At 41.3% G+C, this 144,179-nt stretch overlaps 2 protein-coding genes across 2 annotated transcripts; both read left to right on the top strand.

Moving 5' to 3' along the window:
- Nucleotides 1-4,607: 4,607 nt before the first annotated feature.
- LOC150084027 (nose resistant to fluoxetine protein 6-like) lies at nucleotides 4,608-58,464 on the top strand. The gene is made up of 10 exons (XM_090375751.1): nucleotides 4,608-4,629; nucleotides 6,692-6,909; nucleotides 10,496-10,610; nucleotides 10,788-10,881; nucleotides 21,202-21,287; nucleotides 22,983-23,147; nucleotides 40,471-40,550; nucleotides 50,917-51,103; nucleotides 51,708-51,850; nucleotides 58,336-58,464. The coding sequence occupies exons 1-10, from the start codon at nucleotides 4,608-4,610 to the stop codon at nucleotides 58,462-58,464; spliced, it is 1,239 nt and encodes a 412-aa protein (XP_090231877.1).
- A 23,153-nt stretch (nucleotides 58,465-81,617) lies between these two features.
- LOC150084028 (nose resistant to fluoxetine protein 6-like) lies at nucleotides 81,618-133,437 on the top strand. Its single transcript, XM_090375759.1, has 10 exons — nucleotides 81,618-81,957; nucleotides 84,441-84,658; nucleotides 89,137-89,251; nucleotides 89,429-89,522; nucleotides 94,181-94,266; nucleotides 95,998-96,162; nucleotides 116,064-116,143; nucleotides 127,542-127,728; nucleotides 128,329-128,471; nucleotides 133,141-133,437. Exons 1-10 carry the CDS (start codon nucleotides 81,618-81,620, stop codon nucleotides 133,435-133,437), a joined length of 1,725 nt encoding a protein of 574 aa, XP_090231885.1.
- The last annotated feature ends 10,742 nt before the right edge of the window (nucleotides 133,438-144,179 follow it).

A 144,179-nucleotide genomic window follows, 5' to 3' on the forward strand; every position in this document is an offset into this window, starting at 1 on the left:
TTACCTAACCCCAACTAGACCACCGCAGATTAGAATTCAAGATAGAACCATCAAGCTAGTTACTGAATTGAAATACTTGGGAGTTACCTTGGATCAGAACCGGTAGTTCACTCCACACCTAAAGTACATGCAGAATAAGATTAAAAATTATGCAGCCATGCTCGCCAGAGTTACACGCCGACACTGGGTGCTGAAAGGGTGCACCCTGGCGATCCTCTGTAAAGCAGATATCATCCCAGTAATCACATATGCGTCTGGTGCATGGCCGACGGCTCGAAATTATGCACAGACCCATCTTAGTGACCCTCACCCGAGCATGCAAAACAGTGTGGACTCACGCACTGCAAGTGATTACAGGGGCTCTTCCCCTCGACCTTGAGATCACACGAACAGGCATGCTGCAGTATCTTGGACGGGGAAAGGTTACAACATATCTGGACTACACAACAGATCCAACACGCAATTGGAAAGCCGAGAAAAACAAGCTTCAAATCTAACTGCGATCAATCTGGCAACACTGATGGACAAACTCTGACAAAGGGGAAGTCACGCGAAAGTTCCTTCCAAATCTGGATCAAGTGTACCCTATATTTCCGACATGGTTTTGCCCAGGACTGCATGTCACCTACCTCCTTACAGGACATGGAGCGATCCGTCACAAGCTTCATCTCCTTGAAATCACAGACAACCCTGCATGTGCTTGTGGCTTCCCCGAGACATGGGATCACCAGATTCATGAGTGCGAACTGTTTGATGATCTACGTGCCAAGCTGATCACACAAGTGCGTTGCAACCCTAAAGACCAGGAGCACCACCTGCTGGACAATGGGACAAACTACAAAGCCTTAAATGAATTTGCTCAGAGCCTATACGCTAGACGACTACCCCTTCCACTGCCTGCAAACCACGAACAACAAGGACAAATTTAGTACTCCAAGCACCCCGAACCTTAAAGCTCCATGATCAGATGGAAACTTATAATTCCATCAATACCAGATTACTGGGGTAGGACCATTAAATATCACAACTGATCACCAATTATAGTCAAACGGAATACGTATCACAGGAAGAGTATGGGGGAGAACCTCTCAGTTTTACTCCTTGATTACGCTGGATATCATGGCAGAACTGGAACTCACCTCAACTATACTCTATTACTTTCCGCCGCAAATTGACTCATGGACGGGACATGGCTCCCAAGGGCAACCTCCAAATGAAAGAGCAAGCCCAGCCTCCGTGCACAATATACCATCCGGACTTGCATTCTGCTTGACAGCTCCATTCTCCCAGACGACAACGGAATCCACCCTAATGGCAAATATATCCTACTCTTCCAAATATCAATGGACGGGACATGGTTCCCACGATCGACTACTCAACAAATTGCTGCATTAACTGCACTGTATTGACTTGGACTTATTAAACCTGCATTTCCAGAATCAAATGGACCTGGACTTGCATCTAGAATACTTCAGACCGAGTATGCACCAAAAACGGCAAGCAGCCCTCTATACATTATCCTATGGACGCTAAAATATGATTTAACTGGACAGGTCCCAGTTCCGATGAGCGACCTCCAATTTGGCGGAAAAACGTGGTGCATTCAGACATCAGAGTAGAGGAGTTAAATCCTAGAAGAGACTCAATCCTACTGGTCTATACCAAATGCCACATGGACAAATCGCAGTCTGTGCCCACAGGGCAGTATTGGAGATCTGAGCCAGCTCTCTTGTCTGGCTCACCTTTTCCACCCATCCCCGGGGTGGCACATGCTCGCAATATTTGTCACTTGTAAGGTTTCGCCGCCCCAATTGTCATACTAAAATCTTTGCTTTTAATTAGTTTCCCGTGCATAAAGAAATTTTCTTGTAAGAGTTTTATATCTTACAAGAAAATGGTAGTCCAGCATACTTAAAAAAAACCATCTGACATATGTAGATTGATTTTGTTAAACGAATTGTGTTCTTTCATATGAAGTAAGCGTAATTGAAATTGGTCATATATGAAGCTATCGTCGAGTTAATTGTAAATTTGAATTTGTGGGTTTAGTTTTATCAATTCCTGTTGAAACAGTTTATTTTTATATGCGCTAGCAATTTTTTTTCTTTTGTTTATCAGATATGTAAATTTTATAAGACTGGAACATCATTTATTTAAATTAAATTTATTTAATATATAATTCACGCAATCGTCTGTGTTATCTTGAGTGAGTGGTTCCATTATGGTTCCACAAAATATCTACAATTTCTTCAATTTGATTTCTTAAGTTAGTGATATTAAGTCAATCAATCTTTGATGCAATGCTCATTTCCAAAGGCCTTGGGGATGTCTCTGAATTATCTGAACTTCTCTTCCCAGAGTGAACTAACCGTAGCGACCACACAATCGCTGATTCAAGTCAATATTCTCAGTCAAATACTGGTCTACCTGAACCTTCACTCATGACCATCGCGCGTGATGAAGCAGTGAGCAATGCAACGTCACCTGATGGTACTGCCAACCACGTTATATGCAGCGCTAATAAACCCAATTTTCCATCAGAAAATAATGATCAAATTTGTGCCTCGAACGCTAACTTATTCTATTCTCCACCTCAGGCCAGTCACAACAAATACTTTCCAAGACGAAGGTAATTCTGTAAGAATTAGTGCCGAAATTACAGTGTCGACGCCTGCTGTACAGTCAAGCAGTGCAGATTTCTTGATCCACCTAATTTACCAATTGAGGTCCCAAATTGAGGATCTCAAAGTATCCAGAGATCCCAACCTCTCTGAAGAATGAATAATTAATCTAAGGATTATCTCAATTTTAATATTATTTCTAAAGAACAAAGATTCTCAGAAAGCTTTATAGGAGAATTTCACGAAAAGGTGAAAGAATTCAATATCTAAAAATCAAAACTGGGAATTCATTTCAGAGTTTCAAAGATCTTCCGAGGAATTTATTCAAGAAATTCAAAGAAAATTAACCATGAAAAAAGTTACTCAATTTCAAACTCTTTAATGCGGTGTATAAAATTGGTGCGTGATTAGAATTGGGATTTTGAATTAAAAATTGGAGCTTGAAACTCATTATTCGATTAAAAATTAAAATAACTTTGATTTTTTGGTTTTTGTAGATGATTTTAGGAAAATAAACAATTTTAAGGGAAAAGGGATTTTTTTTTAGGGAGAGGTGATTATTGCGCTTGTAAAAAGTATACATTTGAAGAAGAACTAGATTTTCTATATTGCTGGTCGAGTTCGAATCAGTAAAAGACGTTTGGAATGTTTTATTGGATTTTCTGACAACTTGCTTAAGGTAGTGAGGCTCAGGCGTGGCAAAAGCGGTTTTTCTCCTGGTACCTGAGGTTTTTCAGTTGGGAAAAAAGAATTCGATCAGAGAATACACGCAATGAAAAACGAAAACGGAGAGGATCTGTTTTTTTTTTCATTCTAACAATGCACGATGCCTTATTGCACAGCCTGTAGGCACTTGAAGGCAGGGATCTGGAAAAGACAGATTGGCCTGCTTAGGCCATGGATCATAAGCATATTGAACAACTTTACCATCTACAGGCTAGGCCAACACTCCCACAGTCAGTGGCTGAACTGACCACTGTGTCGATTGAGGAATGGATAAAATTCCGCTTTCTGTTACTAAAGGAAATAGTTTGGGATCTACAGACCACAATCAGAGAGTGTAATTGCGATCTGCAGACATCGTGTCAATTCAAGGTCCTTTGAAATTTGGAAGTGTCGGTTGAACTGTTGAAAATATAGCATATATCCATTTTTTTATTTAACTAGCCTATTAAAATCTATTTGAATTATTTATTAATAATTGTATAATTAATGTTTAATTGAAATCAAGTTAATTGTTAAGAGTTGAAGATACACAACTTCAGCTATCCAAAGTTGTCCAGAATTCACTCTTTTCGTTGCCAAAATTTTGAAAGCAATTTTAAATTATTTTGGAGAGATTTTGATTACAAAGATGTTTACTGTTTTGGGGACTATGAGTGGGAAGGGTTGTGAGAGCATTTTTCCTTATTCGGTATCGTTTTTCAAATTAGTCATAAACATGATATTCCAGCGTAAACCTGTTTCTTCGATAATTTGTTAAAGAAGGTCTGCTTTCTCAAGGTCTCTCCAGACGTGCACACGTGAAGTAAATCTCAGTTAACTGTTAAACTCCCCCAAAAATCTGACACGCAGTGTTCTTTCTGGAAAACAACACGGTTGAGGGAGATGGTTTGTTACTTTTACTAAGACCCCTAAATACTACATTCAGTCAAGTACAGCGATGGCGTACAGTTGGATTTTATGCGTTACGTGTCTTTGGTATAACGTTGTAGTTGGTAGTGATGACCATGCCACCACAAACAATTCCATGAACTCTCCAGTAGGTTTAGAAACTCAAAATGGAACTTTCGAGGTTCCTTCAATTCCAAAGACTCCGGATAGGTATCTCGCTGCCCACATAATGATGGGGGATCCTCCAACAACTGTCGGACAGTATAGGGAAAATGTTATTTCCTAAACTGATGAGAATTTTTCTAGAAGAAGAAGAAGTATCTTCGTCGTGTGTGCAATCAATGATGAAATTCGGCCACCTCATTACGACACATGAAGACGTGGGCTGTGCAAAGTAAGTCATTTTTTCAAGACATTCTCAACTGCTGCATAAATTTGTCCATTATCTTTAACCTGTTCAAAGGATCTGTCAAGGGCCTTTTAAAATATCATTAAAATCAAACAAGTAGTAATCTGGGTTTTATTTATTTTTTTTATAAGGGTTTCTTATATACATGACCTCATCCTTTGGATGTTCTAGCATTAGTCGAAAAGGAAACATTTGGGTCGCTGAGAATGTTTCGGCCGAGTTTCCATTCTATAACCACACACGGTTCCTCTAAAGAGTAGTTGGTTAAAATTTGTAGAGAGTTTAAAGTTATTGATTTGTTACTCAGCCAGCCACTTGGTTGTTTACACAAAAATGTCTTGCTTTCTGTGAGATTGGGAAAAATTGAGCAAGATTTGGACATTTGCAAAGGTTACAACATGACATTAGGCATATTTAATAATGCCTATTGAAACCAACAAAACAATAAACAGCTTAAAAGGCACTTGCATTAAAATTAACCTTCCTTACCATAATATTACAAAAGAAACAATTCAACTAACGGCTCTGCCACGTCCATACCACTAGCCTATTGGTATTCCATAATTTTTTCTTCTCAATATACCTTACACAACCCTTGATATTGTGTACAGACTGCATTAGAGGGAGAAAATTATCTTCAATTACAATTTTCCTTAAGCATTCCTAGTTTTATAAGAATCCAGCGTGCCTCTTTTGAATTGGAGTTCTAAAGTTAACATTTAATCTTGCTCCCCTGGGCCCAAAGTTTCGGGGTATTAAACTCAACAATATCTTACAATTTCACCAAGTCTGGCCAGCTTATTCTATAAAGATGAGTTATCCATTGATGACTTTAAAAACGTGGTCTTTTTGCGTTTTCAGCTTCCTTCAACCTTTAAGTCAGCCCTACCATATATTCTGCCTGCCTCTGGGCAAGAACAGACACCCACCACCACTAAGGAAATGTTTATTATTAGGTCCGTACCTCAGAAATCTCTCGAGAAACCACTAAGTCGACTGACAAGGCACCAGCGACTATCTGCAGGGCTTCTGTTAAGACCATTCGGCAAACTGTAGTTACACTAAGCAACGCAAAGCGTTGAGCTGCCATCAAGTGTCGTCTCACCACACACCTGTTAACGACCTGACCCAAGGCTCCACAGTCTTACGTTATTACTGTGACAAAGAGGCACTTATAAAGAAATGTCTAACTTCCTACCTTTGATCCCCCAGTCAGTTTCTCGTTATTCCACTTAAATTCCCATAGAGTTTTCTTAATTTTTATCCCCTCATGGCTTTCACATGGAGAATAAACTTAGTCTTTGTTCAAGATAAACTCCAAGGTAATTCACTACAACGACAAATCCCAAGGCGAGTCCGCTCTGCAGCACAATGGCCTGAGTGGGCTCAGGATCACCAACACTGGACAATGGAGAATTGTAAAATCACTGCCTGATCTGCCATTTCCCGGTTCCAGCTGTATCGAAATGATGGAGGGACTAGAATATGGGAAAAGTAGCAGAGGCCCATGAACCATTCTACCAGGTGTCAACAATGCACGACTCCCGGTGACGCTGCAATAGTGTGGGACAGTTATTTCGTAGTACACATTTGATATGTACATCTTATTAATAGCAATAGAGCGACATTGGATGCCACAGGTTAGCTGGAAATTGTTCCCGAATGGGCGCATCCATTCTTGTTTGCAATATATCGATTTGGGGAATGAGTACTTTCAATAGGATGATGCCTTTTCTCACAAGGTCAGTATTCAATATACTAAACGCTTTGAACACCTGTTTCAGTCATTGTCCGACGGATTCAGGCTGTTTTGAAGGCCAAATGGGGATCTGATCAACACGGGGAGCTCTCAATAAAGTAGCAACTCATTGTACGCAGAATTTTTTATTACTAATACAGTATCTTGGGAAATAAACTGATTTTAATAATAATAATAATGATAACTGGGAATTTCGCAATAAGTGGTATTCTTAATGATTGTTCATTTAGTATGCCATAGTTTTTCAATGAATCACTAATGCGAAAATATAAGGTGATTCTTTTACAGTGCTGGATGCTTCAGGAAAGATTCCAAGTGGCATACTCTCTGGAGACATCACCGAATTTGGATCGTATGACGAGTGTGTCAGCATCAGGGTTCCAAAGAGAAATGGAGAAGAAGCCTTCCGTGGTCAATACTGTACCGTGGTTATTAACTTGCCACTTCCGCCTTTTACCCCGAATATCAGCATTGGCCCACTCATTACCGTCCACCCCAACGAACCGGTAAGTTCTCACAGCTGTATAGAAATTGGTTTGAAACGTATAAACATACAATTTCTGGATAGAATGGATTGCACATGGGGAAAAGAAATTCACTCTTGGGTGGCCCTAATGTGACAGTTTTTTTTCTTTCTTTTAATCTTTGCAGTGAATAAAAAATAATCACGATTATTTTTTCTGTATTTTTTACTTCTTATTCATTTTAATTTTAACTCCAATTTTTCCCCGAGAGCGATCACCTAGGGACGGGCGAGTGTTTATGAACCACTGCTGTTTACATATTACGGTATGTTGAAACTGCAGATTATTTGCTAGGTGGGGAGGGAGTTCAATAGAGATTTTCATTCATCCTGAAGTAGTGATAGAAAGATGAAAATTTTTTTGTTTGGTTCCTTAAAATCTCTATAGCAACCCCGCAAATTTTGATTTGATCTGAATTCATTTTTTGGGGGGAGGGAGGCCCTGAGTGAAGATGAGTGTTACAATGGTCAGAGAGCAATACGGGTCAGTGATTCGATTTCTCTTTCTAGTTGAATGCAAAGGGGGAATGGATTTAGAAGTCTGCAAACAATGCAGCGTGGAGGACTTTTACGATGTTTCAAAGAGGTTTAATCATCAGATGACATTTCAACAATTTGTGACCATGTGCAACCTTCGGACCTCGCAAAGTTAATCACAGCAGATGTGCTGGAAAGATCAAAGAAGGATAGAAGTGCGACAGGAATGGCCAGGTGGGGGAGAAAAACGAGAAAGTGCTTTTTTCTTCGCGTGCTTGATTTGCAAGTCAAGATCTGTAATCAATTTTGTTTGCCGGACGAAAAATCCGAGTTTCTGAGAGAAAAAAAACCATGCTACCCTCGGCTGAGATCGACTAACACAGCCACGTTTTTAAAAAGGTCAATAAAAATTCCTCACATCATCGACGGGACTAGAATTCAGGTCTTTTCCATCCGGGGCGGGTAAGTTGGCGATTCTACCTATTGTGCTACCAACTAGGGCTTATTAGCAATGACAGCAACACTTCTTCAGTAGAAAATGCTGTTATTATTAATTGAAGGTGTTGAGTTCCACCATCTAGAGGACACCGTTTGTGTAATTATTGTTTCCTCATCGGCTGGCGGGTAGGCAACCAGGGTGTAAGAGTAGACAACAAAGAAGCGAAATATTTGGTCAATGTCAGAAAGTCATAAGAAATTAACTGAAGTTAGTTATGGTCATAGCTCCGTGCTTTAGAATTTAGTAACACGTATTGGGCAAAATGCAAAATGTAAAGCATACTTTTATTAAGCAGTAACTCAAGGAATATAAAGTTTCGGCAAAAATACAGAAACAAATAAGAAACAATAAATTGCTTTAAATTGCAATAAATTGCTTATTGTTTTTTCTCTTGAAGAATAAACCATGCTGCCTTCTTCTGAGATTGAACAACACAGCCAAGTTCGAAAATTTAAAGATGTTCCCTTACCAGTGAAGCGTAACTTTTTAAACAACCAAATTGTTAGCGCAATCTCAACCACTTTGTGCATCCATTTTGGCTGGTATTTTTATGGCCTTCTACAACTCCCCTCATCAGATTTTAAGCAACCATAACATGTTTATGTTTCTTCGCGTGGTTGGATGTCCCACGATATGCCACAATGATTTGGACATTAAATTGTTTAAATACCAGAAATAATATAATTTCAAGTGAATTATATTAAGCAATTTGAATAAATCAGCCGCATTACGTTCAAAATTATACTTTTAAATAAGAATAATATTACATTCGTTCACTTTTATCAATTTCCTATTCATCAAACCTGTTAAAGCTCTTTGAGAAATCTCTTCTGAGAACGCCAACTACCCAAATAATGCCACAATGTCTACTGCAGTTGCACTATAATACTCGGAAAAGATCCACCACTACAAATCTAATAACCACTCTACAAAGGCATTTGAGCTCGGTTCCGAAATCACTGTAACTTATGTCGACGTCCAGGCTACATTTAATGCCATATCCGTTCACGTGTTGGCAAAGCCTAATACGCGAGTAAATCCTCACGTAGCAGGCTTTTCCAACACGTGCTGTGGTTTATTCAGACTTCAGAACAGGACTAATTTTGTTCGCGATTTCAGTCTGCGCTACACCAGGACTATTACAGATGGAGGCCCAGAAGGCGGGGTCCTGTCTGGTATCTTGTTCTCAGCTGTTCTTGCACTATTTGTAACGGTCCGAACTGATATCATTACTTTTGCTGATGACATTAAACTATTCACTCGTATCAACTTTAGAGACACTATTGGATACCAATGCCTTAATCCTTCAGAAAATCGAGAACCACAAAGCTATCGTCTCCGGTTTCAATCTTCACATCAATCCTGAGAATTCGAAACATTTGAAATTGTCGCTCAAAACTGAATCGACAAATGATGGAACCGAATTAAAAGGATCCGCAATTTCTGCTTTCAACAATAACCCCATCCGGGAGTTGACTGAAAGCTAAATTAGGAATAAGAGCGTACTACACTTCGATTTATATCCGGACACTTGTGTTTAGACAAAAAAAGAGAGCTCTTCTTGTGTCATTTAATATTCTCTGTTGAAATCGTTTGCTTTTATAACAACCTTCAATCTTCGCGGCATACTCTCAACCATCATTTTATAAATGTCACGTGATATGTTTCTCCACTCGACCTTTAACGCAGTCATCAGTTCGGTCTTCTTCTCTGAGCAATCTCGACGCGCACGTACCCGACAATCGATTACATCCCAAACATGCTGAATAGGGTTCAGATTACTCTGGGTTGGCCAATCCAAATTTTCGACACCCATGTCCTCAAACCACTGTTACGACCCGAATAGTAGCTCTGAAGCTACTATTCGGGTCGTAACAGTGGTCTTCAGAGCTACACGACCATATCGTGGAGTGTACTAGTACTGACATTAGTCCCAATACTCTCACAGATGGGTTTGTGTCACTTAGGCGCACAGTTTTTTTGCTGAATTCTATTGTCCCGTTCTGTTCGTTTTCGGGGTTTATCAGGCTTTTTTTCTTTTTTTTTTTTCAGTTTCAGTCTCATTCCTCTGCCATTTGCGTAAGACGTCATTAACCATTAACCTAGCGATCCAAAGAGTGACTGCGATGTCTCGTACAGAACGCTACGATTATTCCACGTTGGAAGCCTTTTGATTCTGTTGATCGTGCCATCTTGAATGCCCCCTTTTGCAATTGCCTGTTCGAAGCCCAGTGTACATATTTATTGAAGATTCTGTGACGTCTTCATGCACAGGACCTGTTTCGCCCTCTATGGAGCGGTGTCCGGATATTAATGGTAGGGTAGTTTATGTTTACTATGTTGTTTCATCTTTGTTTACTGTGCTGTGTTATCCTTTCGTGTAAACCCCTGGCTTTTAGCCGCAAAGGGAGTTGTGTATGCCGTGTGCCTTGGGTATACAATAAAGAGTTCTACTTTTCAACACCTTTTTGAAATTTGGGCAATTATCTGATGGTACTAATAAAATGGCTGGGTAATGTAGCTATCTCTGTGATTTTGTCAATTTTGTAAATCTCAGCAACACCTTATATCTTTTTTCATTGTCTATTTGCAGGTGGTGAATTTGATGAAAGGTTTCACGAATGTGTTCTACGGGGGTAAGTATAAAACGGGATTATGTCTCCCTTCTGCCTGTTCGCCGATGGATGTTCAGAAGGTAGGAAACAGAGGTACGTTAATGTATCCAATCCTGAAGAATTGCTGACATGTACAGATACGCATTCCTCATATTCTCAATTGCTTCAATGTAACTTTCAAAAACACAATTGATTTATAAAGTGAATTTATAGATTGACGTTTATATTCCTTTATTGTTCGTCTTAAATAGATTTTTCATTTCTGAACAGCCATCAAGCTCGTCAATGAATCCTTGAGTGCATCGGTACCTCACTGTCTCGTAGATGAACCAATCAAAGTAGAAGTTGTACATATCGTCTTCCTGTAAGTGAAGCTCACTCTCTGATAACAGTTTCTGATATACATTATATTGCCAAACGTATCTGGACTCCACTAGGATTTGGGACGTATGACCTACATCTACCATTTCCCTATCGGAAATAGGAAACGATAAAGAAATAAGCAGATCAATAAAATCGAAAAGATGATTGATTGACATTACACCATAATGCGCCGTATATAATATGTCTCTAAACTGCGTGGGTTCTGTGGTTGATATTCCGTCACTGGACGAAATACACCAGTTTCCGTGAGGAAAAACCATTTCCCAGTTCTGGAACCGATTAACCCTGCCACCTTGTGAAACAGACCCAAAATATATTCAAGGGAATCGAACTCTTCCACAGTGTCCGCAGGATTGCAATTCTTCCAACAGTGCTACCCACGAGGGTCCAAAAGATGATTGAAAGTACTGGCTTAAGAGAATTCGTTTGAAGACATGAGCGTGCAAAGGCTACACCAATCTATCCAAAGCACCCTCCTTAAATCATCGAACACCTTTCAGAAGAAGTGAAACATCGGCTTTGGCGAGGCCAATAAGCCTCCAATTAGAAAAAGAATTAAAATGGTGCTCTGGAGGAGTAACTGAGGACCCAAAATACCAGGTTAATGTTATCAATGTCTTCGAGGATATCATCACCATCTTCTCCTCACCGACTGTATAATAAGCGAGTTCGAATCTCATCAATGACGATCATTTTGTGTTATCAAATATTGGTTTGGATTCTACCGACAAGGGAATAAAGAGTAACTAAGCTAGGCTGATTCGTTATTAGATATTTTCAAAGAACAAAAAGTTCTTTTAAAGTGCAGGTGCTCGGTTACTTTTGGCAATATAATGTACATATTATCCTCAAAAAGCATTTGGGCGCCATTCACATGAAATAAAGTAATTTCATTATAAAATAATAATAACGTTGAACGCCAGTACCCTCGGATATAATCGCTTTGACAGCAGTCGAAGTACAGTCTTCCAATATGTGTCCCAATTCCAATTTGCCTACACGTGCTCTCTTATGTTGGGATCATGACTCTGAGACAGCCAGGCTAACTGAGAACTTTCATATCCTCAAGTCCTGTAGTACAAGTCTGACTTTTCTGGATGAAGCATGAAGGATCCAGCTCCACAGAATTAATAGATCACGCGTACCACTGATGTGTACAACTCAATGGTATAATTGAGTTGTTCAAAATGTCAGTACACGATGTGGCATGGGAAATTTTTTCCACCATGATCAACGGTTCCAGGCCGAACCATAAAAGCCCCAACAAAGAAGATGTCCGTTGTGAAAATTGCTGTTTGGACGATACAATGAAGTCAGAAGTATCTTCTAAGAATTCTACAAATCAAATTAATTTTAACACTTGAAATCAATGAAAGAAACCTCATCACTTGATACGATCTAATTTCCTTCTTCCAGCCTCTACAAACGACGACTAATTGCATTTAAAGATTCTACTCTGTTCCAGCATTGGAAGATAGACATAAGATTTTATTGAGACATCTGTAGTGATGTTTGTTTGAAGTAATGTTTTAGTAGCATTACTGGCTAAGTTCCTCCGGGTATATTGTCTGTTTATTGCGTTTGTTCTGTGCCCGATATGCTAGACGAAAATCTCGAGTTTCCGGGATAAAAAAGCATTTTATCCTCGCTTCAGACCGACTACCTGAGCCACGTTATGAAACTTACCCATGAAAATTCCTCTAGTCATGGATGGGATTCGAACTCAGGTCTTTTTCACCCGGTGTATGGAGTACAGCAATTCTATCAACTGTGCCACTGAAGAAGGCCTTTGTTGATGATGTAATCAACATCTTGGGCAATCTGAAACTTCTATTCCTGTACTTTCCTGGCTTGCTGGAACGTGGTTGAAATTTGGTTTTTCAATATCGGCTACTGCAAAACTTCGAAACTTCTAACGGTCAGCTACGCGGACCCACGAGTCTGAGTTCCGTGGTTTATATGTTTATGAGTGTCTGGGGTTAAAGGCCAAACACAACACCATCTGGAAAAGAATTGCATCCTAATAGGTGTCAGCATGGTTCTTCCCTAATAAATCTGATCAATTACTGTCACGGTGTCCACGTGGACAGCACAGCTGGCAGGCTTGCTGTTCTGCCCACATCTGGTGGCTAAGGTCTGAGTTCGAGGGCATCGATAACGGGAGGAATTTCTATGGCCTTTTTCACAACGTGACTGAGTTAGTTGGTCTTAGGCGAGGGAGCATGGAACGATTTCTTCTCCCGGAAACTCTGGATTATCGTCTACAAAAGAGAAAATCGACCACGGAACATACACGGAGATAATTGTGACTTTATATTATATTATTCATTTGCATATTTGGAGATATGGTAAATGCTCAAGAGGGCATCTACCAATGTGTACAATCCCAAAGCATTAAAGTAATTTGAATGCAAAGAATTTAAATTGAACTGGCGCAAGCTATGATATCACAAATTTTTAATTTAAGAGAGTAACAAGTAAAACAAATGCAATAAATGCAAATAGATGTAAAGAAAACTCTTACAGTGATGACGTGTTGCCTGGTTCAATATAAAGACAGCAACGATAGTTCGACTGGAGCAATCTAAAGCCAGAATGGGGAAAACGTTTGACCTTCTGAACTGAAACTCATCGTTGGTGCAAGACTAACACGAGCTGCAGTTCAAGAAATAAAAAACAACTGGTTTCTCCAAAGGGTCCATCTCTATGGTTTTTAACGTCTGCAAAGCACGGGGTTCTCCCACAGTTCAAAGGCGTAAATGTAGCAGAAAGACAATACCCCAAGAGCGAAATAGTCGTACTTTAAGGATTGTATGGAAAACTAGGACAATCCAGTGTGTATAAAATAACATCTGAATTCAACTTGCCCAGAAATGCCCTATTTCGACCAATCAGTTAATTGAAGAAATCGATATTGGTAGTCGAAGACTATTTGGAAGTCAATTGATTCAGACTGCCAATATCGATTTCTTTACCTACCTGGCTACCTAAAGGTCACGCGTGTAAGTAAGTAAGTGTAAGTGTTTTTAGGGTCAAGCGGCACCTGGGGTTCCCCCCATCTCCGCGTAGTTTACGTTGTGGTGTATTACAGTACACTGTAAATGCCAGAGATTTAAAAGTGTATGGATCTTGGATCGTGTAATGTCGTGTACCGTTGTTCTTCTGGCCATTTAGCCGCTGGACCCCTGTTGGGATCCAACGTTGCCCCACTTACGCCCCGTGGAGGCAGGCCAGGAACTCCGTAGACTTAGTTTACTCTGGCAGGTCCTGCTGCTTAGTTTCCTGAGATTTCGGCGGCTAGGACCAAAAAAAAAAAAAAAAACTTTGGGTGGCATATTCCAATGGTCATCAAGAAAATAAATAAAGTTATTTTTATTATTTGCGTTGACGTGGGGATATTATCGCTTTAATTTTTTAGGCCGAATGCTGGGCGTATGACGGTTTTGATGTATTAATTTTGATGTGTGGGACTTCGCTAGCGTGAAGATAGAGGGGAAGGAGGCAGAAGACTGGGGGGAAAAGGCAGAAGTATGGAGCCAATAGAGAAGGCGGCCCCAGTTTCAGTGGGGCATGCCCATGCCCCACCAGAGAGGAAACAGGGGATGGCGAGAAGGGGGGACCGTGTGGCCGTCCCCTCCTCCCGGGGAGTTAGGAATTATAGGTGAAGAGGGCTACAGTGCCCTCTTCAGGTCTCCAATATGGCCTTTGTCTCACGTCTGTTTCTCTTCATTGTCACTCATGGGGCAAGCCGCATCCTTGTGTTCCTCTTTCATTGGTTCAGCACCCTTCTCTGATGCATATTCCAATGGTCATCGATCATTGGTTGATATCCCCGTCCTTAGTTTCCCGTATTCCTTGGTGTCCATATTTGGTTTCATTACTCCTGTTGGCCTTGGTGGATGGATATTTGTAGTTTTCTTCTGGAGAAGACGTCCTGGGCAAAGCGACTAAAGGCCGCAAATTCTTCTGGTGTGTCCAGGAGATGGTATTCCTGGGTGTTAGGGATGTATTTAATTTTCGTGATCATTTGACATCTGATGTCTTCGTATATTTCACACTGATGCATAACGTGATGCCATGTTTCTAGTTCGCCGCAGAGACAGTGTGATTCCTCGATTATGCCCATGGCATTTAATTTGGCCTTGAAAGGCCCGTGGCCGGTGAGTAGAAAAGTAGTGTTTAGGCCTGGGTACAGCCATGCGGGAGCCTTGGGATACAGCTTGGTTACTTGGGGAATAAATTTTTTTGTTACCGCTCCTTTTTCTCCGTCTGTCCATCTTCTCTGCCAAATTTGTACAAGGTGGTCCACTATTTTTTGTTTCTCGTTTTTCCTGTTATTGGTGATATCAATGGTAAGACTGTTGTAGGTGGTTTGGGTTCCTTTGGCTAGTAGATACATAAGTCCTCAGCGGGTTACCTCTAAATCCAAGGGTAGGGTCCCCGCAAGGACCTGTAGGGCACTCGTACTAACCGTGTTACATGCTCTTGTTATTGTTAATAATATGTTGCGTTGGATCGTGCCCAGTATCCTTTTATTCACTGCTGTTTCTGCTTTCTTGTACCATATGGGAGATCCATATGTTATTATCGGGATGAAGATGGCTTTATAATACAGGGACAGGGTTCTCCTGTTTAGCCCCCAGTCCCTGCGTGTAACTCTGGCAACGAGCGCTGTGTATTTCCGCAGTTTCTCTTTTAGATAGATTAGGTGCGGTTTAAATGATAAGTTCTGATCGATGATCAGTCCCAGATATTTAATTTGCGTTGACAGTTTGATTGTTTGTCCTGCCAGCTTGATTTGTGGTGGTCTTCTAAGGTTTAACCTCCCTCTCAATAGTACTGAGTTCGTCTTCGTTGGCGAGATTGTTAAGGTGTGTAGTTTTGCCCAGTTCTGCAAGGTTTCAAGGGCTTGGTTTCCAAGCGTTTCAAGGTTCTTTCTAGAATCCGCCGCGACCGTCAGTACGAGGTCGTCTGCGAAGGCCTGGGCCTCCACCTCCCCCAGGTCCATGGTGAGGAACTCGTCAAACACTATATTCCACAGGAGCGGCCCCAGGACAGATCCCTGAGGGCAGCCCCTGCGGACCGGCCAGGTCAACTTCTTGTAGGGCGTTATTACTTGGACGTTTCTGTCCGAGAGATAAGTTTTGATGCTCCTGTACAAATTGCTTGGTGTTCTCGCTGCCCTGAGCCTGCAAAGGACGCTCGGCCACCAGAGGGTGTCGAACGCCCCAGCAAAGTCGACGGCTATGACAAGGAAATATTTCTTGGTACACTGCATCGCTTTGGTGATTAGGCCTTGGACGGCATCTATGGTCGAAGATCCCGATTTGAAGCCGTATTGCTTGGGTGAATTCAGGTTTGCCTCATTATAGTGGTTGTGGATCCTTTTATGTAATAATCTTTCGTAAAGCTTGCTTAGTGTCGACAATAAGGCTATGGGTCTATATGAATTGGGATTTTCCTGGTGTCTGTTTCGATTTTTGAGGATCAGTTTTAGATTGGCCGTCCTCCAGCTGGTGGGGAACTGGCCCTCTTTGATACAGGTGTTGTACAGTCGGAGCAGGAGGTCCGGCATAACCTCCGCTGCTTTCTTGACCATTTCCGGCTCAATGAGATCGGGGCCAGGGCACCTTTTGTTCCTGGTTTGTGATACCGCTTCTTGTAGTTCGTTGGCTGTGAAAGGGGGTTCTAGTTGTTGGGTCTCATATTCTTCGTTTGCTTGGCAGATGGCTTTCTGGTCCTCTATTAGTATGCCTGGTGGGTCTTGGATTAGATTGCTGAGTATATTCTTTATTGAGTCCTGCCATGTTGCAGTGAGTGTTCCTTGCGCCGTCTTTGTTGCGGTCATCACTTCGCCTCTGGGGAGTTTGTTTGTGGTGATTTTATACACCACTCCCCAGGGTTCAGTATTTCCTGTTACTTGGACAAGTCGTTCCCAGGATGTTTTCTTGTTTTTCTTAATAGTTTCTGTATAAAAGTTTCGGATCTGTCTATATTGTTGTCTCAGTTCTGCAACTTCCGCCTGGGGCCATGTTCTTCGTGCCCTTTGATACTGCTTTCTTTTATCCTGTACTTGTCTTCTCATTCTTTTCAGCTCCGGGGTCCACCATGGCATTGCTCCCGTCATCGGAGTTTTCCTTGTCATGGACGCTTCCGCTGCATTGATGATTATGCAGGTTATATCTTGTGCGAACTGGCTGGGGTCTATCCTTTCACCTTCGGTCTCCCGTCTGTCCAAGTCCTCCATGTACTGTCTCCCTTGGGTGGATAGGAAATTGCAGTAGGCGTCCCAATTTGCTTTCCCGATTGCGAATCTGTTTGACAGGTATTTAGTGGCGACTGTTCGAGCCTGATTCCTTTGTATGTTGTAAGTGATGGTTCGGTGGTCAGACGTAGTCCACGCGTTTTGTACAGTCCAGTGGGTTACGTTTGTATCTATATTTCTGGACGTTAAAGTTATGTCGATCGTTTCTTCCCATAGCATGTTACAATACGTTGGGAGGCAGAACGGCTGGTTTATGACTGTAAATATTGAATTTGCTAGGAAGTCTTCTAGTTTCCGTCCGTTTGAGGTTCCCCTGCGGTCCGGTTTGGCACTGTGCCAGACAGGTGATCGGCAGTTAACATCCGCTCCAATCAAGATTTTATGTCCTGCCAGGGTTGTCTGTACTGATTGTAGATATGTTGTGGCAAAGTCGATTTCTACTCCAGGCCTACAGTAGAGGGCTATTATGTAGTAGCTGCCTATGGAGCATATTATATGGGCACAGGCTGCCCAGGGCGTGCAAAGTTGTGGTATCTTTGTAACCGTTATCTCTGGATTTCTTACTAGTACTGCTGCCCAGGGGGGTGTCTTCGTTGCTTTGAACAATTTTCTAATTGAGCGGGTATCCCCTTACTTGTTTCTTATTGGTATACGGTTCTAGGACTATGATAATGTCGGCATTATCCTCATCTGCTTGGAGTCGTACCTGCTCAACAACCGCTCGAGCTCGCTGGGCGTTTAGTTGGTGTATCTTTAGTACGCCGCAATTGTATTTTTTATGTTGTACTACCATAATCGATTCTTTGTTGGTAGGTGCCTTTTACCTTGAGGTAAGTGGGACAGTTTGAGTCTCGGATGGAGTGGTTGTGATCCATTCTGAGGCTTTTGCAATTGGTGCAGATGGGTTCCTTAGTTTTGTTGGGGCAGGTCTTAAAATCATGTCCCCTCTCTGAGCAGTGGCCGCAGGTTGATTCCTTTTGGGCACAGGTGTGAGTGGTGTGGCCATATTTGCAACATCTAAAGCATGTCGGTATGGCCACATGTTCTCTAAAACGGAGGCAGCTCCACTCGACAAAAATCCTGCTTTGGTTTTTTAGGACCTGCCAGGCGGGCGGAGTCAGCTCAACTGTCCAGTTATATCCTCCATTTATTTTGGACTGCGTTCTGTATTTTGGGGTCAGCAGTGTCGCCCCTTCTTGATTCGGTAGGTGGCTTTTTAGGTTTCTTCTATATATTTCTTCCGTGAGTTGTTGTGGTTGTAGATTTTGGTCCACATTGAAAATAACTATTGATGGGCCTTTCTTTTTTGGGGTCTCTGCCATGAGTCCCAGGGTATTTAGCTTGGGGTTCGTTATTATCTCCTCGGCTTCCTCCTTGCTTTCCGTCTCAATTACGATACTAGGACTTCTTGTTTTTCGGATAGACTTTATCCTAGTGTCTTCGAAGTCCTCTTTGAGATTGTTTATGACTTTTTGCTTTATTTGTTCACTGGTCGGTCTCTCTTCTCTGGTGGGTCTCAGTATGACGATGTTCGGGGTTTTCAATAATACTTTCTTTTGTTGGATTTCCACTTTGTTTGTTTTCTCTGCCTCGTTTGGTATATTCCTCAGCGCTTGAACATATGTGGGGGCGCGCTGTGGCATTTTATTTGCCCCACATTCCATATAGGTTTGTAGCCGTGTAGATATTCTCTCACTTTCTAAGTATGTACCATGGAGAATTGTCTCCATTTTGTGAAATATTGTCACAATTTGAGACCTCAGTCCGGAGGAGATCCTGTTAGGGTTCTCTTTGAATATATTTTCAAGGGCAGTTTTTAAAATAAATGTTTTCTCATAAACGGAGCCCTCTGGAAGAGTGGGGTTCAGGGGTGGTTCCTGTTGTTTGTCATCGTTGTTTGTTTCCCTTTGAGATGCTGTGTGGTCGTGCTGTTCTCTAGACTCGGTCTGGGAGCGGGTCACTCGCTTATTTTTTCGCTTGGCTTGAGATGCCCCTGATCGGGTGTCCTCCATATCTTCTGTCTCGTCAATAATGTCGAGGTGGCCACTTTGTGCCTGCATCAAGGATTCCATATTTTTTTCTGTTTTCCCTTCCATTTAGCGAATTCCGGATAACCGGGAGAGTTCGGTTTATCGGGCGTATGTTGGGATGATCTGGTAGGGCACTGAAAATGCTGTCGAACGATGTCCTTCACAAATCTGTGGTTGAATTTGGAGGCACACAGGTGGTTATTGAAGTTTTGTGCTATCCCCTTCGGTCACGAAGGGGGGGGGGGGGAATAGCCTAGTGTGAAAATGCTCCCAGAAGAGCAGGGTCACTTCTTAAAGGGGCTTCCTGGGGCGTCACGGGTTCGAGTCCCGCGTCGGGCTTGGATCAGAGTTTAAAAAAAATGCGAAAACGTTTGGAGGTGCATTATGGCCACAGAAGACGATGCGCGAACAACTACAAAAAAAACAAACAAAAAAAAAAACTACACCCTTCAATGGTATAATTGTGTCTGCAAGATGATGACCAATTTATGGATGACAGTGCAGGAATGCCTCGTCGAAGAATGGTTCGGAGAACGTGACGTGGATTTCCACCATATGCCCTGATCTGAATCCTATTAGGAATGTCTGGGACATATTGGAGAAAGGAATGAACTCCTTTTCCTTCAGCTTTTTCGCAGCTATGCAATATTTGCTAGAAGAATGGCTATAATTATACCAAAACGCACTAACACATTTAATAGAATCCATATCACGCCGCACACTTGAAGTTATTCGAATAAAGAAGGCCCTATTCGATACTGAATAAAGATATGCGTTTGTTTTTTTTTGGGCTATTGAATGTATCAACAATAAAGATTTATTCAAATGGCAATGACTTCTCTTCATTGTTTTTACCTGGAAAGTTACTCCTCGACCATTTGGAAAATTGCGAAACTAGTTCATGAAAGAGAAATTGTCTCACCTAACTCTAGGAGGGGAATTTCGACTGTCTTCGTTCCAGAATACCGGTTGCGATCAATAAAAATCGCCATTAAGCTTCATCATTTCCCAAATGATGAAGCTTAATGGCGATTATGATGGATTACCTTCGAAGTAGTCTCACTGTCACTGCATACAGCAATTCCAACGCTTCTGCAACTTCTGACAACAGTCCTGATAGGTTTCGTTTGCACCTCTGATAGTTTCAGTTTCGTATTTTGAATAATTTCCTTAATGGTTGCAAATATAATGGATCACAGTAATTGAGTGGTTCGCGAGCAAATCTTAAATGGAAAGGGCCAAGTGTACATATAAGTCACTATGTCCTATGTCTTCCCAAATACTCCACTGCATGATCTTACCATAGCGTAATATTTTGGAACTTGTACACGGCTGTGGTAAAACCTGATGACCAATAATCGGACACTTTGAATCTTGGAAGTTGCGAGGGCTGTTTAGAAAGTAGTGACAAAATGGCTGCAATGAAAACAGCTGTTTTTGTTGTAGAGTGAAAATTATCCTTGTGGAAATAATAAAGAAACATGCAGCATATAAATGTGGCATTTTTCAGTTTCAAAGAATCCTCCACTTGTAGATCTTTATGCCTCAAATGCAATATATAAAGGCTTGGGTTTCTTCCTTTCCTGGACCACTTGTGTTTGACAGGCACATGTTGCTGTTTATTAGTTATTATTGAATTCTGAATCTAATGTATGCCTCGACTCATGGACACCTGCAGCATGGTGGAAGGTGGTGGAATTGCACCAACTTCGGATTTCGAATAATGTAGAATTTTTATTATTTTCCTTAATTTATTGAAACCTTAGAACAATAGAAATTCTACACGCAACGTTGACTCGGCTGTACATGTAACTCAACCAAACTGGAATTAACTAAGATATTGCATCTATTCGAAAATTTGATGAACAAAAAATTATTTCCACATGCACCATCTTGAAAAATATCCTGCAGGCATCCATGCCTCGACTTTTCAGAAATTGTTTTCTCTGAACGAATTAAATAGTAATTTAATTCATTAATACTATCCGATTATTCTATTTCGTAGATCAGTGGTGGGCATTCTCATTGCTTTGGCCTTGGTAGGAACTGCAATTGATCTACGTCAGAAAAAGAAAGGTTCGGATGATCAAGGTGTGTTTGTTTCTTTTATTTTGTATATTTGGATAAACACTGATGGCCACCCAGCTAATTATTATACTGAACAAGTATTCGGGACATTACATTACAAATACTGAGATGACACGCATCTTTCTAACATCATCGAATCTGCCAAGTTGCGTCCACGAAGCGCCACTGTATTCATTTGTGCATTGAACTTTTCAACGATTTCGATTATTTGGCATTTGTTTGCAATATATTAGAGGATCAGCTTAAATAAAAAAATAGGGATCACCAACATTCCTAATTGTTTATGACACAGTTTATGGATATTGGAGATGTGAGTAAATTAGAAAGTCTTGGTCCTCGTTAGAAATTGGAGGTTTGGGCTATGCACAAATCGAGGCGACAATACATAAATCAATGGGGTCACATGATGTGTTTTATGGCGTAGTGTCATACTGTCTGGGGGTAAGGTGCCATCAGTAATTTGTGAGCAATACAAAACTCTGTAAATGGCACAAATGTGTGTAGTATGTATACGAAGAGTATTGTGTTGGGTTCTGTTGTTTCTCTGGATACTTAGTCACAGAGTTCGTAGTAGGACCATACGTTGCCCGCAACCAACACGAGACGAGCTACGCTTCTCATCATTCTCTGGCTGGTTTCTGCGATGGTCACCTGAGCTTCCTAAACGGAGTCCAAAAATAAGTGTGAGCAAGGGTGTTAATTGGAGAGTAGGAGTCAAAGCCGGGAGTAAGGTGGAAGGACGAGGAAAGCAGGCGTCCTCGAGATGAGTGACGCTGTGGAGGAACGAAGGGTTGCGCATCCCTGGGCCAAGATGCCAACCCAAGCCCAGAGAAAGTAAATTTGCAGGAGAGAGACCCTTGCAAAGAGGAGCGCCATTTGGCATCCCATACAGAAGGTGTCAGCCGAACCTGGCCCATTTTATGGTACACAGGTATATGGTCATCCTAAATGTGAGGTGTCAGTAGCAACTAAATCATCCTATGTGAATAGGTGCATTCTTCTGGTTTAAGTCATTAATACCATTCACATGTAAGTACCTTTAAATACTGAGAGCCGGATAGTCCCATTATCAATTATTACACCCACAAAACATACTTTAGTTTGATTGGTCTTTTTTACAGAATATATTTGGTTTCCTTTACTATTGAATCACCCCGTATGACCATCTCATGTGGAGCCAGAGAATTCGAAAGATTCAGTCTAGTGGTCGGAATTGGGAGAACGTTTGCCATGATATCAAATATGTGGGTATCTGTCGAGTCCGCAGTTCAATTTTAGTGCAGGGCATCAACTGAGATTTGAATAAATTCAATCTCGCCTTACAGTACACAGAATTGTAATCTAAGATCGTTGCATAACCAACATGCTTGACACCCTAGAATTAAACACAACAGGCTAAATTTATTTGCAGTAATATTTCATTTTGTAGATACATTTAGTAGGATGGAAGGATAGAGTCTTTTATCCTTTTGTCCAATTAAATTTACCTACAAAAAGAGTCGGCCGCTGACTATGAATTTGTGGTTTGATTTGTTCCAAAAGATTTTGTGATGGCTTTTGGCGTGGTAAGAGGATTAGGTGATACACCAAAGTCGTCGGGCCCTAGAACGCTGTTACAGTTAACTGGAACCAAATTTACATTGCTGTTTTTACACAATTATATTTTTTTCACTAAATCTTTTCTTCTTCCATTTTTAGGTACGTTTGGTCTAATTTTATCAGCCTTCTCCATGTTCACAAATGTGGAAAAATTAGTGAGCGAGCCATCGGAAAGATACTGTTTCCTACATGGAATGAGATTCATCAGCATATGCTGGATAATATATGCACACACCGGTGGATTTTTAATAGGGAGTGGTACAAGTAAGTCATTCGTTCGTAATTTGTAAATATTTTTTCTCCTGGTTAGGTTTTTATTCTGCTCATCATGATTGAGTTTGCAGTTTTCAATTTTAATCGGATTTAAATTATTTTTTTAAATTTTAATAAAATACTGATTTGCAATTAACTGCACAGATGGAACTGAGGTCCCAAGAAAGCTGCACGAACTGTGCCATTATTCGTATTTCAGTATTTGCGCAGGTGCTATTACATTGAGTTATTAAAGATTTCCAAACCTTAAATATTCCCAAAATTTTGGGCTACTCCATGACTCAGAAGTGCTAGGATGGTTATCAGTTATTTCATATTACACATGTTTCGCCATGACAAATGCTTGAACACAGTGTGGCGTCAACTCGAAGAGGCCATGGAAGATGTTCTCAGGCATCGTGTACCGGGTGGACAGAAGGACTTTCTGGAGTCAGCAAGAGACTGAAGCTCTGGTGTGGAGTGGCGAATGCTGAGTTGCACTGCATCCCACAAATGTTTCGTGGGATTGATGTGGGGGATTGGCTGCCGGAGAAGGCACACGAAATTCTTAAACATGATCCTCAAATGATTAGTGCGCAATGCGGAACTGGTACGCTTTCAGTCTTCACTAGTGTGCCTAGGCTTCACTCTCGTGTGGCGAGAGTGAAGATTGGGTAGAAATTCTTTTTGAATGTGCAATCTATGAAATCCCGTGACTAGAGTTAAAAGCACAATTGGCCCCCTTCCAAGGGTATACCACGGACCTTCGAGGAATAATGCTAGAGGATTTCATTGTCTCCCACAAACTCATAGTCTATAATCAGCCAAACCAGCACACCACCTACAGCAGTTCCACAGGGGATTCTAATATTGAAGTCACTGTAACCACCAGCAATTTAGGCCCGTGTATCCATGTCTGGCAGACTATACCAGATTGGACCCTTAGCGATCATAGAGTTATCACATTCAATCTAACCTAACCCCAAACCCAACTAACACATCCAGGATGCCTAGAAATGACCCAAAGGACCATACTGCTATCAACAACGCGCGCCTGTAGCACGGTAAGTACCCCAGCATTGCAGGTACTTGCTGGAGCGCTCCCTCTAGACCTGGAGGCAGTTCAGGCGGGGCTACTGTTTTTGCTGGCCAGGGGAGTGGCCGCTACCCACCAAGGATACACGACTGACCCGGCGGGCAACCTAAAACACGAAAAAAATAGGCTACAGACCCACCTCCTAGATCTTTGGCAGAGAAGATGGACAGAGACTACAAAAGGCGAAGTAACGAAAAGATTTCTACCAGACCTCAAGAAAATATACCCAAAGCAGCCACCGTGGTACTTCCCAGGGTACCATATGACAACACTATTAACCGGACACGGACCCTACAAGGAGAAGCTGTTTGGCTTCGGACTCGTTGAGGACCCCAACTGCATATGTGGGGAAAGTGAAAGCTGGAGCCACATAGTCTATGATTGTCAACACTATAAAGACCTCAGAGGGCTACTAATAACAAGGTTAAGATACTTCCCAAAAGGACTGGAGCACCACTTCTTGGACACTGAGGATGAATATAGGGCACTCTCCCAGTATGCACAGGACTTATTCACCAGGAGAAAAACACTAATAGCTATCTACAACAACGTACACAGAGATTGACAAAAATCGGCGCCAAATGTGACAAAAAACTGAAACCCCGCAGAGGACCAGTACTTGGACAAGAAGAGTGCTGATCACACGGAAGAGAAAAACAAGGACGGGGGAATGCAGCACAGACAGTAGAGAACAGACTAAACGCAGCACAGCTGCAAACAGCCTGATGGCGATCTGAACGCAGCACAGCTGCAAACAGCCTGATGGCGATCTGAAGAGGACACCCTCGCCCTCTTCACCTATTATTCCCACTTCCTTGGGGGGGAGGGGACATTTTTTGTTCCTTCTCCTCCACCCCCAAACTTCTACTCTGGTGGGGCATGGGCATGCCCCACTGAAAACTGGGGCTATCTACTCTATTGGCCCCATATTTCTGTCTTTTCCCCCCAATCTTCGGTCTCCCTCCCCTCTCTACCTTCATCATAGCGAAAGCCCCACACGTCAAAAACTCAACATGATAAAATTACCTTACGCCCAAAACTCGGCCTAGCAAACCAAAGCGACGTTACCCCTACGATAGCGCAGATTTTTTATTTATTTTTGTTTTCTTTATTTATTTATCTTATTTTTATATATATATATATATATATTTTTTTTTTTTTTTTAATTTGTTTTTATTATTATTATTTTTTATTTTTATTTTATTATTTTTTTTTATTTATTTTATTTATTTATTTTTTTTTTTAAGGTCCTAGCCGCCGAAATCCCAGGAAATTAAGCGGCAGGACCTGCCAGAGTGAATCTACAGCTACTGGGTTCCTGGTCTGCCTCCACGGGGCGTAAGTGGGACAACGTTGGACCTCAATAGGGGTCCAACGGGTAAATGACCAGATGAACAACGGTACAAAACACAACACATGAACAATTCCCACACACTTTTGAATCTCTGGCATTTCCCAGTGAACTGGTTCACCACACTGAAAGCAACACGGAGATGGGGGATATCCCTGGTGCCGTAAGACAACAACACACACTTACACTTACACTTACCGTACGGTGGGACAGTGCATTTAGCATGCCTCCGCCTAGTTAACTGTACCTCCCATCTCTACAAGCTCTTCCAGAACTATTTTACAGAGCGCACTATCGTGGTTAAATCCAATCTTCTGCAGATAACTAGACCAACCTCTCGGGGGTGCCCACAAGGTTCTGTCATGGGGCCCTTTGTGTGGAACATGGTCCTGCACAGCTGACATTCTAAATCTTTTGAAGGATGCAAAATTGTGGTGTTTGCAGACGACCTGACTATGTTTTTTTCTGGGAAATCACGCTTCCACCTTGAAAACAAAGCAAATCTTGTCTTATCAGATCTCTACTCCTGGACTACTCTACTCCTATCAGATCTCTACTCCAGTTCTCAACAAGCTTCAAATCAGTACCAGCAAAACAAAAATGATGCTTTTTAAATCAAAGCTTGACCTACTCTGCCCACCACAAATCAAGATCTCCGGAAACAGCTTCCTATTGTGACACGGGCTGAAGTCCTAAAGGTGGTCATTGACCATAAGCTGAGCTTCCTTCCACATCTACAATACCTAGGGGTCAAAACGAAAAGATTTTCAGCTGAAATCATGAGGATCTCTAAGAGCAACTGGGGACTCTCCAACAAAACACTCTCTCTGTATTATAAAGCCCTTTTCATCCCCATTGTGACCTATGCAGCAGGAGGGTGGTTTCACCGGGTTCAACGGGTACATATGAAAATCAAGGTCAACTCCATTCAACGTGCTATCCTCCTGGCCACGCACATATTATGCCGAACAGTGTCTACAGCTGCCATCCAGATGATAGCTGGAATTCTGCCGCTTGATCTATTTCTAATCTTCAGAGAGCTTAACTTCAGAATTAGAAAGAAAATACCAACGAAGATACAGGGCCTAGAACTAAATCTCAAAGCTGTCCCCAAAGCAGAAAGAGCTCGCTGTTATAACGAACTCATCAACATTTGGCAGCCTAGATTGAACACCTCACACACAAGCTCCGTTACCAGAAAATTCCTCCCTGATGTCACTTTCACAACCTTGAAAACGGTAAAGACCTGGGTTTCCCTCACCTTGGAATCCTCCTACTTGGTTACCGGACAAGGGTCCCTCAACGAAAAGTTACATCTACTGGGTTTGCTACCAACGGATTTGCTACGGCAGGTCAGAGAATTGGAAACATCTTCTTTTCGAATGCAGGTTGTACGATGACTTAAGAACGACCTGGCGTCTAACAGACCAGATGAACAATGGGCACAACACACTACATATCACATGATCTATACACTTTTAAAATCTCTGGCTTTGACAGGGAACTGTCACTCGATACATAGAACATACGCGTAGTTGGGAGCAATCCCAGGAGCTGTTAGACCCTCAAAATACCTATACCTATATACCAAGGGTACAGGAACACCAATTTATTACAGAAGAAAATACATATAAGGCATTTACAAAATTTGCTCAACAGGTATTTGAAATTAGACGAAGCATGCAGTGACAGGCCCTACAGCCTCCACCGCAGCCAAACAATAATCGACAGCCAAAGTGCCCATGAGTCCCTCCATCCCCAGATGGCATTTTAATGTGATGAGGTAACCACCATGAAAGGTGTCTATATTGGACATAACCGAATTGATGGCTTGGCCCCTTCCCCCAAGGGTTACTCTGCAGTGAGTAAGGTCCAGGGAGCCCCACACTCAGTCAGTTGGTAAATATAAAGGGGAGAGAGTTTTACAAGCAGCCAGGGAAGCAACTCGGCTGAATAATATTAGTAAACTTGTAGCAAGGGAATAGAATGAACACTCAGCTAGAAGGCAGAATTATGATAAATACCACTTTACAGTGGGACCAACTGATGATGTTTCCAATAACAAATTCAAAATGGGAAGCATTCAAGGAACTTATCTTGGAAGCTACCAGGCTTTACATACCAACTAAGAAATATTGTTCAAGGTTTAGGCCTAAATGAATGTCAGATGAACTAATGAGGCATATGGCAGAGAAGAAAAATGCATGGGATACATACAAATTAACACATGACACAGAAGCCTATGATAGATACAAGTTGATCTGTAACCAGGTTACAAAGGAGGTTAGGCAGGCGAAGGCAGATTACGAGAAATCCTTGGCAAGGGATGCGAAGAAAAACAGCAAAGAGTTCTTTACTTAGGTAAACTCTAGAAGGAAGGGGATGAATCAGATTGGTCCACTTGATATCGATGGGTCAAATGTTGATGATCCTGCTCAGGTAGCTAACAAACTAAATGAATATTTTGCATCGACATTCACACATGAGGAGCTATTCAGCGAGGGGAATGCCAGAAGTGTATTGAACTCTAGCAGTAAGCTGCAGAATCTTGAAATAACTGGGAGTAAAGTGGAGGAGAAATTGTTGAAGATAAACACAAGAAAGGCACCCGGGGTGGATGGGATCTATCCAGTTATATTAAAGGAGGGAGCAAAGGAAGTAAGCAAACCCTTAGTCATAATTATGAGAGCTTCCTTGGACTCAGGGGAAGTACCCATAGACTGGAGATGTGCAAATGTGACCCCAATTCACAAAGGAGGATCAAAGGCTGACACAAGTAATTATAGACCTGTGAGTTTAAATTCTGTTCCAGGAAAATTAATGGAGGCACTGGTTAAAGAAGCACTGCAGGATCATTTAGACAAGACTTCAGTTATAGCTCGGACACAGCATGGTTTTGTTAAGGGGAAGTCTTGCCTGACCAATTTGATTGGATACTGTGATGCAGTCACAAAAGAACTGGATGCAGGGAATAGCTTTGATATTATATACTTGGATCTTAGAAAGGCTTTTGATACTGTTGCACATGGAAGACTGCTACACAAATTGGAGCAGTGTGACATTGGAGGCAAATTGCTGCAATGGATAAAGGGGTGGTTGGAGGGGAGAAGATAGAGAGTGGTAATCAATGGACACTGCTCATCGTGGACTAATGTTATTAGTGGAGTCCCTCAGGGCTCAGTGTTGGGTCCATTATTGTTTTCTGTATTTATAAATGATATTGATGATGGTATATCAAGCTTAATGTTCAAGTTTGCAGACGATACAAAGGTTGGCAGGGTTGTCAAGGACACTACTGACACTATGCTGCTGCAACAGGATCTGGAAAGGTTGAGCAGATGGGATGAGAGGTGGCAAATGAAGTTTAACATTGACAAATGTAAAGTACTACACATGGGAAACAGCAACCCCAGAGCAACGTATCAACTCTGTGGTACTACACTGACAGTGGTAGAGAATGAAAGGGACTTGGGGGTGGTTGTGCAGGCAGATATGAAGTTCTCTGATCAGTGCAGACGGGCTGCAAGAGTAGCTCATGGAGTATTGTCAATGATATACAGGAACTTTTCCAACAGGGATAAGGAGGTGATTCTCCCCTTGTATAAGGCAGTGGTCAGGCCACACCTTGAGTATTGTGGTGTACAGGTCTGGAGGCCTCATTTCAAGAAGGATGTAGAGCTGCTGGAACGAGTACAGAGAAGGGCAACAAGATTAGTGAATGGAACAAAGGGGTGCTCTTACGAAGAAAGGCTTAAGTTTTGCAAATTACAGTGTCTGAAGACACTGTAATTTGCGAAAGCCAGACACTATAATTTGCAACACCAGCGAGTTGATCTGATAGAGGTGTATAAAGCTTTGAATGGTTTGAGCCTGCTCAGTGCTGATGGGATTCTTCTTCTAGCTCAGAAAAATCACCTGCGAGGGCATAAATTCAAATTGAGGAAAGACAGATGTAGGATAGATGTGAGGAAATTTGCCTTTGGCCAGCGAGTGGTTGGTTGGTGGAACAGACGTCCATCCCTTGTGGTGGAGGTTGATAGCCTAAATAAGTTTAAGGCTCAGCTGGACAGGTATTTTGAACGAACAGAGGGGTGAAGTGGAAGTGGATTTTTTTTTTTTTTTTTTTTTGGCTGATGCTGCATAAGCTTGCTTTCTTGCATCAAATGCCTCAACTAATGCTAAATGCTAATGCTAAAGATGGTATGGTAAATTTAGATTTCCATTGCAATGAAGGTTGACTGGTGGCAATCCGCAACTGGAAATTGTAGTAAAATGGGCAATAGACTCTTATCTGGATTTTCAATAGGGCTTTTAATAAGGAAGATTCAGTGGGTTTGGAGTTTGAAGAAGAACAGCATACAGAGAGAAGTCATAAATGGATATTCTTCAGAGTCGAGTGGAGTGGAAATGGGAATGTTGCAAGATCAGTGTCCCCAACTCTCTTTGTGGTATACCTATTATCAGAATTTTTCAAATGTAAAGAATTAATTTCATTATTCCTATGCATAAGGGAGAGAAACCTCACTTGGAACGTAATATCCAGGTCTGCAAGCTGCATCTAAAGGAAGATAAAAGAACTCGTCAGGGAACTATTTTAGCATCATTGTGCCATTCTAATAGTGATGTCATTATTTAGTTACTATTTCATTAAGTAATTGGAATTTTTAAAACATTTCAATCGTAATTTGATTTGTAATGATAACTGAAAACACACCAGTAAATTTATTTTTTTTCTTTGATAGAAAACTTGTTGAGATATAAAGAATGGTTTCATGACATCTCCAAGTGCAGTCTGTTTAATGGATACGTCATCGTTGACACCTTCTTCTTTATTACGTAAGTAAAGGCTTTATTAAAACACTTTTCTGTTTACCATCATTCATTTTCTGGTTCTTTAATATACGCATTTCTGATAGTTTCCCATCCACCATTCAGAAAGGTTAGTCGAGGGTTTTCAAATTTCATTAAAATTTAACCCACAGCAAACCGTGAAATTATCTTTGTCCGTCTGTTAGTCCTCATGTAATAACTCAATTCTCGGTGAATGAAATTTTATATTAGCCTATTTTAGAGGGATAGATCCAGCCTTCCCAAATTGCTTAAATTTGGAACCAACAAAAATTTGGGCGGATCCAAAACCAACCATGCAAATAAGTCTCCCGGAAACAACTCTGCAGTCGTGGAAGAGTAGAATGAATTGGTTGATTATATGTCTATTGTTCAGTATGATTATCCATCCTTGTAAGGTGGTTAAAATATGGAAGAAAATAAATAGACTGTGTTATGGTTATTAAGATAAAAACATGTTAATTAATAACCGCAGTAAGTTACATTTCAGGCGCATTATGTTTTTTCTTAAAATTAATTGATTTTTCTCCATTTTCTGTGATTAACTGAAGTGAAAAGTAAATATTGTTATCTTTTTAACAGTTAATTAGTAAAATTATGACTTTATATAACACTTAATAAAGTTCTATAGTTTTATTGTCTCTAAACCTAGTCGTTCAGATTAATTACAACCTTATAATATTTATTACTCTTCTCTCCTTTACTTTTTTAAGATTCTTTTCCCTATATATATGCTCGAATATATATATAATGAGAGTAGGAGTGTGTTATAGGCCTAAGGAATCTGCGGATAAAAAAAAAACTAGGTGGCAGTGAATTTTTCCATCAGGATCGAAGAGGAAAGAGTGAAGAGAACAGCAACCGGTACTCGTACCATGAAAGATTTTGGTTATGCAAATTGCAGTGTCCGGAAACTAGGCCCTTGTATAGAGATCTGAATGAGGTGTTTAAAGCTTTGAATGAATAGTGTTCGCTCGATGCTGATGGACTACTCAGCTTTGCTCACACGTAAGGGGCTCTAAAAGATTCTGTGGCTATAAATCCGATTCTTTCAGCAGGGCAGGCCTTAGTTTGCGAAGTGCCCGAGGAGTTGGTTGTTGTCATGCAGTGCGAAGACCAAAGGCTCCCGAACACGTTCGGTCGGATTTAAGGGAGGTAATCATATTGGCCACGGCAGTCGTTGGATATCTTCAGTTTCAAGATATTCTTCCACCACCTGAGCTCTGTGTGCATCTGTGTTTTCGGGGATAAAAAGAAAATCAGGGCCGATCTCACCACCTGAAAAATCGCACAGAAGGTTCGAGGGTCAGTTCTCGGTACCTCTGGAAAGTTACGGTACACCTATCAAAAACATGATGGGGGTGCGGCTGATGATCATTATTTTTCCACACACGAGATTGGCTCCACCACTGTCCCTTTCTGTGATGTTGGAGGAATGGTCTCGCATTCCTCTTTGTCTCCAGATGAAATAACGTCTAGAATCTCTTTGTTATAACGGGACTTATCAGAGGACAGAACTGTACCTCACTTTTCAAGGTTGCATGTCGTAAGTTCATGGCATTAATTTCCGTGTGTTCTGCGGTGGTTTTGGGTTAATTGGATAGAAACCACTGGCTTACTTGCATGGAGTCCCCTTGAATATTTTCACCTGTGGCCGTAGGAACCTAAAGAGACAGTTGTTGCCAAGACATCTTGCGTTCTGTCTGTTACAGCCAGATAGATCCGCGTGTTCAGTCTTGGCCAGCTCTTCTTGTAATGGTTTCCGCCTCCTGAAACTGCTTCCATAGAGCCGAGAAGACACTGCATGACACATTTAGCCAACGTTTCACCTCCGGCTGCGATTGCCCAGCTTCAAGTCGTCCAACGGCCCACCATCTTAAGGAATGATCCACACAACGATGACTTGCCATTCTGAGAATTGGAGATGTGGCTGTCCCACCGAGCAAGCCAAATACCGGGAATGAATTGATGTGGTCGAACCCGTGTTTTTATACGAATGAATAATTCACGGTTCTGTAGGGTGGTAGCTGGATTTCTATTGGATATTCGGAATTTGCATGCTAGGATAGCTATTATATCAAAGGTTCGACTTCGGCTACACTGTTCACAATAAAATATTCGAGGAAACCATTTTGTTCTTTTAATTTTGTCGAGCAGTGTATTTGAACAATTGTGTTTGTCCTACATTATGGCAATTTCACTTAGATGGTCCTTAATACCATCCAACGCGACAATCTATATCACAAAACAAGGATTGTCAATGTGTCAGCACAAAGTGTCGATTTCAAACCAATGGAAGAGCACTGGGTGGACAGCAAGGACAAAAATTGTTATGAGGGCACTCAAATCCTTTGAAGGACGCGTGGAGTACAGCACCACCAGTTTTAGTAGAAAGACTTCTACGATGCATTGTAAAACTTTGATATGAATACTGTTTAAACTTCCTGTTAACATTTTTTTTTTATTTCAGTGGATTTCTCACGGCAAGGAGCACCCTCCAGTCTATGGCATTTAGGAATGGTCGACTAAACATTTTTATGTTTGTTGCTAGACGATATCTGAGGTAGGAACTTTCTTTAATTATTCTTCACATTTGAACCAATTGGGACATCTGTGGGCGATCATTTACAATAAATCAACACCAAAAAGGGATTTATCTCGTCCAGTGGCATCCCATCTTTTCGCAACTTATTTCCCTCAGATACCAGCTTCGAAATATTCTCATAACACTTTCAGAATTCTCAGAATTCTCATTTTTCCGATCGAATTTGATTTCCATGACCCCAACAACAGACACAGAAATACGGGGGAGTTTCAAATGGACATGCAACTGATGATTACATACTCTTGTAAGATTTTACACTGTAAATTGAGACATGTAAGGCGCCAGACTCACTAGTTTGAGGTAATAAATACAATAAGGGTATAAATAAGATGCTGTCAATAAAGGTAAATGTCTAAACAGGGTGCATGAAGCCATACCATGTACACTCCTGCCTAAAAGAATTGAAAGCATATTTCATTTATCTTAATTCTCAAAATTTTTTTATTAAAACAGGACCAAGTTGTTCACCAGTTTTTAATAAAATATTGAAAAAATTATAGAATATTCCAGAAAGGTGTAGAAAATTCCTGAATGTTGTAAAACTTTCTAGATTAATCTAGAAAAAACAACGTGGCCATTAACGACAGCAAAGTGGCCGAGCTGCAGAAACACAGTGCTACACTCATTTCTGGCCATTTCTACAGATTTATGTACTATATTAGGGTCGGCTCTTAGAGCAGTTGCTACGGGTGCAATGCATCCTGTCACCACATCCCAACAATGGGTTCTCAGACTAAGCAAGGGAAACATCCTCTTGCTGTCTCTTTCCCCAATATTAATTCTCGCACCTAGGGAGCACACCACAACTGGAACTGTCCCTGAGTAGCATATCCACAAATCAACTCTCCCAAGAAATTCTAAAAGACGAAGTTTGCTTTCTAAGACCGAAATCGCCGAACAGTTTGGAATCTCAATGAGTACACGGTTCACCATCGTGAAAGATTGAACAAATACTGAATTCCTACGGACATCTAAAGCACTGGGTAGGACCAGGACATGAACAACGATCAAAATAAAGGTATACTTGAAATGGCTGAATCGTTTGCGCATCGGATGAATATTGGAGATTTCAAGACATCTGATGGATGGTTAATGGGAAGCCTGGCCTCCCATTAACCATCCATCATAAGCCTTGACTCCTAATGGGATACCACGTAACCCGTACCGCCTAGCGGCGTGTACTGGTTACGTGGTATCCCATTAGGAGTCATGCGGCCAAAAGACAGACCACAACAACACAACCCAACCTCTCACCCACCACACAATACTTTTGTCTGGTTTTTACGGAGTACTCTATACTTATGGGAAACCACTGGTGGCGCGCCCTCCCCAAACACTGTGTACGCTATGATTGATGGTTCCAGAATTTTAAGGACTCTTCGTTGGTCTCCTTCAAAAAAGAACGCGTCCAAAATGCAGCCGTAGATACTTAATCATTGGGAAAGCCCAAGAAACTTGATACTTTATAGGGTGGAAGACACTGCTGACTGTGACTAGCAATCCCTGCGCGTTTAGCACACCGGGCATTACAGTGTGATGTGGATTGGCATCCTTTGTTTGACTGGGCCATTCTTTTTTGATGCAACTGTTACTGTCGCAGTTTACCTCAACTTACTTTAGGAATCAATCGTCCCACACATTCGTGAGCTATTTGAGGTTGATGATGAATTTTATTTCCAACGCGATGGGGCACATCCCCATTTTCATCGCGTTGTTAGGTCTTATACGAATGACGCTTTCCCAAACAGATTGGACGAAGAGGGAGTGTTCAATTCCGTTGTGAGAAAGGCGCATAGAAATTCCTCACGTAGCCGAGAGAACTCGAACGAGATATGTCCCAACTGGTGTAGGGAGGACGGCGATCATACCAACTGTGCTAACTACGTATATAAACTATATATATCTACCATATATATGTAATAAAGTAAATATGCACCAATTAATATATATATATATATACGTAATTCACGAATTAATATTACTACATTTTATGATCAACGCAGAATGTACAATCATTTTATTTTTTACAGTGGAGTACATGTTCTAAATTAGATTATTGCATAAGCAGAATTTCATTAAACGTTGCTCTTTTGGGTAGCCCAGTTGGTATAGTCATCGTCAGTGCTCCCAGCGCGTGTGACACACCTACGATCGAACCACGCGAGAAATTTTTATGGGTCTTTTTCACGACGTGGCCAAATTAGTCGGTCTTAGACAAGTACAGCTTGCTTTTGCTCCCATAAATTCGGGTTTTTGTCCAGCAAACAACAAATAGACCACAGCACGCACGAATTTACAAACATATGTGGTGCAATATAACCTAATTCGAGGACACATCTAAAATATTCAACATTTTCTCTGTTCTTTTGCTATTTTATGGACTGTGGACAAAACATCCCGGTTTGCTCATTCCCTTGGGGGTTCGCTATTAAAGTACATTTTGCGCAGGCGGACATGATCACTAATCTATTCTGCTCCTCCCTTGATGTGAAGTAATTCTGGAGATTAGTTGCTCCAGGGCCCTGTGACCTCAGGCTCTGCAGCAACTGCTATCACTACAACCCAGTAATTGACCTCGATAGGATAGAACGACTGTGTCATGCCCATGAGTAATTAACAAACCAAAAATCCATAAAAACCAATCTCCCACTGATGTTCGATATTCGTATCATCTTCTAATTTTGAATTTTTATTGTGTTGAAATGGATTTCTATCCACCAGGCTGACTCCATCGTTGATGTTCACAACTGGAATGATGTTCTTCATTCCGTGGGTTTCAAGCGGACCTCACTGGGCTATCATGGTAGACGAAAATTTGCAGGCCTGTTATAGGAACTGGTGGACGAACTTTCTCTTTTATAGCAACTGGCTCAAGGCGGCCGATATCGTAAGTTAATTTCAAATTCATTCTTTCTGTCAGCTGTCGTAAACGAATTACAAAAAAAAAAAAAAAAGCAAATGTTCTTAAATTTTTCAAGAAATTTGGTCAAAGTACACGCACGGGACTCCAGAGTATCACCTTAGTTCGTTGCAAGACAGTTCAGGCCATGCAACAATTTGGTGTAGCCCTCGTGGGTTTCACAGTTGGTAGGATCACCGTTCTCCTGACACCCGGTGGAAAAGCCCTGGGTTCGAATCTGGTTGATAATGAGAGGAAATTTTAAGAGCTTTTTTCACAATGGCTGAGTTAGTTGATCTGAGTAGAGGGTAGGATGGTTTTTTTCCGAAACATCTAGTTTTTAGTCAAACTAACAGAAAATCGACAAAACAACACACAATTTGCAGACAATATATACACCAATATTTCCTTAGTCGCTGATGCTCCTAAAACCTTACAAGAACAACAACAAAACACTCCTTGAAACCTGTTGTTAATGTTTAAAGCATTATTGAAAGTTGTTATCTCCTTGAGATGGACGAAAAAAGTTTCGCTTTCATCTTCCTCAGAAAGAAAGAATTCAGCTAGGTCGAATCTATCCAATGAATTGATCTTAGTAACAATGTTTTTGAAACGAAATGTTCGTTGGTTGTTGTTGGGTTTTAGGAGCATCGGCGAATAATTCTATTTTGCTCCTTGTATATTGTCTGTAATTTACGTGTACTCTGAGATCGACTTCCTCTTTGCTGGACGAATACACCGAGTTTCCAGGAGAAAAATCCCGTACTACCCTCTTCTGAAACCGAATAACTGAACCACGTTATGAAAACAACCATAAAATTCCTCCCGTCATCGAAGGGTTTCGAAATGAAGAGTTTTCCACCAGGTGTGGGGAGGACGGATATTACCAACTGTGCTATCCACGAGGGCTAAATATTAATTCGGTTGTGCAGGCACGTTATTGTGCAACAAAAATCAAATATTCTTATCGTGGAAGGTCAGTGTGCCCTATTGAAATGTTTGCAACTAAAACTGCACCACTTCAAACTTAGACTGCTACAAAGAATTCGACACTTAGACTAGACTTTTATGAATAAAAATGCTCCTTCTTGGTGGACAATCAACATGAATATTCTGCCTTAATTGTTCAAAGATTTCTTTTCAAAAGAGGAGTGGTTGAGATCAACCTCTCCCCCAATTCACGACATTTAGCTCTTTCTGATTCTTTAGCAACAGAAATTAAAAATTGAAGCGAAAACTATATCACACCATTCAACGGCATGTCATGGTCCTTCTCAAGGAGATAACTTTGTCCGTGACTCTATTGTCAGGATGACGGGGAATATATCATGCAAATAGGATAAGTGGAACAAGACAAGTGTATGTCTGCCAGGGACAAAACTTGATGACGTTGTTGAGCAGATATCTTTTAAGGGAACAAAAGTTCATATTGTTCTACACGATGCCACCAATGAGTCAGAGTTCTTCAGATTTACTTAACAAGTACAGATCAATGCTGGAAAAAGTCGCGAGTTCTGGTTAAATTTGAAAGTGTCTGCAATTCTTCCCATACACGATAGGAGGGAGTATACGATGAGAGCCTTGGCGATTAATTCTGCTCTGCCAGGATTATGCAAGGCTCATGGAGTAGGATTTTTTTCAGCATGATCTGTGGTTGCTAACAGGAGAACTCGCTTCTACAGGGATGGGATACACTTAAATAGAAAACGTGCAGGAATATTTGCTGACGCTATCGAGGCAGTGTTAGGTGGGTCGGAAAACTGCCAACTTGGGGGGATTCACCGAATAAAAGATTGACAGTAGCCGCAAACAGAAGCGAAAGTAATTTTTGCACTTCTTCTATTGTAATGAGCAGCAGCCTAGAGAGAAAGTTGCTGGGGACTTCAAGAGCTGCAGGGAGTCATCATGGAACAGGTAAATACATGGGCTGTGTTAGGGTAACTAAGAGTAAGAACAAGTGCATATATTCTTGCATGTCTACCAATGCTAGAATTATAGTCAATAAAATTGATGAATTTGAGGTGTTGGTCAAGACATCAAAGGCAGATATTGTTGGGATTTCAGAGACGTGGTGTCACACAGTTATAAGGAATGCAGAAGTGAAATTTGGAGAGTACAGTGTGTACAGAGAGGATAGACATGATAGGAAGGGAGGAGGGGTTATGTTATTAGTTAAGAAGCACATAAAATCAAAGGAAGAACATCCAATTGATATTGGTGGACAATGCAGTGTTGAGTCTGTTTTGTGTGACGTAAGCACTGGGAAAGGGAAAATGAGAGTAGCAGTATGGTATAGGCCTAATAAATAAATAAGGCGTTATTAGTATGGTATAGGCTAATAACGCCTAATGACAGCGTTATTAGGCCGATACCAATGAACAGTTGTGCAGAGAAACAGAATGGGTCAGGAAATTAGAATGTCTTGTAATGGGGGGGGGGGATTTAACCTGCCATATATGCCATTGGAACTTGTTGATTGGTCACTCGCACGATAGCAAGACTTTTGTGGATTTATTGGAGGATTGTTTTCTACAGCAACATATTCGAGTGGTAACCAGAGGAAGTAATACCATTGATCCGATTATCAGCAGTGATTACTGCTGATAATCACTGCTGATAATCGGCATATGAGACGAGTGCCAGAAGTTTATCAAACCCTAACAGGGAGCTAAATGATTTTGTATAATATCTGAGAGCAAAGTGGAGAAGAAATTGTTGAAATTAAACATAAGAAAGGCACCTCAGATGTATGGGATCTATCCAGGTATATTAAAGGAGGCAGAAAAGGAAGTAAGCAAACCCTTAGGAATAATTATGAGCCCCCTTAGAGTCAGGAGAGGTTTCCATGGAGTGGAGATGTGCAAATGTGTTCCCAATTCACAAAGGGATTTGAAAGGGTGGCACAATATTTATAGACCTGTGAGTTTAACTTCTTTTCCGGGGAAAATAATGGAGTCATTCTTTAAGGATGTGAAACAGGATCACCTAGACAAGACAGCAGTAATAGTTGAGACAGCATGGGTTTGTAATTGTCTGACCAATTTCATTGGATACTACGATGTGGTCACAAAAGAACTGGATGCAAAAAAATAATTTTGATATCATATACTTGGATTTCAGGAAAGATTTTGATACGGTTGCACATGGAAAACTCCTGTACAAATTGGAGCGGTATGGCATTAAGAGAAAGTTAATGCAATGGGTAAAGGGATGATTGAGTGGGAGACGGGAAAGAATGGTATTAAATGTTCATTACTCTACGTGGACTAATGTTATTAACGGAGTCTCCAAGGCAGTTCGGTTCTCGTCCCATTGTTGTTTTGTGTATTTATCAATGATATTGATGAAAGTATATCAGGATTGATGTCCAAGTTTGCAGATGATACAAAGGTTGGCAGGGTTGTTAATGATAGTAAAGACAGTGTGCTACTGAAACAGGATCTAGAAAAGTTGAGAAAGTGGGCTGAGAAGTGGCAACTGAAGTTTAACCTTGACAAATGCAAAGTACTACATATGGGTTGCAGTAACCCAAGAGAAATGAATCGACTTTGTAGTATTACACTCGGGGAGGTGAAGAATAAAAAAGACCTCGGGATAATTGGGCAGTGAAATATGAAGTTCTCTGAGCATTGCAGACGGTCTGTCTGAGCAGGTCATGGAGTTTTGTCAATGATATATAGGAATTTTCTAGCAGGGAAGAGGAGGTGATCATCCCTCTGTATAACGCAATAGTCAGGCAACGCCTTGAGTACTGCGTACAGGTCTGGAAGCCTCATTTTAGGAAGGAGGGAGGGTTGCTAGAACGAGTGCTGAGAGGGGCAACAAGATTGGTGAGAGGAACGAAGAAAGGTAAGGTGTACTGCAAGTTGCAGCATCTGGAGCCTAAGCACGTGCGACGTGATCTGATCGCAGTGCATAAGGCCTTGAACGGGTTGAGCAGGCTCACTGCTGATGGGATACTTCCGCTTGCTCAGAATAGGCACCTGGGGAGGGGCATGGATTCAAATTGAGGAAAGACAGTTATAGAATTGATGTGCGGAAGTTTGTCTTTAGGCAGCGGGTAGTTGATGGCTGGAACAGATTTCCATTTGTTGTTGTGGAATTTGAAAACCTAAATAAATTTAAGGCTGAACTAGACAAACAATTGGAGTGACCAGATGGGATTTTTTTTTTTTTTTTTTTTTGGCTGATGCTGTATAAGCTTGCTTTCTTCCATCATATTGGAGCTAATGCTAAATTTGGTTGATTTCGAGAATGTTTTCAAATATTGAAAGATAGATATGACAGTTACAAGTGTCCTAGGAGGACTATTACAAATGCCCTCCGTTATAAATTCTTTTTTTTTTCAACATTTGCTGTTTTCTGTTTAAAACATTTTGTCCTATTTCTTTTCTAATGAAGACAGAAACACTCTTGCGTCTTTGTCATACCCCTCACTGCTATAATTCTAAAATAATCCAAAATGTAAGAACAACAAAAAACAACACCATTTCAATGCATTAAATTTTCGTTTGATTCTTTTTATTTTTTATTTAGTGCATGATTCACACTTGGTACTTAAGTGCAGATTTCCAACTCCACATTCTCGCCCTGCTGGTTCTCATCCCTCTCTACAGGTAAGATACAGAAATAGATAAGAATCTCCCCCACTGTGAATTAACCACAAAAAGTATATTAATTAGTTTTTAAATAATCCCTGTAACCATAAATAAATGCACTAATGTACCACCGTTCCCTAAAATGTTTTCAGTTTTATATTTTGGGTAATGTCGAATTTAATTCTTAGGGCTTTTCGTCTTACTGAGGAAGTGACATAAGGATTCTGATAACATATACTTGGATTCCAGAAATGCTTTTGATACCGTTGCACACGGAACATTACAAATTGGAGCAGTATGGCATTAAGGGCAAATTGGTGCTGTGGATAAAGGGATGGTTAAGTGGGAAAAGAGAGAGAGAGAGAGAGAGAGAGAGAGAGAGAGAGAGAGAGAGAGAGAGAGAGAGAGAGAGAGAGAGAGTGGTATTCAATGGACACTGTTCTTTGGGACCGATGTGGTGTTCTCCAGGGTTCAGTTTTGTGCCCACTGTTGTTTTCTGTATTTATCGATGATATTGATGAAGGTATGTGGGCATATATGAGAATTTGTAGAAGTCATGTTGACTGTTTTGGTTGTTATTTTCAGTAAATTGGGAATATTCCATATTTCGTGTATCCATTCTGCTGGATTAAACTTAACTTGGACGTAGTTTGAAAAAAGCAGCTATCCAAATGAGATCCCTTACATTACAATAATGGAATTCATCAGGCAATTTGAGTTTAAGATCCAAGATCCAAGAAGATCATTATCAGTCATTCCAGTAATGTTATTTTGATCGTTGTACCAGTTGTTGTTATTGCTGTAAAGTTTAGGAATGTCAACAACAAAGATCAAATTATATGATCTTTTAAATATGTTTTTCTCTTAAACAAGTGGGTTCCAAATAGACAGGCAAATGTAAATAGCTAATTTTGTCAATTTCCTGCGCCTGGTACGGTTTAAATATGTACGATAGTTCTGGGCTTGGTTGAATTCAGATGATAATTCCTGCACCCTGGGTGTCCAATATTTCCTCACAGTCCTCCTTAGAATCGCTCTTGAGGTATCGTTTTTATCTCATATTTATGCCTTTTGTGTATCATGTCCTTAATTGCATGTGGTCTTCTGTTGGCTTTCTGAAAGAATAACCAGAGAGTTAGGGAGAAACAAAAACAACCATGCTACCCCTGAAACCGACTAACTCATCCAAATTTTCAAATAAGTGCATAGAAGTTTCACGCGCCATCGACAGCATTCGAACTTGATTCTTTTCGATCCGGTTAGAAGGTGTGGTTGCTGAAAAGGAACGTCGCTGTGAAGTCAGACCACAATAATTTGCACCAGCAATCGAAATAAGGGCCATCTTTCGGATATAATGATTTGCTCATTGCATTTATGTGGAAAATATATTACAGTGTGTCGCTTAATTTTGTAAAAGCAGTGTAAGTTTTCAAACAATTCGTAAAAGTGAATAATAATAAACAAAAATTACCTTTTAGGAAACCCTTGGTGGGAATTGTAATTGCAGTTCTCCTCAGTTTGTGTGGAAGCGTGGCCACCGCAGTAATTTCTTACTTGAATAAATATCCACCGATCCCAACGATTTCAGTTCCTAGCGTTGAGTGAGTATTCTTTGTTTCATAAATCATGAATTATTTCTTACTGCAGCATTTTGAAAATTTGAGTGAATGTTGTAATTTCTCTATTTTTAACTCTTCTGTTAATAGAAAGTATACCATTAAAATTTCACATCATCCATAAGACGTTACTTTATATTAGAAAGAAAATCCTTCGAGCACGTTGATCCTAATTACACTGAATATACAGATTTGTACTTTCTATTCCATCAATCGAAATTATTCTTATTCTACAAGATTGTTGTTATAGTTGAGTTTTAGGAGCATCAGCAAGTAAAGCCACATTGCTCTGTGTGATCTGTATATTGGTTGTGTTCTGTGGTCGATTTTCTGTTTTACTGGACTATAATCACGAGTTTCCGAGAGGAAAAAAACTGTAGCAACTTAAACAGAAGATTTCGCCAATATCCAGCATGCATAGCCAACAATGCATGCAGATCCCCAAAGAAGGAACTCTCCACCTTCTATAACGTTTACTAATGTGTGTACACAATCTGATTTTTCGCTTGCTGAATCTTTGTTTCATAGCCCCTCCACGTGCCTCTTCAAGAACCGTAATTCACTTGAAATTATTATAACATCAATACTTGAAGATATCAAACAGCGCATACTCTGCACTACTAGTAACTACGTATCCTCCATAGCTGATAACTTTTCTCAAGATCTAAGTTTGTGTACATGTAATGATGGCGGTCCAGCTATTAAATGCGCTACGACTCAGACCTGCGCTAATAATCAGGCTCACAATAACTCATCCTACAGCACTAATGTACTGAATTCGGGCCAAACACTAAATTTCCCCGAGATCCAAATAGCCGAAGAACTTCCTTGCCAAGAAAACCAGACCAGAAACCCTGTCAATCCTACGCAAGAATGAGCTAATCCAGATAAACCATTTAGTGTCCCACTCCACAAATCACAGAAGCCATCTACTACATTGCAATGGAAACCCAATCCTGAAACTATCGTAGAGCCTTACTCGTTCTCGAGCCGAGTGTATCAACCTACAATGCCGAAGAAACCTGAAATCCACAATTGCCGCCCCCCCCCACTGCTAACATTACAACCATCCTGGGCGGAAGTTGTAGCTGCACCTCCTCCTACACTTGTGGCCCAGAGTTACTGCAGTAAGCCTCGCCACCCCGAAGAGGGTAAATTGGGAACCCCAAATGTACTAAAGAGAAAGCGATCATTTAAAATGGGCACCTCGGCCACCTCCAGGCCGCAGGCGATGCATCCCCAACTGTCCGTCTTCGACAAAGTCTATTCGTTTCCCGACTGGCCCCAAATACAACTCCAGATGATATCGAGTCATACATAATGCATGAGCTGCACCTTACTGTGTCCGTCACACTTCTTAAGAAAACTCCCCTGCATACATCGTTCAAAGTCGAATGCGATGCACACAATTTCAGCTCCATATCAGCGACTGCTCTCTGGCCGTCTGGCTCACTACTCAGGCCATACTATGAACCTAAATCCAATATCACCCCACGTCTAGCCATGGCTAATGCGCTATCCCACTAAGACTACTCCCAAGCGCGACGCCATGATAGACATTCCTATTCTCAGAAGCCCCAAAACCAGCAATCAGGGTCACACGATAATGAGCCCTATACATATCCTGATGACAAAACCTCTGATCAATCTCTGCAATACCACAGCTCCAATGAAATCTATCCTCAGCTGATACCAACTATTGTAACCAACCGTGCTAAAAAGCCAACAAAGAAAATAAATGCTGTCCTCGAATCAGCACTCCTGAAGGTCTCGTGTCACCTTACACTCAAGATTTTTTATCAAAATGTTCGTAGTATTCGGAATGAGCTCGAGACACTTGAGCAGATTCTCCTGTCCCAAATGGCTGATGTCATTTGCATGTCTGAAACCTGGCTGGAATCACAACAAGAATTAATTTCCTCCGCCCAAGCTGCTGGTTACAAATCTTTCTTCACCTCCCGATCTCGTACCTGTGGTGGGGGCGTTGCTGTTATCATAAATGCGAGTAGACTTGAGTTCGTACATGTAGTCTCCAGCAAATCCAATCTATTCGAAGAACTTTTGATAGTAACGGTCAAGATCGACTTCTGTTTATTAGATCTCGATGCAATATATATACCCCTAATCCCCGATGCTCAGACAATCAATGATATTGCATCCTGGCTAATAAATACGCTCCACACATCTGATATCCACCTCATCTGTGGAGATTTTAACTTACCACCAAATCTCCAACACCTTCATGAGTCACTTATGGCTAAGATTGCACCTAGTGGCCTCAGGATCATAAATGAGGACCCAACTAGAGGTCTTCATCGCCTGGATCTGATATTATCGTCTGGTTCCTGTAGCGTCGACATTAAACCCGAAACTCACTTTCAATCCGACCATGAACCCATCGTAGTCCTATTGCAGCTGCCAACGCCAAACTTTAATGTCTCCCACTACGTCAAAAGGAAAATCATCATCTCTCCCACCTTCCTACAACCTAACAGATGCCTTTATGCAACAAGATTAATTCCCTGGGAAGTTCTCGAATCAGGAGATCCGGAACTGGCTCTAGACATATTAACTAGATGGTTACATACTGTTACCATGTTCTCAGTAGCTAAACAGGACAGTATCACCGCTAGAACTAATGCTTGGTGGTCTTCGGAGCTAAATTACAGTTTCAAGTGCAAACAGTCCCTCCATAAACAATGGAAACAGTCTGGTTCAGCATATGATCGAACTCAGTACTCCAAAGTTAGAGCACAGAAATCGCAAGCCATTAAAGAATATACTGACAAGACCTTATCCAAAGGCAAAGTGCCATATACCCCTAACTCTGAACCAGGTTCCAATTTCAATCCAGTTGAATGGATCAACTATGTAGCCAGATTCCAAGACAACATCACACATCCATATGATTACCAACCAGACCCCATTTCTAGTCCAGATGATGAGCTGTTTTCCATTCAAATCGATCGACAGCAGCTCAGTCAAGCCATCAACTCGCTTCGTCCGTCATGCACCGCTGGCGTCGATAAAGTCCCGCATTTCATCGTAAAGTGCCTCAGTCCATATATCCTTGATCCTCTGCTCTACTTGTTCAACTCCATCCTCTCTCATAGAGTGTTTCCTGCATCCTGGAGCAAATACGCTCTCGCCCCACTACCTAAAGTTCAACTACCAAGCCAGCCGAAGCACTATAGACCGATATCCACTGCATCCACGCTCCTAAAGCTACCGGAAAAAGTCCTTCTTCCGCATATAACACGACATCTTCTTCCCCAATCATCAAAACAACTCCAGGAGCCACGATTCAAGAAATGGAAAACATAACTGCTTTCTCAAAAAACCGAAAAGCAAACGGTTCTTCCACGTCTCAAAGGCGTTAATATGATAGACAAACAAGGCTTCAAGAGGAAACCCGTCGTATTCTAAAAGGAGATCTATACAGAAATGTAGGACCTCAATGTGTAGCAAATAACATCTGAATTCAACCAACGCAGAACTGTTGTTGTTGTTGTAGGAATTTAGGAGAATCACCCACTAAGGCCATATTGCTCTGTGTATATCGTCTGTAAACTGCGTGTGTTCTGAAATCGATTTTCTGTTTGCTGGAAGAAAAACCCGAGTTTCTGAGAGAAAAAAAGCAAGATGACCTCGCGTGAGACAAACTAACTCAGTTACGTTTTGAAAAATACCAATAAAACTTTTCTCATTAACGATGGGATTCGAACTCAGTTCTTTTCCACCCGCTGTGAGGTGGACGACGGCTTACCCACTGCGTTACTTACAAGGGCAATCTCTGTATTGCTGTATTTGAACCCATATCAAGCGCAAGGAACTGAAGAAACTGCCTGCCTACTCGGAAGCCATTTGTTTAGTGAAAAACAGAAAAATCAGCATGCAGTGTCGCCGAGAAGTAGTAATTGTTCAGTGGAACAATGGAGGAAAATGAAGAGGTTAGACGAATCCCGATACATTTTATTTTGCACTGAATGGTAGGCAAAGATTGCGGCGAGAATTTCATCAAGTAATGGACCCTGCTTGCCTTTTTAAGGCAATCCAAGCATCTGGTGGTGGCATCATCGTATGAGGAATGCTTTGTTTGCATGGATTTGTTCAGTTGATACCGGTGGAAGGAGAAATATCATTCAGGGTGTAGGTGAACTTTGGTATAAGGTCTATTCTTTTCGTTGTAATTGGTTTTTAGGAGCATCGGCAATGAAAGCCATATTGGTCCCTGTAAATTACGGGTGTTCTGTGGTCTATTTTTTTTTTGCTGGAAAAAAACTATAATTTCCGGGAGAAAAAACGTGCTACACTCTCTTAAGACCGACTGATTCAGTCACAACATCAAGACGAATAAATCCTACTGATGGCAATAAATAAATTGGAAGCATAAACATAACCACAAAATTAGCAGTTCCCTGCTGATCATTATTGAAATTGGAACATCCTAGCCTATCAGGAAAACTAGAAATAAACAAATAAACACTGGATTCAGCAATGATTATTTGTGTGGCCGTATGGTGTCACAATTATAGTTTGATCCCACTTTAGAAATAACGAGATTGTCCATCTCTCTCTTGAGCATACTTCATGAAATATGCTTTTAGAAACACGCAATTATTTTAAACTACCATATTGACAATTATCTGGTCTTCGACAAGTGTCTTTCATATTTAGAATTTCATAATTTGTCCAGTAGTCCAATATAATTTGACTTACAGCAGATTTGAGTGAAGTATATTTTCTTACGAATTCCTTCATTGTTTTTTTTTGCAGGTATTTTGAACAAGTGATTCGAAACATGCATCTTAAAACTTACCTTCACCTGGCTCCTTATTTTATGGGAACGGTACTGTCCTACTTCATCGAGAAAATTAAGGATATCAGATTAAAATTGGTAAGCATTTTAAATATTTAAATTTTAAAAAAGGATAGGCTTCAATCCCATCAATAACGCGAGTAGGTTTACTGTTTTTTCACAGCAATGATAAATTAGACGGTCTCAGGCATGTTATCTCTCAGCTTTCATGCTTTCATCTCCCCTTCGTCTCCCATAAAACAGACCAATGTACCATAGAATGCGTGCAACTTCTCAGACTCAATATACAATACGAATTTAACGCAGCTATTTGCATCCTGTCTTTTAATCAACCCAATTATCAACGAAATAACTTACAGTAATCCAATTTGATTGACATAACAGCTTTCATGTGGAACCGTATTAAAAATTTTACTGATGTCAAGTTAATTAATGCCCAATTTGTTTGTGTTGGTCAAGTAAGACCTCTCCATCATGAACAATTAAGGATACCATTCCTATTAAGATGCACTATATCGTATACTTGACCACAGACTCCATGATCGTACTCACCAGCGAAGTCAAAATGTGGAAAAGGAACAGTTGCCCCCGACTTCTTCTGAACCTTCTTTGTGGATTGCAGATCCACGGCTTCTCCAAGAATCTAATTATAATTTCATTAAAATTGACAATAGGCAAACTGATCCCAGAACACACGCGCAATACACGGATATAATATGGCACGAGTCGAATGCTCCTAAAAATCATTCAACAAACAAACAACTTCTGCGGAACATCAACGAGTATTTTACTTCCATCAAGTAAGAGGCCGACCTGATTCTCTCACTCCCTTCCATTTTCTATTCATGTAGCATTAGTAATTGAGAATGTAAAATGGTGCCATTTGTCTCATACGAGATTTATCATTTTAATTAAAATTTATTGCTTAATAATCGTATTATTCAATGTAAATACACTCATGAGCAACAACATAATGATCACCAATATCTTCGCGATTGGACGCATCCCACAGTACCTTGGAGTGACTTTACTGATCGGGGCAGAACATATAGTAACGACACGGGGAGTTTCTGTCAGTTAGAACAAAGCTGGTGCAGAGCGGAAGAGAAGGGAAAGGACCTTGAATGGGATTCGAACTCAAGATTTGCAACCGCACACACGGTTGCCAGTTTAATTACCACTGTAGTGAAGGTGCGAAGAGGGACACACACTACCAGCCGATATACCGGGCTGGGGAGGCCACAACCACTACTGGTTTACAGTCGAGGTGAATGGCAGTTCGCGCGATCTGTCCGAGCCAGTCAACTGACGATCTCTGAATTAACAGCATTCTACAACTAGGGCGCGCAGAGAAACCGTTCCCAGCACACCATCCATTGAATGGAGAAGGGAATCCCAACGCAATTGTTAAATATGCAGTTGAACCATGCAAATTACCCTAAGAAGGAAAGAATAAAAATTGCAGACCACCTACAAAACCACTGGCAAGAAACATGGGACACAACGCCGAAAGGAGGAATCACCAAAAGGTTTATTCCCTCAATACGTCGGACTTCCCCAAAGCCTCCTCCTTGGTACTCGCCTGGATTGCAAGTCACCTTCCTGCTTACAGGCCATGGAGCGTTCCAGAAAAAATTAACAGCCATGGGAATAGAAAATATCCCATATTGCCACAGTGGTGACGAGGAGTCCTGGGAACACCTTACGTATGAGTGTCTCACTTGCGTGAATCCCAGACTTCAGTTCCGCACAGAGAATCAAGGAAACCCCCGCAATCAGGAATGAACTTTACTTCAAGAAGAGGCCACATACCTAGCTAGCCTTAACACGTGTATTCAATGTATTCAATTCTAGAAGAGCAAGACTTGTGGACCCCACGGCCGAACAGAATGACATGCCACCCCCTGCGTTCCCCGACTGGAGTAGAATAATGCAAGCACCCTGGGAGCAGGATTGACACAGGAGCAGGTGCTCCTGCGATTTTCAGCTCCCTGCTCCTCCCTCTACCTTACAGTGGATTGCCTTCCCTATTGGTCCACTCCAACTACTGTTCCCACATTTGACCTCTTCTTCTTTTGTTACTCCCCCATATGCTCTCTTCAGAAAAAAAATCCTTTTTTCTTTTTTATTTTATTATTTTATTTTTTTCTCTTTTCATATTTTTTTCTTTTTTATTTTTGTTATATGGCCTCTGTCAGGATGCTGGCACACTTGGCAGAGGCAGCCAGAGTATAATAGGCAGCCTGGCTCACATCCCAGTGGTAGTGGCGGGCAACGTATGGTTCCAGTATGGGCCCCACGGCCAAGCAGCCAGACACAACAACAGAAGAAAGCACAATACTCCATTAACCAGACATTACACTTTTTTTCTGGCTGTGCAGTAGTTCTGCATTTCATCACAGAGTACACGTGGCGCAGATGTGGGAAACCACAGGTGGCGCCTGAAACTAAATACTATGCCACTACTATGCCACCATCCATTGAACGCTCTTGCAGACAATCCTACAGAGTAAGCGACCTGTTCATGTACCCAAGTTGACCGAACGTCATCGACATCTCCGCTTGCAGTGGGCACGGGAGCACCGTTCTTGGAAAAAAAATGGACTTGTTTGGTGAATCGAAGTTGTCGTTCTATTATGCCCCTTAACGGATGCAGATACGATGGCAAACTCACCCGCACCGCAGATGCTAGCTTGGCATTATTTTGTACTTAATTTTGCCCTACATGTTGACACGGTATTAAGTGGCACAAGGCCCATTCAACAAGACAACTTTCTTTTCACAAGGCCCGCCTTGTGAATGAATGTTTCGAGGATCGTGTCCAACTATTTCGAGTGTTCCTCAGATTCCTCTGACATTAACCTTTTGAACATTTTTAGGATGCAGGGATACAAACGCAGTATTCGCCAATCCACAGCAGTGACTCTCTCGGTGACATCCTTCTGTCCAGCCGGTTGAGGATACCTCTGGACATCCGCGTCTAGTGGAGTCGAACATGAGGATTCAAGCGGTTATCACGACAAAAGTGGCCCTACACCATATTAGGTATATGGTCATAATGTACACTCGAAGCGCTTTATATAGACCCTCTTTATAACATCCCAGCACATTTTAACGGCCATCTGGTCGGTCCAGCCGATTTCCCACATGGCTAATGTGGGAAATCGGCTGGACCGACAATATCATTTCGTATTTCAGAAGTAAAGAATACAAATTTATTGAAGCTAATGACAACTTTTCAGATTCACTGTGAATTAACTCGGCGAAATAAAATTGAACTTCGACTAGACAACGAGGGAATGGGAGTACAATGACCCAAATGAAATGACACGCGCACTGAAACGTATAGGGTTCCAAAGCAGATGACCCAAGAGGCACCCTCTCCTCACAGCTGATCATCGTGAACGGCGAATGCTGTGGTTTCAACAACACGCTCTTTGGACTCTGGAGTGTTGGAAACGACTGCGCCGGTCAGAACAGTCTAAATACCTGTTGGAACATACCGACGGACGCCTTCATGTGTGACGCCAGCGACACGAGTCCATGAACCCATCGTCCAAGTTCTACCAAATATTCAGATAGGTTGCGGTGGATGCTTAATATGCGACATGTTTTTTTGGAAAGGACTAGACCTGGTGGTGAGTATGGACCAACGTTCCACTAGTGTGATCTACCAAGAGCTCTTAGGAGACAAGTGTACATCTACCATGTTGCATTTTTTTCATTTTTCTACCTGAAAAGCTTCTGTTACATGTTGTGGTATTTGTTACTTATTATCACGTAACCGTCATCCCTCTTCTCCAATTGGCTAAATAAAAATCACTAGAAAGAAAGCGTTTTTAGCGTATAGAAAGTTACTACATTTTAATTCTATATCATTTTTCAGTTTGATGTTTTACTGTAATACAAGTTATTAAATCTTCATTAAAATTCTTTATTTCTCCTACAGGTGTCTCGCATTTTGGGTTCGTGTCTTGCTGTGACATTCGCTTTTTGTGTGATATACGGACCATACGAAGCAGTGAGAGGTAACCCTCCCCCTCCTCTAGTGAATGCACTTTACACGGGGGTTCATCGAATAGCGTGGTGTGCAGGACTGGCTTGGCTGATGTTCCTTTGTTCTACCAATCAGGCAGGTATGTGATTGCTGAAGGAACTACCTATTTGGGTGCCATAAATAAAGTTACAAAATTGATTCATTGATTCTGGACATACACTGCTCATCCTTAGTTACCTAATGTCCTCTATGCCTAGCTCTGGCATGTTGCGTTAAAGGCCCACAAGAAATCCATTGACAGGATTCGAATATACCTCTCTATCACGCAGCTTGGAAGGAAGGGCCGTTTGTTGGTGGGACCACAGTCCTCCCCACACCAGGTGAAGAGACCTGAGTTCGAGTCCCCTCGTTGATGGAAGTGATTTTATGCGCCTTTTTCACAACTTGGCTAAGTAAGTCAGTCTCTGGCAGGCACTGTATGGATTTTTTCCGGAAACTGTGTTTTTCATCCAGATGCTCACTGATGCTCCTAAACTCCTACTACAAGAAGTAGAAGAACAAGTTAGAAAGGATCACAGATAGGATGTGAAATATGATCTGATCAGCATTTGTGGTTTAGGATTTGTGTGTGTGGATAATAAATGTTCTTGGGCTCAAACCGAAAAAAGCTAATTAAATTTAAAAGTAAATAAAAGAGAAGTTTGATACAATTCATTATATTTGCTCCTTCATTTTCCTGGCAGGTGTGGTGACGAAGATGCTATCCAACTATGTCATGGCTGTGCTAAGCCGACTTACATTTTGCGTCTATTTAGTGCATGGGCCTGTTATATGGGTGCGGTATGGTCTTCTTAGAGAAAATGTTGTGATCACCCAATATAATCTGGTAAGTGGTAACTATTATTATTTATGCAGTTGAAAAATGTTTATTTTGCAATTTATTTTATACTTTAATACAGGGTATCGCATAAGTTGTATACAATTTAATAAAATTTAGAAAATTAGATCAAAAATTTCCGAAAATTATTAGCACAGTTGTAATCGCCATCCTTCCCCCCAAAAAGAAGAAAAGACCCGAGTACGAGTCCAGTGGATGATGTGAGGAATATTTATGGGACCTTTTCACAAGGTCGGTGATTTATTCGCTCTCAGGCGATGGTAGCATGGTTTCTTCTCCTGAAACTTGGATTTTTGGTGTAGGAAACAGAAAATCGACCACAGAACACATGCAATTTACAGACAGTAGACATTGAGCAATATAGCCTTAGTTGCTGATGCTCCTAGAACCCTATAAGAACAACATCTGGATATTGTTTTTAGATATGCTCTGGTTGCAGAAATGAATGGGCATGTTGACATGTGTATTTGCAAAGGGCGGCACTTAGAACGTCTCTTCAAATCATCCTCGTGTCGTTTTGAAGAACATAATCAACTGTAAAAGGGCTAGAACTGTGAGTAGCCTAGTTTTGTATGAGAAATGTGGATGTTCGTTGCGTTCGGGCCACTTGGGCTATACAGAAGCATCATTCACCTGGAGAGATGATTCTGGGTACTCGTCTACACCACAGGAAGGTGGGACACTCCCAGTAATACAATACTGTCTGAAATGAGACTCTGTCTCACCTGGTGTTGCCGACAAATGGGCCAATCTCACTTGGGGGCACACTGTAGAGGAAAGAGAAAAAGAAAAAAAACACCCTTGGTGCAGGATCTCGGAGAGAAAAAAACTAGTACTGCTGATAAACAAACAAAAAAAATTCAATAAGGCCATCCCTATTCCTATGGGTGCAAAAGAGGTATGCAGATTTAGCAAAAAAACTAAAGTATTTAGCATTTCTTTTCAATTGTGAAAACTAGGCTGTACGATCCCTTGTTTGGTTTAGGTTGGCATTGCCATACAAATTCTTTCGCTTGTCAAAATTTCCAGATGCAAAGGCCGTCAGAGAAAAAAGATTGTCCGGAGTCTGGATTGGTTGATTCACCTGGTTTTGGGAGAAGTTGTGAATTGCTCTCCAAATTTGATCGCTGAGATTCTCATACAAGTCGCAGTCAAAAGGAAGATGGTACCAGTTTTCCTTAGCTCCACAAAGGTCACTAGCTACCAGTTGGTTTTGCTTTTTCATCCAGGGTGCCGTAGTAAGTCAAAATAACATCTCAAGGCTGAGGGAGAGAACCAGGATCTTGCGGTTTTGGTCACTGCAAATCTGAGGGAGGAATATTTTGGTTACTCCGCCGCGTGGCGAAGCAGCTCACCTTGTTTGGCAAGTTCATTGTAGCGTCGTGTTTTTTCACGCTTGGTATCTGCAGTGAGACTAAGTTCAATATTCACAATACATGTTGGTATTTTCTTTTTGATTCTGAAGCAGAGCCAGAGGAAAGCTGTATACAGATCAAGCGGGAGAGTTTCCACAATTACCAGAATAAGCTCAGTGGTAACAGTCTTGACTATTTGGTAGGTGACCCAGATCAATCCTTTGAATGGAGTTGAGTTTGCGTCTCATTTTTGAAATATCTGCAAGATTGAACCACGCACCCGCAGCATAAGTAATAATGGGTAGCAATTCTGCTTTGGAGTATAGTGTTAGCGTTCTCGTGGACAAAGAGAACGCAACACTATACTTCAAGAGACTCAGAGATGGAGGCAGAGAAAACTTTTAACTTTGTTGCTGAGATGTTGGCGTTGTGGGAAGAAGCAAAGTTTGTGGTCTTTTATGACCTCTAAGACCCTTGCCTGCGTAGCAAAGGATAGTTGCACAACCAAGATCTTGATTTGAGGGGGTCAACGAAGGTCAAGTTTGTTCTTGAAGTTTTCAGAATTTTGGATTTGGCTGGATTTACGTGCAACTTGTATAACTAGGTGTCCCGAAGGAGAGAGTGGACAACACATGCTGTGATTACCTGCGCACAATTCGGCAGTAGAGAGGAGCATCAATCCCATCCCACAAATGTCGGATGGGATTGATGTTGATGGAATTTAGCGGCCAAGAGGGCACACGAAGTACTTGAACATCATATTCGCACCATTCCAGCACAAAAGGTTCATGTGACTCTGGGCTTTGTCATGTTGAAAGAGTCCAGTGCTGTCTTTACGTATCCGACCACCATGTAAGAGAAAATTGGTCCGAAACGGTGCCGCGGGTAGACATAAAGAAATGTATTTGTCTACCCGCGGTATATGTCTAAGTTTGGCATCTTACAGGGTACAGGAATTTAACTGTTGTGTGGTGGCATCTAGTATTACAATTGGACTCGTAGTAAATTTTGTAACATTACAAGAACTGCATTAAAAAGACGCCATCTTGTGAGGACTCTAGAAAGGCTGCTTCCGACACCCATTTTAAACCACAAAGAGGTGGGGCGACTACTACTATTCCGACGGTGCATGGATGGACGTGAATCTTTCACCCACTGGAGGGAGTGCAATACTAGTGAGTACCAAAAATATGTGATCAAGGCAGCCCAAGTCTTATCCACCCCTAACAAAAAGGGGTACAAGTCCAGACTATAATTAACTTACAACAACAGAATAACAATTAACTTACAGCAATGAAGACGTGCAAGTTTAAATAATTGCAGTTTGCAAGGTCAACAGGTGGATCCATTAAGTGTGATGAGACAGATTTGGAAGTGGTTTAGTATTTACTGCAGAAGAGAATGTTTTGCTAGGGGAAAAACAAATTGGCCCGTAATCCTGGAGGGCATGGAAGTTTTGTTTCCTCTTGATGAATATCTCTTCTTGACCAAGCAGGGCATGTTCATTGCTGATAAGTAGTTGTTGTCTAAAGGCTTCTCAGCTAGGATAGTGGAAGAAAATATGGGAAGAGTCATGACGTACCCAATAAAGACAGAGTTCATTTGTAGAGAGGTTAAAGCAGCACAACTTGGAGTTTAAGAAGTATATCTGCTACCTGTCTTCTGAGAACTGGGAGAAGGTGGATTTTGGTGCTGGCCCATTTTAGAAGCTAAAATTCTGCAGCAAATATCCTTTTATGGTTCGATTCATCAGCCAAGGCCCATATCTCTGACGTATGTAGTACTGTCGTGTATAGATTTTATATGATATAACTTTGTGCCAATTGTGGGTCATTAGTGTGGAGAAGCTGTGAATCTTTCGCAGACAGCGTAGTGAGCCTCAAATGTATAAGGTTAACGTGGTCGATGAAGGACAGCTTGGAGTCGAACTCGCCTCCAGACCTTTGTGGGTTTGATCACTTAGAACTGAGGAGCCACTGAACGCTGTCTCCGGTATGTTTTACGTATTCAACCACCAAATTAATCCTCTGAATTCAGCACTGTATACAATGCTGGATTCAGAGGATTAATTTGGAGGTTGAATGCGTTGAGGTAGTCAGCACTGTCCTGCCGTTTCCTGTTGATTTGCTGAGTGGCAGCTGCTGAGTCGGATGGCAATATCTATGTAATGAACTGACATCGTCAGCATATATGATCCAATTGCACTTGTTGGCCACAAACGGTACAATGATTGCAAAGAAGAGAAAGCAGCACAGGACACCTCCATGAGGCACACCAGCAATTATATGACGAGTGAAGGTCTTCGTTGATCTTTCGCACAAGGGGCTTCTTGGATAGGAGAGATTCTAGGAACCGGAGAACATCACCGTGGAAATAGCTTTCTAAGAGATTTAAGAGTTGGGGTGTATACAATAGCGGACAAATAAAAACTGCATCGCTTCTGAATTTTGCAAATAATGTGTTTTTCGCTGCATTGTGGGTTTCAGAAATGTTCGAAATGCATTTGTTAGATGGGATATATATCTTTCTAAGGAAGTCCATTAAAAATACTCCACCTGATATACCTAATTGCCATAAATATCTTCCCAAAGGGTAAAATGCGTAATTAATGGAAATATGAGAAATCTTGCAAATGGCAATCATGACAACCAAACATGTATTTTATTGCATTTACGTGTACAGACTGAAATGACAAGTTAACCTAATAGTATTATGTACTGTAAATCAGCAAAACAAGTCCTCAATATTTTATTGTTCCTCCTCGAGCTGCAATTACAACCTTGAAACGATCTGGCAAAGAGTTAATCAACTTCTGGATATGCGGTTGCCCAATTTCGTGGTACCAGAATTATTTTCTTTGATCTTGTATATAACCTTTACTTTTTGATATTTATGATAATTTTTAAAATTTAACCAGTTTACTCGCTCTGTATATTTTAAACCTCAAAGTATCATTTCAATATGATGAGGCAAATCTTGCGTACAGTACTTAATTGTGGTATAGTTGTTAAGATTCTTTTTTTTAAAACAATTTTTGGGTAGTCTTTGGCTAGAACTTTGTTGGGCTCTTGGCGTTCCTCTCTTCTGCTGCTGCTTCTGCTAGTAGCCCCTGTTGTACCTTCCCGTGGTGGCTGCGCGTTTCCGACATGGTGATTCCGGGTAGTCAAACAGACAGTTTCTTTCTGGCTATTTCCGCAAAGTTCTGGTCACAAAAGTGAAATGAGGGGGAGATGAATTAACATTCCAGGTGCCGCCCTACACAAATACTTACATACATGCAGGTTGAATTGAAATTCGTCAGAAAAGCTGAAGGCATTGCTCTCTTATGGACCAAAGAGCAACGGTGTTCCATTGCTATTTTGTCCATAAAACCTTGCCCAGTCGAGTCGCTTCTTCATTTGTTGGGCCAACAAAGGTTTCTTCGTTTTCTTGGGCCGGCAGCCCACATTCCGAAAGCCATCTTTGGATAGTTCGTACACTTTTTTTAACACCATCTGAAATTTCAGTGTCAGATCAGGAGTACAGCATGGAAAATTACGAACGCATTGTCAGTTCAAATATCGATCTTAGGAAGGCGCAGTCACTCTCTTACGGCCTGATCCAGGTCTTCTCTTCATATCACGCTTTAATTTCTGCACCCGGGATACTGTTGACTGGTGGCAGCCTATTTTATTAGCGATTGCACGCGTAGAAAACACTTCCTGGGACAAAGCTACACTTCTTGTTTTTCTTTCTTGGTGTCAACTGAACATCTGGAGCCATGCCTACACCTCCGCAAAACAGGATACTAATGAGCGTGTATAGCCTTCCAACGCCTTATTTATAGAAACGGCTGATGCAATACCTTGCAATTACTGTCTGATGCAATAGAAGCGTTATCTGACGCAATACCTTTGCTTTGCGACGAACAAAATGACTGCAGTCAAACAATATCTTATACCTTTCACTATAAATGTTACTTTTTTGTCCTCAACAGTAGATGGCGTCAAAGGCAGAATGGATGTTAAGGTATATAATTGAGAGCTTTTGTCTTTGTTTTAAGGCTTTTAAAACGCACAGTTTGGTTGTTACAAGATTAATTATTGTTCATCTTCCAGAGGTCCCCTGGTGTATTTGCTCTGCACTCTCTCAGAAAATAAAGTGGCGAGACAGAGGCGCAAGCGATGGGTCTCATTGGATCAGGACAGTTGATTGTGGGGGCTTAAGAAGAGGCCGGACGGAATACCTGTTCCAATGTGGTCGAAAGTAATGATCTTCAGGCATCTATTATATAGGTTGAGGAGCGGATCGATGATAAGACATTTAAGCATTTGATGATGAAATTGGGGATGCCTTTGCCACCCGTGGTTGCTGTGAGAGGTCATAATGTACTGTATCAGTTGTTGCTTCATAATTCGGATTGTAGCGAGATCATCTGTAGGATGAGAGTGACTGAAGATGAGCAGGTTAGGTAGAGCTGGACTCTGTTAAGAAAATCTGGCGACGTAATCGAGCCACTCAACCTGGTCGATCTACTAGGAGGATTCCCGTTCGTTTTGTAGAACGGTTTCCCCTTTTTTTAGGGTTTCGAGATGCTTCTTAATTGACGCAGATTTGTGTCTGTTGAATTCAGCCCTAGCTCTGGAGAACTTGAATGCGTTCAAGTTCGTGGCTTTGCGTTTAGTGATTTTTGGAGTGGAAATTTTGATTTTGCTAAGATACTTCGAAATATTTGCTTATTTAGTCAGAAACTGAATGCAGATGGAAATCAGCCTTTCAGTGGTATGCGTTTAATTAGAATCTATTCTTTAAAGGTTTTTAGTTAAAATCTAAACTAAAATATATTTCAGTGAAACCTAACAACATTAATAATTTAGCATTACGCAAGTGACTCATAATAATTTATTATAAGTTACAAAAGATAAAAAGGCGAAATGCTTAAAAGTTTAAATATCAATTCTCAACTCTTCTTCTTAAAGGAATGGAAAAAAGAACGGCATTTCTTTCTTATTTCCATTGAAGAAGTCAATTTATATATTTTTGTTATTTCAAAAGTTCTGTAATGCCAATCAATTAATTAGAATACTGATCGATTCCTGAAATCCATGACGTTTATATTATACTTCTGTTTCCTTTCAGATTTACGAATTCGTTGGTCATGCGGTCATCAGCTTCTTGGTAGCATTTATTTGTCACGTGCTTGTAGAAGCCCCCTTTGCAAACCTTGAGAGGCTGGCCTTCTTCCGAAGAAACCCAATAGAAAAATAACAAAAGGGGAGATAAAAGCTGAAGAGAAGCCAAAAGAAGTTTTCTTCAGAAGAAACTCGATAGAGAACAAAGCAAAAGACCAGGAAAAACCGGTGCAGAATCCACAAGAAATCGCATTTTATCAGCTGGCAATCTTAAAGACACACAAAAGCCATATAGCAGAATAATAAATATGAGAAGACCGTAATATGATATGACATTTATCGAATAGTTCTCTTTATGTAAAGCATAGCTCCATTGATACAAACCAAGTGAGATGGTGTGTTGTACACAGAATGGTAATTTTATGAAGTACGCCTACCATTTTCTTTAAATGAAAAGCCCCTTTACTAAGAGCATCACACGTTCGAACAACCACGGACTAACTCCAGAGATCTGCATATAGATAAAGAGATGTACAACTATCCTCGATTTGCAACCCACAAAGCGTGGGTTGAAATTAAACTGTATCTCATTAATAGGATATAAAATTTAAAAACATTTCAGGTGCGTATTTGAATTATTGCTTTCTCTCACGCAAACCAAATATGTTGATTGATGAATTTCAATACAAGCTTTCCAGATCATTTTACTTTCAGGAAATAGGCTGCTAAATTCCATTGCTTATCTGCAATAATATATTAGTTGGCTTTGCGTCAGCAACAGCCTTCTCCTCCTCCCCTCTTCAACACGCTAAGGATGGCAGTTATACAAATTGTGGTATCCACGAGGGCTGGCGCCATGCATGGACATTTCGGCACCAACATTGCACCACCAAAATCTAGAAATCTGTCGCCTGCTGTAATGAATATGATTTCAACTCTATCCTGTGATGGGCCTTGGCAGGCACCACTGACCACTGGGGTCATCTTCTCCATCGTCCTCATTCTTCTCTCTTTACTACCCAGTCTTCAGTCTGCCTCCTCCACTCTTCTTATACACCAGAATACCACCCACACGTAAAACTTTAATCATATAAAATTGAACCTCGCACACACAACGACTTTTGGCTACCAAAACTAGCGTTTTCCTCTTTTTATTTTTTTAGTTTTATTTATTATTTATTTTTTTTAAGGTCCTAGCCACTGAAATCTCAGGAAATTAGGCGGCAGGACTTGCCAGAGTAAATAATATCTTAATTACTGTGTGCTTGGTCTGCCTCCTCCCGGCAAAGTGTGGACAACATTGGGTCCCAGTAGGGGCCCAGCGGCTAAATGAACAGAGGAACAACGGTGCATGACACTGCACATAAACAAAATCCATACACTTTTAAACCTCTGGCATTGACAGTTTTCTGTTTCACACCCACAATGTATACAACACGGAGATGGGGGAACTCCCCTAGTGCCGTTTGAATCTATCATGTGTTTGCATTCTATCCTGTGATGGGCGTGTCCGAATTTGGAGAAAGGAACACGACGCCATGGCACTTGCATGCAGAGTTGGTGTTCTGCAGGCTGGAGGCAGTGGTGGTATGGTTTGGGGACTGTGTTCTTTGGCATGCCCTGGGAAATCTGGTCACTTAATCAACGGCTGAATGGGAATGCCTACCTTTGAAACGCGACTACTAGTGGACTCGTCTATTTTTGTATTGGTGGAATATTTTAATGCTCCGCAAAAGGTCTTTTAATTTGTGGTATTTTTTGTGCAATATTGGATATAAATTGGTGTCATGGATTCCCCTTCAGTTGGTGCGTTAGTTCATTCTGGTTTTTTTAGCGACTTTTAAGGGACAGTAATGTTATTAACGATTTATAAAATGTTGCTTTGTCAGCAACCACTTTGTCTCTAAGTAACAAGACTACTCCCTGTATGGATGCACGCCTGAGACCTTTTAACCTAGACAGGGTAAACTTCACGCAGCTAAACGCACAGCGATCGAAGGCTGTGGCCGGACAACTCACCAAGGAAGCGAATGAACAGAACGTCGACATCCTACTTATCCCTAGAGCCATATGTGCACAGCCGGGGGTGAGAAGATATCCCCTATCCTACAAAATAGTTCAGGATAATAGAGACAACCCCTGGGCTTGCATCCTGGTTAGGAACCCTAGTATCACTGTAACCAAGATTTCCAGCTACTGTACATCCTGGGCCGCATGTGCCCATATTATAACCTCGCTCGACGAATTCTATGCAGTCTCACTGTACTGCCGCCCAGGTGGAGATATCCTCCCAGCTACCAGGTACCTGCAGAGTTTACTCACAGAGTTCCAGAATGCCAGGATCGTCGTGGGAGCGGATGTGAACTGTCGATCCCCGGCGTGGTTCAGCCAAACACGAGGGCATCACAGCGCCACAAATGGACAACACCTAGAGGAGTTCCTGACAAACAGTACCTTCACTATACTCAATCAGCAAAATAACCCCACCACCTTTTCCAGCACAATGTGGGAAGCCACAATCGATATTACACTCGCCTCAAGGTCTCTGGCAGGTCACCTCTCGGGATGGATGGTCAGGGAAAGCTGGACCACATCGGACCACAGGGTCATAACCTTCACGCTTCAACGCACCATAGACAGACAACAACCAACCCGACAAATTCAACATAGATACGCCATACAGAAGGCAGACTGGTCTGTCTTCCAGACTACCTTAAGAGAAGCAGCACAAAACCTCTAAATAGAGGGGCTGAGCCCTGACCAGCACCAAACCGCCGTGGTGGATCTCATCACTGCCGCTGCAAACTGCTCAATTAAAAGGGAAAACCCAACTCCAGGGGCCGTCCCCTGGTGGTCCCCGGAACTACAACAGCTCAGACGCTAGGTGAACACAAGGAGAAGACTATTCCAGAGAGCACGACTTTCCTGGCCAGCAGCAGAAATAGACCAACTCCGCGACCACTATCGCACCGCAAGAAATGAGTACACGGCTCTAATCCGACTCAGGAAACAGCGCTCATGGAGCAACTAGTTTCTTCAACCGGAAACGAGCACCCCTGAGAGGTTGTCTACAGAATAACGACAAACAAACTCCCCAGGGGAGAAGTCATCCCTGCAACAAAGACGCCGCTAGGCACTTATACCTGGCAGGATAATATCAACAACATCCTGGATAGCATGTTTCATGGACATATTACTCCCACTACACCAGAACAGCAAAAATTATGTCAAGACAATGATACCTATACTACCACCAATAAGGAAGAACCACTGACCATCACCGAACTTCATACTGCTGCAGCAAAACTGCGCAACAAGAAATCACCGGATATCGACTTACTGGAGCCTGAAATCGTCAAGAAGAATTCCAGAGGTAATACTCACCCTCTTTAGTCACTGCTTTAATGAGGGATGCTTTCCACAAGCTTGGAGGACTGCCAAATTGCGCTTAATGCTGAAAAGTCCAAACAAGCAACAGGACCTTCCGGAGTCATACCGACCAATAGCCCTTCTCTCTGTACTAAGTAAACTCTTTGAACACATCCTCAAAGATAGAATCGAAATTTGCTACATGGCTGCAGGCCTACAATCAAAGAATCAATTTGGCTTTAGGAGGGCTGCTCCACCCTGGATGCCCTGGAAAACATTACCAGAGCTGCTGAAACAACAAACCATAAATATCTACTTTTAATCGCAATAGATTTTGCCGGGGCATTTGACACCCTGTGGTGGCCAAGCGTCCTCGGCAGCCTCCGGAAGGCCAACATCCCGGCCAACCTATACCAATGCGTCAAAACATATTTTGACAGCAGAATGGTTGTTGTAGACACTCCATATCATTCTATTTCCAGACAGATCTTCAGAGGCTGCCCACAGGGCTCAGTCTTGGGTCCGCTCTTCTGGAACTTGGTTCTCGGCGGTTTTCTAAATCTAGACCTAGGTCGTGTGGCAACTCAGGCATACGCGGACGACCTGATCCTGGTACTGCGAGGGGACAGCAGAGCCAGGCTAGAAACTTCTGCTACTCGTGCCATTGACACCCTACAGAAGTGGACCGACGAAAACAATCTCCGCATATCCTCAACCAAGACCGGCTCAGTACTGTTAAAAGGTAACCTGGACATCAGGAGACCACCACAAATCTGCATCCAAGGAACTACAATTAAGCTGGCAAAGGAACTAAAACACCTCGGGGTTGTCCTAGATAATAACCTCTCATTCACCCCTCATCTGACCTACATACAGAAAAAGATCAGAAGATACACTGCTCTGTTCATGAGGGTCTCCCGCAAGGATTGGGGCCTGCGGAGGAGAGCCCTCAAGCTATTCTATAAAGCCGTATTCCTGCCTGCCATAACGTATGCCGCTGGCGTGTGGTACCGGAAGGCTACCACGGCCGTCAACAGAAGAAAACTGGACACCAAGCAATGGTATATATTACTTATAATAAAAGAGCCTGCAATACTGTAAGCACACACGCCCTCCAGGCCCTGACAGGGACTCTTCCCCTAGACCTTGAAATAGTCTTCCGCAGCCTAATATATCAACTCTCCAAGGGACGTGAGGATATCCATTTGAACTTCACTTTGGACCCTGAAACTGAACACAAATTGGAACGCAAACGTCTCCTCGCACATCTCAACCAGAGCTGGCAAACCCGCTGGCAGACATCAACCAAAGGTGAAATAACTAAAACATTTATTCCTGATCTACAACTGGTGTACCCAAACTATCCACCTTGGCTTTCTCCTGGACTTCTCGCCACCTACCTGTTGACCGGCCATGGCGCCAAAAGAGGAAAACTCCATGGATTCGGATTGAGTGACACCCCCCTATGCCACTGCGGTCTACGCGAGACAAGGGGGCACTTGATGTACGACTGCCCACTGTACGAGGATCTCCGCTGCCGATTTATAACCACCACCCAAATAATGCTAAGAGACCAGGAATATCTGATACTAACTGAAAAAGATACTTATAGTGCCTTCACTCAATATGCGTAAGACCTCTTCACAAGAAGGCGGACTCTCCCGCATCCACCACCACAACAGCAACAACCATGAAATGAATAACCTATGAGAGCAAACAGTACAAACCAACAAATAACTGCCTCAGGAAAGAAAGGAAAAGGAAGAAAGAAGGAGGAAGAAGGGAAAAGGAGGAAAAAAAAAAAAACATGATAAGATGATCACACGAACCGGACCTAACCCACGAAAAGTGCACACCGGATATGTGGACCTCCTCCAGACGGGACACAGCCTCATGAGTGACTTTCTATTCAGCTGAATTCCAACCAGCCCAATGAGACCGCAGAGCTTTCTGCATATGCCAGCCATAGTGGCAATCGGTGCGGGCGCTCTTGCTGGACCCATCTTTCTTTTCCCCTCCCTCGGCGGTAGGGGAGAGGACAGGAGGTTACCCCTCCTGCCTCCTCCCCTACTCGCCAACCCAGATTTCCTCCTGGTGAGGCATATACATGCTCCACTGACTTGTAATGGGGTCGCCTCCTGTATTGACCCCATTTCTTCTGTCTTACTGCCCCCAGTCTTCAGTCTCCTCTCCCCCTCTACCTGCTCGCCAGCGTATATCCCACAGGTCAAAATTTAATAGCTCCAAATTAATTTCGCTCACATTTCGGTCTTTCAATCTAGCGATCAACCCACGCAAACGTTTTTTTTTTTTTTTGTTTTTTTTTTTAAGGTCCTTGCCACTGAAATCTCAGGAAACTAGGTGGCAGGGCCTGCCAGAGTAAATAACTGTAATACTTGTGTACCTGGTCTGCCTCCACGGGGCGAAGTGTGGGCAACGTCGGGCCTCAGCTGGGGTCCGGCGGCTAAATGGCCAGAAGAACAACGGTACACAACATCACACACCTCAAGATCCATATACTTTTAAATCTCTGGCCTTTACAGTGAACTGTATCACACCACAATGTAAACTACGCGGAGTTGGGGGAAACCCCTGGTATCATTTGACCCTAAACACACTTCACACTTTACACTTTTTACTTCCCGTTCAAGTCTGACTGTGGTTTATTGACAAACCGATCTTTGGTTTGCTTGCAATTATTAGTATTTATTTACTCGCATTTTGCAACGCTCAGAGGACTAATCTTACTAATGTCTTATTATTTGCATATTATTAAGAAGAGTCGGCTTACAAAGGTATTTTTTCGCGACCAAAATCACGTGATAATGACACCAAGTGGTATACCTAACAATCAACGTGTTAATATTCATATTGTTTGGAGATTTGCTAACCTTGAGTGGTGAAACATATACAGTGTCTTCATTTACTGCTTAGACTATCTAATTAGTTATTAACTATGACCTTGATTTGCTCAGCGAATTGGCAGCTGCCCTACAGGACGCGCTGTGAACTAATAGAACTAATACATTGATCATTAACTGACACCACTTGGTTTTTTTTTCGGTTTTTTTATGTGAACCCCAAACACGAGAGGTATTAGAACCTATAGTACTTAGTACCGAGCTTGGGTTGGAGGTTGAGAAGACGAAAGAAGATATTTGTTGATATTGGACTTGAACTTCTGTAGACTAATTTTCAGGAAATACGTATGAAGGAAGGTTGTTCCAGTAAAAGGCAGTTGAATGAATAAACGAGGAAGATGAAAAGTTGGTTCTGTGAATTTGAAGTTTGACAGTAAATGGATGTTGGCTGGTGGCGGCACGTGTTCGAACTGTCTTGAAAGAGAGAGCAGGAATTATAGAAGCCAATTCAGAAGAACAGTGCCCATGGAAGTATCTGTAGAAGAGGCATGCAGCAGAAACAGTGCGTCTATGAGAAAGCGAGTGGAGAGACTCTGTTAGAGATGAATCATTAATTAACCATATTGCCCTCTTCTGAATGGAATCGAGAAGCCTGAGAGAGGTTTTGAGGGCACCACCCCAGATGTGGGAACAATATTCCATGGCAGGGCGGATTTGCGATTTATACAGAGTGAGCAGCTGTTTGGAAGAAAAGTAACGCCGAGAGCGAAAGAGAAAACCAAGTTTTTTAGATGGAGAGGAAGCAATATTTGTAATGTGCTTGTGCCAAGAGAGATTAGAAGTCAGGCTAATCCCCAAAAGAGATATATCCTTTTGCCTAGAAATTGGAGTGTCACTAAAGATAAGCATAGGAGCAGAAGAATCCTTTTTGCGAGATATAAGACAAGACTGAGTTTTAGAAGGGTTGAAATCAACTAAGTTGCCTTTGCCCCACTGGAGAATAACTGAAGATCGGCAGTTAAGGAATTGGTAGCAGATTTTCGAGAAGTTGAAGCTGATTAAGCAGGACAAGGTTTCTCAAAATGGAAAGTTGAATGCAATGTGCTATCATCGGCAAAACTATGATGGATAGGATTTGCAGTCAATGGAAGAAGGTCATTGATATACAAGAGGAAAAGAGTGGGGGAAAGAACTGAACCTTGGGGGACACCGGCATTAGTGGAGAAGTTAGAAGACAGAGAGCCATCTACCATCACCCTCAGTGAGCGATCAGAGAGAAAACTGGGTAACCAATTACTAAAAACAGTTGGTAAACCATAAGATGGAAGCTTGTTTAGAAGACGTTTATGCCAAACACGATCAAAAGCCTTTGAGATGTGAAGAGCAACTACTTGTGTTTCACCGAACCTTTCCATTGAATTAGTCCATAAATGGGTAACAAAGCCAGAATATCACCAGTGGACCGACACTGATGGAATCCAAACTGGCGATCGTTGATCAGACGGAAGATTTCTAGGTAGTTCAAGAGTTGGCGGTTAATGGATTTTTCCATTACTTTAGAAAGAGTAGAAGTAATTGCAATGGGACGATAATTGGATGGGAGGGATTTGTCACCCTTTTTAGGAACTGGCTGGATATGAGCAAATTTCCGAGCAGAAGGAAAAACGCCTTTAGAATAAGTAAGTGAAAAAAGGCGGCAAAGAATAGGAGTAAGTTCAGGAGCACAGGGTTTGAGAACAAGTGGAGAAATACCATCAGGACCAGGAGCTTTCTTAGCATCGAGATTCATCAAAATCCTTCTGATATCCTTTTGACGGAAGACCACAGGAGGCATTGAATGGAGTGTGTGGGGAATGGTGGGAGGTGTTTTTCCAAGATCATTAATACATGAACTGGAAGAAAAAGGATGCTAGCAGGTCAGCTTTATCCTTGGCTGAAGTGACAACAGAACCATCTGGTTTGGACAGAGGTGGGAGCAGAGACGGGCAAAAGTTGCGGCCAATAGCTTTGGCAAGAGACCAGAATGCTCGGCTACCATTAGGGCAAGAAGCATGTTTTCTACTCTTAGCCTGTTCAAACTCTAGTTTGGACTGATTAATAACTGCTTTACAATTGTTGCGAGCTTTGGTGTAGGCAGAAAATGAAACTGAAGAATTAGAAACAAGCCAATTACGATATGCAACATTCTTCTCTTGGACAGCCTTAGCACATTTATTGGAAAACCAAGGTTTAGATAAAGGACGAGATTTTAAAGTGGAGTGTGGGATAAAGGAGTGTGGGTTGACCCAATACCAAGCCAGCCTTCAGTTACCCTGCTTTTTATCCCTGTTGAGCTGCATCCCTACACCCATGCTTCAGTGCATACTTTTAATCCTGAACTCTCGATTCAATCCACTATCATGGGTGCGTGCTACAGCTCCAGTTCGGCCAGTGAAGACAAACCTAACCCGGGTGGTCTCTTCGCCCAATACCCCACCTAAGGTTCCACTAAACAGTGCCTACATTTCTGTGAAGAAGAAACTGAAGAGCAAAATTAAGACCAAAGAGACAAGGGCCACCCTCTTCTGTGTTGGATATCCTTCACAAGATGAGGGCAGTCCATTGTCCGTCGCTTCCGACCAGGGCTGGACGACACACCTTGCCATCCTGCCTTGCTCTTGGGCATTTGAGAGAAAAGACGATCTCCTCATAACATACCACGACATCGAAGCAGCTTTTGATGCCGTTCAGGTACCTGCCCTCCTACAACTGAAAAATAAGAACGCCGCCATTGAAAAAGCACTTTAGATCCATCTCAAATTCCTCATGTCTCCTGAAACTACTAAAAAGATCTCTCTTTCCAACTCTAATAACTCACATACTTCCAGATGCCCCACCACAAATTCATTCATTACCAAATAGGCTCACCATAACCAATCTCCTTGCCACCACCAACAGCATCCTTACAGCATTTGAGAGAAAATAAAGAACTGCTCCTAACATACCTCGACATCGAAGCAGCTTTTGTTGCCGCTCAGGTACCTACCTGCCTTCCTAAAACTGCATGAAAACCACTACTCTATAGGTGGAGATGCATTGCATTTCCTCTCATCACTCCTTCTCAAACGTACTATCATACTCCTTCATTCAAAAAAGCCAATATCAATCAAATATCTACAGGAGTACCACAAGGGGAGTCCGCTCTGGTATCCTCTTCACTGCCATTATTTCCCCTTTCATAAGCCAGAGACCAGATGCATTGTCTTACGGGGATGATTTAAAAATATTGACCATCTAAGCAAAAACAGACCCTTCTAGGATCACAGATAAAATTAACAGTGTCCTGCTCACACTGGATTGATTTTGTTCAGGATCTGGAAATTTTGATCCATGGGGTCTTTTCATCTGAAATCTTCGGAATGGTAACAGAAAACACAGTAGAAACATCTTCCTGGACAAAAACACTAAACGTTACACTAAACAATCTTTTCAAGATGACGATTTGAATCAGAACTTTGAAACGTATGAAGAAATTCGCCATTCTAAGTCAATATATGTAACTGATTCTGTGACTGATCTTTTTTACAGAATCCGAACGTTTTTCAGTTTTCAAGAGAATTAACGTGATAAAATGTCCTGGGCTGGATCAAATTGAAAATATCTTCATCATCCGTGTTGCTAAATTAAAACCTGTAATTTTGGAATAAATGAACAAATGTCTTCTGGATGGTCTTTTTCTTTAATTGCCATACTACATTTCTTCTGACAGAACTCGGGTCATTCACAAAGAGACTTCATGACTTTGGGCTTGAAAAAAGAGGCCCATTGTGAATGTGGTAAACTTGAGGACTGGCACCACTTAATGCACTCGTATACCGTCTACCTGGAACTACGTAATCAACTGTTACTGGATCTAAATTTAACCATGCCATGCTTAGTGCGGAGAGAAAATTGTTAAAATCAAATGAAGCGTTCTTAGGTTTTAGCAGATATGCCTCAGTCTTCAAAAGGCGTTGATATCATCTTTCCCGTGTGATCCCACAACATAGACATCCATACCAGACGTTCCTGAAACCACTATGATCTCTCCTCATACCTGCTCTTCCCTCATGACCGGCCACTATCAGAACTGAATGAACACCCAACTTGACATATTCCTCGTAGGAATGACGGTACTGTATTGATAGTAATCAAACTCGCACAGTTCTCATTGAACCTACAACTTTGCAACCTCCCTTTTTCTGCAAGCTGTCTTCCTTTCCCTGCCTTCGGTGGAATCCCAGACCGGTGTTGATTCCTACTTCTCCCTTCTTAGCTCTTCTTTCTGCTGGTGGATGCCTTCTTTCCTCATCCTCCTCCTTTTGTCTACTTTGACTCCAACATCTGTACTATTTTTCCCACTCTCTTCCCTTTTTTTTAAATTTGGTCTTCCTCCAGAATCCTTAGTTTGGTTAGTGTCCGTGGTATCCATCAGATTTCTTCAGAAAACAGCAAAATCATTGCAGCTAAACTTGATAAGGCTTCAAACAAAGACAGTTTTAATTTTCAGCTATTCAAGAACAGGTGGAACTAGGGAAGAATACACATAATTTTATTTTCAAATCTCAAAACCAGATGAAAATATTGAGGAATTTTTATCTTTCAAGAAAAAAAAGGTTTTTCATCCAGAAAGATCTTTCTTCCCACAAACAAACAAGGTGCCTCGCATGCGACACGGCGGCGGGCGGGTATCGGTTGGTGTTGGCACTCCTCACCCGCAGCATAACCACCCCCAGAATGCACCTCCTCAAATAAGACCCACAATGCAACGAAACATACTTAACGTTAGAAATATTCACAAAAATTCGTTTTGACGGCACAACCGATTCATTCAAAGGTGAAACAGCGGCGCATATTCATGTGGGAAACCATTTATAAAATTTCACTTGGACATCAGGGCTGGCGCTATAGTTTTTCTCACCCCTCTGCAGAAGTTTATTTGGCAACCTTGAAAAATGTAATGAATATTACAATCTTGAATAAATAGAAATGAAAATACATTATTTCTCAGTATTTCAGCTTTAATACTGTATAGGTACAGTCTGCGTGGGCAGCACAGTAGTATCGTCACCGTTCACCGCACACCGGTTGGAAAAGACCTGTGTTCGAATCCCGTCGATAACGAGAAGAACATTAACGGGCTTTTTTCATTCCGTAGCTGAGTTAGTCGGTCTCCAGGCGTACACAGCAGTACATTTGCCTGTTTCGTCCAGCAAAACAGGCAAATCAACCAAAGAACACACGCAATAAACAGACATTAGATACGCAGCACGGCAGATGAATTTAATTATTTGGGTGGCCAAAATATGATAGTTTGTGTTTTTTTTTATGATATGGGTACTGGCATTTGGAACCTATTTTTCGTGGGGAAGTTTGAACCAATTTTGCCCTCATGATCCTCTAAATTTTGCTAGTGGATGGTGCCACACGATTTTTTTATAAAAGTAATTTTGGTGGTATTTGAACTGTGGTTTGCATACCTTATGGTTAAATGCCCTGACCATTGCGCTCGTGAGACGTTTACTTACAAGCCTGAAAATGTGGTATCTATATATATAAAACCCTTAGGTATGCTCAAATTTTCCAACTGCTATGAATTGTTGCCAGCACCCGTTCACACGATTCACCTCGCATGACAACCATTAAGGGCCTTGTTTATTAATTTTTGTACTAACGTTTTTGGACTGATGAAAGGCAACCTAGGCCTGAAAGCTATTTTTTCTGTCTTTAATTTTCATAAACCGTTTTAAGAAGTGCAAAAAATGTCTACACAGTGTGTAAGACCTTTGAGAAAATGTAGAAGATATTCTGATGAAACATTAGAGGAGAGATCTATTAGACTAAGAGAGACCAAAACGAGTCTCTACGACTACGAAGACGGACAGAAAACATTGAAGAAAGAGAAGCAAAAGATTGGAAATGAGAAGATGCTGCAGAACTAATGAAATAGAAGTACCGGATGCGAATAATCAATCTGTAATTAATGTGGCAGAACACGACACAGGAAATATGTCTTACTACTATGAGTATTGCAATGCAACATATTGGGGACATGAGTTGAGCACATCCAATAAATACACTAAATGCTGTCATAGTGGAAAGGTTTCGCTGGACCAACTATCTGACCTACCTACTCTGTTACGAGAGCTGCTTATCGGGCATAGACATTAAGCAAATAACTACAGAGAACACATAAGAGAGTACAACTCAGCAATTGGAAATGGTCCACACTGTTTTAGAATACACGGCCAGATTTACCATTTGGCCTCACCGCTATATCCAAATGAGGCAAATAAGCCAGGATAGGGACTACTTTATATTTTCGATTCTGCTGAAGCAACAACAAAACGGCTTAGCGGGCACAAGGGTGTGTGGCCGAAGTAATGCAACAGTTGGACGAGATGCTGCGTCAAGTTAACCCATTTGCTGAGTGATAAACAAAGCATCAAATAATCCAGGTCAATCCAACGATGAATGTTGGCATTTATAGATGACCTGGACTTCGATAAGAGACGATATAATGCACCCACATCCAAAACGGAAGTTTCAGCAATATTTGTTGAAGAAGACGAGGAACCACCTGCAAATAGAGACACGCATATTTCCCACAGGTGACTGCTGTAGAATTATATCACGACTACTTTTATCAGGTTGTGGGGGTTGTATTCGTGTTTGTGTTATAATCTTTTATTTATTATTTATCTTTGTTCTTTATCCTTTACATTATACCATTATATATTTTTTTTTCCCTCTGAATCTTTATAATATTCCATTCTCTTCTTGTATTCCCTTTGAACTCTCTATTTTACTTGCCCTTTAAGTTTATCCCCACTTTGCATCTGACTACGGTGCTTCACAGAAGAAACTGGCTCTAGGGAATAGCAGTGGTTATGTCCCCCTCTTTGTTTGTTCAATCTGAGCGTTAGAATGACAAACCTAGTTTCTTTACACTATATACAATTAGTTTATTATACATAATTCTTCTTCTTCTTCTTCTTCTTTGGTCCTCAGCTGGCAGCTGGGGGAGGCGGTTGGCCACGTAACCAGTATGCTGCTGTAGGTGCCGCAGGGTTTCGGACTTGCTCTGTGATGTTCTTCCATACCTTAAGATCCATGGCTTCAGTTCTGGCCTGGTTAAGGTCGAGACGTCGGCTCTTCAAGTCATCTTCCACTTGCTTGGCCCACGTTTTCCTAGGCGCGGTCCGTTGGATACTCCATTGGGTTGCTCCACCCAATGGAGCAACCCAATACATAATTACAAGGAAAGAAAGAAAATAAATTTAGTCAAATCATAATACCTTAGTCACTAGACATTAATACATGGCATGGACCTTGTTCTGGGTCTTGGACTTCCTATACGGCTTCCTCCTCTTATTACTGGACCACTAACACTCTCTTACGATCAGTTTAACTTAACTCTTCCTTAATTACATTTTTTTTTTTTACTTAACCAATACAATCTTACATTCCTCTTCATATTACAATTCTTCTTCTTGGCTTAAAAGTCCAAATTTCTCTGTGACGACTGTTGGCTCTTTCTCCATCATTCCGGACAAGTTTGTTTCACCGAAGCCTAATTAAACATTACTTAAACTTTCTAGAAGTTAGCCATCGTTCCACAACTGGTTCTCCGATGGATCACTTCTAGGGACTTCTTCTCGGCCTCACTTCCAAAAAAATTGCCTCACCTCCCTCTCCTTCGCGCACACTCCCCTTTTGTTCTTCCAAATTTCGCATAGCCCCTCTTAGCTGGCCGTCCCTCGTTCGGGACCTTAGCCACTCTTTATCACTACCTAAAATTTCCCCTCATGTTATTCTTAAAGCCGTCCCCCTTTCTCCCGCGATCTAACCTCCTATTAGTGTCTGTCCTCCTTTTCGAAACTGCCTCTCCCTTTAAGTTTACCGGCCACTTAAATCTTGTCAGAAGTGTACAGGCTATCTTTAACTGCATTTATCTTTCTGCTCCCTTAGTATTCCCCTTTCCCCTTCTCCTTATTATTTTTTCTTTTTGATATTGGCCGGTCACTTACAGCACTTACTCTTATTGCCCCTTTGATGACAGCGTATATCATAGCTCCCATCACCGACGAGCCGATAGTAGACTTAAGTTTGATCCCTACACCTGGCGTACCCTTTTTTCCCTTTCGGAACTCTTCGTCTCGCTGATCAGAGAAGGCGCTGCAACTAATCCTGGCACTCTCCCGCCGGAACAGCCTATTGGCGATCCAAATCCGCACTCTCTTGAGCGGATCTTTCTTTCCAAGCTGCTGGGGAGGAGAGGCTTGCCTCTCCTTGCCTCCCCAGTTTTCTCACTCTGGTGGGGCACGGGCATGCCTCACTACCTGCAGGGGCTATCTACTCTGTCGGCCCCTTATTTCCAACTTCTTCCCCCCAGTCGTCATCCTCCCCCCCCAAACTTTTGTCTTGCACAGCGTTTAGCCCTACATTTCAAAATCAACATCAAAATTCTTGCCCGAACCTATTTGGTTTTTAAAACTCACTTTCACGGCACAGCCCCACGTCGCGTACTATTAATACTAACTTGCTAAGTATCACTAATATCAACCTCGATTTATTTATTTATTATTATTATTATTTATTTTATTTTATTTTTATTTATTTTGGTCCTAGCCACTGAAATCCTAGGAAAGTAAGTGGCAAGACCAGCCAGAGTACAAATATTGGTAACACCCGGTCGGCCTCCCTGTGGCAGGTATTGGTAACGTCGGGTCTCACTAGGGGCCCGGCGGCTAACAGGCCCGATGAACAATGGGCACAACAAACTACACAGTACAACATATCCCACACACTTTTAAATCTCTGGCTTGTCCGATACAGAGAACATACGCCGAGATGGGAGAAATCCCAGGTGCCGTCAGACCCCGAACATACCTAATACCTAATATCCTTTCTCGCTGGCAAACACTACATTTGAGATCCTCAACTTGCCACACCAACTGCCAACTTTCTGTAACACTCTGTGGGAGGCCACAATAGATGTATAACTCGCAACTGCGAACGTCGCCCGATATATTAAACACTGGACGGTCCAAGACTCCTGGACCACGTCCGACCACAGAGTGATTACATACCAGATACAGAACCAACTCAGTAGAACCCCGATGACAAAAACATCACTAAACCGCTTCGCAGTTAATAAGGCAAATTGGGAAACTTTCAAGGAAAAACTCACTGCTGAGGTTGGGGAGCACTACCACACTGCGAGCCGACCCAGAGAGGCAAATGACCTGCAAAGAAAAGTAACCGGAATCATCATAAAAGCTAGCGAACAGGCAATGAAAAGGAAAATCCCAAAGCCAGGCGCCATGCCCTGGTGGACCCCCGACATTGAAAACCTGAGAAATGAAGTAATGAGACGACGAAAGGTCTTCCAACGGACCCGGCGATCTTGGCCATTCGATGAGTTCGCGGCCATGAGGGATAGGTATAAAGACGCAAGGAATCGATACACAAAATTAATAAAGGACACCAAGCGCAAAACTTGGGAAAATCTTGTTTCCACAGCAGGGAACGCTAACCTGTGGGGGAGTGGTTTATAAAGTAGCCACTAACAGACACTTCAGAGGAGAAGTCGCAGAAGCAACAATGACCCCTCTGGGTACCCTGACCACTACGTGGGATGATTCGGTGACCAATATCCTAAACACCATCTTCCCGGAACAGGTAACTCCTACCCTCCCAGAACAATTGCGGATCTGTCAAGAAAATGACTCATACTTCACTGACCAACAAGAAACACCCTTCACAGTGGATGAGCTGCATGCGGCCTCCATGCAAATCAGAAGCAAAAAATGCCCTGGCCCAGACCTAATTGAACCGGAAATTGTGAAGAAAACGGTGGAATACACCCCGGATCGGTTACTCACGCTATATAACACCTGCCTCCAAGAAGGAACCTTTCCTAATTACTGGAAAATTGCCAACATCAAACTTAAATTGAAAAATCCATCAAAGCAGCCAGAAAAACCAGAGTCCTACCGTCCGATCGCCTTACTCCCAATTGTAAGCAAACTATTCGAGAGAATGCTGCACAAGAGGCTACTCAACTATTACGAAGGGGCAAACCTAACAAACACAATGCAATTTGGATTCAAACCTGGCCTATCCACGATCGAAGCTCTCAAGACACTGCTGGATAAAGTAGAAGCCTGTATTACCAAATATTTTCTTGTTATCAGTATTGACTTCGCGGGGGCGATTGACGCCATCTGGTGGCCGAGCGTCCTCGCGAGACTTAGGCGGGTCGGAGTGCCCCTAAACCTGTATAACACAATCAGGAGTTACCTAACACAGAGAACGATCGAAGTACATGCACCGTATAGGAAGCTAACCAGACAAATCCACAGGGAGTACCCGCAGGGCTCTGTCCTAGGACCCCTGTTATGGAATATGATTTTAGATGAATTCCAGGCCCTTGATATTGGCGAAATCGGCACCCAGGCCTTCGCCGATGATTTGATAATAACTGTTGCTGCTGACTCACGAGCGCAGATAGAAGAAAAAGCCAACCACGCGATACGAATTTTGCAAAACTGGGCTACAATCCATTGCCTGCGGATATCTCCAAGTGAGACCTGCTCGGTACTCCTGAAGGGCAGATTCGACCTTGCCAGACCACCGCAAGTGAAAATTGAAGGTACCACAATAAAACTTGCTACAGAAATCAAATATCTCGGAATCATCAATGACAAAAATCTGTCTTTTCAGCCCCATCTAAAGTACATTAAACAAAAGATACGGAAATATACTACATTGGTCGCAAGAGTGACCAGGAGGGACTGGGGGCTAAGCAAGCGGCCGTCTACTACAAATCTACCCTGTCCCTCTACTACAAATCTACCTTCATCCCGGTCATCACATATGCTTCACCAGTTTGGTACAAAAAGGTAACCACAGTGGTAAATAGAAGAACCTTGGACAGCATCCAGCAGTCAATAATTCTGACAATCACACGAGCTGTCTCCAAATTCAGCACTCACGCACGCACTCCAGGTTCTTGCCGGAGTCCTCCCGATGGACTTGGAAATCATCAGATGCGCCCTGACATATAATATGGCAAAAGAAATACCGTGCACTATTCTGAACTTCACGTTGAATCTCACCAACAACAGGAAGCTTAAAAAAACCAGACTGCTCGACCACCTCCGACAGGAATGGCAGGATCGGTGGACAGAATCCACTAAAGGGGAAATCACCAAGAAGTTCCTCCCTAGCGTAACCAGAGTCTTTCCAAAACTCCCGAGTTGGTTCCAACCAGGGCTCCACGTCACCTTTCTGCTCACAGGGCACGGGCCATTTAATGCAAAACTATGTAGCTTCCGAATCACTGAGGATCACCGTTGCCTCTGTGGCCATGAGGAAACATGGCACCATCTCATGTATGACTGCGACCAGTATGAGGAACTGCGATGCAGGCTCACCACTGCTATCACCTACTTCCCGCAGAACATGGAACAGCATCTTCTAGACTCGGAACAAGCATACAAAGCCCTTACCATTTTCGCACAGAAACCCTTTGCTAGAAGGCGAGCACTTATAGCAAACCACCATGCACAGCACCCAGAAGCTGATGATGAATCCCAAAACCAGGACTAGAGAAAACCGGAATACACAAGAAAACTGTACCAAATAACCCACAACCACGAACATGACCATCATTTAGCCTTGTTCACGAGGGAACTGACAACCAGGAAGACCTACGTCTGAACCAGAGACAACCTGACATAGGACGTGATTCATGTATGACCCTGCGACTGGGATCTGACTCCTAACATTGAAAAAGAACACCAAAGAAGATCCAGTTCAGATCGCTTGGACACGCACGTGCTCACAACTCTTAATGCCTGATGGCGACCTGTACCGGGCTCCCTTGCCTGGTACCTTTACTCCCTTTCCCCTGGTGGGGAGGAGGAGACGGTCTTGTCTCCTCTCCACCCCTCCCAACCCTGATTCTTCTCCTGGTGGGGCTTGGGCCTGCCTCACTGAAAATCCTGGGGTCGCCTTCTCTATCGTCCCCATACTTCTGTCTTTTCCCCCCAGCCTTCTGTCTACACCCCTACTCTGCCTAATACGCCAGCGTATAACCCCACACAAACTGCAAAAACTTAACTTCGTCCAAATTAAACCGCATACACCTCAATTGGCTTTTCTAATTCCAGCGCTCACCCCTACCGAGTCTTTTTTTTTCTTTTTTCTTTTTTTTTTTTTTTTTTTTAGACCCTAGTCACTGAAATCTCAGGAAACTAGGTGGCAGGGCCTGCCAGTAAAACTCCATTCTGTTTACCTGGTTTGCCTCCACGAGGCCAAGTGTGGACAACGTTGGGTCTCAGTAAGGGTCCAGCGGCTAAATGGCCAGAAGAACAACGAAACACAACCCTACACTTACAAAATCCACACACTTTTAAATCTCTGGCCTTCCCAGTGAACTGGTACACCTACAATGAAAGCAACGCGCAGATGGGGGAAATCCCTGGTGCCGTTAGACATCAATACACTTTACACTTTACACTTATCCTTACTCGCTCAGGGCAGCTCATCTGCCGATAAACCTCTACAGCTGCATAAAAAGTTACCTAAGCGGAAGAAGGATCTTGGTTCAGGCCTTCTACTGCAAGGTCGAGCGCCAAGTACACCGGGGATGCCCACAGGGCTCTGTATTGGGTAACGTCCTGTAGAAATATGTGTTGGCCGAGTTTCTCCACCTCGACCTAGGGGATGTACAAGCACTGGCGTATGCTGACGACCTTTCCCTGGTCCTAACCGCAGACTCAAGAGCTCAATTTGAAATTCGTGCAAATACAGCGCTAACCAAACTCCGAGAATGGACAGAAAGGCACCGTCTCACAATTTCACCCGCCAAAACTCAATCCATCCTATTGAAGGGTTACCTAATCCCAACTAGATCACCACAGATTAGAATCCAAGACAGAACCATCAAGCTAGTTACTGAATTGAAATACTTGGGAGTTATCTTGGATCGGAACCGGTCTTTCACTCCACACCTAAAGTACATGCAGAATAAGATTAAAAATTATGCAGTCACGCTCGCCAGAGTTACACGCCGAGACGGGGGGCTGAAAAGGCGCACCCTGGAGATCCTCTCTAAAGCGGCTGTCATCCCAGTAATCACATATGTGTCAGGCGCATGGTTCCACAAGGCCTCAACCGTGGTAAATCGACGACGACTCGAAATTATACATAGACCCATCTTATTGACCCTCACCCGAGCATGCAAAACAGTGTCGACCCACGCACTGCAAGTGATTACAGGGGTTCTCACCCTCGACCTTGAGGTCACCCGAACAGGCATGCTGCAGCAACTTGGACGGGGAAAGGTTATAACATATCTGGACCACACAACAGATCTGACAAGCAATTGGAAAGCCGAGAAGACCAAGCTTTAAATCTACCTGCGATCAATCTGGTATCAGCGCCTGACAAACTTTGACCACGGGGAAGTCACGCGAAAATTCCTTCCAAATCAGGAGCAAGTGTACCCTATATTTCCAACATGGTTTTGCCGAGGACTGCATGTCACCTACCTCCTTACAGGACATGGAGCGATCCGTCACAAGCTTCATCTCCTTGGAATCACAGACAACCCTGCATGTGCTTGTGGCTTCCCAGAGACGTGGGATCACCAGGTGCATGAGTGCAAACTGTATGATGATCTACGTGCCCAGCTGATCACACAAGTGCGTTGCAACCCTAAAGACCAGGAGCACCACCTGCTGGAGGATGGGACAAACTACAAGGCTTTAAATGAATTTGCTCAGAGCCTATACGCTAGACGACTACCCCTTCCACTGCCGGCAAACCACGAACAACAAGGACAAATTTAGTACACCACGCACCCCGAACATGAAAACTCCATGATCAGGTGGAAACTTATAATTCCATCAATACAAGATTACTGGGGTAGGACCATTAAATATCCCAACTCATCACCAATTATAATCAAACGGAACACGTATCACAGGAAGAGTATGGGGGAGAACCTCTCAGTTTTACTCCCGTTGATTACGCTGGATATCATGGCAGAACTGGAACTCACCTGAACCGTACTCAATTACTTTCCGCTGCAGATTGACTCATGGACGGGACATGGCTCCCAAGGGCAACCTCCAAAGGAAAGAGCAAGCCCAGCCTCCGTGCAAAATATACCATCCGGACTTGCATTCTGCTTAACAGCTCCATTCTCCCAAAAGTCAACGAAATCCACCCTAATGGCCAATAAATCCTACTCTTCCAAATATCCATGGATGGGACATGGTTCGCACCATCGACTACTCAATAGATTACTGCATTAACTGCACTGTATTGAATTGGACTTATTGATCCTGCATTTACAGCATCAAATGGACCTGGACTTTCATCTAGAATACTCAATCCTGACCTTCAGACGGAGGATGCACCAAAAACGGCAAGCAGCCCTCTATACGTTATCCTATGAATGCTAAAATATGTTTAATTGGACGGGTCCCAGTTCCAATGAGCGACCTCCAATTTGGCGGCAAAACTTGACGCACACAGACATCAGAGAAGAGGAGTTAAATCCTAGAAGAGACTCAATCCTACTGGTCTACACCAAATGCCACATGGACAAATCGCAATCTCTGCCGCAGCGCTGTATTGGCGACCTGAGCCAGCTCTCTTGTCTGGCTCAACGTTTCCACCCCTCACCGGGGTGGCACATGTTCGCAATATTTGTCACTTGTAAGGTTTCGCCGCCCCAATTGTCATACTAAAATCTTTGCTTTTAATTAGTTTCCCGTGCATACAGAAATTTTCTTGTAAGAGTTTTATATCTTACAAGAAAATGGTAGTCCTGCCCACTTAAAAGAAACCATCTGACTATTAATATGATTAATATGAGTTTGAGTTAATTGTAAATTAGAATTAGTGGGTTTAGTTTTATCAATTCCTGTTCAAACAGTTAGTTTATTTTTATATGCGATAGCAATTTTTTTTCTTTTGTTTATCAGATATGTAAATTTTATAAGACTGGTACATCATTTATTTAAATTAAATTTATTTAATATATAATTCACGCAATCGTCTGTGTTATCTTGAGTGAGTGGTTTCATTATGGTTCCACAAAATATCTACAATTTCTTCAATTTGATTTCTTAAGTCAGTGATATTAAGTCAATCAATCTTTGATGCAATGCTCATTTCCAAATGCCTTGGGGATGTCTCTGAATTATCTGAACTTCTCTTCCCAGACTGAAACTAGCCTTAGCGACCACACAATCGCTGATTCATGTCAATATTCTCAGTCAAATACTGGTCTGGCTGAACCATCACTCAAGACCATCGCGAGTGATGAAGCAGTGGGCAAGCAACGTCACCCGATGGCACTGCCAACGCGATATTTGCAGCGCTAATAAACCCAATTTTCCATCAGAAAATAATGATCAAAATTGTGCCTGGAACGCTAACTTATTCTCCACTTCAAGCCAGTCACAACAGATACTTTCCAAGACGAAGGTAATTCTCTAAGAATTAGTGCCGAAATTACAGTGTCGACGCCCTCTGTACAGTCAAGCAGTGCAGATTTCTTGATCCACCTAATTTACCAATTGAGGTCCCAAAGGATTATTTCTAAAGAACAAAGACTCTTCGAAAGCTTTATAGAAGAATTTCACGAAAAGGTGGAAGAATTCAATATCTAAAGATCACAACTGGGAATTCATTTCAGAGTTTCAAAGATTTTCCGAGGAATTTATTCAAGAAATTCAAAGAAACATGAAAAACGTTACTCAATTTCAAACTCTTTAATGCGGTGTATAAAATTGGTGCGTGATTAGAATTGGGATTTTGAATTAAATTTGGAGCTTGAAACTCATTATTCGATTAAAAATTAAAATAACTTTGATTTTTGATATTTTAGATAATTTTAGGAAAATAAACAATTTTAAGGGATAAGGGATTTTTTTTTAGGGAGAGGTGATTATTGCGCTTGTAAAAGTGTACATTTGAGGAAGAACTAGATTTTCTATATTGCTGGTCGAGTTCGAATCAGTAAAAGAAGACGTTAGGAATTTTTTTAGGAATTTTCTGACAACTTGCCTGGGGTAGTCAGGCTCAGGCATGGCTAAGGCGGTTTTTCTCCTGGTAACTGAGGTTTTTTAGTTGGGAAACGGAGAGGATCTGTTTTTCTTTCATTTTAACAATGGACGATGCCTTATTGCACAGCCTGTAGTCACTTGAAGGCAGGGATGTGGAAAAGACAGATTGGCCTGCCTAGGCCATGGACCATAAGCATATTGAACATCTTTACCATCTACACGCTAGGCCAACATTCCCACAGTCAGTGGCTGAACTGACCACTGTGTCGATGGAGGAATGGATAAATTTCCGCTTTCTGTTATTAAAGAAAATGGTTTGGGATCTACAGACGAGAATCAGAGTATGTAATTGTGGTCTGCAGACATCGTGTGAATTCAAGGTCCTTTGAAATTTGGAATCGTCGGGGGTACTTTCCAAAATAGAGCATATATCCATTTTTTTATTTAACTGGCCTACTAAAATCTATTTGAATTATTTATTAATATAATTAATCGTTAATTGAAATCAAGTTAGTTGTTAAGAGCTGAAGTTAGACAACTTCAGCTGTCCAAAGTGGTCGAGAATTCACTCTTTTCGTTGCAAAATTTTGAAAGGAATTTGAAATTATTTTGGTGAGATTTTGAATACAAAGGTGTTTACGATTTTGAGACTATGAGTGGGAAGGGTTCTGAGAGAGAGAGAGAGCATTTTTCCTTATTAAGTATCGTTTTTCAAATGAATCATAAACATGATATTCCAGCGTAAACCTGTTTTTTCGAAATTTTCTAAAGAAGATCCGCTTTCTGAAGGTCTCTCCAGACGTGCACACGTCAGGTAAATCTCAGTGAACTGTCTAAACTCCCCCATAAATCTGACACGCAATGTTCTTTCTGGAAAACAACACGGTTGAGGGAGATGTTTTGTTACTTTTACTAAGACCCCTAAATACTACATTCAGTCAAGTACAGCGATGGCCTACAGTTGGATTTTATGCGTTACGTGTCTTTGGTATAACGTTGTAGTTGGTAGTGATGACCATGCCACCACAAACAATTCCATCAACTCTCCAGTAGGTTTAGAAACTCAAAATGGAACTTTCGAGGTTCCTTCAATTCCGAAGACTCCAGACAGGTACCTCGCTGCCCATATAATGACGGGGATCCTCCAAGAACTGTCGGACAGTATAGGGAAAATGTTATTTCCTAAACTGATGAGGATTTTTCTAGAAGAAGAAGTATCTTCGTCGTGTGTGCAATCCATGATGAAATTCGGCACCTCATTACGACAGATGAAGACGTGGGCTGTGCAAAGTAAGTCATTTTTTCAAGACGTACTCAAGTGCTGCGTAAATTGTCCATTATCTTTAACATGTTCAATGGATCTGTCGAGGACCTTTTAAAATATCATTAAAATCGAACAAGTAGTAATCTGGGTTTTATTTATTTATTTTTTCTTAAGGGTTTCTTATATACATGAAATCATCCTTTGGATGTTCCAGCATTAGTCGAGAAGGAAACATTTTTTCGCTGAGAATGTTTTCGGCCAAGTTTCCATTCTATAACCACACACGGTTCCTCAAAAGAGTAGTTGGTTAAATTTTGTGGAGATTTTAAAGTTATGGATCTGTTACTCAGCCAGCCACTTGGTTACACAAAAATGTCGTGTTCAGTGCGATTGGGGAAATTCAGCAAGATTCCAACATTGGCAAAGATAAGTGTGACCATCAAGACAGTTTGGCACTAAATAAGATAAAAGACGAGCCACTGCATATGGAAAGAAATTGCTTAAAAATTTGTCTTATATTTCAACTACATTCGGAAAAATCAAAGCGGAAATTTTTGTTGAACCTGAAATCGGCAAGTTGCTGCTAGATTTTGTATTATGAAAGTCCATAAAACGCCCTCGTGAGAAGCACAATTGGTATAATCAATATCGTCTCCAAAACGAGTGGAAAAGACCTGAGTCCGAATCCCATAAATGAGGCGAGGAATTCTTCTGGGTCTTTTTGAAAACGTGGGTAGTTAGTCAGTCTCAGGCGAGGGCAGCATAGTTTTTTTCCCACTAAACTTGGGTTTTTCCTCCATCAAACAGTATGTCGATAACAGAACACGCACAATTCACAGAAATGTTACACCCGACGCAATATGGCGTAAGTTGCCAATGCGCCTAAAACCCCCACAACAACCGAATGATCCATGAACCAAAGAGAAGGAGATTTTTGGACTAACTTTAAAATCTGGCTTTTACAAGAGAAACAATTCAACAATCGGCTCTGCCACGTCCATACTACTAGCTTATTGGTATTACATAATTTCTTCTTCTCAATATACCTTCTCAATAACTCTTGGTATTGTGTCATACTGCATTACAGAGAGAAAATTATCTTCAATTACAATTTTCCTTAAGCATTCCTAGTTTATAAGAATCCAGCGTGCCTCTTTTGAATTGGAGTTCTAAAGTTAACAATCAATCTTGCTCCCCTGGGCCAAAGTTTCCGGGTACTAAACTCAACAATATCCTACTTACAGTTTCACCAAGTCAGGCCAGCTTATTCTATAAAGATGAGTTATCTATTGATGACTTTAATTCGTTGGCTTTTTGCGTTTTCAGCTTCCTTCAACCTTTAAGAAGTCAGTCCTACCATATAGTCTGCCTGCCTCTGGGCAGGAACTGACACCCATCACCACTAAGGGAATGTTCTTCTCAGTTCTGTACCTCAAAAGTCTCTCGAGAACCGCTAAGTCGACTGGCAAGGCACCACGACTATCTGCGGGGCTTCTGTGGAGACCGTTCGGCAAATTGTATTTACATTAAGCAACGCAAGGCATTGAGCTGCCATCAAGTGTCGTCTCACCAAATAACTGTTAACGACCTGACCCAAGGCTCCACAGGCATACGTTATTACTGGGACAGAGAGGCACTTTAAAGAATTTCTAAGTTCCTACCTTTGATTCCCCAGTCAGTTCTCGTTATTCTACTCAAATTCCCATACAGTTTCTTAATTTTATCCTGCATGGCCTTCACATGGAGAATAAAACTTAGTCTTTGGTCAAGATTAACTCCAAGGTACTTCACTACAGCGACAAATCGCAAGGCGAGTCCGCTCGGTATTACAATGGACCGAGTAGGCTGAGGATCACCAACACTGGACAATGGGGAATTGTAAAATCACTGCCTGATCTGCCATTTTCCGGTTCCAGCTGTTTCGAAATGATGGAGGGATTAGAATATGGCAAAAGTAGCAGGGATCCGTGAGCTATCCTACCAGGTGTCAACAATGCACGACTCCCGGTGATGTTGCAATAGTGTGGACAGTGGTTTCGTAGTACACATTGGTCTTATTAATAGCAATAGAGCGACATTTGGATGTCACAGGTTAACTGAAATTGTTCCCGAATTGGCGCATCCATTCATGTTTGCAATATATCCATTTGGGAATGAGTACATTTACTAGGATTATGCCTTTTCTCAAAAGGTCAGTATTCAACATACTAAACGCTTTGAACACCTGTTTCAGTCAATGTCAGACGGATTCAGGCTGTTTTGGGGGCCAAATGGGGATGTGATTAACACGGGGACCTCTCAATAAAGCAACAACTCATTGTATGCATAATATTTATTGCTGATACAGGATCTTGGGATATAAACTGATTTTAATAATAATAATAATGATAACTGGGATTTCGCGATAAGTGGTATTCTTAATGATTGTTCATTTAGTATACATGTATGCCATAGTTTTTCAATGAACCACTAACGCGAAAATATAAGGTGTACTATGATTCTTTTACAGTGCTCGATGCTTCAGGAAAGATTCCAAGTGGAATACTCTCTGGAGGCATCACCGAATTTGGATCTTATGACGAGTGTGTCAGCATCAGGGTTCCAAAGCGAAATGGAGAAGAAGCCTTCCGTGGTCAATACTGTACCGTGGTTATTAACTTCCCACTTCCGCCTTTTACCCCGAATATCAGCATTGGCCCACTCATTACCACCCACCCCAACGGACCGGTAAGTTCTCACAGCTGAATAGAAATTGGTTGAACGGATAAACATACAATTTCTGGATAGTATGGATTGCACATGGGAAAAGAAATTCACTCTTGGGTGGCCCTAATGTGATTTTTTTTCTTTTAATCTTTGCAGTGAATAAAAGATAATTTCAAAAGTATTTCAAAAATTATTTCCATTTTTCATTAAAATAATTTCCATGTTCGTCTAGAGGAACATGGAAAAAAATAATTAATATTATTTTTTATGTATTTTTTACTTCTTCTTCATTTTAATTTTTAACTTAATTTTGACTCCAATTTTCCCCGATAGCGATCACCTAGGGACGGGCGAGTGTTTGTGAACCACTACTCTTTTCCATATTATGTTGAAACTGCAGGATTTGTTAGGAGGGAGGGAGTTCAATAGAGACCTGCATTCATCCAGAATTAGTGATAGAAAGATGAAATTTGTTTGCTCGGTTCCTTAAAACCTCTATAGCATTTGCACAAATTTTGGTTTTGATCTGAATTCATTTTTGGGGGGCGGGTGCTCAGTGAAGTGGCGTGTTACAATGGTCAGAGAGGAATACGGATCACTGATTTGATTTCTCTTTCTACAAGGGAAAACAGCCAAAACAATCCAAGAAATAATGGTCGATGTTTATGGAGAAAACTGTCCGGGTATTATTGCATATTGGTATAAAGAATTCAACTGTTGAAGAAGAACCTCAGTGGAAGACGAAGAAATACCAGGTCGTCCAGCGACTGCTATACGAGAAGAGTGTTGAAAAATTGAGGCATTAATCTTGGAAGGTCGTCGTATTACCATAAAAGGACTAGCTGCAAAACTCCAAATTAATGCAGGGTCTGTTGAGAAGATCATCCCTCAAAAGTTGCATATGAGTAAAGTGTCTGCCAGATGGGTTCGGATTTCTCATTATTACCAGAAGAAGGAAAGGCACAATTTGCAGTTGAAATGTAGTCGATGTGCCAGGAAATTCAAGAGGAGTTATTTTCATGGCTACTTACCACGGATGAAACTTGGATTCAAAATTGGAAGCATGCAGAGTAATCACCATCGAGAAAAGGCAAAGTGTAACTAAGGTGATGCCAGTTTTTTGGGATCACCATGGTGTGTTACTAGCACGTTATATTCAAAAAGAGCTGTACTCTGATGGAAAAGTATTATTCCAACCTCCTCATAAAGCGCCGTGCTTTGTTAAAGCAAAAGTGTTTAAAAAATGTTGTAAAAGTGTAGTACATGGAGTTCGCTTCCACTTTCTTGCACAACCATTTCTGGGCGAATACAAACAGATCATTTTTTGAGCTCCCGCCCCTCGTATTTAAACATATGTTACCCTACCAAAATATTCCGACACACACCACCCATTGCAGTGAATAATGTAAAAGAGATGTATGCCAAGGGGGGATGGATTTAGAAGTCTGCAAACAATGGAGCGTGGAGGACCTTTAGGATGTTTCAAAGAGGTTTAATCTTCCGATGATATTTCAACAATTTGTGACCATGTGCACATGGTCACAAATTGTTGAACAATACATATAAAGCGCTATGCACCTGAAACCCTACAACAACACATAGGGCTTACTATCAAGTATTGGTTAATGCAAAAGCACCCTAATACAATAAAAACAACACTTCTCCAGTAGAAATTGTTATTATTATTAATTGAAGGTATTGAGTTCCACCATCTAGATGGCACCCTTTCTGTAATTATTATTCCCTCTTCGGCTGGTGGGTTGGCAACCAGGGTGTAAGAGTACACAACAACGAAGTGAAATATTTGGACAATGTGAGAAAGTCATAAGAAATTAACTGAAGCTAGTTATGGTCATAACGCCTTGCTGTAGAATTTAGTAACACGTATTGGACAAATCCAAAATGCAAAGCAAAATTTTATTAAACAATAAATAAAGGAATATAAAGTTTCTGGTGAAAATATAGAGAAAAATAAGAAGCAATAAATTCACAGGGAACGGAAATCTCTGGGAGAAAACACCATGCTGCCTTCTTCTTCTGAGATTAAGCTACACAGCCAAGTTCTTCGAATTGAAAGATTTTATGTTCACTTACTAGCGAAGCGTAATTTTTTAAACGACCAAATTGTTAGCTCAATCTGCAACCACACAGTGCATCCATTTTGGCTTTTTCTTTTATGGCCCTCTAAGAACTCCCCTCATCAGAGTTTAAACAACCATAACGTGTTTTTGTTTCTTCGCGTCGTTGGAGGTTAACTATGCTCCAATGATTTGGACCTTAAATTGTTTTAGTACCAGAAATAATATAATTTCAAGTGAATTATATTAAACAATTTGAAAAAATCAGCTACATTAGGTTCGAAATTATACTTTAAAATAAGAATAATATTACATTCGTTCATTTTTATCAATTTCTTCTTCATCAAACCTATTAATTCTCTTTGAGAAATCTCTTCTGAGAACGCAAACTACCCAAATAATGCAACAATGTCTACTGCAGTTGCACTATTATCTAAGAACTACAAATCTAAGAACCAATACTAAAAAGGCATTTGAGCTCGGTTCCGAAATTACTGTTATTTATATGGACGTCCAGGCTATATTTGATGCCAACACGTGCTGGAGACGTGCTGTGGTTTATTCAGACTTGAGAACAGGACTAATTTTCTTCGCGATTTCAAACTGCGCTACACCAGGACTATTACAGATGGAGTTCCAGAAGGCGGGGTCCTGTCTGGTATCTTGTTCTCACCTGTTCTTGCTCTATTTGTAACGGGCCGAACTGATATCATTACTTTTGGGGATGACATAAAACTATTCACTCGTATCAACTCTAGAGACACTGTTGGCTACCAATGCCTTAATCCTTCAGAAAATCGAGAACCACAAAGCTATCGTCTCCGGTTTCGGTCTTCACATCAATCCTGAGAATTCGAAACAGTTGAAATTCTCGCTCAAAACTGAATCCACAAATGATGGAACCGAATTAAAAGGATCCGCGATTTCTGCTATTCAACAACAACCCCATCCGGGAGTTGACCGAAAGCTAAATTAGAAATAATACGACACTGCCCTACGATTTATATCCGGACACCTGCTTTTAGACTAAAAAAAGAGAGCTCTTCTTGTGCATTTAATATTTTCTGTTGAAATCTTTTGCTTTTATAACAGCCTTCAATCTTCGCGGCATACTCGCCACCAGCATTTTATAAATGTCACGTGATATGTTTCTCCACTCGGCCTTTAACAGAGTTACCAGTTCCGTCTTGTTCTTTGGGCGATCTCGACGTGCACGTACCCGACAATCGAATACATCCCAAACATGCTCAATACGGTTCAGATTACTCTGGGCTGGCCAATCCAAATTTTCCACCCCCATGTCCTCAAACCACTGTTACGACCCCAATAGTATGGCATGACATGTTGTCTTGCTAATGCAGGTATGGGCCTTCACCGAAGCATTGCCATAATGTTGGAAGTGCATAATTGTCCCAAATGTCTTGGTATTGCACAACATTCATGGTTTTGTCAATAATGACTAATGGGCCCAAGCCATACCATGAAAAGTAGCCCCATACCATGACACTGACTCCACCTAACTTCATTGTTGGGAGGATACAGTCAGGAAGGAGCTGTTTCCCTGGCATTCGCCAAACCCAGAAACGGCCATAAGACTACGTAGAGTGCGAACCTCGACTCATCTGTCGTAGGACTCTTTTCTATTGCTCTACAGTCCAGGATTCGCGCTCCTTACGTCACGTTAATCGGCATGTAGCATTTGTTGAGGTAATTAATGGCTTATGAAGAGCTACACGACTATATAATGGATTGTACTAGTACTGACATTGTCCCAATACACTCACAGAGGGTTTGTGACACTTGGCCGCACAGTTTTTCGCAGAATTCTATTGTCCCGTTCTGTTCGTTTTCGGGATGAATCAGTTTCAGTCCTATTCCTCTGCCATTTGCGTAAGACGTCACTAACCATTGACCTAGCGATCCAAAGAGTGACTGCGATGTCTCGTACAGAACGCTTGCGTTGGTGGCATCCTACGATTATTCCACGTTGGAAGCCTTTTGATTCTGTTGATCGTGTCATCTGGAATGCCCCCTTTTGCAATTGCCTGTTCGAAGCCCAGTGTACATATTTATTCAAGGTTCTGTGATGTTTTCATGCACAGGACCTGTTTCGCCCTCTAGGGAGGGGTGTCTGGATATTAATGGTAGGGTAGTTTATGTTTAATATGTTGTTTCATCTTTGTTTACTGTGTTGTGTTATCCTTTGGTGTAAACCCCTGGCTTTTAGCCGCGAAGGGAGTTGTCTATGCCGTGTGCCTTGGGTATACAATAAAGACTTCTACTTTTGAACACATTTTTGCAATTTGGGAAATTATCTGATGGTACTAATAAAATGGCTGGGTAATGTAGCTATCTCTGTGATTTTGTCAATTTTGTAAATCTCAACAACACCTTATATCTTTTTTCATTGTCTATTTGCAGGTGGTGGATTTGATGAAAGGTTTCACGAATTTGTTGTACGGGGGTAACTATAAAACAGGATTATGTCTCCCTTCTGCCTGTTCACCGATGGATGTTCAGAAGGTAGGAAACAGAGGTACGTTAATGTATCCAATCCTGAAGAATTGCTGACATGTACAGATACGCATTCCTCATATCCTAAATTGCCTCAATGTAAATTTTTAAAACATAATTGCTTTATACAGTGAATTTATAGATTGACGTTTATATTTCTTCATTGTTAGCCTTAAATGGATTTTTCATTTCTGAACAGCCATCAAGCTCGTCAATGAATCCTTGAGTGCATCGGTACCTCACTGTCTCGTAGATGAACCAGTCAAAGTAGAAGTTGTACATATCGTCTTCCTGTAAGTGAAGCTCACTCTCTGATAACAGTTTGTGATATACATTATATTGCCAAAAGTATCTGGACTCCACTGGGATTTGGGAAATATGACCTATATCTACCATTCAACTATCGGAAATAGGAAACGATAAAGAAATAAGCAGATCAATGAAATCGAAAAGATGACTGATTGATATTACACCACAATGCGCCGTATATAATGACTCTAACTGCACGGATTCTGTGGTCGATATTCCGTACTGGACGAAAAATCCCAGTTTCCGGGAGGAAAAATCATTTCCCCTGTCGGAAACCGATTAACACTGCCACCTTGTGAAACAGACCACAAAAATATTCAAGGGAATCGAACTCTTCCACAGTGTCTGCAGGATTGCAATTCTTCCAAAAGTGCTACCCACGAGGGTCCAAAAGATGATTGAAAGTACTGGCTTAAGAGAATTAGTTTGAAGACATGAGCGTGCAAAAGCTACAAGAATCTATCCAAAGCACCCTCCTTAACCCATTGAACACCTTTCAGATGAAGTGAAACGTCGGCTTTGGCGAGAGCAATAAGCCTCCAATTAGCAACTGAATTAAAATGGTGTTCTGGAGGAGTAACTGAGGACCCAAAATACCATCTTTATGTCATCAATGTTTTCGAGGATGCCATCACAATCTTTCCAACACCGATTGTAAAATAAGCGAGTTCTAATCCTATCAATGACGACAATTTCTGTTATCAAATATTGGTTTGGATTCTACCGACAGGGGTATAAAATATAATTAAGCTAAGCTAATTCGTTAGTAGATATTGTATCAATGAAAAGTTCTTTTAAAGTGCAGGTGCTCGGTTATTTTTGGCAATATAATGTACATATTATCCTCAAAAAGCATTTGGGCGCCATTCACACGGAACAAAGTAATTTCATTATAAAATAATAATAACGTTGAACGTCAGTACTCTCGGATATAATCGCTTTGATAGCAATCGAAGTAAGGTCTTCCAATTTGTGTCCCAATTCCAATTTGCCTACACGTGCTCTCTTATGTTGGGATCATGACTCTGAGACAGCCAGGCTAACTGAGAACTTTCATATCCTCAAGTCCTGTAGTACAAGTCTGACTTTTCTGGATGAAGCATGAAGGATCCAGCTCCACAGAATTAATAGATCACGCGTACCACTGAGTTGTTCAATATATCAGTACACGATGTGGCATGGGAAATTTTTTCCACCATGATCAACGGTTCCAGGCCGAACCATAAAAGCCCCAAACAAAGAAGATGTCCGTTGTGAAAATTGCTGTTTAGACGGTACAATGAAGTCAGAAGTATCTTCAAAGCATTCTACAAACCAAATTAATTTTAACGCTTGAAAGCAATGAAAGAAACCTCATCACTTGATAAGATGTAATTCCCTTCTTCCAGACTCTACAAACAACAACTAAAGGTTCTACTCTGTACCAGCATTGGAAGATAGACATAAGATTTTATTGAGACATCTGTAGTGATGTTTGTTCGTAGTAAGGTTTTTGGAGCATTAGCGGCTAAGTTCCTCCGTGTATATTGTCTGTTTATTGCGTTTGTTCTGTGCCCGACTTTCTATTTGCTAGACGAAAATCTCCAGTTCCCACGAGAAAAAAGCATTATACACTCGCTTCAGACAGACTACCTAAGCCACGGTATGAAAGTACCCATGCAAATTCCTCTAATCATGGATGGGATTCGAACTCAGGTCTTTTTCTCCCGGTGTAGGGAGGTCGGCGATTCTGTCAACTGTGCAACTGAAGAAGGCCTTTGTTGATGATATAATCAACCTCTCCGGCAATCCGAAATTTCTATCCCTGAACTTTCCCGACTTGCTGGATCCTGGTTGAAATTTGGTTTTGTAACATCGGCTACTGCAAATCTTCGAAGCTTCTAACGGTCAGCTACGCGGATACACGTGTCTGAGTTCCGTGGTTCATAGGTTTATGAGGGTCTGTGGTTAAAGGCCAAACACAACACCATCTGGAAAAGAATTGCATCCTAATAGGTGTCAGCATGGTTCTTCCCTAATAAATCTGGTTAATTGCTGTAACGGTGTCCACGTGGCTTGCCGTTCTAGCCACATCTGTTGGCTAAGGTTTGAGGGCATTGATAACGGGAGGAATTTTTATGGGCCTTTTTCACAAGGTGACGGAGTTAGTTGGTCTCAGGCGAGGGAGTATGGAATGATTTCGTCTCCCGGAAACTCTGGATTATCGTCTACAAAAGAGAAAATCGACCACGGAACATACAAGGAGATAATTGTGACTTTATATTATATTATTCATTTGCATATTTGGTGAAATGATAGATGCTCAAGAGGGCATCTACCAATGTGTAAAATCCCAAAGCATTAAAGTAATTGGAATGCAAAGAATTGTAAATTTTAAATTGAACTGGCGCAAGACGAATCTTTACTTTAAGACAGCAACAAGTAAAACAAATTCAAATCAATGCCAATAAATGCAAATAGATGCAAAGAAAACTCTTACGGTGATGACGTGTTGCCTGGTTCAATGTAAGGACAGCAACAACAGTTGGACTGGAGCAATTTAAAGCCAGAATGCGGAAAACGTGTGACCTTCTGGATTGAAACTTATCGTTAGTGCCAGACTATCACGAGCTTCAATTCAAGAAAGAAAAGACAACTGGTTTCTCCAAAGGGTCCATCTCTATGATTTTTAATGTCTGCAAAGCACGGGGTTCTTCTACAGTTCAAAGGCGGAAATGTAACAGAAAGACCATACTCCAATAGCGAGGCAGTCGTACTTTAAGGATTGTATGGAAATCTAGGACATCCAGTGTGTATAAAATAGCATCTGAATTCAATTTGGCCAGAAATGCCCTATTTCAACCAGTCAGTTAATTTAAGAAATCGATATTGGCTGTCGAAGACTATTTGGAAGTCAATTGATTCAGACTGCCAATATTGATTTCTTTTTCCTACCTGGCTAAATAAAGGCCACGGGTTCGAATCCCGTGTCGGGCGTGGATCAGAGTAAAAAAAAAAAATGCAAAAACTTTGGGAAGTGAATTATGGCCACAGAAGCCTATGCGCCAACAACTGTAATAAAAAAAAAAAAAAACTACATCCTTCAATGGTACAATTTTATCTCCATGATGATGACTAATTTATGGATGACAATGCAGGAATGCATCGTCCAAGAATGGTTCGGAGAATGTGACATGGATTTCCACCATATTCCCTGATCTGAATCCAATTGAGAATATTGGGACATACTGGAGAAAGGAATGAACTCCTTTTTCTTCAGCTATACAGTATGTGCTAGAAAAATGGTTATAATTAAGCCAAAACGCACTAACACATTTAATAGTCGATATTTCGATATCACGCCGCACACTTGATGTTATTAGAATAAAGAAGCCCGTTTCGATGCTGAATAAAGATTTGCGTTTTTTTTTTTATGGTCCATTGAATGTATCAACAATAAAGATTAATTCTAGTGGCAATGACTTCTTTTTATTGTTTTTACGTGAAAAGTTGCTATTCGACCATTTGGAAAATTGCGAAACCAGATCATGAAACAGGAATTGTCTCTTCTAACCCTAGAAGGGGAATTTCGACTGTCTTCGTTCCAGAATACCGGATGCAATCAATAAAAATTCGGTAACTGAAATAAGATTTTTGAAATGATGAAATTTAACGGCGGTTATGATGGATCACCTTCGAAGTAGTCTCATTGACACTGCATACAACAATTCCAACGCTCTGCAACTTCTGACAACAGTCCTGATAGGTTTCCTTTGCATCCCTAATAGTCTCAGTTTCGCATTTTGAATAATTTCGTTGATGGTTGAAAAAATAGAGGAACACAGTCAGTAATTGAGTGGTTCGCGAGGGAATCTCAAATGGAAAGGGCCAAGTGTACATATAAGTCACAATGGCTTATCTCTTCCCAAATAGACTACTGCATGATCTTACCATAGCATAGTATTCTGGAACTTTTACACGGCTGTGTAGTGTATGGGTGGTGAAACCTGGTGACCAATAATCGGACACTTTGAATCTTGGGAGTTGCGAGGACTGTTTAGAAAGTAGTGATACTATGGCTGCAATTTAAACAGCCGTTTTTGTTCTAGAGTGGAAATAATCCTTGTGGAAATAATAAGGAAACATACAGCATATAAATGTGGCATTTTTCAGTTTCAAAGAATCCTCCACTTGTAGATCTTTAGACCTCAAATGCAATATATAAAGGCTTACGTTTCCTCCTTTCCTGGACCACTTGTATTTAACAGGCACATGTTGCTGTTTATTAGTTATTATTGAATTCTGAAACTAGTGCGTGCCTCGGCTTATGGACGCCGGCAGCATGGTGCAAGGTGGTGGAAGCGAGCCAACTTCGGATTTCGAATAATGTAGATTTTTTAATATTTTCCTTAATTTATTGAAACCTTAGAACAATAGAAATTCTACACGCAACGTTGACTCGGCTGTACATGTAACTCAACCAAACTGGAATTAACTAAATCATTGCATGTATTCGAAAATTTGGTTAAAAGAAATTCTTTCCACATGCACCATCTTGCAGAATATCCTGCAGGCGGCCATGCCCCGACTTTTGATGAATTGTTTTATCTGAATTAAATAGTAATTTAATTCATAAATAGTATCTGAGTATTCTATTTCGTAGATCAGTGGTGGGCATTCTCATTGCTTTGGCCTTGGTAGGAACTGTAATTGATCTACGCCAGAAAAAGAAGGGGTCAGAAGATCAAGGTGAGTTTGTTTCTTTTATTTTGTATATTTGGATAAACACTGACGGCCACCCAACTTTAATTATTAAACTTAACAAGTATTTGGGACATTACATTACAAATACTAGGATAACGCGCATTTTTCTTATATCATCGAATCTTCCAAGTTGCATTCACGAAGCGCCAATGGATTCATTTGTGCATTGAACCTTTCAACGAATACGATTATTTAGCATTTGTTGGCAAAATATTAGAGGATCGGACTACATAAAAAAGTAGGGATCACCAACATTCCTAATTATTTATGACACAATTTATTGATATTGGAGATGTGAGTAAATTAGAAAGTCTTGGCCTTTATTAGAAACTGGAGGTTTTGGGCTATGCACAAATCGAGGCGACAATAGATAAATCGATGGGATCACATGATGTGTTTTGTGGCGAAGTGTCATGATGTCTCGGGGTATGGTGCCATCAGTAATTTGTGAGCTATACAAAACTCTGTAAATGGCAGAAATGCGTGTAGCATGTATACAATGAGTATTGTGTTGGGTTCTGTTCTTCCTCTGGATACTTAGTCGCAGGGTCCCTAGTAGGACCCTAGGTTGCCCGCAACCAACACAAGACGAGCCACGCTGCTCATCCCTAGTAGGACCCTAGGTTGCCCGCAACCAACACAAGACGAGCCACGCTGCTCATCATTTTCTGCTTGGTCTCTGCAAGGGGTCACCTAAGCTTTCTAGACGGAGTCCAAAAATAAGTGTGAGCAATGGTGTTAATTGAAGAGTAGGAGTCAAAGCCCGGATTAAGGTGGAAGGACGAGGAAAGAAGGCGTCCTCCAGAAGAGGGAGGCTGTGGAGGAATGAAGGGTTGGACATCCCTGGGCTAAAATGCCAACCCAAGCCCAGAGAAAGTAAATTTGCAGGAGAGAGAACCCTGCAAAGAGAAGCGCCATTTGGCATCCCACACCAGAAGGTGTCAGCCGAACCTGGCCCACTTCATGGTACACAGGTGCATGGTCATCCTACATGTGAGGTGTCAGTAGCAACTAAATCATCCTATGTGAATAATTGCATTCTTATGTTTTAAGTCATTAATACCATTCATATGTAAGTACCTATAAATACTGAGAGCCGGAAAGTCGCATTATCATTTTTTACATCCACAAAACATACTTTAGTTTGATTGGTCTTTTTTACAGAATATATTTGAATCACCCCGTATGACCATCTCATGTGAAGCCAGAGAATTCGAAAGATTCAGTCTAGTGGTCGGAAATTGGGAGAGCGTTTGCCATGATATCAAATATTTGGGTATCTGCCGAGTCCCCAGTTCAATTTTATTGCAGGGAATCAACTCGAGGTTGGACGAAACTCAATCTCGCCTTAGAGTACACAGAATTGTAATCTAAGTTCGTTGCACAACAAACATGCTTGACATACAAGAATTAAATACAACAGGTTAAATTTAATTGCAGTAGTATTTCATTTTGTAGATACATTTAGTAGGATGGAAGGATGGAGTCCTTTTATCCTTTTGTCCTAATAAATTTACCTACAAAAAGAGTCCGTCGCTGACTATAAATTTATAGGTTGATTTGTTCCAAAAGATTTTGTGAGGGCTTTTGGCGTGGTAAGAGGATACCCCAAACTCGTCGGCCCCAAGAACGCTCTTACAGTTAACTGGAACCAAATTTATATTGCTCTTTTTACGCAAATATGTTTTTTAACTAAATAGTTTCTTTCATTTTTAGGCACCTTTGGTCTGATTTTATCAACCTTCTCCATGTTCACAAATGTGGAAAAATTAGTGAGCGAGCCATCGGAAAAATACTGTTTCCTACATGGAATGAGATTCATCAGCATATGCTGGATAATGTTTGCACACACCGGTGGATTTTTAAGAGTGGATGTTATACGTAAGTCATTCGGTCGTAATTTGTAAATATTATTTTTCTCCTGGTTATGGTTTTTATTCTGCTCATCATTGAGATTGGAGTTTTCAATTTTAATCCGATTTTCATTTTTTCAATTTAAATAAAATACTGATTTGCACTGCACAGATGGAACTGAGTTCCCAAGAAAGCTGCACGAGCTGTGCCATTATTCGTATTTCAGTATTTGCGCAGGTGCTGTATTACATCGAGTTATTAAAGATATCCAAACACAGAATATTCCCAAAAATTTGTGCCACTCCATTACTCAGATGTGTCTGGATAGTTATCAGTTTTTCCATATTACACGCTCATCAGCCAAAACATTATAATTCTACTTAATGGCGTGTTGCGACATCTTTCGCCATGATAAATGCTTGAGCCCAGTGTGGCGTCGACTCCAAGAGGCCATAGAAGATGTTCTCAGGTATCGTGTACCGGGTGGAGAGAAGGACTTTCTGGAGTCAGCAAGAGACTGAATCTCTGGCGTGGAGTGGCGAATGCTGAGTTCCACCGCATCCTACAAATGTTTCGTGGGATTAATGTGGGGGATTGGTTTCCGGGAAAGCACAGGAAGTGCTTGAACATGATCCTCAAATGATTATTGCACAATGCGGAAGTGGTACGCCTTCAGTCTTCACTCTCGCCTGGAGAGAGTGAAGACTGGGCACAAATTCTTTTTGAATGTGCAATCTATGAAATCCAGTGACTACAGTTAATAGCACAAATTTTCCCCCTTCCAAGGGTATACGAATACCTGAGTGGACAACTATCCACTCACTACAGAGGATTGAAGAGCACGTCATTTTACAGGAGTACCACAACTACAGGACCTTCACCCGCTTTGCCCAGCTGTTGTTTTTTTTTTTTTTTTTTTTTTATGAGAACCCCAAACACGAGAGGTATTAGAATCTAAGGAACTTAGTACCGTGCTTGGGTTGGAGGTTGAGAAGACGAAAGAAGATATTTGTTAATATTGGACTTGAACGGCTGCAGATTGTAATTTTCAGGAAATACGTATGATGGAAGATTGTTCCAGAAAACGGCAGTTGAATGAATAAATGAGGAAGTTGAAAAGTTGGTTCTGTGGGTTTGACAGTAAATGGATGTTGGCAGGTGGCGGCACGTGTTTGTTCTGTTTTGAAAGAGAGAGCGGGAATTATAGAAGCCAATTCAGAAGAACAGTGCCCATGGAAATATCTGTAGAAGAGGCATGCAGCAGACACAGTACGTCTATGAGAAAGCGAGTGGAGAGACGCTGTTAGAGATGAATCATTAATTAACCTAACTGCCCTCTTCTGAATGGAATCAAGAAGTCTGAGAGAGGTTTTGGGGGCACCACCCCAGATGTGGGAACAATATTCCATGGCAGGGCGGATTTGCGATTTGTACAGAGTGAGCAGCTGCTTGGAAGAAAAGTAACGCCGAGAGCGAAAGAGAAAACCGAGTTTTTTAGATGCAGAGGAAGCAATATTTGTAATGTGCTTGTGCCAAGAGAGATTAGAAGTCAGGGTAATCCCCAAAAGAGATTTATCATTTTGCCTAGAAATCGGAGTGTCACTAAAGATAAGCATAGGAGCAGAAGAATCCTTTTTGCGAGATATAAGACAAGACTGAGTTTTAGAAGGGTTGAAATCAACTAAGTTTTCTTTGCCCCACTGGAGAATTACCTGAAGATCAGAATTTAAGGAATTGGCAGCAGATTTTCGAGAACTTGAAGCTGATTGAGCTGGACAAGGTTTCTCAAAATGGAAAGTGGAATGCAATGTGCTATCATCGGCAAAACTATGGATAGGATTTCCAGTCAATGGAAGAAGGTCATTGATGTACAAGATGAAAAGAGTGGGGGAAAGAACTGGACCTTGGGGGACACCGGCATTAGTGGAGAAGTTAGAAGACAGAGAGCCATCTACCATCACCCTCAGTGAGCGATCAGAGAGAAAACTGGATAACGAATTACTAAAAACAGTTGGCAAACCATAAGATGGAAGCTTGTTTAGAAGACCTTTATGCCAAACACGATCAAAAGCCTTTGAGATGTCAAGAGCAACTACTTGTGTTTCACCGAACCTTTCCATTGAATTAGTCCATAAATGGGTAACATAAGCCAGAATATCACCAGTGGATCGACACTGACGGAATCCATACTGGCGATCGTTGATCAGACGGAAGGTTTCTAGGTAGTTTAAGAGTTGGCGGTTAATTGATTTCTCCATTACTTTAGAAAGAATAGAAGTAATTGCAATGGGACGATAATTGATTGGGAGGGATTTGTCACCCTTTTTAGGAACTGGCTGGATATGAGCAAATTTCCAAGCAGAAGGAAAAACACCTTTGGAATAAGAAAGTGAAAAAAGGCGGTAAAGAATAGGAGTAAGTTCAGGAGCACAGGTTTTGAGAACAAGTGGAGAAATGCCATCAGGACCTGGAGCTTTCTTAGCATCAAGGGTCATCAAAATCCTTCTGATATCCTTTTGACGGAAGACCACAGGAGGCATGGAATGGAGCGTGTTAGGAATGGTGGGAGGTGTTTTACCAAGATCATTAATACATGAGCTCAAAGAAAAATGGGATGCTAGCAGATCAGCTTTATCCTTGGCTGAAGTGACAAAAGAACCATCTGGTTTGGCCAGAGGTGGGAGCAGAGATGGGCAAAAGTTGCGGCCAATAGCTTTGTCAAGAGACCAGAATGCTCGGCTACCATTAGGGCAAGAAGCAAGTTTTCTACTCTCAGCCTGTTCAAAAGATAGTTTGGACTAATTAATAACTGCTTTACAATTGTTGCGAACTTTGGTGTAGGCAGAAAATGAAACTGGAGAATTAGAAACAAGCCAATTACGATATGCAACGTTCTTCTCTTGGACAGCCTTAGCACATTTATTGGAAAACCAAGGTTTAGATAAAGGACGAGATTTTAAAGTAGAGTGTGGGATAAAGGATTCCATTCCTGCAAAAAAATTTCACTGACACGATCTGAGCAAACGTTGACATCAGAAGTTTTGAAACAGTAATCAGACCAAGGAAAAGAAGAAAAGAAGTCTCGCAGGTCATCCCATTTTGCATTGTTGTAATGCCAAACAATACGAGGTTGGGAATAGCCATGAGATAAAGGTTCCATTGGAGAGGAGGCAATCACCAAGTTGTGATCTGAAGTGCCTAAAGGACCTCTCACTTCGACCGTGTACTTAGAAGGGGTGTTTGTGAGAAAAAGATCAAGCGTATTGGTTGTATGATTAGGATTGTCCGGTATTCTTGTAGGTAAATGAACAATCTGTGCTAGGTCATTAGTAATTGCAAAAGCCTCAGCATCTCGACCTGCTGGGTCGGTGTGACTAGAAAACGGAAGCCAGCTGGAGTTGTGAACGTTAAAATCACCAAGGAAAATTACCTCACTGTTAGGAAAGTTAGACTGGAGAAAGTCAAGTTGCAAAGAGAGGAAGTCAAAGAGCTCCAAGTGATTAGTGGAGTTGGGAGAACGGTAGAGACAACAGATGAATTTTACACAATGAGGTAGAGAGATTTTAAGCAGAGAAGATCAAAGAGAGGAGATTCCAAATTGCCAAGTCTCTGACAGGGAATATCAGAACGGACATATGCACAAGTACCACCTTTGAGGCGAAAGGAATCATACAGCAAATAATTTGGACATCTGAGATGAGAAGTAGTTGAATCAACTGATAACTGAGATTCAGTCAGAAAAAGTACATGGGGTTTGGAAGACTGCAAGTGGAAATGGACATCGTTGAGATTAGAATTGAGACCACGTATATTTGTGAAATGAATTAGGAAGTGTTTGGGAGGTTTAGATCTTTTCGCAGATAAGCTTGCTCTATTATTTTGACAATTCATGGTGTATTCCATAGTAAGAAAAAGTGGGTGGGACATGCTGTATGAAGTATTGAAATTTTTGGATATGACGTACATGTGGTAAGAATATACCCAGATCCTTGACATAACGTGGCTTCGACAATGCTCCCCGCATACACAACTCGGACTCCCTCCAGTCCCTATCTGGCAGAGTAGAGGTAGCAAGATTATACTCCAGCTGATCCGGAAGCTTCCTAGAGAGTTACCAATAGGTTCGGTCCGGTGGACTAACTAGCGGCCGGCCTGCGAACACCGTTTTAGAGCTCTACCCTCGAAATGTAAGGAATATTGGATCTCGCCACGATGTTCATCATAACCTCAAAAATCATCAATCATACTGCATGATGGAAGAGATAGGGAAGGGTTGACCGGAACTTAGCTCTAGAGACTAAACATGGGTTCCACCACTTCAAGCGTCCAATAACAAAGTGGTGGTATTTCACCGGTTGATGAGAGTCACTACCACCTAGTACTGCCTGGTAACATAGAGGGGCGGCGTTCCTCCATGTGGTGTGGGCGCCACACCTCGACCCCTGCATACGTTGATTCACACCTGCGTGGTCACCCACCATGTACTTGTGCATGAAGGTTATACCCAGGATTACTAACAGTCCCACCATCGTGAAGGTGCAAGCAGAGGATTTGGCTGTCATAGACCGTCCGGACTTCGCCGAAATTGGGTCCACCTTGACTTGAGTGTCACCCGAATATCAGTTCCATCAGCGTTTTAGACTCCCAGGTAGCAAGAACAGCTTGTCTGGCATATCTGATAGAACGTCTGTGACAACCTCAAGGACCAAAGACGAAGAACCCTTTTAAGGAGTTTGAAGACGAAGAACCCTTTTACATCCCTAAATAAAATGACAATCCATAATAGGAGTAGGGCTGATCTTTTGGGCGCAAATGCTGGACATGACACTGTTAAATTTACATCTTGCGACGTATAGAAGGCCATTTAGCGCTCTCTACCCCCACACTAACAAGGTATCTTTTAACCCCTTCCCCCAGTGGGGGGAGAGAAACTTGTTCCCCGTTCCCCATTGCCCTGCCTCTCCCATTTTCCTTCTGATGGGGCACGGGCATTCTCCTCTTCTAGCAGGGACCATCTACTCTATCGGACCCTTACTTCCTTTTCCTTCCCCCCCAGCCTTCAGGCTCTTAACCCTTCTTTCATTTCACACCACGTCTGCCTCACACGTCCAAATTTAATTAACACCAAAATTCTTGCCCAACCTATTAGGCCACAAAGCATGATATTTCAAGCGCATAACCCCCATCTAGAGAAATTTCTAAAGTTATCAGCAGAATAGACCGCGTTCATCTATTCTGCCAAATCATGCCATCTACTTTCCTGAAATCTCAGGAAAGTAGATGGCATGATTTGCCAGAGTAGATTTGTCTTAATGGTACACCCGGTCAGCCTCCCTGTGACTGGATATGGTAACGTCGGGCCCCACCCGGCCCGGCGGTTAACAGACCAGATGAACAATGGGCACAATACACTACACATCACATGATCTATACACTTTAAAAATCTCTGGCTTTGACAGGGAACTCTCACTCGATACACCGAACATACGCGGAGATGGGAGAAATCCCAGAAGCCGTTAGACCCTCAACACATCTATACCAAGGGTGCAGGAATACTATTTTTTTATAGATGAAAACACATATAAGGCATTTACAAAATTTGCTCAACAGGTATTTGAAATTAGACGAAGCATGCAGAGACAGGCCCTACAGCCTCCCCCGCAGACAAGCAATAATCCACAGCCAAAGTGCTCGTGACTCCCACCATGCCCAGATGACATTTTAATCTGATGAGGTAGTTGGAACCACCATGAGAGGTGTCTGTATTGGACATAACCGAATTGATGACTTGCCACCTCCCCCCCCAAGGGATACTCTGCAGTGAGTAAGGACCAGGGAGCCCCACATTCAGTCAGTGGGTAAACATAAAGGGGAGGGAGTTTTACAAGCAGCCAGGGAAGCAACTCGGCTGAATAATATTAGTAAGCTTGTTGAAAGGAGATAGAATGAACACCCAGCGTGAATGCAGAATTATGATAAAGTTGGAATGGTAAATTTAGATTTCCATTGCACTGAAGGATGACTGCTGGCAATCCGCAACTGGAAATTGTAGTAAAATGGGCAATAGAATCTTATCTGGATTTTCAATAGGGCTTTTAATAAGGAAGATTCAGTGGGTTTGGGGTTTGACGAAGAACAGCTTACAGAGAGAAGTCACAAATGGATATTCCTCAGAGTCGACTGGAGTGGAAATGGGAATGTTGCAAGATCAGTGTCCGAAACTCTCTTGGGAGTATCCTATTATCAGAATTTTCAAATGTAAAGAATTAATTTCATTATTCCTATGCACAAGGGAAGAGAAACCTCACTTGGAACGTAATATCCAGTTCTGCAAGCTGCATCTAAAGAAAGATAAAAGAACTCGTCAGGGAACTATTTTAGAAGATTCAGAATAAGCTTTTCCTTGCGTCATTGTGCCATTCTAATAGTAATGCCATTACTTCGTTACTATTTCATTAATTAATTTTGGAATTTTTAAAACATTTCAATCATAATTTGATTTGTAATGATAACTGAAAACACACCACGAAATTTATTTATTTTCTTTGATAGAAAACTCCTTGAGATTCAACGAATGGTTTCATGACATCTCCAAGTACAGTCTCTTTAATGGATACGTCATCGTTGACACCTTCTTCTTTATTACGTAAGTAAAGGTTTTATTAAAACACTTTCCTGTTTACCATCATTAATTTTCTGGTTCTTTAATATACATATTTATGAGAGTTTCCCAACCACCTTTCAGAAAGATTAGTCGAGGGTTTCCAAATATCATTAAAATTTAACCAACAGCAATCCGTGAAATTATCTTTGTCCGTCTGTTCGTCCTCATGTAATAACCGAACTCCCGATGGTTGAAATTTTATATTAGCCTATTTTAGAGTGATAGATCGAGCGTTCCCAAATTTCCTTAAATTAGGAATCAACGAAAATTTGGGTGGATCCAAAACCAACCATGCACCTAAGTCTCCCTGAAACAACTCTGCAGTCCTGGAAGAGTAGAATGAATTGGTTAATTATATGTCTATTATTCAGTATGATTTTCCGTCCTTGTAAGGTGGTTAAAATATGGAAGAAAATAAATAGACTGTGTTATGGTTATTAAGATAAAAACGTATTAATTAATAAACGCAGTAAGTTACATTTCAGGCGCATTATGTTTTTTCTTAAAATTAATTGATTTTTCTCCGTTTTCTGTGGTGAAGTGAAAAGTAAATATAGCTATCTTTTTAACAGTTAATAAGTAAAATTATGACTTTATATAACACTTAATAGAGCTCTATAGTTTTATTGTCTCTAAGCCTAGCCGTTCAGATTAATTACAACCTTATAATATTTATTACTCTTCTCCTCTATACTTTTAAGATTCTTTTCCCTATATATATACTCGAATACATATATATAATGATAGTAGGAGTGTGTTATAGACCTAATTAATCTGCAGAAAAAAAAAACTAGGTGGCAGTGATTGTTTCCATCAGGATCGAAGAGGAAAGAGTGAAGAGAACAGCAACCGGGTCCTCGTACCATGAAAGATTTTGGTTATGCAAATTGCAGTGTCCGGAAACTAGGCACTTGTATGGAGATCTGAATGAGGTGTTTAAAGCTTTGAATGGATAGTGTTAGCTCAATGCTGATGGAGTACTGAACTTTGCTCAGACATAAGGGGCTCTAAAAGATTCTGTGGCTAGAATCCGATTCTTCCACCAGGGCAGTTTACCAAGTGACCGAGGAGTTGGCTGCTGTCTTGCAGTACGAAGACCAAGGGCGTCCCGAACATTCGATTGGATTTAAGGGAGGTAATCATATTGGCCACGGCAGTCGTTGGATATCTTCAGTTTCAAGATATTCTTCCACCACCTGAGCTCTGTGTGAGTGTGTTTTCGGGCATAAAATGAAAATCAGGGCCGATCTCACCACCTGAAAAATCGCACAGAAGGTTCGAGGGTCAGTTCTCGGTACCTCTGGAAAGTTACGGTACACCTATCAAAAACATGATGGGGGGCGGCTGATGATCATTATTTTTCCACAAGCCAATTGAAGAGCACTGGATGGACAGCAAGGAAAATTGTTATGAGGACATTCAAATGCTTTGAAGGACGCGTGGAGTGCAGCATCACCCGTTTTAGTAGAAAGACGTCTACGATGCATTGGAAAACTTTGATATGAATACAGTTTAAAGTTCCTGTTAACATTTTTTTTTATTTCAGTGGTTTTCTCACGGCAAGGAGCACCCTCCAGTCTATGGCATCTAGGAATGGTCGACTAAACATTTTTATGTTTGTTGCTAGACGATATCTGAGGTAGGAACTTTCTTCAATTATTCTTCACAATTGAACAAATTTTGACATCTGTGGGCGATCATTTACAATAAATCAACAACAAAAAGGGATTCATCTCGCCAAGTGGCAGCCCATCTTTTCGCAACTTATTTCCCTCAGATACAAGCTTCGAAATCTTCTCAGAATTCTCATTTTTCAGATTGAATTTGACTTCCATGACCCCAACAACATACACAGAAATACCGGGGAGTTTCAAATGGCCATGCAACTGATGTTTACATACTCTTGTAAGGTTTTACGCTGTAAATTGGGACCTGTAAGGCGCCAGTCTCACTAGTTTGAGGTAATAAATATAATAAGGGTATAAATAAGATGCTGACAATGAAAGTAAAGGTGCAAACAGGGTGCTTGAAGTCACATCATGTACAATCGAGCCTAAAAGAATTGAAATCATATTTCATTTTTATTAATTTTCAAAATTTTTTATTAAATAGGACCAATTTGTTCACCAGTTTTTAATAAAATATTAAAAAAAATAGAGAATATTCCAGAAAGGTGTAGAAGATTCCTGAATGTTGTAAAACTGTCTATATTAATCTAGAAACAACAACGTGGCTATTAACGACAGCAAAATGGCCGAACTGCAGAAACATAGCGCTACACTCATTTCTGGCCATTTCTATAGAGTTATGTACTATATTAGGGTCGGCTCTTAGAGCAGTTGCTGCGGGTGCAATGTATCCTGTTACCACATCCCAAAAAGGGGTTCTGAGACAAAGCAAGGGAAACATCCTCTTGCTGTCTCTTGCCCCAGTATTAATTCTGGCACCTAGGGAGCACACCGCAACCGGAACTGTCCCTGAGTAGCATATCAAGGCGAAGTTTGCTTTCTAAGACCGACATCGCTGAACAGTTTCGAATCTCAATGAGTACACGGTTCACCATCGTGAAAGATTGAAAAAAGACTGAATTCTTAAGGACATCTGAAGCACTGGGTAGGACCAGGATATGAAAAACGGTCAAAATAAAGGTATAGTTGAAATGGCTGAATCGTTTGCGCATCGGATGAATATTGGAGATTTCAAGGCATTTGATGGATGGTTAACGGGCAGCCTGGCGTACAGCCTGGCGGCGTGTATGGGTAACGTGGGATCCCATTAGGAGTCGTGCGGCCAAAAGCCAGACCACAACAACGCAACACAACCTCTCACACACCACACAATACTTTTGTCTGGCTTTTATGGAGTAATCTGTACTTCACAAGAGTACTTATGGAGCAGTTGAGGGAAAACACTGGTGGCTCGTCCTCCCCAAACACTGCGTACCCTATGATGGATGGTTCCAGAAATTTAAGGACTCTTCGTTGGTCTCCTTCAAAAAAGAGCGCGTCCAAAATGCAGCCGTACATACTTAATCATTGGGGAAACCCAAGAACCTTGATGCTTTAAAGGGTGAAAGACACTATTGACTGTGACTAGCAAGCCCTGCGCGTTTAGCACAATGGTACTTTCACCGTCCTCTCACCCCGGGGGGAATAGGCCAGGAACTTTAGTGAGCTTTTTCACTCCGTAGCTGAGTTAATAGGTCCTCGGCGTAGACAGTAAGGTTTTTTCTCCAGAAATTGGAGTGTTTTCGTCCAGCAAACAGGGAAATCGGGCAGAGAACACACGTAATTTACAGACAAAATAATTTACTAGTAGATGTAATCCTTTATGGGCACCCTAATATAATTACTTTGTGTGGAACAAGCCAAGGCTACGCTGTTTGTCAAAAATCTATGAAGAGTGGAGTAGTGACTTAGATTGCAAATTGAGCTGGGCAGAGTTTCAGTAAGGAAGGATGCATCCCATCTTTTCGAAAGATGGGATGCCTCCTTCGCAGAATATGTAATCAAATTTCATTGGTATAATTACAGTGTGATGTGGATGGTCATCCTTGGTTCGATTGGACCATTCCTTTTTGATGCAATTGTTACTGGCGCTGTTTACCTCAACTTATTCAGGAATCAATCGTCCCACACATTCGTGAGCTATTTGAGGATGATGATGAATTTATTTCCAACGCGATGGGGCACATCCCCATTTTCATCCCGTTGTTAGGTCTTATCTGGATGAAGCTTTTTCCCAAACAGATTGGACGAAGAGGGAGTTTTCAATTCCGTTGTGAGAAAGGCGCATAGAAATTCCTCACGTAGCCGAGAGAACTCGAAACCATATCTGCAAAAACTGGTGTGGGGAAGATGGCGATCATACCAACTGTGCTACCTACATATATATATAAACTATATATATCTTCTATATATATGTACTACAGTAAACAGCAATTAATATATATATATATATATATATATATATATACACGTTATTCACGAAGTAATATTATGATTTTACGATCAACGCAGAATGTAGAATTATTTTATTTTTTATAGTGGAGTAAATGTACTAAATTAGATTATTAGTAGGATTTCATTAACCATTACTCGGTTGGGTAGCCCAGTTGGTATAGTCATCATCATCCCTGCTCACAGCGCGTGGAAAACACCTGGGTTCGAACCACGCAAGGAATTTTTGTGTCTTTTTCACGACGTGGCCAAGTTAGTCGGTCTCAGGCAAGCATAGCTTGCTTTGGCTCCCAAAAATTCGGGTTTTTGTCCAGTAAACAGACCACAGCACTCACGAATTTACAAACATATTATATGTGGTGCAATACAACCTAATTCGAAGACAAGTCTAAAACACTACAGTGTTAAAATATTAACCATTTTCTCTGTTCTTTTGCTATTTTATGGACTGTGGACAAAGAAAACACGGTTTGCTCATTCCCTTGGGGGTTCTATATTAAAATACATTTTGCGCAGGGGGACATGCTCACTAATCTATTCTGCTCCTCCGTTGATGTAAAGTAATTCTGGAGTTTAGTTGCTCCAGGGCCCTGTGACCGCAGGCTCTGCAGCAACTGCTATCACTACAACCCAGTAATTGGCCTCGCTAGTATTGAACGACTGTGTCATGCCCATGAGTAATTAAGAAACCAAAAATACATTAAAACCAGTCTCCCACTGATGTTCAATATTTGTATCATCTTCTTCTAACATTATATTTTGAATTGTGAATTTTTAATGTATTGAAATAGATTTCTATCCACAGGCTGACTCCAACTTTGATATTCACAACTGGAATGGTGTTCTTCATTCCGTGGGTGTCAAGCGGACCACACTGGCATACCATCGTAGACGAAAATTTGCAGGCCTGTTACAGGAACTGGTGGACGAACTTTCTCTTTTATAGCAACTGGCTCAAGATGGCCGATGTCGTAAGTTAATTTCAAATTCATTCTTTCTGTCAGCTGTCGTAAACGAATTACAAAAAAAACCTAATGTTGTTAAATTTTTCAAGAAATTTGGTCAAAGTACACGCATGGGACTCTACAGTATCACCTCAGTTCGTTGCAAGACAGTTCAGGCTATGCAACAAGTTGGTGTAGCCCTCGTGGGTAGCACAGTTGGTAGGATCACCGTTCTCCTCACACAGGGTGGAAAAGCCCTGGGTTCCAATCTGGTCGATAATGAGAGAAATTTTTAAGGGCCTTTTTCACAACGTGGCTGAGTTAGTTGGTCTGAGGCGAGTGTAGCATGGTTTTTTCTTCGAAACCTTTAGTTTTTAGTCAAACAAACAGAAAATCGACAAATCACCACAATTTGCAGACAATATACACACAGTAATATTCCCTTAGTCGCTAATGCTCCTGAAACCCTACGACAACAATAACAACACTCGTTGCATATCCTTTGTTAATGTTTAGAGCATTATTGAAAGTTGTCATCTCCTTGAGATGGACGAAAAAAGTTTCGCTTTCATCTTCCTCAGAAAGAGAAAGAATTCAGCAAGATCGAATCTACCCAATGAATTGATCTTAGTAACAATGTTTTTCAAAAGAAATGTTGAATGGTTGGGTTTTAGGAGCATTGGCGACTAATTCTATTTGGTCCTTGTATATTGTCTGTAAATTACGTGTGCTCTGAGGTCGACTTCCTGTTTGCTGGACGAATAACCCGAGTTTCCAGGAGAAAAATCCATGCTAGCCTCTTCTGAGACCGAATAACTGAGCCACGTTATGAAACACCCAAAAAATTCCTCCCGTCATCGATGGGTTTCGAACTCAAGTGTTTTCCACCCTGTGTGGGGAGCACGAATATTACCAACTGTGCTATCCACGAGGGCTAAATATTAATTCGGTTGTGCAGGCGCGTTATTGTGCAACAAAAGGCAAATATTCGTTTCGTGTAAGTCCAGTGTGCCCTATTGAAATGTTTGCAAATAAAATTGCACCACTTCAAAATTAGACTGCTGCAAAGAATTCGACACTTAGACTAGAATTTTATGAACAAAAATACTCTTTCTTGGTGGACAATTAACATGCATATTCTGCCTTAATTGTTCAAAGATTTCTTTTCGAAAGAGGAGTGGTTGAGGTCAACCTCTACCCCAATTCAAGACATTTAGCTCTTTCTGATTCTTTAGCAATAGAAATTAAAAAAATGAAGCGAAAACGATATCACACCATTCAACGTCATGTCATGGTCCTTCTCAAGGAGATAACTTTGTCGGTGACTCTATTGTCAGGAAGATGGGAAATATATTATGCAAATAGAATAAGTGGAACAAGACAAGTGTATGTCTGCCAGGGACAAAAGTTGATGACGTTCGCGAGCAGATATCTTTTAAGGGCACAAATGCTCATATTGTTGTACACGTTGGCACCAAGGAGTAAGAGTTCTGCAGATTTACTTAACACGTACAGATCAATGCTGTAAAAAAGTCTCGAGTTCTGGTTAAATTGAAATTTGAATGTGTCTGCAATTCTGTCCAGACACGATAGGATGGAGTATATGATGAGAGCCTTGGCGATCAATTCGGCCCTGCAAGAATTGTGCAAGGCTCATGGGGTAGGATTTTTTCATCATGGTCCGTGCTTGCTAACAGGAGATATTGCTTCTACAGGGATGAGATACACTTAAATAGAAAGGGTGTAAGAATATTTGCTGATTCTATCGAGGCAGTGTTAGGTGGGTCGGAAAACTGCTAGTTTGGGGATTCACAGAATAAAAGATTAACAGTAGCCGCAAGCAGAAGCGAAAGTGATTTTTGCACTTCTTCTATTGTAATGAGCAGCAGCCTAGAGAGAAAGTTGCTGGGGACTTCAAGAACTACTGGGAGTCATCATGGAACAAGGGTTGTATTAGGGTAACTAAGAGTAAGAACAAGTGCATGTATTCTTGCATATATACCAATGCTAGAAGTAAAGTCAATAAAATTGATGAATTTGAGGTGTTGGGGAAGACATCAACGATAGATATTGTTGGGATATCAGAGATGTGCCACTGGTACTTGTGATTGGTCACTCGCACGCTAGCAAGACTTTTGTGGATTTATTGGAGGATTGTTTTCTACAGAAACATGGTCGAGGGGTAACCAGAGGAAGTAATACCATTGATATGATTATCTGCAGTGATGATTCGTGCATTAAGAATATGCAGATAAATGAACCACTAGGTGGCAGTGACCACAGTTTGCTGATGTGCGAATTAGTTAAAGATGTAACTACCATCAAGGCTGAAGCGAAGCGCTTTTGCTTTAGTAAAGGTGACTACAGGGGTCTCAGACAGTTTTTAAATCCTGTACATTGGGATCAACTGATGATGCTATCAACGTTGAATTCTAAATGGGAATCATTCAGGGACTTAATTTTGGAGGCTATTAGGCTATTCATACCAATTAGGAAATACTGTTCGTGGTTCAAGCCTAAATGGATGTCGGATGAAATAATGAGGCCCGTCGCAGGAAAGAAAAATTTTTGGGATGTTCATAAAATATCAGGTGACAAAGAAGCCTATGGAAGATATAAACTAGTTTGTAATCAAATCACAAAGGAGGTTGGGCAGGCGCAGGCGGATTAGAGAAATCTTGGGCAAATGACGCGAAGAAAAATAGCAAAGAGTACTTTACTTATGAGAACTCTAGAAGGAAGAGGATAAATCAGATTGGTCCACTTGATATCGATGGTTCGACTGTTGATGATCCTGCTCATGTAGCTGATAAACTGAATGAGTATTTTGCATCGACATTCACACATGAGGAGTTATTCGAGGAAGGGAATGCCAGAAGTTTATCAAACTCTAACAGAGAGATAAAGGATTTTTTAATAACTGATTGCAAGGTGGAGAAGAAATTGTTGAAGTTAAACATAAAAAAGGCACCTGGGGTGGATGAAATCTATCCAGTTATAACGAAGAAATCAGCAAGGGAAATATGCAAACCCTTAGCCAAAATTATGAGAGCACCATTGGACTCAGGGGAGGTCCTCACGGACTAGAGAAGTGCAAATGTCACCCCAATTCATAAAGGGTGGCACAAATAATTATAGACCTGTTAGTTTAACTTCTTTTCCGAAAATAATGGAGTCACTGTTTAAGGATCACCTAGACCTGGGTATAACCTCCATGCACAAGTACATGGTGGGTGACCACCCAGGTGTGAACCAACGTAAGCAGGGGTCGAGGTGTGGCGCCCACACCACATGGAGGAACGCCGCCCCTCTATGTTACCAGGCAGTACTAGGTGGTAGATGACTCTCATCAACCGGTGAAATACCACCACTTTGCTTATTGGAGGCTTGAAGTGGTGGAACCCATGTTTAGTCTCTAGAGCTAAGTTCCGGCCAACCCTTCCCTATCTCTTCCATCATGCTGTATAATTGATGATTTTTGAGGTTATGATGACTGTCGTGGCGAGATCCAATATTCCTTACATTTCGAGGGTAGAGCTCTAAAGCGGTGTTCGCAGGCCGGCCGCTAGTTAGTACACCGGACCGAACCTATTGGTAACTCTCTAGGAGGCTTCCGGATCAGCTAGTGTATAATCTTGCTACCTCTACTCTGCCAGATAGTGACTGGAGGGAGTCCGAGTAGTGTGTATGCGGGGAGCATTGTCGAGGCCACGTTATGTCAAGGATCTGGGTATATTCTTACCACATGTACGCCATATCCAAAAATTTCATTACTTCATACAGCATGTCCCACCCACTTTTTCTTACTATTGAATACACCATGAATTGTCAAAATAATAGAGCAAGCTTATCTGCGAAAAGATCTAAACCTCCCAAGGACTTCCTAATTCATTTCACAAATATACGTGGACTTAATTCCAATCTCAACGATGTCCATTTCCACTTGCAGTCTTCCAAACCCCATGTACTTTTTCTGACTGAATCTCAGTTATCAGTTGATTCAACTACTTCTCATCTCAGATGTCCAAATTATTTGCTGTATGCTTCCTTTCGCCTCAAAGGTGGTACTTGTGCATATGTCCGTTCTGATATTCCCTGTCAGAGACTTGGCAATTTGGAATCTCCTCTCTTTGATCTTCTCTGGCTTAAAATCTCTCTACCTCATTGTGTCAAATTCATCTGTTGTCTCTACCATTCTCCCAACTCCACCAATCACTTGGAGCTCTTTGACTTCCTCTCTTTGCAACTTGATTTTCTCCAGTCCGCCTTTCCTAACAGTGAGGTAATTTTCCTTGGTGATTTTAACGTTCACAACTCCAGTTGGCTTCCGTTTTCTAGTCACACCGACCCAGCTGGTCGAGATGCTGAGGCTTTTGCAATTACTAATGACCTAGCACAGATTGTTCATTTACCTACAAGAATACCGGACAATCCTAATCATACAGCCAATACGCTTGATCTTTTTCTCACAAACAACCCTTCTAAGTACAAGGTCGAAGTGAGAGGTCCTTTAGGCACTTCAGATCACAACTTGGTGATTGTCTCTTCTCCAATGGAACCTTTATCTCATGGCTATTCCCAACCTCGTATTGTTTGGCATTACAAGAATGCAAAATGGGATGACCTGCGAGACTTCTTTTCTTCTTTTCCTTGGTCTGATTACTGTTTCAAAACTTCTGATGTCAACGTTTGCTCAGATCGTGTCAGTGAAATTATTCTTGCAGGAATGGAATCCTTTATCCCACACTCCACTTTAAAATCTCGTCCTTTCTCTAAACCTTGGTTTTCCAATAAATGTGCTAAGGCTGTTCCAGAGAAGAATGTTGCATATCGTAATTGGCTTGTTTCTAATTCTTCAGTTTCATTTTCTGCCTACACCAAAGCTCGCAACAATTGTAAAGCAGTTATTAATCAGTCCAAACTAGAGTTTGAACAGGCTAAGAGTAGAAAACTTGCTTCTTGCCCTAATGGTAGCCGAGCATTCTGGTCTCTTGCCAAAGCTATTGGCCGCAACTTTTGCCCATCTCTGCTTCCATCTCTGTCCAAACCAGATGGTTCTGTTGTCACTTCAGCCAAGGATAAAGCTGACTTGCTAGCATCCCATTTTTCTTCCAGCTCATGTATTAATGAACTTGGTAAAACACCTCCCACCATTCCCAACACGGTCCATTCAATGCCTCCTGTGGTCTTCCGTCAAAAGGATATCAGAAGGATTTTGATGAATCTTGATGCTAAGAAAGCTCCAGGTCCTGATGGTATTTCTCCATTTGTTCTCAAAATCTGTGCTCCTGAACTAACTCCTATTCTTTGCCGCCTTTTTTCACTTTCTTATTCCAAAGGTGTTTTTCCTTCTGCTTGGAAATTTGCTCATATCCAGCCAGTTCCTAAAAAGGCTGACAAATCCCTCCCATCCAATTATCGTCCCATTGCAATTACTTCTACTCTTTCTAAAGTAATGGAGAAATCAATTAACCGGCAACTCTTAAACTACCTAGAAACCTTCCGTCTGATCAACGATCGCCAGTATGGATTCCGTCAGTGTCGATCCACTGGTGATATCCTGGCTTATGTTACCCATTTATGGACTAATTCAATGGAAAGGTTCGGTGAAACACAAGTAGTTGCTCTTGACATCTCAAAAGCTTTTGATCGTGTTTGGCATAAAGGTCTTCTAAACAAGCTTCCATCTTATGGTTTGCCAACTGTTTTTAGTAATTGGTTATCCAGTTTTCTCTCTGATCGCTCACTGAGGGTGATGGTAGATGGCTCTCTGTCTTCTAACTTCTCCACTAATGCCGGTGTCCCCCAAGGTTCAGTTCTTTCCCCCACTCTTTTCCTCTTGTATATCAATGACCTTCTTCCATTGACTGGAAATCCTATCCATAGTTTTGCCGATGATAGCACATTGCATTCAACTTTCCATTTTGAGAAACCTTGTCCAGCTCAATCAGCTTCAAGTTCTCGAAAATCTGCTGCCAATTCCTTAAATGCCGATCTTCAGGTAATTCTCCAGTGGGGCAAAGACAACTTAGTTGATTTCAACCCTTCTAAAACTCAGTCTTGTCTTATATCTCGCAAAAAGGATTCTTCTGCTCCTATGATTATCTTTAGTGACACTCCGATTTCTAGGCAAAATGATATATCTCTTTTGGGGATTACCCTGACTTCTAATCTCTCTTGGCACAAGCACATTACAAATATTGCTTCCTCTGCATCTAAAAAACTTGGTTTTCTCTTTCGCTCTCGGCGTTACTTTTCTTCCAAACAGCTGCTCACTCTGTATAAATCGCAAATCCGCCCTGCCATGGAATATTGTTCCCACATCTGGGGTGGTGCCCCCAAAACCTCTCTCAGGCTTCTTGATTCCATTCAGAAGAGGGCAGTTAGGTTAATTAATGATTCATCTCTAACAGAGTCTCTCCACTCGCTTTCTCATAGACGTACTGTTTCTGCTGCATGCCTCTTCTACAGATACTTCCATGGGCACTGTTCTTCTGAATTGGCTTCTATAATTCCCGCTCTCTCTTTCAAAACAGTGCGAACACGTGCCGCCACCAGCCAACATCCATTTACTGTCCAACTTCAAACCCACAGAACCAACTTTTCATCTTCCTCATTTATTCATTCAACTGCCGTTTTCTGGAACAACCTTCCTTCATACGTATTTCCTGAAAATTACAATCTACAGAAGTTCAAGTCCAATGTCAACAAATATCTTCTTTCGTCGTCTCAACCTCCAACCCAAGCACGGTACTAAGTACTATAGGTTCCAATACCTCTCGTGTTTGGGGTTCTCATATAAAAAAAAAAAAAAAAAAAAAAAAAGACAAGACAGCAGTAGTAGTTCAGACACAGCATGGGTTTGTTAAGGGGAGGTCTTGTCTGACCAATTTGACTGGATACTACGATGTGGTCACAAAAGAACTGGATGAGAACTGGATTTCAGGAAAGTTTTTGATACGGTTGCACATGGAAGACTGCTGTACAAATTGGAGAGGTATGGCATTAAGGGCAAGTTAATGCAATGGATAAAGGGACGGTTGAGTGCGAGACGGCAAAGAGTGGTAATAAATGGACATTACCGTACGTGGACTAATGTTATTAGTGGAGTCCCCAAGGGTTCGGTGAAACATTGTTGTTTTGTGTTTTTTTCAGTGATATCGATGAAAGCATATCAGGCTTCATGTCCAAGTTTGCAGATGATGCAAAGGTTAGCAGGGTTGTTAATGATAGTAAAGATAGTGTGCTACTGAAAGAGGATCTAGAAAAGTTGAGAAGGTTGGCTGAGAAGTGGCAACTGAAGTTTAACATTGACAAACGCAAAGTACTGCATGTGGGTAGCAGTAACCCAAGAGAAATGAACCAACTTTGTGGTACTACTCTCAGGGAGGTGGAGAATAAAAAAGAACTAGGGGTAATTGGGCAGTGAGATATGACGTTCTCTGAGCATTGCAAATGGTCTGCCAGAGCAGGTCGTGGAGTTTTGTGAATGATATATATGAATTTTTCTAGCAGGGACAGGGCGATGATCATCCCGTTATACAAGGCATTGGTCAGGTCACAATTTGAGTACTGTGTACAGGTCTCGAGGCCTCATTATAGGAAGGATGTAGAGTTGCTAGAACGAGTACTCAGAGGGACAACAAGATTGATGAGAGGAACAAGAAAGGTAAGTTGTACTGCACGTTGCAGCATCTTGAGGCTAGGCACGTGTGAGGTGATCTTATCGAAGTGTATAAGTCCTTGAATGGGTTCAGCAGGCTCACTGTTGACGGGATTCTTCCGCTTGCTCAGATTAAGAACCTGGGGTGGGGCATAGATTCAAATTGAGGAAAGACAGTTGTAGAATAGATGTGCGGAAGTTTGTCTTCAGCCAGCGGGTAGTTGATTGCTGGAATAGATTTCCAACTGTTGTGGAATTTGAAATTTTAAATAAATTTAAGGCTGACCTAGACAAACATTTGGAGCGGATGGATGGGTGAAATGGGAAGGGGTTTTTTTTGGCTGATGTTGTAAACGCTTGCTTTCTTGCATCATATGCCTCAATTAATGGTAATTCTAATGCTAAATTTGGTTGATTTCGAGAATGTTTTCAAATAGTGAAAGATAGATATGACAATTACAAGTGTCCGAGGAGGACTATTTTAAATGTTCTCCGTTATAAATTCTTTTTTTTTAACATTTGCTGTTTTTTGTTTAAAACATTTTCCCATTTCTTTTCTAATGAAGACAGAAACACTCTTGCGTCTTTGTTACACCCGTCACTACTATAATTCTAAAAGAATCCAAAATAAGAACAACAAAAAACAACACCATTTCAATGCATTAAATTTTCGTTTGATTCTTTTTATTTTTATTTAGTGCATGATTCACACTTGGTACTTAAGTGCAGATTTCCAACTCCACATTCTCGCCCTGCTGGTTCTGATCCCTCTCTACAGGTAAGATACAGAAATAGATAAGAATCTCCCCAACTGTGAATTAATTACAAAACGTATATTAAACCCACTAATGTACCACCATTCCCTAAAATGTTTTCGCAGTTTTATATTTTGGGTAATGGCGAAGTTAATTCTTATGGGTTTTTGTCTGTACATACTGCAGCTTCTTACTGAGGAAGTGGCATAAGGATTGTGGTAACATATACTTGGATTTCAGAAAAGCTTTTGATACCGTTGCACACGGAACATTACAAATTGGAGCAGTATGGCATTAAGAGCACATTGCTGCTGTGGATAAAGGGATGGTTGAGTGGGAGAAGAGAGAGAGAGAGTGGTATTCAATGGATACTGTTCTTTGGGACCGATGTGGAGTTCTCCAGGGTTCAGTTTTGTGCCCACTGTTGTTTTCTGTATTTATCGATGATATTGATGAAGGCATGTGTGCATATATGAGAATTTGTAGAAGTTTGATTGTTTTGGTTGTTATTTTCTGTAAATTGGGAATATTCCATATTTCGTTTGTCTATTCTGCTGCATTAAACTTAACTTGGACTTAGTTTGAAAAAAGCTGCTATTCAAATAGGATCCCTTACATTACAATAATGGATTTTCATCAGGCAATTTGAGTTTAGAGATAAGATCCAAAATCCAAGCAGATCGTTATCAGTCATTCCAGTAATGTTATTTTGATCGTTGTATCAGTTGTTGTTGTTGCTGTAGATTTTAGTAATATCAACAACTAAGATCAAATTATATGATCTTATAAATATGTTTTTCTCTTAAACAAGTGGGTTCCAAATAGTCAGGCAACTGTAAATAGCTCATTTCTTCAATTTCCTTTGCATGGTACGGTTGAAATATGTATGATTGTTCTGGGCTTGGTTCAATTCAGATGTTATTTGCTGCACCTTGGTTGTCCAATATTACCTCACAGTCCTCCTTAAAATAAGACGGCTTCGCTCTTGAGGTATTGTTTTTCTCTCAAATGTATGCCTTTTGTGTATCATGTCCATAATTGCATGTGGTCTTCTGTTGGCTTTCTGAAAGAATAACCAGAGAGTTAGGGAGAAACAACCATGCGACCCTTGCCTGAAACCGACTAACTCATCCACGTTTTTAAATAAGTGCAGAGAAGTTTCACGCGCCATTGACAGCATTCGAACTTGATTCTTTTCGCCCCGGATAGAAGGTGTGGTTGCTGAAAAGGAACGTCGCTGTCAAGCCAGACCACAATAATTTGCACCAGCAATCGAAATAAGGGCCATCTTTCGGATACAATGATTTGTTCATTGCATTTATGTGGAAAATATATTACAGTGTGTCGCTTAATTTTGTAAAAGCCGTGTAAGTTTTCAAACAATTCGTAAAAGTGAATAATAATGAACAAAATTTACCTTTTAGGAAACCCTTGGTGGGAATTGCAATTGCAGTTCTCCTCCCTTTGGGTGGAAGCGTAGCCACCGCAGTAATTTCTTACTTGAATAAATATCCACCGATCCCGACGGTTTCAATTCCTAGCGCTGAGTGAGTATTCTTTGTTTCATAAATTTCAAATTATTTCTTACTACAGCATTATAAAAGTAATTGTCATAATTAATGTTATTTCTCTATTTTAACTCTTCTGTTAATAAAAAGTTATACCATTTCACATCATCCATAAGACGTTACTTTATATTAGAAAGAAAATGCTTCGAGCACGTTGATCCTGATTACACTGAATATACAGATTTGTACTTTCTATTCGATCAATGGAAATTATTCTTATTATACAAGATTGTTGTTATAGTTGGGTTTTAGGAGCATCAGAACTAAAGCCACATTGCTCTGTGTGATCTGTATATTGGTTGTGTTCTGTGGTCGATTTTCTGTTTTAATGGACGATAATCCCGAGTTTCCGAGAGGAAAAAAACCATCCTCCCTCGCCTGAGACCGACTAACTCAGCCACGTTGTGAAAAAATCCCCTAAAAATTCCTCACATCATCCACGGGAATCGAACTCAGGTCTTTTCCCTCCACGAGAGCATACAAGACTAAATATACACACAGCTGTATACAGGGTGTCTGAAAATTACACGTCATAACTTCAGGAATGAGTTCCTCAATGTAGAGAATAAAAATATTTTATATCAACATAGTTCCTGAAATGCATGCTGTCCGAGTTTTGAAGGTCTGTCTATGACACTTACCGGTTCACATCACCTTATAGTAATTCCACCTTCTGCCTGAATACAAGCCTCACATCGATGTCTCATGGACTCGCGAACACGATGTCAAATTCCTGGCATAATAAGGTCCGTCCTGACTTGCTCCGTTTCTTTCTCTCTTTCCTCAGAGGTACTACAATGTGTCCTAACCCTGACAACGCTATTTTTATGCTGCGCAGTCTGCGCTGAGTATAATTAGTCTCTTGGTACACCCGGCCGACGTCCCCGTCGCTAGGAATGGTAACGCCGAGTGCCACTGGGGGCCCGGAGGCCAACAGGCCGGTTGAACAATGGGCACAACAAACTGCATTCCAAATGACCCATACATTATTTTTAAACCTCTAGCATAGACAGGGTACTGTCACTCGATACATAGAACATACGCCCAGATGAGAGAAATCCCCGGAGCCGTCCGACCCTCAACATACCTATACCTATACCTATTGGTAACTCTTTAGGAGGTTTCCGGATCAGGTAGTGTATAATCTTGCTACCTCTACTCTGCCAGATAGTGACTGGAGGGAGTCCGAGTAGTGTGTATGCGAGGGGCATTCTCGAGGCCACGTTATGTCAAGGACCTGCGTATATTCTTACCATGTGTACGCCTTATCCAAAAATTTCATTACTGCATACAGCATTCCCCTCGTCTACGTTTTCTTACTATTGTATACACAATGAATTTTCAAACTAATAGAGCAAGCTTATCTGGGAAAAGATTTCAACCTCCCAACCACATCTTAGTTCATTTCACAAATATGCGTGGTTTCAGTTCTAACCTCAATGATGCCCATTTCTAGTTGCAGTCTCCCAAACTCCATGTGCGTTTTCTAACAGAATCTCAGTTATCAGTGGATTCAACCACTGCCCATCACAGTTATCCAAATTATTCGCTGTATGATTCCTTTCGCTTCAAAGATGGTACTTGTGCATATGTCCGTTCCGATATTCCCTGTCAGAGACTTGGTAATTTGGAATCTCCTCTTTTCGATCTCCTCTGACTTAAAATCTCTCTACTTCATTGTGTAAACTTTATTTGTTGCCTCTACCGTTCTCCCAAATCCACTGTTCATTTGGAGCTCTTTGACTTCCTCTCTTTTCAACTTGACTTTCTCCAGTCCAACTTTCTTAACAGTGAGGTAATTTCCCTTGGTGATTTTAATGTTCACAACTCCAGCTGGCTTCCGTTTTCTAGTCACACCGACCCAGCAGGTCGAGATGCTGAGGCTTTTGCAATTACTAATGACCTTGCACAGATTCTTCATTTACCTACAAGAATACCGGACAATCCTAATCATACAGCCAACACGCTTGATCTTTTTCTCACAAACAACCCCTCTAAGTACACGGTGGAAGTGACAGGTCCTTTAGGCACTTCAGTTCAAAACTTGGTGATTGTCTCTTCTCCAATGGAACCTTTATTTCATGGCTATTCCCAACCTCGTGTTGTTTGGCATTACACGAATGCAAAATGGGATGACCTGCGAGATTTCTTTTCTTCTTTTCCTTGGTCGGATTACTGTTTCAAAACTTCTGATGTCAACATTTGCTCATATCGTGTCAGTGAAATTATTTTTGTAAGAATGGAATCCTTTATCCCAGCCTCTACCTCAAAATCTCGTCCTTTATCTAAATCTTGGTTTTCCAATAAATGTGCTAAAGTTGTTCAAGAGAAGGTTGTTGCATATCGTAATTGATTTGCTTCCAAATCTTCAGTTTCATTTTCTGCCTACACCAAAGTTCGCAACAATTGCAAAGCAGTTATTAATCAGTCCAAACTAGAGTTTGAACAGGCTAAGAGTAGAAAACTTGCTTCTTGCCCTAATGGTAGCCGAGCATTCTGGTCTCTTGCCAAAGCTATTAGCCGCAGCTTTTGCCCATCTCTGCTCCCACCTCTGTCAAAACCAGACAGTTCTGTTGTCATTTCAGCCAAGGATAAAGCTGACATTTAAGCATTCGATTTTTCCTCCAAATGATGTATGAATGATCTTGGTAAAACACCTCCCACCATTCCCAACAGGCTCCATTCAATGCCTCCTGTGGTCTTCGGTCAAAAGGATGTCAGAAGGATTTTAACGAATCTTGATACTAAGAAAGCATCAGGTCCTGATGGTAATTCTCCAGTTGTTCTCAAAACGTGTCCTCCTGATCTTACTCCTATTCTTTGCCGCCTTTTTTCACTTTCTTATTCCAAAGGTGTTTTTCCTTCTGCTTGAAATTTGCTCATATCCAGCCAGTCGCTAAAAAGGGTGGCAAATCCCTCCCATCCAATTATCGTCCCATTGCAATTACTTCTACTCTTTCTAAAGTAATGGAGAAATGAATCAACCGCCAACTCTTAAACTACCTAGAAACCTTCCGTTTGAGCAACGATCGCCAGTATGGATTCCGTCAGTGTATAGCGACTGGTGATATTCTGGCTTATGTTACCTATTTATGGACAAGTACGGAGAAGTCGGTGAAACACAAGGAGTCACTCTTGACATCTGAAAGGCTTTCGATTGTTTTTGGCATTAGGGTCTTCTAAATAAGCTTCCGTTTTATGGTTTGCCAACTGTTTTTTTGTAATTGGTTATCCACTTTTCCCTCAGGCCACTCACTGAGGGTGATGGTAGACGGCTCTTTGTCTTCTAACTTCTCCACTAATTCTGATTCCCCCAAGGTACAGTTCTTTCCCGCACCCCTTTCCTCTTGTATATTAATGACCTTCTTCTATTGACAGCATGATAGCACTTTGCATTCCACTTTCCATTTTGAGAAACCTTACCTTCTCGAATATCCGCTAACAACTCCTTGAATGCCAATCTCCAAGTAATTCTCCAGTAGGGCAAAGACAACTTAGTTGATTTCAATCCCCTTAAAATTGAGTCTTGTCTTATATCTCGCAAAAAGGATTCTTCTGCTCTTGTGTTTATCTTTTGTGACAATACGATTTCTAGGCAAGGTGATATATCTCTTTTGGGGATTACCTTGACTTCTAATCTCTCTGGGATAAGTATGTTACAAATATTGCTTCCTCTGCATCTAAAAAAATTGGTTTTCGCTTTCGTTCTCGGCGTTACTTTTCTTCCAAACAGCTATTTACTCTGTACAATTCGCAAATCCACCTTACCATGTTATACTGTTCCCACATATGGATACGTGCCCCCAAAACCTCTCTCAGGCTTCTTGATTCCATTCAGAAGAGGGCAGTTAGGTTAATTAATGATTCATCTCTAACAGAGTCTCTCCACTCGCTGTCTCATACACGTGCTGATTCTGCTGCATGCCTCTTCTAAAGATACTTCCATGGGCACTGTTCTTCTGAATTGGCTTCTATAATTGCCACTCTCTCTTTCAAAACACTTCGAAAACGTGCCGCCACCAGCCAACATCCATTTACTGTCCAACTTCAAACTCACAGAACCAACCGTTCAGCTTCCTCGTTTTTTCATTCAACTTCCATTCTCTGGAACAACCTTCGTCCATACGTCTTTCCTGAAAATTACTATCTACAGAAGTTCAAGTCTGATGTCAACAAATATATTCTCTCGTCTTCTGAACTTCCAACCCAATCACGATACTATGTACTATAGGTTCTAATTCCTCTCTTGTTTAGGGTTTTCATAAAAAAAATGGTGTTGTCGAAAGATCTGGAAATCCTCTACTAAAGGACAATGTTCGAAATGAGGAGCCCAGGATATACCTCTGTGGACACCTCCAGAGACCTCGCTGGAGACCTCACGGAATTTTGTTTTTGCAAGTACTTGGAGTAACTCAGTTGCTGAAGTAACTTATGAAGGAAACTCAAAATTGTTTAAGACAGTGAGTGGTGCGAAATGAAAAGCAAGCAGGGTTTTGTCGTATTATTTCCGTTTTATCTGCCAATATTCAAAGCGTCACACACTTTGAATATTAAGCAGGCTCAAACACCCCCATACACAGGTGTATGTTCACAAAAAATACATATCCTGGCCGAAATAAAATGAGCCTTTATATTAAGAATGTCATAGACAGAAGAAATAGAAATAAATTCGAGATGCAAGGAATGCTGTAATGTGGGGTAATGACACGTTGTTTCGTTCAATAAAAGACTGGACAATGTCAGACTTTGAAAAATGTCTTATCGTGGGTGCACGAGCCACGATTCAAGAAATGGAAAACGTAACTGCTTTCTCAAAAAACCGAAAAGCAAACGGTTCTTCCACATCTCAAAGGCGTAAATATGATAGACAAACAAGGCTTCAAGAGGAAACCCTTCGTATTCTGAAAAGAGAACTGTATAGAAACATAGGACCTCAATGTGTAGCAAATATAACCTCAATTCAACCAAGCTCAGAACTGTTATTGTTGTTGTTGTTGTAGGAATTAAGAGAATCACCCACTAAGGCCATATTGCTCTGTGTGTATCGTCTGTGAACTGCGTATGTTTTGAGATCGGTTTGCTGGACGAAAAACCCGAGTTTTTGAGAGACAAAAAACAAGATGACCTCGAATGGGACAAAGTAACTCAATTACGTTTTGAAACGTACCAATAAAACTTTTTCCCATCAACGACGGGATTCGAACTCAGGTCTTTTCCACCCGCTGTGAGGTGGACGACGGCCTACCAACTGCGTTACTTACAAGGGCAATCTCAGTACTGCTGTAGAAAGAACTGAACTGAAGAAAGGAACTGAAGAAATTGCGTATTGGCACTTGCCTGCCTACTCGGAAGCTATTTGTTTAGTGAAAAACAGAAAAATCCGCATGCAGTATCGCCGAGACGTAGTAATTGGTCGGTGGAACAATGGAGGAAAATGAAGAGGTTAGACGACTCCCGATACATTTTGTTTTGCACTGAATGGTAGGCAAAGAGTGCGGTGAGAATTTCATGAAGTAATGGACCCGGCTTGCCTTTTTAAGGCAACCGAAGCATCTGGTGGTGGTATCATGGTATGAGGAATGCTTTGTTTGCATGGACTTCGAGCAACCATAAGATTAGCAGTTCCCTTCTGATGATTATTGAAATCGGAACATCCTACCCTATATGGAAAACTGCAAATAAACAAATAAACACTGGATTCAGCAATGATTATTTGAGTGGCCGTATGGTGTCACAATTATAGTTTGATTCTACTTTAGAAATAGCGAGATTGTACACCTCTCTCTCTCTCTCTCTCTCTCTGAGAACACTTCATGAAATATGCTTTTAGAAACATGCAATTATTTAAAAATACCAATAATTGACAATTATCGGGTCTTTGACAACAGTTTTTCATATTTAGAATTTCATAATTTGTCCAGTAATCGAATATAATTTGACTTACAGCAGGCGTTTGAGTGAAGTTTATTTTCTTATGAATTCCTTCATTGTTTTTTTTGCAGGTATTTTGAACAAGTGGGTCGAGACATGCATTTTAAAACTTACCTTCACCTGGCTCCTTATTTTATGGGAACGCTACTGTCCTACTTCATCGAGAAAATTAAGGACATCAGATTAAAATTGGTAAGCATTTTAAATATTTACATTTCTCTCGTAAAAATAGATACCAAATATAACGAAGAGTATATAGAAGCTAACCGTGGCTGTACTCACTGTCCTCCCACGCAGGATCGAAAAGGATAGGCTTCAATCCCATCAATATTTGTTTGGGAGTAATTTTACTGTTTTTTTTTCACAGCAATGATAAATTTGACGGTCTCAGGCATGCTTTCTCTCAGCTTGCATGCTTTCATCTCCCCTTAGCGTTTTGCATCCATCAAACATGCAAATGTACCAAAGAATGCGTGCAACTTCTCAGACCCAATATACAATAAGAATTTAACGCAGCTATTTGCGTCCTGTCAGTTAGTCAACCCAATTGTCAACGAAACAACTTACAGTAATCTCAATTTTTTTCTTGAGTTTATATAACAGCTTTCATGTGGAACCGTATTCAAAGTTTTACTGATGTCAAGTTAAATAATGTCCAATTTGTTTGTGTTGGTCAGGTAAGACCACTCCATCATGAACAATTAAGGATACCGTTCCTATCAAGATGGTACTATATCGTATACTTGACCACAGACTCCATGATGGTACTCACCAGCGAAGTCAAAATGTGGAAAAGGTACAGTTGCGCACGACTTCTTCCGAACCTTCTTTGTGGATTGCAGATCCACGGCATCTCCAAGAATCTAATTATAATTTCATTAAAATTGACAATAGGCAAACTGATCCCAGGACACACGCGCAATACACGGATATAATATGGCACGAGTCGAATGCTTCTAAAAATCATTCAACAAACAAACTTCTGCGGAACTTCAACGAGTATTTTACTTCCATCAAGTAAGAGGCCGACCTGATTCTCTCACTCCCTTCCATTTTCTATTCATGTAGCATTAGTAATGAAGAATGTAAAATGGTGCCATTTGTCTCACACGAGATTTATCACTTTAATTAAAATTTATTGCTTAATAATCGTATTATTCAATGTAAATATACTCACGAGCAACAACATAATGATCACCAATATCTTCGCGATTGGACGCATCCCACAGTACCTTGGAGTGACTTACTGATAGTAACGGCACGGGGAGTTTCTGTCAGTTAGTACAAAGCCGGTGCAGAGCGGAAGAGAAGGGAAAGGACCTAACGGAACTTGAATAGGATTCGAACTCAAGATTTGCAACCGCACACACGGTTGGCAGTTTGAGGACCGCTGTCCTCTTAGGGTCATTTGCATTTGAACCATGCAAATGACCCTAAGAAGGTAAGAAGAAAAATTGCTGGCCACCCACAAAACCTCTGGAAGAAACATAGGACACAACGCCGAAAGGAGCAATCACCAAAAGGTTTATTCCCTCAATAAGTCGGACTTTCCCAAAGCATCCTCCTTGGTACTCGCCTGGATTGCAAGTCACCTTCCTGCTTACAGGCCATGGACCATTCCAGCAAAAATTAACAGCCATGGTAATAAAAAATAACCCATATTGCCACTGTGGAGAAGTGTCCTGGGAACAGCTTACGTACGAGTGTCTCACTTGCGAGAATCCCAGACTTCAATTCTTCACAGAGATTCAAGGAAACCCTCGCAATCAGGAGTCAATTTTACTTCAAGAAGAGGCCACATACCTAGCCTTAACATGTGTATTCAATGTATACAATTCTAGAAGAGCAAGACTTGTGGAACTCAGGGCAGAACAGAATGACGTGCCACCCCTGCGATCCCCGACTGGAATACAATAATGCAAGCACCTTGGGAATAGGATTCCCACAGGAGCAGGTGCTCCTGTGATTTTCAACTGCCTTCTCCTCCCTCTACCTTAGAGTGGCTTGCCTTCCCTATTGGTCCACTCCAACTAATGTTCCCACATTCTGACCTCTTCTTCTTTTCTTACTCCCCCATATGCTCTCTTCAGAAAAAAATCCTTTTATCTTTTTTATTTTATTATTTTATTTTTCTCCTTTCATATTTTTTTCTTTTTTCTTTTTGTTATATGGCCTCTGTCAGGATGCTCAGGCAACCCTGGCAGAGGCAGCCAGAATATAATAGGCAGCCTGGCTCACCTCCCAGTGGTAGTGGCGGGCAAAGTACGGTTCCAGTATGGGCCCCGCGGCCAAGCAGCCAGACACAACAACAGAAGAAAGCACAATACTACATTAACCAGACATTACACTTTTTTTCTGGCTGTGCAGTAGTTCTGCATTTCATCACAGAGTACATATGGCGCAGATGTGGGAAACCACCGGTGGCGCCTGAACCTAAATACTATGCCACTATTATGCCATCATCCATTGAACGCTCTTGCAGACAAGCCTACAGAGTAAGCGACCTGTTCATGTACTCAAGTTGACCAAACGTCATCGACATCTCCGCTTGCAGTGGGCATAGGAGCGCAGTTCTTGGAAAAAAGAATGGACTTGTTTGGTGAATCAAAGTTTCAGTTCTCTTATGGCCCTTAACGGATGCAAATATGATGGCAAACTCACCAGCACTGCAGATGCTAGCTCGGCATTACTTTGTTCTAAATTTTGCCCTACATGTTGACACTGTATTCAGGTAGCACTGGGTCCCTTCATCAAGAAAACTCTCGTTTCACAAGGCTCCCATTGTGAATGAATGTTTCGAGGATCGTGTCCAACTATTTCGGGTTTTCCTCAGATTCCTCTGACATTAACCTTAACAAACCCAGTATTCGCCAATCCACAGCAGTGACTCGCTCGGTGACATCCTTCTGTCCAGCCGGTTGAGGACACCTCTGGACATCCGCATCTAGTGGAGTCGAACATGAGGGTTCAAGCGGTGATCACGACTAAAGGTGGCCCTACACCATATTAGGTAGATGGTCATAATGTACACTCGAAGCGCTTTATATAGACCCCCTTTATAACGTCCCAGCACGTTTTAACGGCCATCTGGTCGGTCCAGCCGATTTCCCACATTAGCCATGTGGGAAATCGGCTGGACCGACAATATCATTTCGTATTTCAGAATCAAAGAATACAAATTTATTGAAGCTAATGACAAATTTTGAGATTCACTGAGAATTAATTCGGCGAAATAAAATTGAACTGCGACTAGACAATGAGGGAATGGGAGTACAATGACCCAAATGACGATGACCCGCGCACTGAAACGTACATGGTTCCAAAGCAGACGACCCAAGAGGCCACTCTCCTCACAGCTGATCATCGTGAACGGAGAATGCTGTGGTTTCAATAACATGCTCTTGGACTCTGGTGTGTTCGAAACGAATGCGCCGATCAGAGCAATCTAAATTCCTGTTGGAACATACCGACGGACGCCTTCATGTGTGACGTGACGCCAGCGACACGAGTCCATGAACCCATCGTGCAAGTTCTGCCAAATATTCAGGCAGGTTGCGGTGGTTGCTTAATATGCGACACGTTTTTCTGGAAAGGACTGGAACTGGTGGTGAATATGGACCAACGTTCCACTAGTGTGATCTACCAGCAGCTCTTAGGAGACAAGTGCATCCCTACCATGTTGCATTTTTTTCATTTTTACTAACTGAAAAGCTTCTGTTACGTATTGTAGTATTTGTTACTTATTATCACGTAACTCTCATCCCTCTTCTCCAATTGGCTAAATCAAAATCACTAGATGGAAAGCGTTTTTAGTGTATAAAAAGTTACTACATTTTAATTCTATTATATCATTTTTCAGTTTGATGTTTTACTGTAATACAAGTTATTAAATCTTCATTAAAATTCTTTATTTCTCCTACAGGTGTCTCGCATTTTGGGTTCCTGTCTTGCTGTGACATTCGCTTTTTGTGTGTTATACGGACCATACGAAGCAGTGAGAGGTAACCCTCCCCCTCCTCCAGTGAATGAACTTTACACAGGGGTTCATCGAATAGCGTGGTGTGCAGGACTGGCTTGGCTGATGTTCCTTTGTTCTACCAATCAGGCAGGTATGTGATTGCTGAAGGAACTACCTATTTGCGTGCCATAAATAAAGTTACCAAATTGATTCATTGATTCTGGACATACACTGCTCATCCTTAGTTACCTAATGTCCTCTATGCCTAGCTCTGCCATGTTGCGTTAAAGGCCCACAAGAAATCCATTGACAGGATTCGATTTTACCTCACTCCTACCAGGCAGCTTGGAAGGAAGGGCAGTTTGTTGGTAGGACAACAGTCCTCCCCACACAGAGACCTGAGTTGGAGTCCCCTCGTTGATGGGAGTGATTTTATACGCCTTTTTCACAACTTGTCTAAGTAAGTCAGACTCTGGCAGGGACAGCGTGGATTTTATCTGGAAACTGTGTTTTTCATCCAGATGCTCACTGATGCTCCTAAACTCCTACTACAAGAAGTAGAAGAAGAAGTTATAAAGGATCACAGATAGGATGTGAAATATGATCTGATCAGCATTTGTGGTTTAGGATTTGTGTGTGTGGATAATAAATGTTCTTGGGCTCAAACCGAAAAAAACTAATTAAATTTAAAAGTGAATAAAAGAGAGGTTTGATGCAATTTATTATAATTGCTCTTTCGTTTTCCTGGCAGGTGTGGTGACAAAGATGCTGTCCAGCTATATCATGGCTGTACTAAGCCGACTTACATTTTGCGTCTATCTGGTGCATGGGCCTGTTATATGGGTGCGGTATGGTCTTCTTAGAGAAAAGTTTGTGATCAGCCAATATAATCTGGTAAGTGGTAACAGTTATTATTTATACTGTTGACAAATCTTTATTTTGCAATTTATTTTATACTTTAATACAGGGAATCGTATAAGTTGTATACAATTTAATAAAATTTACAAAATTAGATACAAAAACATCCGAAAATTATTAGCACAGTTGGTAGAATCACCATCCTTCCCCCAACAAGTAGAAAAGACCCGAGTACGAGTCGAGTGGATGATGTGAGGAATATTTATGGGACTTTTTGACAAGGTCGGTGATTTATTCGCTCTCAGGCGATGGTAGCATGGTTTCGTGTCCTGAAACTCGCGTTTTTGGTGTAGCAAACAGAAAATCGACCACACAACACACGCAATTTACAGACAGTAGACATTGAGCAATATGACCTTAGTTGCTGATGCTCCTAAAACCCAATAAGAACAAAATCTCTATATTGTTTTTAGATATGCTCTGGTTGGAGAAATGATTGGGCATGTGGACATGTGTATTTGTAAAGGGCGCCACTTAGAACGTCTCTTCAAATCCTCCTCTTGTCGTTTAGAAGAACATAATCAACTGTAAAAGGGCTAGAAGTGTGAGTAGCCTAGATTTGTATGAGAAATGTGGATGTTCATTGTGTTCTGCCCACTTGGGCTACACAGAAGCATCAGTCGCCTGGACAGATGATTCTGGGTACTCGTCTACACCACAGGAAGGTGGGGCAGTCCCAGTAAAACAATACTGTCTGAAATAAGACTCTGACTCACCTGGTGTTGCCAACAGATTGGTCATTCTCACTTGGGGGCCCATTCTAGAGGAAAGAGAAAAAGAATAAAAAAGCACCGTTGGTGCAGGATATGGGAGAGAAAATAACTAGTACTGTGATAAACAACAAAAAAAAAAACAAAATCAATAAGACCATCCCTGTTCCTATGAGTCCAAAAGAGGTATGGAGATTTATCAAAAAAACTAAAGTATTTAGCATTTCTTTTCAATGGTGAAAACTAGGCTGTACGATCCCTTGTTTGGTTTAGGTTGGCATTGGCATACAAATTCTTCCGCTGGGTAAAAATTTCCAGATGCAAAAGCCTGCAGAGGAGAAAGATTGTCCGGTGTCTGGATTGGTTGATTCACCTGGTTTGGGGAGAAGTTGGGAATTGCTCTCCAAATTTGATCGCTGAGATTCTCATACAAGTCGCAGTCAAAAGGCAGATGGTACCAGTTTTCCTTAGCTCCACCAAGGTCACTAGCTACCAGGTAGTTTTGCTTTTTCTCCAGGGTGCCGTAGTAAGTCAAAATGACATCTCAAGGCTGAGAGAGCATCTCTGGGAGGAATTTTTGATTACTCCGCCGTGTGGCGAGGCAGCTCACCTTGTTTGGCAAGTTCATTGTAGCGTCGTGTTTTTTCACGCTTGGTATCTGCAGTGAGACTAAGTTCAATATCCAGAATACATGTTGGTATTTTTTTTTGATTCTGAAGCAGAGCCAGAGGAACGCTGTATCAAGCGTGAGAGTTGCCACAATTACCTGAATAAGCTCAGTGGTAACAGTCCACTTAGAACTGAGGAGCCACTGAACGCTGTTTCCAGTATGTTTTACGCATTCAACCACCAAATTAATCCTCTAAAAATTCAGCTCTGCATACAGTGCTGAATGCGTTGAGGTAGTCAGCTCTGTCCTGCCGTTTCCTATTGATTTGCTGAGTGCAGCTGCTGAGTCGGATGGCGATATCTATGTAAGGAGCTGACATCGTCAGCATATATGATCCAATTGCACTTGTTGGCCACAAACGGTACAATGATTGCAAAGAAGAGAACGCAGGACAGGACAGGACACCAGCATATGACGAGTGAAGGTCTTCGTTGGTCTTTAGGGTCTTCTTGGACAGGAGAGACTGTAGGAACCAGAGAACACCACCGTGGAAATAGCTTTCTAAGAGATTTAAGAGTTGGGGTGTATACAATAGCGGACAAATAAAAACTGCATCGCTTCTGAATTTTGCAAATTATGTGTTTTTCGCTGCATTGTGGGTTTCAGAAATGTTCGAAATGCATATGCTAGATGGAATACATATCTTTCTAAGGAAATCCAATAAAAAGACTCCACCTGATATACCTAATTGCCATAAATATCTTCCCAAGGTGTAAAACGCGTAATTAATGAAAATATGAGAAATCATGCAAATGGCAATCATGACAACCAAACATACATTTTATTGCATTTACGTGTACAAACTGAAATGACAAGTTAACGTAACAGTATTATGTACTGTAAATCAGCAAAATAATCCTCAATATTTTATTGCTCCTCCTCGAGCTGCAATTACAGCCTTGAAACGATCTGGCATAGAGAGTTAATCAACTTCTGGACATGCGGTTGCCCAATTTCGGGATACCACAATTATTTTCTTTGATCTTGTATATAACCTTTATTTTTTGATATTTATGATAATTTTTAAAATTTAACCAGTTTACTCGCTCTGTTTACTTTGAAACCTCAAAGTAAACAAAGTATAATTTCAATATGTTGAGGCTAATCTTGTGTACAGTACTTAATTGTGGTATAGTTGTTAAGATCCTTTTTTTTTAACAATTTTTGGGTAGTCTTTAGCTAGAACTTTGTTGGGCTCTTGGCGTTCCTCTCTTCTGCTGCTGCTTCTGCTAGTAGCCCCTGTTCTACCTTCCCGTGGTGGCTGCGCGTTTCCGACCTGGTGGCCAAACAGACAGTTCCTTTCTGGCTATATCCGCAAAGTTCTGGTCACAAAAGTGAAACGAGGGGGAGATGAATTAACATTCCAGGTGCCGCCCTACACAAATACTTACATACATGCAGGTTGAAATTAAATTCGTCAGAAAAGCTGACGGTGTACCATTGCTCTCTTATGGACAAAAGACCAACAGTGTACCATTGCTCTTTTGTCCATAAAATATTGCCCAGTCCAGTCGCTTCTTCTTCATTTGTTGGGCCAACAAATGCTTCTTCGTTTTCTTGGGCCGGCAGCCCACATTCCGAAAGCCGTCTTTGGATAGTTCGTACACTTGTTTCAACACCATCTGAAATTTCAGTTTCAGATGAGGAGTACAGCATGGCAATTACGAAGGCATTGTCCGTTCAAATATAGATTTGAGGAAGGCGTAGTCACTCTCTTACGGCTTGATCCAGGTCTTCTCTTCACATCACGCTTTAATTTCTGCACCCTTGATACTGTTGACTGGTGGCAGCCTATTTTATCAGCGATTGCACGCGTAGAAAACCCTTCTGGGACAAAGGAACTGCTACACTTCTTTTTTTTCTTTCTTGGTGTCAACTGAACATCTGGAGCCATGCCTACACCTCCGCAAAACAGGATACTAATGAGCGTGTATTGCCTTCCAATGCCGTATTTATAGAAACGGCTGATGCAATACCATGCAATTACTGTCTGATGCAATAGAAGCGTTATCTGACGCAATACCTTTGCTTTGCGACGAACAAAATGACTGCAATCAAACAATATCTTATACCTTTCACTATAAATGTTACTTTTTTAAGGTGATGCAGTTTTTTGTCCACAACGGTAGATGGCGTCAAAGGCAGAATGGATGTAAAGGTATATAATTGAGAGCTTTTGTCTTTGTTTTAAGGCTTTTAAAACGTACAGTTTGGTTGTTACAAGATTAATTATTGTTCATCTTCCAGAGGTCCCATGGTGTATTTGCTCTGCACTCTCTCAGAAAATACAGTGGCAATACAGATGCACAAGCGATGGGTCTGATTGGATCAGGACAGTTGATTGTTGGGGCTTAAGAAGAGGCCGGACGGAATACCTGTTCCAATGTGGTCGAAAGTAATGATCTTCAGGAATCTGTTATATAGGTTGAGGAGCGGATCGATGATAAGATATTTAAGCATTTAATGATGAAATGGGGGATGCCTTTGCCACCCGTGGTTGCTGTGGGAGGTCATAATGGACCTCCCACAACAACCACGGATTGTAGCGAGATCATCTGTAGGATGAGAGTGACTGAAGATGAGCAGGTTAGGTAGAGCTGGACTCTGTTAAGAAAATCTTGCGACGTAATCGAGCCACTCAACCGGGTCAATCTACTAGGAGGATTACCGTTCGTTTTGTAGAACTGTTTCCCATTTTATAGGGTTTCGAGATGCTTCTTAATTGACGCAGATTTGCGTCTCTTGAATTCAGCCATAGCTCTGGAGAACTTGAATGCGTTCAAGTTCGTGGCTTTGCGTTTAGTGATTTTTGGAGTGGAAATTTTGATTATGGTTAGATACTTCGAAATATTTGCTTATTTAGTCAGAAACTGTATGTAGATGGAAATCAGCCTTTCAGTGGTATGCGTTTAATTAGAATCTATTCTTTAAAGGTTTTTAGTTAAAATCTAAACTAAAATATATTTCAGTGAAACCTAACAACATTAATAATTTAGCATTACGCAAGTGACTCATAATAATTTATTATAATTTAGAAAAGATAAAAAGGCGAGATACCTAAAAGTTTAAATATCAATTCTCAACTCTTCTTCTTAAAGGAAAGGAAAAAAGAACGCCATTTCTTTCTTCTTTCCATTTAAGAAGTCAATTCGTATACAGTATATTTCTGTTATTTCAAACGTTCTGTAATGCCAATCAATTAATTAGGATACTGATCGATTCCTGAAATCCATGACGTTTATATTATATTTCTGTTTCGTTTCAGATTTACGAATTCGTTGGTCATGCGGTCATCAGCTTCTTGGTAGCATTTATTTGTCACGTGCTTGTAGAAGCCCCCTTTGCAAATCTTGAGAGGCTGGCTTTCTTCCGAAGAAAGCCAATAGAAAAAATAACAAAAGGGGAGATAAAAGCTGTAGAGGAGCCAGAAGAAGTTTTCTTCAGAAGAAACTGGATAGAAAACAAAGCAAAAGACCAGGAAAAAGCGGTGAAGAAGCCACAAGAAATCGCATTTTATCAGCTGGGAATCTTAAAGACACACAAAGGCCACTTAGCAGAATAATAAATATGAAAAGACCATAACATGACATGACATTTATCGAATGGTTCTCTTATGGAAAGCATAGTTCCCTTGATAGAAACCAAGTGAGATGGTGTGTTATGCACAGAATGGTAATTTTATGAAGTACGCCTACCATTTTCTTTAAATGAAAAGCCCCTTTATTAAGAGCATCACGCGTTCGAACAACCACGGACCAACTCCAGAGATCTGCATATAGATAAAGAGATGTACAACTATCCTCGATTTGCAACCCACAAAGCGTGGGTTGCAAATTAAACTGTATCTCACTAATAGGATATAAAATTTAAAAACATTTCAGGTGCGTATTTGAATTATTGCTTTCTCTCACGCAAACGAAATATTGTTGATTGATGAATTTCAATACAAGCTTTCCAGATCATTTTACTTTCAGGAAATAGGCTGCTAAATTCAATTGTTTATCTGCAATAATATATTAGTTGGCTTTGCGTCAGCAACAGCCTTCTCTTCCTCCCCTTTTCAACACGCTAAGGATGGCAGTTATACAAATTGTGGTATCCACGAGGGCTGGTGCCAAGCATGGACACTTCGGCACCAACATTGGACCACCAACATCTAGAAATCTGTCGCCTGGTGTAATGAATATGACTTCAACTCTATCCTGTGATGGGCCTTGGCAGGTCCCACTGACCACTGGGGTCGTCTTCTCCATCGTCCGCATTCTTCTGTCTTTTCTTCCCCGTCTTCAGTCTCCCTCCTCCACTCTACCTATACACCAGAATACGCCCCACACGTCAAAATTTAATCATACAAAATTGAACCTCGCACAACGACGTTTGGTTACCAACACTAGCATTTTCCCGTTTTTATTTTTTTAGTTTTATTTATTATTCTTATTTATTTTTTTTAAGGTCCTAGCCACTGAAATCTCAGGAAATTAGGCGGCAGGACTGCCAGAGTAAATAATATCTTAATTACTGGGTACTTGGTCTGCCTCCTCACGGCAAAGTGTGGACAACATTGGGTCCCATTAGGGGCCCAGCAGCTAAATGAACAGAGGAACAACGGTGCACGACACTGCACATATACAAAACCCATACACTTTTAAACCTCTGGCATTGACGGTGTTCTGTTTCACACCCACAATGTATACTACACGGAGATGGGGGAAAGCCCCTGATGCCGTTTGACTCAATCCTCTGATGGGCGTATCCGAATTTGGAGAAAGCAACACGACGCCATGGCACTTGGATGCAGAGTTGGTGTTCGGCAGGCTGGAGGCAGTGGAGTTATGATTTGGGGAATGTGTTTTTTGGCATGCCCTGGGAAATCTGGTACCGTTAATCAACGGCTGAATTGGAATGCCTACCTTTGAAACGCGACTACTGGTGGACTCGTCCATGTTTGTATTGGTGGAAATAGGATTATTTTAATGCTCCGCAAAAGTTCTTTTAATTTATGGTATTTTGTGCAATATGGGATATAAATCAGTGTCATGGATTCCCCTTCAGTTGGTGCGTTCGTTCATTCCTTTTTTTGCCGACTTTTAACGGACAGTAATGTTATTAACGATTTATAAAATGTTGCTTTGTCAGCTACCACTTGGTCTCTAAGTAACATTACTACTCCCCTTCAAGTCTGGATGTGGTTTATTGACAAACTGATGTTTGGTTTGCATGCAATTATTAGTATTTATTGATTGCTAGCTATTTACTTGCATTTTGCAACACTCAGTGAATTAATCTTACTGTTGTCTTTTTATTTGCATATTTTATTAAGAAGAGTTGACTTTGCATTAGAAGTACCAGTACTAGCGCTAAATTTCAAAGTTGCACAGTGGCCATTGCTTCTTCTGCCACCCTGGAAACAAAGGCATCTGTTCGCAGACCAAAAGTCACGTGATAATGGCAACACGTGCTATGACTAACAATCAACCTGCTACTATTCATATTTCTTGGAGATTTGCTAACCTTGAGTGGTGGAACCACTACAGTGACTTCATTTACTGCTTAGACTATCTAATTAGTTATTAACTATGACCTTGATTTGCTCAGCGAATTGGCAGCTGGACGCGCTGTAAACTAATAGAACTAATACTTTGATCATTAACGGAAACCACTTGGTTGGCCCAATACCAAGCCAGCCATCGGTTACCCTGCTTTTTATCCCTGTTCAGCTGCATCCATACAGCCATGCTTCTGTGCATATTTTTCATCCTGAACTATCGATTCAGTCTACTACCATAGGTGCGTGCCTGAGCTCCAGTTCCGCCACCGAAGCTGAATCTGACCCTGGTGATCTGCCTCAACCCAGTACCCCACTAAAGCGCCATTGAAAAGTGCCTACATTGCTGTGAAGAAGAAAAGGAAGAGCAAAAATAAAAGAAAAGTGTCAAGGGCCGCCCTTTCCGTGTCAAATATCCCTCATAACATGAGGGTCATCCATTGTCCGTCGCGTCCGACCAGGGCTGGACAACACACCTTGCCATCCTGCCTTGCTCTCCAGCATTTGAGAGAGAAAAGACGATCTCCTTATAACATACCACGACATCGAAGCAGCTTTTGATGTCGTTCAGGTACCTGCCATCCTACAACTCAAAAATAAGACCGCCGTCATTGAAAAAGCACTTCAGACCTATCTCCAATTCCTCATCTCTCCTGAAACTACTAGAAAGATCGCTCTTTCCAACTCGAATAACTCACATACTTCCAGATGCCGCACCACAAATTCATTCATTACCAAATAGTCTTACCATTACCAATCTCCTTGCCACCACCCACATTTGAGAGAAAAAAAAAGAACTGCTCCTAACATACCTCGACATCGAAGTAGCTTTTGTTGCCCTTCAGGTACCTGCTTTCCTAAAACTGCAAGAAAACCACTACTCTATAAGTGGAGATGCATTGCGCTTCCTCTCATCACTCCTTCTCAACCGTACAATTCTACTCCATTATTCAAAAAAGCCAATATCAATCAAATATCTACAGGACTACGGCAAAGGGGTGTCCTCTCTGTTCTCCTCTTCACTGCCATTATTTCCCCTTTCATAAGCCAGAGACCAGATGTATTGTCTTACGGGAATTATTTAAAAATATTGACAACCATCTAACCAAAAACAGACTCTTCTAGGGTCACAGATAAAATTAATAGTGTCCTGCTCACACTGGACTGATTTTGTTCAGGAACTGGAAATTTTATCCATGAGGTCTTTTCATCTGAAATCTTCAGAATAGAAACAAAAAACACAGTAGAAACATCTTCCTGGACAGAAACACTAAATGGTACATTGAACAACCTTTTCAAGTTGACGATCTGAATCAGGACTTCGAAACTTATAAAGGAATTCGCCATGCTAAGTCAATATATGTAACTGATTCTGTGACTGATCTTTTTACAGAATCCGAACTTTTTTCAGTTTTCAGTTTTCAAGAGAATTAATGTGATAAAATGTCCTGGGCTGGATCAAATTGAAAATATCTTCATCGTCCGTATGGCTAAATTAAAACCTGTAATTTTGGAATAAATGAACAAATGTCTTCTGGAGGGTCTTTTTCTTTAATTTCCATACTACCTTTCTTCTGATAGAACTCGGGCCATTCAAAAAGAGACTTCATGACTTTGGGCTTGAAAAAGAGGTCCATTGTGAATGTGGTGAACTGGAGGACTGGCACCACGTAATGCTTAGTGCGAAGAGGAAATTGTTAAATTCAAAAGAATCGTTTTTAGCTTTTAGCAGATATGCCTCAGTCTTCAAAAGGCGGTGGTATCATCTTTCCCGTGTGATCCCACAACATAGACATCCATACCAGACGTTCCTTAAACCGCTATGATCTCTCCTCGTACCTGCTGTTCCCTCATCACCGGCCACTGTGAGAACTGAATGAACACCCAACTGGACATCTTCCTCGAAGTAATGACGGCACTGCACTGATAGCAATCAAACTCGCCCATTTCTCTTTGCACCTACCCAACTTTGCAACCTCCCTTGTTCTGCAAGCTCTCTTCCTTTCCCTGCGTTCGGTGGAATCCCAGACCAGTGTTGATTCCTACATCTCCCTTCTCAGCTCTCGTTTCTGCTGGAGGATGCCTTCTTTCCTCATCCTCCTCCTTTTGTCTACTTTTACTCCAACATTTGTACTATTTTTCCCCACTCTCTTCCCTTTTTTTTTATTTAGTCTTCGTCCAGAATGCTTAGTTTGGTTGGTGTCCGTGGTATCCATCAGATTTCTTCAGAAAACAGCATAATCATTGCAGATAAACGTGATAAGGCTTCAAGGAAAGACGCGGGTAGTTTTAAATCTTAAATTAAACTTTGGAATATATTTTACACATCAAGTGGACACAAGAGGTTTCAAAAAATTACAATCATTGCAGATAAACTTGATAACACTTCAAACAAAGACTTTTAATTTTCAGCTTTTCAAGAACAGGTGGAACTATGAAAGAATACACATAATTTTATTTTCAGATCTTAACACCAGATGAAAATATCGAGGAATTTTTATCTTTCAAGATAAAAAGGTTTTTCATCCTGAAAGATCTCTCTTCCCACAAACAAACAAGGTGCCTCGTATGTGACACGGCGGCGGGCGGGTAGCGGTTGGCGTTGGCACTTCTCATGCACATCGAAACCACCCCCAGAATGCACCTCCTCAAATAAGATCCACAACGCAATGCAACATAATTAACGTTAAAAATATTCACAAAAATTCGTTTTGACGGCACAACCGATTCAATCAAAAGTGAAACCGCAGCGCATATGCATGTGGAAAACCATTAATAAAATTTTACTTGGACATCAGGACCGGCGCTATAGTTTTTCTCATCCCTCTGCAGAAGTTTATTTGGCAACCTTGAAAAATGTAATGAATACTACAATCTTGAATAAATAGAAATGAAAATTAATTAGTTCTCAGTTTTTCAGCTTTAATACTGTATAGGTACAGTCTGCGTGGGCAGCACAGAAGTATCGTCACCGTCCTCCCCACACCGGGTGGAAAAGACCCGTGTTCGAATCCCGTCGATAACGAGAAGAACTTTATCGGGCTTTTTTCATTCCGTGGCTGAGTTAGTCGGTCTCTAGGCGTACATAGCAAGGTTTTTTCTTCAGAAACTGGGGTTTTTCGTCCAGCAAAACAGGCGAATAATCAACAAGTCGTAATTAATGTGGAAGAACATTACACAAAGGGAATATGGGTTACCACTGGGAGTATTGCAATGCAAGATATTGGGGACATGAGTTAAGCACATCCAATAAATACACTAAACGCTGTCATGATGGAAAGGTTTCACTGGACCAACTATCTGACATACCTACTCTGTTAAGAGAGCTGCTTAATGGGCATAGACATGAAGCAAATAACTACAGAGAACATATACAAGAGTACAACTAATGCACCAGTTGGACGAGATGCTCCAACAAGTTAACCCATTTGCTGAGTCATATAAACAAATACATCAAATAACCCAGGTCAATCCAATGATATATGTTGGCATGGCATTTATAGAAGACCTGGACTTAGATAAGAGACGATATAATGCACCAAAACGGAGGTTCCAGCAATGTTTGTTCAAGAAGACGAGGAACCACCTGCAAATAGAGACACGAATATATCCCACAGGTGACTGCTGTAGAATTATATCACTGCTAAACAAGAAGGGTGAAGAATGCAGGATCTAGATCCTTCATTCTTCACCATTCTTGAAAACTGAGATACTTTTATTAAAAATTATTATAATAAAAAGTTTGAATTTCGGCGTCCCCAGACATTGACCCCTATGCCCTGCTTACCAGGCTCACCGTGTTTCGCTGGTCCTGTTGGACATTAATTTCTTCTTCTTCTTCTTCTTCTTCTTCTGTTGATATATTCAGAGCCTAGCGCTTTCTAGCGACACCCTAAATGAAAGATTAACTATGATTAACCAGAAAAATTAACCATGAAAAATTAACTCAATTTCAAGTATAACTTTTAGTCTTGAATTCGATGTTCAAATACATATGTGAATTATAACAAAATAACAACAGTTATCAGGAGACGTTCAGAATAATACTTAATATACATTAGACGTTGATTTACATTTGATTCTGACATTTTATTTATCGAATCTATTCCTATGCGTGCAAAGAATTTCTTAATGGATTTTCTGAAAACTTGCCTCAGTTAGTCGGTCTCAAGCGAGGGTAGGGCGGTTTTTCTTCTGGTAACAGGGGTTTCTCAGTTGGGAACCAAGCAATTTGATCACAGAATACATGCAATGAAAAAGGCAAACGCAGATGTTCTGTTTTTCTTTCATAATGGCAATGCACGACCATATTGCATAGCCCGTAGTCACTTATAGGCAGGGATGCCGAAATTACTGATTGCCCTGCCTAAGCAGGCCAATCAGTATTTTCCTAAATTTTTCAAAAGAATTTTTCAACACTTCCTAATTCATTTCAGAAATATACGTGGTCTCAATTTTAATCTCAACAATATCCATTTCCACTTGCAGTCTGACAAACCCCATGTACCTTTTCTGACAGAATCTCGGTTATCGGTTGATTCAACTACTGCTCATCTCAGATGCCCAAATTATTCGCTGTATGATTCCTTTCGCTTCAAAGGTGGTACTTGTTCATATGTCCGTTCCGATATTCCCTGTCAAAGACTTGGTAATTTGGAATCTCTTCTTTTCGATCTCCTCTGGCTTAAAATCTCTCTATCTCATTCTGTCAATCTTTGTCTCTACCGTCCTCCCAACTCCACTAATCAATTGGAGCTAATTGACTTCTTTTCTTTGCAATTTTACTTTCTCCAGTTCAACTTTCCTAACAGTGAGGTAATTTTCATTGGTGATTTTAATGTTTAATGATTTTTATCCAGCTGGCTTTCCTTTTCCTTGCACACCGACACAGCCAGTCGAGAGGCTCAGGTTTTTGCAATTACTAATGACGTTGCACAGATTGTTCATTTACCTACAAGAATACCGGACAATCCTAACCATACAGCCAACACGCTTGATCTTTTTCTCACAAACAACCCCTCTAAGTACACTGTCGAAGTGAGGGGCCCATCAAGCTCTCAGCTGCCCACACCAATGCCAGAGCTTGCACTTGGTCATCGCGGAACACAGCGGCAACCCCCAAGGCAGAATGCGCTGGTCCCAAAGGAACTAGTAGTTGTTGGTGACTCTATTGTCAGGGAAACGGGAAACATGCTTTGTAAAAAGGATAGGTGGAATAGGACCAGGGTATGTCTGCCAGGGGCAAAAGTTGATGACGTTGTAGAGCGGATATCATCTTTTAAGGGCACAAAAGGTGATATAGTTGTACACGTTGGCACTAATGACATTAAGAGTAGGAGACCGGCGGAATTACTTGACAAGTACAGGTCACTGATGAAAAAAAGCCGTGAATTAGGGTTGAAATTGAAAGTGTCTGCAATTCTGCCCAGACACGATAGGAGGGAGTATATGATGAGAGCCCTGTCAATCAATTCGGCCCTGGAAAGATTGTGCAGGGCTCAAGGGGTAGAATTTTTTTCAGCCTGGTCTGTACTTGTTAACAGGAGAGACTGCTTCTACAGGGATGGGATACACTTAAATAGAAAGGGTGCAAGAATGTTTGCTGATGCTATCGAGGCAATGTTAGGTGGGTCGGAAAACTGCTAGATTGGGGGGATACAAGGACTAATAGATTAACAGTAGCCACTGGCAGAGGTGAAAGTGATTCTTGCACTGCTTCTATTGGAATGAGCCGCAGCCTGGAAAATAAGATGCAGGATATTTCAGAGACTGCTGGGAATCATTGGGGTACAAGTAAACACATGGGTTGTGTTAGGGTAGCTAAGAAAAAGAACAGGTGCATGTATACTTGTGTGTACACCAATGCTAGGAGTTTAGTAAATAAATTTGATGAATTTGAGGTATTGCTCAAAACATCAAAGGCAGATATTGTGGGGATTTCAGAGACGTGGTGTCACACAGATATAAGGAATGCAGAACTGGAATTTGGGGAGTACAATGTCTACAGAAAGGATAGACAGGATAGGAAGGGAGGAGGGGTTATGCTATTAGTTAAAAAACACATAAAATCCAAGGAAGTGAAGCCAGTGGACATCGCTGGACAGTGCAGTGTCGAGTCAGTTTGGTGTGACATAAACATTGGGAGATCAAAATTGAGAGTAGGAGTGTGCTATAGGCCTAATGACTCTGATGAGTATAATAAGAAACTGTTCGGAGAAATAGAGTGGGCCAGTAAATCAGAGAGTCTTATAATGGGGGATTTTAATTTCCCAGATATTGACTGGAATTTGGGGGCTGGTCACTCACACAGTAGCAGGACTTTTGTGGATTTATTGGATGATTGTTTTCTACATCAGCATGTTCGGGAGTCAACTAGAGGGAGTAATACTCTTGATTTGATTATCAGTAGTGATTCTTCATGCATTAAGAATCTGGAGATAAATGAACCACTTGGTGGCAGTGATCACAGTGTGCTGAAGTGGGAGTTACTCAAAGAGGTAACTACCATTAGGGGTAAAGGGAAGGGGTATTGCTTTCGTAAAGGCGACTACAATGGACTGAGACAGTATTTAAATTCTATACAGTGGGATCAACTGATGATATTGCCAACAGCAAATTCAAAATGGGAAGCATTCAAAGAACTTATCGTGGAAGCTACTAGGCTTTACATACCAACTAAGAAATATTGTTCAAGGTTTAGGCCTAAATGGTTGTCAGATGAACTAATGAGGCATATGGCAGAGAAGAAAAATGCATGGGATACATACAAATTAACACGTGACACGGACGCCTATGATAGATACAAGTTGATCTGTAACCAAGTTACAAAGGAGGTTAGGCAGGCGATGGCAGATTACGAGAGATCCTTGGCAAGGGATGCGAAGAAAAACAGCAAAGAGTTCTTTACTTAGGTAAACTCTAGAAGGAAGGGGATGAATCAGATTGGTCCACTTGAGATCGATGGGTCAACTGTTGATGACCCTGCTCGGGTAGCTAACAAACTAAATGAATATTTTGCATCGACATTCACACATGAGGAGTTATTCAGCGAGGGGAATGCCAGAGGTGTATTCAACTCTAGCAGTAAGCTAGAAAATCTTGTAATAACTGAGAGCAAAGTGGAGGAGAAATTGTTGAAGATAAACACAAGAAAGGCACCTGGGGTGGATGGGATCTATCCAGTTATATTAAAGGAGGCAGCAAAGGAGGTAAGCAAACCCTTAGCCATAATTATGAGAGCTTCCTTGGACTCAGGGGAGGTACCCATTGACTGGAGATGTGCAAATGTGACCCCAATTCACAAAGGGGGATCAAAGGCTGACACAAGTAATTATAGACCTGTGAGTTTAACTTCTGTTCCCGGAAAATTAATGGAGGCACTGGTGAAAGAAGCACTGCAGGATCATCTAGACAAGACTTCAGTTATAGCTAGGACACAGCATGGTTTTGTTAAGGGGAAGTCTTGCCTGACCAATTTGATTGGATACTATGATGCAGTCACAAAAGAACTGGATGCAGGGAATAACTTTGATATTATATACTTGGATCTTAGAAAGGCTTTTGATACTGTTGCACATGGAAGACTGCTGCACAAATTGGAGCAGTGTGGCATTGGAGGCAAGTTGCTGCTATGGATAAAGGGGTGGTTGAGGGGGAGAAGACAGAGAGTGGTAATCAATGGACACTGCTCATCGTGGACTAATGTTATTAGTGGAGTCCCTCAGGGTTCAGTATTGGAGCCTTTATTGTTTTCTGTATTTATAAATGATATTGATGATGGTATATCAGGCTTAATGTCCAAGTTTGCAGACGATACGAAGGTTGGCAGGGTTGTCAAGGACACTACTGACACTATGCTGCTGCAACAGGATTTGGAAAGGTTGAGCAGATGGGCTTCGAGGTGGCAAATGAAGTTTAACATTGACAAATGTAAAGTACTACATATGGGAAACAGCAACCCCAGAGCAACGTATCAACTCTGTGGTACTACACTGACAGTGGTAGAGAATGAAAGGGACCTGGGGGTGGTGGTGCAGGCAGATATGAAGTTCTGTGAGCAGTGCAGACGAGCTGCAAGAGTAGCTCATGGTGTATTGTCAATGATATATAGGAATTTTTCTAGCAGGGATAAGGAGGTGATTATTCCCTTGTATAAGGCAATGGTCAGGCCACACCTAGAGTACTGTATACAGGCCTGGAGGCCTCATTTCAGGAAGGATGTAGAGCTGCTGGAACGAGTACAGAGAAGGGCAACTAGATTGGTGAATGGGACAAAGGGGTTCTCTTACGAAGAAAGGCTTAAGTTTTGCAAATTACAGTGTCTGGAAACTAGGCACCAGCGGGGTGATCTGATAGAGGTGTACAAAGCCTTGAATGGTTTGAGCATGCTCAATGCTGATGGGATTCTTCCTCTAGCTCAGAAAAATCACCTGAGAGGGCATAAATTCAAATTGAGGAAGGACGGATGTAGGATAGATGTGCGGAAATTTGCCTTTAGCCAGCGGGTGGTTGGTGGGTGGAACAGACTTCCATCCCTTGTCGTGGAAGTTGATAGCCTAAATAAGTTTAAGGCTCAGCTGGACAGGTATTTCGAACGAACAGAGGGGTGAAGTGGAAGTGGTTATTTTTATTTATTTATGTTACATTTTTTTTTTTCTTTTTTTTTTTTGGCTGATGCTGCATAAGCTTGCTTTCTTGCATCAAATGCCTCTACTAATGCTAATGCTAATGCTAAAGTGAGAGGTCCGTTAAGCACCTCA

Source organism: Mastigoproctus giganteus, chromosome 6 (assembly GCF_048544385.1).
Source record: "Mastigoproctus giganteus isolate SK-2022 chromosome 6, ASM4854438v1, whole genome shotgun sequence".
Taxonomy (NCBI): Eukaryota; Metazoa; Arthropoda; class Arachnida; order Uropygi; family Thelyphonidae; genus Mastigoproctus; species Mastigoproctus giganteus.

Excerpts from the sequence above, each read along its gene's own strand:
- LOC150084027 (XM_090375751.1), top strand. The coding sequence starts at position 4,608 with ATGAAGACGTGGGCTGTGCAAA. Across the intron at positions 21,288-22,982 it reads GAAAGGTTCGGATGATCAAG|GTACGTTTGGTCTAATTTTA; the intron begins GTGTGTTTGTTT and ends TTCCATTTTTAG. Across the intron at positions 40,551-50,916 it reads GTTCTCATCCCTCTCTACAG|GTGTCTCGCATTTTGGGTTC; the intron begins GTAAGATACAGA and ends TTTCTCCTACAG.
- LOC150084028 (XM_090375759.1), top strand. The coding sequence starts at position 81,618 with ATGGCCTACAGTTGGATTTTATGCGTTACGTGTCTTTGGTATAACGTT. Across the intron at positions 96,163-116,063 it reads TTTAAGAGTGGATGTTATAC|TGCATGATTCACACTTGGTA; the intron begins GTAAGTCATTCG and ends ATTTTTATTTAG. Across the intron at positions 128,472-133,140 it reads TGATCAGCCAATATAATCTG|ATTTACGAATTCGTTGGTCA; the intron begins GTAAGTGGTAAC and ends GTTTCGTTTCAG.